We start from the raw sequence: 144179 nt of genomic DNA, 5'->3' as shown, positions 1-144179 counted from the left end.
CTGGAATTCCATCACCTCCACTAGCTTTGTTCATAGCTTCCTATGGCCCACTTGGCTTCACATCCAGGGTGTCATTTAACTCAGATGACCATTATATCTACTATTGTGGGCAGGAATCCCTTAGAAGAAATGGCGTAGGCATCACAGTCAAAAAAAGAATCCAAAATACAGTACTTGCATGCAGTCTCAAAAACGACAGAATGATCTCTGTTCGTTTCCAAGGCAAACCATTCAATATCACAGTAATCCAAGTCTATGCCCTGACCAGTAACACTGAAGAAGCTGAAGTTGAACAGCTCTATGAAGACCTACATGACTTTTTAGAACTAACACCCCCAAAAGATGTCCTTTTCGTTATAGGAGTCTGGAATGCAAAAGTAGGAAGTCAAGAAACACCTGGAATAACAGGCAAATTTGGCCTTGGAGTACAGAATGAAGCAGGGCAAAGGCTAATAGAGTTATGCCAAGAGAACATGCTGGTCATAGCAAACACCGTCTTCCAGCAACACAAGAGCAGACTCTACACATGGACATCACCAGATGGTCAATACCAAAATCAGCTTGATTATATTATTTGCAGCCGAAGATGGAGAAGCTCTATACAGTCAGCAAAAACAAGATTGGGAGCTGACTGTGGCTCAGATCATGAACTCATTATTGCCAAATTCAGACTTAAATTGAAGAAAATGGGGGAAACCACTAGACCATTCAGGTATGACTAAATCAAATCCCTTATGACTGTACAGTGGAAATAAATATATAGTGAAATATATGAAAATATATTCCTTTGTATAATACTTAGAGTATATTTGAGCATATACTTATACTATGGTATTAAATATGTACCTAGATACCCATATATTTAAAAAGAAAAAGAAAAAGTATAATTATTAAGATAATCTGATGCATATCATGACATAAAATTCTTCAGGTGCTTTAATATAATACAAGCAAAATTAACCATTCCATACAATGTAACAGGGCCCCTTTCTCCCTTAGACGAGGAAGGTAGTTGGATGCTTGAGCATAGCGAACCCTTCTGCTTATTTTTGTGGGGTTATGATGAAGGAGCTGTTTTGTGTTGGTGAAATAGGACATGGAAGAGAGGAAGAGGTGGAAGGCCCCTGTGGATAGAAAGGATGCTTGCTGGGAAAGTAGTTCTTCCTGTGCCAGGAAAGCTCTCTCCTAGAATCTCCCTGGACCCACCTACTTATTTGTGCAATCATATGTCCATCATTCATTTTGACAAGTTTATGGGAAACCCATTAACTATTAGCTAATGCCAAGACAGAAAGTATTAAAACACTTGTCCATCATAGGAAGGACTTCTAATCAAGTCATCATTTCCAAGATAAACCAATTATCAACAAATGTCATTATCAACAACTTGTACAATAAACATTTGATATTATGAGTTACACCTCATACTATACCCTATACATGCACTGACTTCTTGGATCCTCCCTGCCAGCAATTCTTATGCCTGAACCAGAGTTCTTATGTCCATTGTATTTTTTAGTTTTTTTTTAATGAAGTAGCAGTTTTTAAATTTAATTATTTACTTTTGACTTTAGCGGGTCTTCTTTGCTGCCCAGGCTTTTCTGTAGTTGTGGTGCGTGTGTGCTCAGTCAGTCGTGTCTGACTCTTTGCAACCCCTTGGACTGTAGCCTGCCAGGCTCCTCTGTGCATAGGATTTCCCAGGCAAGAATGCTGGAGTGGTTTGCCATTTCCTTCTCCAGGGAATGTGGGCCCAGGAATCGAACCCGTGTCTCTTGCATTGGCATGTGGATTCTTTACCACCGCACCACCAGGGCAGCAGTGAGCAGGGGCTACTCTCCAGTCGTGGCGCACGGGCTTCTCATTGCTGTGGCTTCTCTTGCTGCAGAGCATGGGCCCTAGGGCATGTGGGCTTCAGCAGCTGCAGTCTGTGGGCTTAGAGCACAAGCTCAGTAGCTGTGGCACGCATGCTTTGTTGCTCCTCTGCATGTGGGATCCTCCCAGATCAAGTATCGAACCTGTGTCTCCTGAATTGGCAGGCAGATTCTTTATCACCGAGCCCCTAGGGAAGCCCTCTTATGCTCATGTTTTAGATGAGAAAGCTCAGCCACAGAGTTTAAAAATTGCTCACCGTCATATAGCAAGTAAGTGACCAAGAAAAGTTCATACCTGTACAATCTGACTCCCAAGTTCGTGTGCTCTTTGTTACCATTCCGCACAGCCCTCACAGTCTGATCTGTTCAAATGTGACACGAGTTAGCTTTCAGAAGACACATCATAGTTCGGGGAAAGGAAGAGCAGTATAATATTCTCCGCCTTCTGGAGAAACATCAAAGTTCAGTGGTACCACATGATTTTTATAAAAAAAATAATTAAAATGGAATTCTAGTCATCAAGAGTGCATTGGTACTGAAGGAAAAAAATAAATGACTGATGCTTGAAATAAACATCCCAACACTGTATGTAATCACAAGAGAAAATAAAATGAGGATGCCGACCTGACTTATCTGATTCTCCCCAACCCTCCCCCCTTGGGATTCTCAGTTTATCTTATAGTTTAAAAAGAACAAACCCCAGGGATAAGTCACTTCATCCCATATCATTCCTTTATGCTTTTTTGAATTTAAATTTGAAAATGTGAAGCCTGAGAAGTTCTGGAATCTAGTCTTTTTAATAGGAAATTTAATTTAGGGGATGGCATGGAAGAAAAGCTATAGAACAACTAATGGATTTTTTTTCCTCCCCTCCGAAGTAACATGAAATTAAATATTAGTAATTATTTGATACGCTTTTAAATATAGATTCTAAATCCATCCTATCAGAGGGACTTCCAGATGTACCAAGCATGAGTGTGACAATTGAAATGGTGAAATGCTTAAAAAATGATGAGAAACTTCATTTTCGAAACCAGATGACAGATACAAAAAGTTGGCAGAGTGTCTGAACGAAAACATAGCATGCAGAGGGAGATCTAAAAATGCTGTAAACAAAAACTGAAAGACAACTTGGAATTTCACTTCAGAAATGTTGTAGACTTTAAAATAGCACCAGTGACTTCTTTTCCCCTTTACAATGAAATCTGATGAATTTCCATTTTTTTCAACTCTTGTACCATTTTTTATACATTTTATTTTTGTTTGCAGTTTCATTTTTAGTCATTTTGTATCATAAAATTATATGTAAACTCTCTAAATGTGTTTCCCTGTCATGGTACCATGGTACCATCCAAGAGCTAATTCACTTGTATCTCCTTGGTAATATCCCACTTAGTCACAGGGCAAGAGGTTGCCTGAGAGCAGTTGTTTTTTAACTGTGTATCAAGTGATCCATCAGAATCACCTGGATCACCATCAGAATCCTGTGGAGGGCTCCATAAACCAGATTGCTGAACTCCATCCCTGGATTCTCTGATTTGGTTTGTCTGGAGCGATGCTTGAAGATTTGCATTTCTAGCAAGTTCCTGGATGATATGTGTACTGTTGGACCACACTCTGAAAACCCTTGACTTCCCTAGAACAAGAAGAAGCCAAACCATCTCCCTGTTGCTCCCACACCTTATGATGAATGTCAGGGTCGGTAAAAGCTGAATTGATGCTGCACATGTGTGTATTGAGGGGAGGGCAGAGATGGAGGGCTGCAAACAGTTTTAGCATCAATAATCATAACCAAAATATAGACTGAAGAAATAAATGAAAGAATGAGTAGAATATGGATTTGGAGGGAAAAGATTCAAACACTCAATACATATCATAAAACATTTCAAAGTTCTTGACTGAAGCATAAATATGCATATATGTTATGTGCTAGCAGAAATTAAGAAAAACAAACGCTGGCCAAAAAAATGAAATTCCGATGACTATTAATTAAGTCAGTAAGAGTGACTCGGCCACTAGAAGGGAAATGTTTGCTTATCTGTAATTAGAGCTAGATGTAGGAGTGAAAAGGAAAGTTGTTAAGTTGTGTCTGACTCTGTGACCCCATGGACTGTAGCCTGCCAGACTCCTCTGTTCATGGGATTTCCCAGGCAAGAATACTGGAGTGGTTTGCCATTTCCTTTTCCAGAGGATCTTCCCAACCCAAGGATAGAATCCAGATCTCCCACATGGCAGGTGGATTTTTTTACTCTCTGAGCTACCAGGGAAACCCAGATTTGGGAGTGGGGGTAGCTTATAGCCACCCTGTTCTTTGACCAGATGACAATGGTGAAACCTAGCCAACTTCTTTTGGATATGTATGACATGATGTAAACTGGATTAAAAAAAAAATTCACAATTTACTGCAGTGGCTGTAAAATATACAGCCCTTTCATCCATATCGTTAGATCATGCTGCTGCTTCTGCTGCCAAGTTGCTTCAGTCATGTCCGGCTCTGTGAGCCCACCAGGCTCTGCCGTCCCTGGGATTCTCCAGGCAAGAACACTGGAGTGGGTTGCCATTTCCTTCTCTAATGCATGAAAGTGAAAAGTGAAAGTGAAGTCACTCAGTTGTGTCCGACTCTTAGTGACCCCATGGACTGCAGCCTACCAGGCTCCTGGGTCCATGGGTTTTTCCAGGCAAGAGTACTGGAGTGGATTGCCATTGCCTTCTCTTTAGATCATATCTGGAATTAAAACATTGTTGAGGCAAATCTAGGGAGAGAGTTAATGAGATGTGGTATGAAGTACCACTTCTATGGAACTTGGGAGAATTCTGAAAGATCTGCATATTAATAAGGAATGGCGTGTAAATTATAGCAGCTGGCTATGCATTTAGCTAATGAACATCGCTGATATTCAGAGAGAGTTGTCTCACCTCTCCAGTGTATGTCTCCTTCTTCCCTCCTCTCTTTCTTCCTTTCCTCCCTCCCTCCTTCCCTCCCTCCTTTCTTCCCTTCATTCTTTCCTTCTCCTTCCTTATAGTCAGTGAGTAGTTTTGCACATCAGCTCTGTGTCAGGCACTGACTGTGAATAAGACTTGTTAAATTTCTCAGTCATGTCTGAGTCTTTTGTGACCCCATGAACTATAGCCCACCAGGCTCCTCTGTCCATGCAATTTCCCGGCAGGATTACTGGAGTGAGTTGTCCTTCCCCAGGGGATCTTCCCAATCCAGGGATCGAACCCACATCTCCTGCATTGGCAGGCAGATTCTTTATCACCGAACCACCCGGGAAGCCCAATGAATAAGATATATATCCTCCTTACAACTTCATGGGTCTTTGCAGTCTATTAAGGATGTTAGATATTAAGCAAATTAAAAAAGTAGAACATGTCCTATGAAGTAAGGATGTGCATTGTAAAAGCTTATGACAGAGGGCAGATCCTCTCAAAGAACTGGGCCACATTTCTCTGGATAAATGATAGACTTGCTATGTTTTTAAAAGCAGAGACTTTGCCTCGTCCATTCTTTTTCCTTTGCCTCTAAAGCACTGCCTAGAGTATCTTGTGCACTACATCAGTCTGTGTTGAATGAATAATTCTGAGCTCTGAGTATGAATAGGGCTGGCTAGGTAAAGGGTTACTTGGTAATAGGGAGCATTCCAGGAAGGGGGTGCATGATATTGGGCCCAAATGTGAGCAGAAATGTATGGAACTTGGCTGTTCAACATGGTAGCCATTAGCAACATATGGCTGTTAAGCATTTCCAATATGGCTAGTCCATGTTTAGATGTATTATAAATATAAAATACACATAGATTTTTGAAGACTTAGTAAGAACATAAAATGGCCTGTTAGTAAAATTTAAAATACTAATTATATTGAAAGTATAGTATTTTTGGATATGTTAGATTAAATCAAATATCCTTTTAAAATTAATTTCACCTGTTTCTTTAATTTTTTTCATGTGTCACCTAGAAAACTAATTATATTGAAAGTATAGTATTTTTGGATACATCAGATTAAATCAAATATCCTTTTAAAATTAATTTCACCTGTTTCTTTAATTTTTTCATGTGTCACCTAGAAAATGTAGCATTACATATGTGACTTGTGTTTGTGGTTCCTAGTATATTTCTACTGCACAGCGCTCATATTTAGTATACCATACATATGGTTTTATTTGATGGAAGTATCATGCGAGAAGAGTGTGATGTGTATTGCAAACTTCTGCTCTCTGACCTGAAATACGAGGGCATTTCATGGCATTCATTCCTGCACTGTGGCAAGTCCCCATGCAGAGAGAAAACATGTGTCTTGCTGAAACACTGTTGTGTAGTAAAACTTACTGTTTTGACCTATTATTTGATTGTTGTATTGTGCATCTCAATACAGAAATTTTAGTATCTGAGAATGCTGCTGAGCAAATAGATTTAGTGAGCAGCTTCTGAGAAGTGTGGTGATCGATGTAAATGCCAACCATATTTCTTTCCTGCGTCCCATTCCTAGTTTGTTTGCTTGAGAGGTTATGGTGATTGGACAGTTTTGTTTTTATTTGGCCAAGTGGTGATATATAGAGGCAAATTGGCTCTCTCTTTTGAGAAAGAATAAACTATGAGAAATGGTAGTAGAGTGTGACCATTCTCTACAGACACAACTTGAGCTTGTAGGTGTTTTAAATCCCTGAATAGGAAACAGCGCTAATGATTAGAGTCTTTATATTCTGAATACATTCAGAGGGATTGGGGCGTCTGGAAAGAAAAGGAACGTGATATAAAAGTTGATTCTGAGGTCCAGCTTTGTGTGCACATAAAGCAACAGAAGCCTGAGAACTGACTGCATTTTTGCAATTGCTTTCAACCAAGGGGGCTCTTTGGATTCTAACAAATAGCTAAATTCCAGTAAGGTTACAACGTACAAAGGGATAAAAACAAAACCATGGAACAGCACTCTCCCATAGGGAAATCTATAAATCTAAAACATTAACTGTAATAAGGTAGGGTTAAAACAATTAATGTTAACATCTAATGCTCTATATTCACTGTACATTTTACATGACATTTTTATTTTCTGATTCTGTCCTTCATTCGCTTGGAACAAATAAATATTTTCTTTACTCTTCTTGATGGAGAATGGGTGGAAGCTAAAGCTCTCTCCCTGCTCCCTTTTGGACTAATTTAGGCAAGTTTATGCTGTCCAGTTGACACTCCACACAGCTGCTGAAAAATGGCCAAGTTCCGGGGCCCACCTCATCTTCGTAAAGAATGGAGCGTACCTCACTGACCTCATAGACTTCACCTATGAAATGTTTCACTTTGAATAAGGGAATCAAACTGACTTTGGACCATAGTTCCTTGAGGCAATTGATACTTCTTTGTTGTTTGTGTGAATTTTTGAGATTTTGTGTGTTAGCTGTACTGTGGGTATCATGTTGTTTTGATATGCAAAGTTGTAGCATTGGAATTCTGGCTCTATCTTCTCAAAGGCCTAGTGGATAAATAATATTTGATAATATTGCATGCCTACTGTGTGTCAAGGCAAATCTCCGCTTGGCATCAGAAAAGATGAAGCATCCTCCACACTTGAAATGTAGAAAAATTTCTTAGCAAAGATGGCTCAGGAAAACTGAACAAGGTAGAGAAATGTATTCAGGGCCTAGATCAGGCCTTTTTGAGGGGCTTACTATGATGGAGGTTTCCTGGCTTCTGCTCAAGTAAGAGTTCACAAGGTTAATTTGCTCTATGCTTCTGAAACCCAAAAGTGAAAATTTTAGAGGGCTATGAAATATCCTCTCTGAGGTTAGGGAACACTTTGCAGAAACTCAGAAAGCTACAGAATAGGAGTGCCAATGGTGATAAAGAAGGATACTGAGGAGGAGTAGATGCCGAGCCCAAAGCTTGGGGAAATATTAGCCTGCACTATAATTCAACAAGTATGATGGAATCTAGCTATGTCTGTTAATGTAGGCCAACCATGGCTGTAAAAAAACCCAAAGATTGCATGTGTTTCTTAAACTGTAGTAGATAGGTGAATAGCAGTGAGTAGTGCTCTTTCACCCTGTCCTTAAGAGGGAGGGAACCCAGGTTAATAAGACTCTGCTACACTCAATATAAATCTTCCAGGATCACCTCCATTTGGGCCAGCTGTAGGAAAAGGAATGTGGTGAGGCATCTAGGAGGTCTTAATGGTTTTTGACTAGAAATGATCCACTTCACTTCTCTTTTCATTGGTAGATCTCAGTCTATAGTCATACCTATGTGCAAGGGAGACTGTGAAAGGTAGTGTAGATGTGCACCCAGGCCAGAGAGGAGAACCCAAAGTTAGGTCAGTGGCACGAAATCTTTGCTAGATGGGCTCAGTGGAACATCAATCCCATGTACCCTAACACAATCTGCTTTTTGCCTTGGGATCACTTTTGTGTAGACTTGACACAGCACCCCATGTCAAGCTGATACTTGTAACATTTCAGTTTTTCAAAATTATCTTACCTGTGTTGCCCTGCTTGCTCCACTCTGATCTCACATGTCATAGCTCTCTGGGAACAAGTTCAGATGAGTATAACATTACATCATCTTGTCCATAAACATTACATCATCTTGTTCATATGATGGCCGCATAGGCAACATGATGAATGCAATGGCCATGTGTTTGGAGTCATCTGTAGGTTCAGGCCCTGATTTTCAACTGCATAGCTTTGTATGCTTAGATAAGTGTCTTAAACTCTTTGTGTTTTGGAGTCAACATTTTAATGAGGAAAACAGAAACAAAAAGAAAAACAATTTACCTTTCAAAGTTATCAAAGCAGCTCAATATTTTTAATGTAAAATAATTTTTAGAGATTAAAATCTTAGCTCTGAGTCTCAACTTTTTGTGTTAAGATAGCTATCAATACCTATTTCTCAACTAATTTATTTTCACAAACCAAGATTGGAGGTTGACTTTTCTTAAATAATGTTTTAGCATTTATGAAGACAGTAGTATTTTCTTGCTTACCCATTCAAATGATTAATGTAAGAATAATCAACTTTATTCCTCCCCCCCAGACTCTACCAGTCATGTGGTATGTAGTGCCATGGAGGGCATGTGCGAGCTGTGTGTATGCCGCATGCTCAGTCATGTCTGACTCTTTGCAACCCATGAGCTGTAACCCACCAGACCTCTCTGTCCATGGAATTTTCCAGGCAAGAATACTGGAGTGGGTTGCCATTTCCTGCTCCATGGGATCTTCCCGACCCAGGGATTGAACCCGTGTCTCTTTCATCTCCTACATAGCAGACGCTTTACCGCTGTGCAACTGGGAAGCCCCATAGTGCATACTGGGTGCTATACAAATCCTTGCCAAAGGTCTGACTGTGTTCAATCCAAGCCTCAGAATTAACAATTCAAATTTGTTGCAAGCTAAAACTCTGACAATTCTGCATGATTGTGATGTCCAATTTCTCTATCTTAGATGGGAGTGATCCAAGAGAAAGGAACTTGGATGGGCTCATCTAAACCTTGCCTGCCAAATCAATTAGAAGTAAAGTTGGTAAACTCTTTTATCTCTTGGTTTTCCTTCCTCTGAGATATTTAGTACAAATTGCTTGACTGGCATATGGGAAAAAGAAGAGACATTTTCTGCACTTCAGTGAGGATTAACAAAAGAACCATTTACGCTCCCAGAGATCAGGTAGCATGGTGACCACGGACTTCTGAGCTTCCAAGGATCACCGTCAAAGTGTTCAGAACCAGGGAGAGAAAGGGTGAAAAGAGAGAAAGGGCAGTTTCAGGAACAGCTGCCTTCTTCAGACCTTTCCCACCTAGGAGTTGCCTTCTTCAAAGCCTTCCAACAAAGACCAGGAAGAAAGCCACTTGTGTCAGAACCATGTCTCCTGCTGAATGCATAGAGAAAGCACTCCCTTTCCTGCTGTGCTCCATGCGGAGATGAAATAGTAGCTTTCTATTATGCATTTGTGCCAAAGTCATTCCTTCATCCAGCTATCCTCCTTCCCAGGTAGAGTAGATTCTATCTGGGTCAGCCAATTAACCAGCCCTTGTCTTAAATTTATTCACCTACTCAGGCAGTCTGCAAAGATTCACTCGACTCAGGCACTATGAGCCTCTTCTGTTCATGGACATTACCAAAGGAAAAAAAAAAAAAGAGGGATCTCAACAAAAATTAAGGAAAAAAAGGATTATTAGGGAGAATGATGACTACTGCTGATGAGGTGATACCTGGATACAGGGAGTAAGGAGTGAGTGTTGAATTTAAATAAGATGATCCATCCTGGAAGACCATTCTAGGTGAGGGACATTTGAACCGAGGCCAGGATGGCGAGGAGGAATCAAGGAGGCAATCAGACATAACTCTGAGAATAGACCCTTCTGGAAACAGAACATCCAGTGCTGAGACACTGTGTGGAATGTTTTTCACTAGTGCAGAGAACAGAAAGAAGACCCTGTGTCTAGAGCGGGTCAATATGACTGATGGTGTGAGAACAGAAAATTCCAGGTCAGTTAGGTAGGTCCTCATAGGCCCCAGGAACAAGTGAGTTTAGATTTCATCCTGGGAATGATAAGAAACCATTTGTACCTACCAAGAATTAATTTATTTTTGTTTGTTCCATGTAGTTAAAATATTCTGTGCTACTGAAAGTTCTTTTTCTGGTGTCTTGAGCTCTGCACTCAAAATCTTAGTCTGTCAAATTGCAAAAGAAACAGAGACTCATAAAAGAATTTTTAAAATATTTATCGACACTTGCAAATTGCCAGCTCTTGAATGGCAAAGTTTATTCCTTTGTAATTTCCATTACATTTATGCCAAAGAGTAAAATCTTTTATTTTTTTTCCCCAGATGATTGTAATGAGGACTTTTATTTAATGTATCAGAAATTATACCATTTTGAAGGCCCTATTTCCAAAGGGTGATTGCTAAAAGCCACATTCTTTCTTTAAGGCATGCTTTCCATTTAAAAGCACTTATCTTTGCAAGAATGAATGAAGTAGTTAAAGGAATCAGTGCTAATTAGGAATGACAAGCTGATGATCAACTCCATTCCCCTTTTCTTCTTGGTATGGTTTTCTGTGATTATTATGCAAACCATTGGCATTTATCATAAATTCTTTCTTTCTTAGGAAAACATATGTTTCAGTTAATTTATTGCTTTGATTTCTGTAGTTTCCTTTGTTTGATGTTTGTCCACTTTTGAGAAGTAAAAATGTTAAGTGAACAATAAACTATAGACTATTTCATTTAAAGTATTACATCTCCGAGTAGAAACTAAAGAATATGTTACATTGATTTAAATGAAATGGTAGCTCTAAGGTGCATATGTTGAAAAGTTGAGGTTTGATGGGGCTAAATTTTATTTTTATTCAGTGCTGTCTGTTATTCTGTCTATGGTGATACCATGGAACACATGCTACCATAATTTTGTTTTTCCCTGAAATTGTTTAGAGCCCAGGATTATTAAAGAGATATTTGGAAATAATGATTTTTTCAAACCTTTTTATTTTGTATTGGAATATAGCTGATTGACAGTGTTGTGAAAGTTTCAGGTGAGCAGTGAAGGGACTCAGCAACACATATACGTGTGTTCGTTTGTGCCTGTGCGCTAAGTCACTTCAGTCGTGCCTGACTCTATGCGACCCTATGGACTGTAGACCACCAGGCTCCTCTGTCTATGGGATTCTCCAGGCAAGAAAGCTGGAGTGGGTTTCCTTGCCCTCCTCCAGGGGATCTTCCCCACCCAGTGATCGAACCTGTGTCTCCTGCAACTCCTGCATTACAGGCAAATTCTTTACTGCTGAGCCACCAGTGAAGCTCATATGTGTATCCATTTTGCCTCAAACTCACCTCCCATCCTGGCTGCCACAAAACATTAAGCAGAGTTTCCTGTGCTATACAGTAGGGCCTTGTTGGTCATCCTTTTTAAATATAGGAGTGTGTACATGTCCATCGCAGACTCTCTACCTGTGCCTTCCCCTTATCCTTCCTCCCTGTAACATAAGTTCATTTTTTAACTCTGTGAGTCTCTTTCTGGGAAACAATGAGTTTTTGATGGTGGTTCATAAAATGTCTTGGGGAAATTGATGAGCCTTGTGATTGCTGTTGTGTTAAATTCTCTTTATTCCCATTCATTATGCATTCTTTCGGCTTTAGCTTTAGCTTTGGTTTTGGATATGATCCTACAATAAGTGGCTCCCATCCTCTGAGTAATGAAGTGCCTTTTGGTATGTTTTCAGGAGCCACCCCATTTAGATCGCTAGAGATGCAAGGAGATGATCTAGGTATTTCTTATGAGGTTTTGGTGTCCCTGTAGTCTCTGGCTACAAGTAAAAGCAGGCTTTTGGGTTAGCAAAGCTGGGCAACCTTTGACATTAAAACACTGAAGAATAAGTGGAAATTCTCCAGTTGTTAACCATGAGAAATAAAAGACAGTGGTGAAGCCGTGCTTTTTCGTAAATAACTGATCGAAAGCCACAAAAGCGCAGTGTAAAAACTTAGATTAATAGAGCAATGGAAATAGTGTAACTGCCAGGGAATTTCTGCTGGCATTCATCTTTTGGTTTTTATTTCTTGTAAAAGTTGAAGATGTTCATAGAAGTTGTAATTGGGATGCAAATTATTGTATTGACCTCCAAGTATAATGTAACATAAAGAGCATTAGTAAAGTATAATATACACATTGAAGAACTAATGTAAATTATCCTCTTTCCTCCATTCCAGCCTCACTGTCAAGGAGGGTATTTTTTTTGGTCACTTCTCTATCAAAGCATGTGGATGTGCTTGGCGCAAAAGTAACTAGGAGGGGGAGGGGAAATTAAGACAAGAGACAAATGAACATAGAGATAGGGAGAGAAGTTTTGGATGGCTTTAGGAGAAAGAAAACTGAAAGTGGAATGGCTCCTGTGGGGTGTGAAATTTGGGGAGATCAAGTGGTAGAACAATTTTTAAGGAAGTTTTACTGTGTAAAAAGATAAGGAGGTTTGCTGAATGTTGTGAGATGCAATTTTCCATTAATCCCTTTATACACTCTGAAAACATTTCAGTAAAGATATCCACATTTTTCTTCAATACCCTCAGTTAAAGTTGTGCTTCTTTCTCATGCATCACCATGCTGAGATGGGATCTTGCTATTTGACAGGCATATAGATCAAGATTTTGATGGAAGAGCTTAAGGTACTATATCAATAAATTAGGTTATACAGATAAAATAGAATATGCAAAAAAGATAATGCAACTTTCTCCTAATACCGTACCATAAAATAAGATCATACTCTATGTAATGTAACCTGTTTTTCCCACTAAATATATTTACATACTGATACATATCATTGTATTCCATGTGAAGGTTACAAAATATTTTATTTTGTGAGGGACTGCAATTGATTAGTTCATTTCCTATTTTTGGATAACCAATTGTTTGCAAATGCTTAGTTTCTATAAATACTACTGCAACACATATCCATGTAGCTAAATCTTTGGATATATCCTAATCTGTTTTGCAGGGACAAGAACAAGTGAGGAATAGATTGTTTGGAAATAAAGGGTCAAATTTTAAGAGGTATCAAATAGTTTCTGGGAGTGATTTGCCAAATTAATTGAGGCAAAGCAAAATCAAGACTCCAGACAACTAAAAATAAAGAACTTCAGCATAAAAAACATGAAAATTCAGCAAACTCAAAAAAATATTACAAGATGAATTGAAAAAAGGTTTGCAATGAATATACTTTGTTTAAGTCTGTCCTATAGTTAAATGGACCAGTGAGATGTTGTAAAGACATCATAAATGGAATAGAAAATATACTTAGTACACATAATTGCAAAGTAATGTAGCAATTAAAACAAGTCAAGGATGATACAAAGACACTAGCAAAAATCCAAAGAAAAACAAGAGTCAAGATCCATGAGAATCAATTTTTATGAGAATGTATTCCAAATATTATACTCTTACATGAAGACTAAGAGTTTATATGATCATGGTTAATGAAACCATGAAGCCAACGTGAAGTGAAGGAGTTATGCACCCCTTAGTTTTCCTATTTCATAAAACAAGAAACAAAGAACACCCTTTGAAATTTAATATGGATAATTCTAAACAAATAAAGAGTAAACAAAATCTTTTATTAACCAGCATTTGGAGATACTGTGTTTTATATTTTTCTCTTTATGCAATATTAGCAACCTTTTTCTCTTATATGTGATGGGTATCCAGATCAGTTAGGAATGTATTAAACTGCAATTAAAAAAAAAAAAAGCTTCAAATAAGAGATACTTTTTAAAAAAAAAAAAAGGTTAGATTTTCTCATATAACAAAATGTCCAGAGAAATGGTGCTCCTGATTTCAGTTCAAGGGCTCAGGATGAGGTTAGATATGATGGTAGTGTGTTGCATTGTCATTTCCCAATGAACCATCTTTGTAGTTTCTCTGCCTTTGTGTCTGCCCTTGGATCTCTGCTTAGCCTGAGAGAAGGTAGAAAAAGTGATGTCTTGCACTTTCTTATTTAGAATTCCGGTGTTCTTGCCTAGAGAATCCCAGGGACGGGGGAGCCTGGTAGGCTGCAGTCTATGGGGCCACACAGAGTCAGACACGACTGAAGCGACTTACTAGCAGCAGTACCCAATACAGCCTCTTCCTTCCTCTCTTAGCTTCCTTCTATCATAAAAGTTTGGTCCATCTTGCTATTAAGAAATACATGTAGACATGGATGAAACTTTGTGTTCCTACCTCTGTTAAAACTTCAACTGGAGTGTTCAGTTCAGTTCAGTCGCTCAGTCGTGTCTGACTCTTTGCGACCCCATGGACTGCAGCACACCAGGCCTCTCTGTCCACCACCAACTCCCAGAGTCCACCCAAACCCATGTCCATTGAGTTGATGATGCCATCCAACCATCTCATCCTCTGTCGTCCCCTTCTCCTCCTGCCCTCAATCTTTTCCAGCATCAGGGTCTTTTCCAATGACTCAGCTCTTCATATCAGGTGGCCAAAGTATTTCCGCTTCAGCATCAGTCCTTTCAGTGAACACCCAGGACGGATCTCCTTTAGAATGGACTGGTTGGATCTCCTTGCAGTCCAAGGGACTCTCTAGAGTCTTCTCCAACACCACAGTTCAAATGCATCAATTCTTTGGCACTCAGCTTTCTTTATAGTCCAACCCTCACATCCATACATGACCACTGGAAAAACCATAGCCTTGACTAGACAGACCTTTGTTGACAAAGGTTGGCTCTGCTTTTTAATATGCTGTCTAGGTAATAGAGGGTTGTAGCTCTACTTGGGAGAATACTCTCTGTCTCTGCTTCACTTTGTGCAATGAAAATTTTGCTACAACTGACGACAAAAAGAGGTTTACTAATGTCTCCAGCATTATTGATCCCTCATAGGTTTCTGAAAATGAAAGCAAGAATAAATAAGCATCCTAAGGCTTGGATATGTGAGAAGAATGTGCTAGACTTGTGATTCTCAAACTTGAGTGGGCGTTAGAATCACTTGAGAGGCTGGTTTAACACAGAGTGGTGGGTCCTATCGCCAGAGGTTTTGGTTCAGTAGGCCTGGGATGGGGCTGAGAATTTGTACATCTTACAAAATCACAGATGATGCCGATGCTACTGCTTTGGGGACCATGCTTTGAGAACCACTGGGCTGCAAGTATGGTAGACCAGAGTCAAACGTGTAAATGTCAATAGAGGTCTGGCAGGTGTATAAATGATGAAATAGGATAGAGCACCAGACCACAGAAAATAAGGAAAACCAGAGATCTGGGGGCTGAAGTCTCTGGTGAAAGGGGACAGCCCCTAACAATCTTTTGCAGATTGTATGTTGTAGTGTCTCTGGGTGATCTGATTTCTAAAGAGCAGCTGGAAATACACATTTTATGAGTCATTTCTCAATTTTCATACCTTGCACACTAACTAAAATAGGATTTAAATAATATGTGAGTCAAATAAATGTGTCTGCAGTTTAGACATGGCCAAGGAGTGGCCAAAATGTAACTCTGTCACCACACCCTTTCACTCCCAATTCAACAAAAACTCAAACTTGAATATGTACCTGCTTTGATTAAAGGTAGATACTGACATTTTTGCAACACTCCCTGTAGATACAACTTTCAATAAGGCACATGTCTATTTTTGGTGACAACATTCAAAGAAAGAGTAGCAATAAGATCATGTTTATTGCCACCTTTATTCATCTTCTTTGATTTTTTTTCGCTCCTCATAACTCCTGGCCCTTTAAATATTGTTCTCAGAAAAATTAAATAAGTATCCTTATTACATCTGATAAATGTAAGCGGTTATAAATGGCTAAAGATAACAATATGCTCCTACCTTCAAAGTCTAATACATCATAAAGTTAAGGGTTGGTACTATTTTGAAAGCTAAGAATTGGTACCATTTTGAAGCAAAGAAGAGGAAAGCCTGTTGACTGGCATGGGGTTGCTTTCTTAGTCTTTTCATTTCTTAGCCTTTCATTTTCTTGAATCAGTTAAAATGTTTTACTAACCATCTGGTCACCTACAGAAATAAACCATTGCCAAAATACACCGAGAGATCTTGTAAACACTTTATATAAAAGAATAAAATAAAGTCCTGGTCACTTTATCCATCTTCATTAATGATTCATAATGTAGTTCTTTTTTTTTCCACTATGACTAACAAGTATCATCTAGTTATGAGAGGCCATTATACAAAATCATTAAAACATGCTTAACGGTACTGTGTTAATTATGCAATGATAAATTATTCTTTATTTCTTCATTAACAGTATTGTAGCAGTAGAATTAGCATTGTTTGTTCCTTTTTGGAGAAAAAAATCATTAATATTAAAAAATGAAAATTCTAGAAACGTAATGTTGTGGAATGACAGCTTTAATTTGATTTTTAAAATCCTATTTGCTGCTCCCCTCAGCTATAAAAGTTTAACCATTATGTCACTGTAATTACATCGGCTGTTTATCTCTTCTTCCATGGTTACATGTAAGTCGGTGCGACAGACTGAAGGCTGCCATTAGACTCTGCATCAGGAGACCTAAGGGATCTTACTAAATCTTCTGCTAAATTGAATCTAATAGTATAATTTAAATCTCCTCTAGTTTCACTCTCTGCTTTTGAATCATTTCATTTATTGAACAGCAAACAATTCAATAAATGCTTATGAAGCACTGAGCTAGGCACCATGGAAGACAGGTGAACAATGTAGAGGAGCCTTCATTTTCTGCCTTATAGTACAGACAGTTTATCTGGAAAATTAGACATCTATATAATCATAAAATAAAGTGTAATCACTGGTGTGGGATGCTGCAAAAGCAATTTTAGGACATAGAAAGGAAAATGAGTCCAGCTAGACTGTTAAGTAAAATTTGAGCTTAGCCTCAGACAGTGAAATAACAACAATAAGGGCCCAAACACCACAATATGAACCTTTACTCTGTCTGGGATACTGGCTCCAAGAGCTTTCCATGCACGAGGTCTTTATATCCTCACAAGATCACTATGAGTTTGGTCTTAGTATTATCCCATTTCACAGGTCCAAATGCACAGAAGATTTTATTAGGTCAGTGGTTCTCTACATTCTGATCTTAGGATCAGAAGCATCAGAGTCACATGGAAACATAAAATTTCCTGTTCCCTCCCCAACCCAGCCTTACTGACTAACAGACTCTCAGAGTGGGACAGCAATCTGTGTTTTGATACACCTCCCAGGGGATTCTGATGTTCAAGAGTCATGGCTTTAAGTGAAGAGGCTAGGGCAGCAGAGGGTCTATTAGGTGACGTAGAAGTCATGATGCTTGGTCACTGGTCCCATCTTTGGCACTTACTGCTTGTGCAACCTTGAATGTATTACTTATCCTCTTTAATCTCAGACATATCATCTGTACAATGGGGAGAATCATTGTCCTCATCACTGTTTTCAGCATTAAATGAGACCACATATATAATTCTTAGCACAGGTCCTGATACAAAGTGAGCTTTCAATAAGTGGTAGGTCTTATTATAGTTAATATCTTCACATCATCATCATCTTCATTGTTATTCCCATCCAGGCAAGGAAAGCAGCATGAATTTAGGCAGGGAGAAGACAGTAAATACTCTTCCTAGGCAGAGGACTAAGGGGACAGTTTCTCCCTTTTGTGGCAGAAGCAGGTCACAAATAATGAACTGAAATACTAAAAGCTTAATATTTATATCCTTCAAAAATCTCTGATTAATCTTCCACAGGGACTTTTTTTTTTTTTCCCTGGGGAATGCTTTCTTTGAACATGTTTGGGTATATCCTGTTCTCAGAGTTTTATGTTACCTTATAATTGTTCTAATTTGAAAGAAACAGTGCATCTCTCTGGAATAGACAGCTAAGTCCCCTGGGTCTCCCATTTCTTTAATGTTCTCCAGTGGGAGAGTTGAACAGCTCCTGTTTTTGCATTAGACTGAATTAAAAACCATCTCTAACACTCACCAGATGTTTGACTTGATGTCATTGGCCTAAGGTACCTCATCTTTTAAATGGAATATTATATCATGTTGTTTGTTTTAAACAGAATTATTAAGATATTCAATCTAGGAAGCTCTCAATAACAATCATGTATTTTCTTTCTTTTCTTTTTTTAAAGCTTTCTTTCTTTTGGTGCCTGGAAAGTTACAGAAGGATATTGTTAATGGGTTTGTGAAATACTAAAATGTTACAACTTAGCAGGACAAGGCAAGAAAGCAACAGTGTATAGTTGCCACTTCTTTCCCTCCTTTTTACTAAGTGAGAAAAGATGTGTGCAATGGTCAGTTTGGAGACAGGCAAGCTGGAATAAGGGAGATAAGGGGGAAGGAGGGGGCAAGGAGCGGAATTGCTGTAGTCTCAGTAGCTGTTTAACAAGCCTCAGTGAGAAAAGGGGTTAAAGGAGATATATCTTCTGGTCTCAAATATGCACCTGGGAAGATATTCTGGGAACCCTTCCAAGTACAACGCAAGGCTTTCAGTTTTCTGCGTATGATTATGTCTAAACACACTTCTGTTACAATTCAGTTATAGGACTTTGGCCAAATCACGTTCCCTTCCCTCTGCCTTTTTGTTTTAAGTAAATGAACAAATTCTTGTAGACTTATTGGCATGTATGAATGCTTACTCTGTGTTAGGCGGTGCTTTCCTGTATTAGAATGTTTGCTCTAAGTCCTTGCAGTACTATGCTAGAAAAGCGAGGATTATTATTCTCATTTCTCAGAGGGGTAATGAAAGACGAAGACAGGCTAAGAATTTTGCTCAAGGGTCAGAGATAGCAAAGAGTGTTCAAGCTGGAATTTAAAACCGTGTGTGTGGACTCAGAGACTGAACTCTTGAATATTACTCCAGGGGAAAAGTGAGTGGACTGAGACGGAAAATTAACAGTGTTTTCACCTCAAACTAGAATACTGTGGATTCCCCCACCCACTAGTTTTTACATATCCTACTTGGATGTTAATTTACATTCTGGCAATTCCCTTTATGCTAAAATAATAAAATTTCCTTCAATCCTGCATTTGCAATTCTTTAATATTTCTCAGCTGTTCTTTTATATACCTGGCTTTTCCAAGCTACTTACTGTCCGCTTTCTTGATTTATAAAACCTTCAGAAATGCTGGGCAATTCTGCTCCTTTTCCAGTGAAGAGCAAAAAAGCTTTCCATTGTTTGCTCTGCATCTTTGGTGGCTGGTACTAGGTCAAACATGGAATTCCTAGTAGCCACAGTGCCTATTTTAAATGTGAAATTGAAGGTTGATTTTGCTGAAGGATTGGTGTGAAAATAAAGAGACCATATTTTTATATTTTAGATATTATTTATTTTGCATGAAAAAAACTGAAAAGATTGGCATTTGGCTATAGGGCTAGCATGGAAATGTTACATTTAAGAACCGATGCTAATGACCTGAGGGACGTGTTCTCCCCACCTCCACCTACATCCTTATCTTTTATTTTTTGGTAAATTCTAATGCAGAGACAAAATGGGGCATGCTTGAAATAATCTGGCTGTAACTGCATATGGAAACATATTCATGACTGCTGTAGGAAATGTGACTGTTGAGTAGTATGTCTTTTGTTCCTAAACTCTGGGCTGTTTTCCCGTGGAGTGTGCATCACATCCTCCAGGCCCTCTGGTAGCTGCAGTGGAACAGAGGCCCTCACTGGCATCCGGAATAGGGAGTCATCCCACTGTGGAGTCTCTCCTAAACTGACCTAAGCAAGCACTGTGTCAAGATGCTTCTACGTGTAAGCCTCCTATATGGCTTCTGTTACGTGAAGTGAGTTGAGAGCTACATTTGTGTCACCAGGCCATGAGTATTTTTCCATCTGAATATTATTTCTTCAGCAGTTTACATATCTAGGGCATTGAATGTTGCCGACATGTGCTTAGCAAGACAAACTGGCAGACAGACTTGTTAGCATCATCAAATTGTACCTAGGCGTTTGGATGCCCAAGATAAGTGCAAGGTCAGACAGAAAATGGGGTAAATAGCTTTTTCAGCCTAAGATTTTATTATCTGAAACAGCTAACTCTCATATGAGTCAAGTGCAAAGGAAAATAGTAAAGCCTTTCCAGAGAAGATGTAACCAAAGTGCATAAACAAAGGGGAAGGTGTCCATTTCCAAGGGCTTTTGTTTATAGAATGCCAGGATAGGGGGATGCAGGGTGGATCATGGTATTATCAAATCATCTTAATTTCAAGTAAGTCCAGGTGGTAGCTTCTTAAATTGATCTTTCTGTGTTCCAAATATGTGAAACTATCTCAAGTTGGTTAAAGCTGAAATGGAATTTTTTTTCCTTTGGGTATAGAGATGTGAATCAAAGTATAGACTGTTATTTAGCCCTGGAAAGTACTAGAACTAGGGGTTGGAAAACAATATAGACTCTCATTCCTACATCTCAGTGCAACTGCTTTATTCTTCTCTCACTCACAAAGTCAATTCTTATGCACCTGCTTGTCTCTTTATGAGCAGGGGGTTCTGATCTCACATTTCCCAAACTTGTACATTACAGATCTAACTTCTCGAATATAATTGATTTCAATCAGTCTCTCCTTTACCTCCAAATATTTCCCGAATGCTGGGGAAGATACTATCATTGGCCTCACTTTGGTCATGTGCTCACCCCTGTTCCAATTGAACTGAAGAAATGGGGATTGGATTCATTTACACTATGGTCAGTTCAGTTCAGTCGCTCAGTCCAGTCTGACTCTGTGACCCCATGGACTGCAGCATGCCAGGCCTCCCTGTCCATCAACAGCTCTGGAGTTTACTCAAACTCATGTCCATTCAGTTAGTGATGCCATCCAGCTGTCTCATCCTCTGTCCTCCCCTTCTCCTTCTGCCTTCAATATTTCCCAGCATCAGGGTCTTTTCTAATGAGTCAGTTCCTCGCATCAGGTGGCCAAAGTATTGGAGTTTCAGCTTGAACATCAGTCCTTCCAATGAATATTCAGGACTGATTTCCTTTTGGATTGACTGGTTGGATCTCCTTGCAGTCCAAGGGACTCTCAAGAGTTTTCTCCAGCACCACAGTTCAAAAGCATCAATTCTTTGACGCTCAGCTTTCTTCACAGTCCAACTCTCACATCCATACATGACTACTGGAAAAACCGTAGCTCTGACTAGATGAACCTTTGTCTGCAAATTTCTCTGCTTTTGAATATGCTATCTAGGTTGGTCATAACTTTTCTTCCAAGGAGTAAGAGTCTTAATTTCATGGTTGCAATTATCATCTGCAGTGATTTTGGAGCACATAAAAATAAAATCTGTCCCTGTTTCCCCATCTATTTGCCATGAAGTGATGGGACCAGATGCCATGATCTTAGTTTTTTGAATGTTGAGTTTTAAGCCAACATTTTCACTCTCCTCTTTCACTTTCATCAAGAGGCTCTTTAGTTCTTCTTCACTTTATTCCAGAGAGTGGTGTCATCTGCACATCTGAGGTTATTGATATTTCTCCTGGGAATCTTGATTCCAGCTTGTGCTTCATCCAGCCCAACATTTCTCATGATGTACTCTGCATAGAAGTTAAATAAGCAGGGTGACAATATATAGCCTAGATGTACTCCTTTCCCTATTTGGAACCAGTCTGTTGTTCCATGTCCAGTTCTAACTGTTGCTTCCTGACCTGCATACAGATTTCTCAAGAGGCAGGTCAGGTGGTCTGGTATGCCCATCTCTTTCAGAATTTTCCACAGTTTATTGTGATCTACACAGTCAAAGGCTTTGGCGTAGTCAATAAAGCAGAAATAGATGTTTTTCTGGAACTCTTGCTTTTTCCATGATCCAGTGGATGTTGGCAATTTTGATTTCTGGTTCTTATGCCTTTTCTAAATCCAGCTTGAACTTCTGGAAGTTCATAGTTCACATACTGTTGAAACCTGGCTTGGAGAATTTTGAGCATTACTTTACTAGCATGTGAGATGAGTGCAATTGTGCAGTAGTTTGAGCATTCTTTGGCTTTGCCTTTCTTTGGGATTGGAACGAAAACTGACCTTTTCCAGTCTTGTGGCCACTGCTGAGTTTTCCAAATTTGCTGTCATATTGAGTGAAGCACTTTCACAGCATCATCTTTCAGGATTTGAAATAGCTCCACTGGAATTCCATCACCTCCACTAGCTTTGTTCATAGTGATGCTTTCTAAGGCCCACTCAACTTCACATTCCAGGATGTCTGGCTCTAGATGAGTGATCACACCATCATGATTATCTGGGTCATGAAGATCTTTTTTGTACAGTTCTTCTGTATATTCTTGCCACCTCTTCTTAATATCTTCTGCTTCTGTTAGGTCCATACCATTTCTGTCCTTTATCGAGCCCACCTTTGCATGAAATGTTCCCTTGGTATGTCTGATTTTCTTGAAGAGATCTCTAGTCTTTCCCATTTTGTTCTTTTCACCTATTTCTTTGCATTGATCGCTGAAGAAGGCTTTCTTATCTCTTCTTGCTCTTCTTTGGAACTCTGCATTCAGATGCTTATATCTTTCCTTTTCTCCTTTGCTTTTTGCCTCTCTTCTTTTCACAGCTATTTGCAAGGCCTCCCCAGACAGCCATTTTGCTTTTTGCATTTCTTTTCCATGGGGATGGTCTTGATCCCTGTCTCCTGTACAGTGTCACGAACCTCAGTCCATAGTTCATCAGGCACTCTATCTATCAGATCTAGGCCCTTAAATCTATTTCTCACTTCCACTGTATAATCATAACGGATTTGATTTAGGTCATACCTGAATGGTCTAGCGGTTTTCCCTACTTTCTCCAATTTGAGTCTGAATTTGGTAATAAAGAGTTCATGATCTGAGCCACAGTCAGCTCCTGGTTTTGTTTTTGTTGACTATATAGAGCTTCTCCATCTTTGGCTGCAAAGAATATAATCAATCTGATTTAGGTGTTGACCATGCTCAATAAATCTTTAATCCAATCTTCTGTTGATGGGTGCGGCTCTGTTCCCTCCCTGTTATTTGAAGAAAGTGAAGTCACTCAGTGGTGCCGGACTCTTTGTGACCCTGTGGACTCTAGCCCTCCAGGCTCGTCTGTCCATGGGATTCTCCAGGCAAGAATACTGGAGTGGGTTGCCATTTCCTTCTCCAGGGGATCTTCCCAACCCAGGGATCGAACCAAGTCTCCTATATTGCAGGCAGAAGCCTTATCCTCTGAGCCACCAGGGAAGCCTTTTATTTAGCTGGGCCAAACTATGGTGGAGGTAATGAAGATAATGGTGACCTCCTTCAAAAGGTCCCATGCAAGCACTGCTGCACTCAGTGCCCCCCACCCTGCAGCAGGCCACTGCCGACCCACGCCTCCACTGGAGACTCCTAGACACTCACGGGCAAGTCTGTGTCAGTCTCCTGTGAGGTCACTGCTCCTTTCTCCTGGTTCCTGGTGAGCACAAGGTTCTGCCTGTGCCCTCCAAGAGTCTCTTTCCCCAGTCCTGTGTAAGTTCTGGCAGCTCTATAGTGGGGTTAATGGCAACCTCCTCCAAGAGAGCATATGCCATACCCGAATCTGCTGCACCCAGAGCCCCTGCCCCTGCGGGTCCACTGCTGACCCATACCCCACAGGAGACACTGAAACACAGTGCTGTCTCAGCCTCCGTGGCGTCTCTGGGTCCTGGTGCACACAAGGTTTGTTTGAGCCCTCTGAGTGTCTCTGGCAGCTATGGGGTTTGATTCTAAACATGATTTCGCCCCTCATACCATCTTGCTGTGGCTTCTCCTTTGTCCTTGGATGTGGGATATCTCCTCAGTCACCCCAGCGCCACAACCATATACAGTATCATCACTAAGTATCAATAGTATTGCTCATGGCTCTGACACTGTGACAAACTTAGAATAATCATCTGTGCTTTGGTCTGATTTCCAAGGAATGGGCAAGAAGCTCAAAACAGAGTCCCTGTCTTTGTTGTCCATCCACGGCATTCAGCATAGTTCCTCATTCTTTGGAGATGCACAGTAAGTGCTTGTTGAGTGCAAAGTTTAGAAACAGAATGAAGTCAAGGCCCAGTTATGGAAATGTCTGACTTCTCCTCCTTCAAGCAGCTAAGCCTCTGCTTTTAGTGTCTCCTTATTACAGTGATCATTTATCGTGATTGTGAGATTGCAAATTGTCACTCATCATCTCAAGGAGAAGTGCAGAATTCCCCTGGAGTAAATTTTAATTTAAATTTAATCTTTTAACAAATCACATGAAAACACTTGGGTATAATGGAAAGGGGGTTAACACTGAAAGAGAGGTCAAGGAATTCAACCTTGATTAAGGGTTGGAACCCTGGAGGAAGAAGTAGGAACCCACTCCAGGATTCTTGCCTGGAGAATCCCATGAACAGAGGAGCTACAGTCCGCAGGGTCAGAAAGCACTGGACGTGACTGAAGTGACTTAGTACGCACGCACACGAGGGTTAGAAAATTATTCATTTGTTTTTGAAGTTTCTTCTTACTGGAAATAAAGTTTAATTTTCCAAAATTTAGATAATAATGAGAGGTAGTTGGAAATAGAATGATTTCTAAGTGCTTAAAATTTTAGATCATTTTTACATTGTGGAAATTTAACCTGTTGTTTAAAAACAATAGAGGACACAGAATAGAAACAAAAAGAGGTGACATTGAGGGTGTGAAATCGAGGTTTAAAACTAGATACCTGGATTTCTATCCAGCCTCTGCTGCTCTTTTGTATTCTTAAGCCAAGTCTCTTTATTTTATTGCTCACTGGTAAAATGCAGATGGAGTAAGTAAATAAAAGAGTGGTCTGCATTCCTGCATGCTATATCACTTCAGCCCTGTTCAGCTATTTGTGACCCTATGGACTGTAGCCCTCCAGGCTCCTCCGTCCATGAGATTCTTTAGGCAAGAATACTGGAGTGGGTTGCTTTACCCTCTTCCAGGGGACTGACTCAGGGCTCGAATGCACATCTCTTCTGTCTCCTGCATTGACAGGTGGATTCTTTTCCCCTAGCACCACTTGGGAAACCCATAAAAAAATAAAGGATGATAATGGTGTGTAAAGAGTTAGCAAGTATAGTCTCTCACATGGTATAGTAATTTAAACCTTCCCAATTCATATAAATAGAAGATTGCAGATATCCAGGTACACACGTTAATGACTGGGATAAAACTCACACCCAATCATAAATCATGAATGTCCTTTGATATGTGAATCACCTTTTATAAGTTAGGACAGTCCAGTCCCATCTGTAATCTCTCCATTGGTGGTTTACAGGAAACATGTTGCTCTATTTTTTTCATCCCTCAAAATATGTTGTGTTGTCTCTCCTCTTTGTCATCAACTGGTCCTGCTGGCCAAATCAACCTGTTACTTTTTTTAAAGTCCTGCTGTTTCCATAAAGTGTTATGAAGTTGTATTTGAGTCCCCACTGAAAACTGCAGGTTATCCTGCTGGGGCATCTGAGAAGGCATTTGATAGAATCTGCCTGACATTTGATTCTGGTGTGTGCCCTTCTTTTGTTTGCTCGGCCATTTGTGCTTTGGGTCCTCAGCTGATGTTTCCCACAATCCTGACTACTTAGGTTTTCTAGCAACCTCTATTGAAAACCAATATTAACTTATCAAGCCTGGGTTTCTTTTCCACTCGCAGGACTTAAAGAGTGTCTATCTGTTGAAAGTGGGGTTTTGATGACCTCTTTGTGCCTTTATTCTTTCCCCACAAGAATGACCTTCCATTTTTCTAATCAAAGGCAAAGAAGGCAGATTCACTTCCAGGCAGTTGTACCAGAACACAAACATCTCATAGCATGAGGGATGTTGGTAATTGCTTTGGGAGGGAACATTCCCCTCTCAAAAATCAGAAGCTACCTCTATATTTCAGTCAGCACATCACAGCTGTCTCCCGCAGAGGCTTTTATCCACATGTATGGAAGAGTTTACACTGCTGTAACATTTGATACTATATTAGACAACAGAGAGTAGTAGGCAAATGTGAGAGAATTTCATTTCCTTGAAACTCCAAGAGTTTACAGCATTATGTTTCTGGTGAATGGCAGTGCTAATGGTTGTAAAAATAAAGTGGTATACCTTGAGGGATCATTAGGAAATGCAGGAATGCAAGTACATAATTTTGAGATTGATGCTGTTGAGTTTTTCTTTTTTTCTTTAAATTTGCACATATTTTCTATTGGGCTCTGCATTTTCTAATCCTCTTTCATATTACCTATTGATTTACAACCAAACTACAATGGTAAGCACAGGCTACAAAGAGTCCTTTTAATAAAGGTTTGTATGAAAGAACTCTTAAGCTATTACCTGAATTCTTGCCCCTTACTTCTTGATAAATATCCTTCTCAGCCAGAATGAATATGAGCTTCTTTCCAGGGGATTGTATTCTTCTGGATCTTACAACCTGAACTATCAACATTTTTGGACATTGGTAAATGAATTATCATCAATCTCAGATATGCAAAATAAGGAATAGAGACATAAACATGGGAGAAACAGTGATGTAAGAAAAAAAATGATTTGATATCATCATTGGTGCTTTTAATATTCAGTGACAAACCTAAATGCCAGAAAAGAATTGGCAAAATAGTAATTAGCAGGAGCAGTCAGGGAAGAACTAAACACATATTATGTGAAAAGGTCAAATTTCCAACTTGTCACAAAAGCAGTTAACTACAAGTCTGTCTTCTGGAGATGCAGTTTTGGCTTGCAGCCAAAGAAAAAGTATCAATTTCAAATCAGCAACCTTCTAAATACAAGCAATTGCCTCTAGTTACATTGTTTTGGTTAGTACAAAACATTTTTTGATAATGAATGTCTCCTTTATGTTAATTCAACATTGTTAACAAAATTTCTGGTAAGGAAGTCCTCCTCTGAGAGATACTTGGTGAGGCATGGTGCTTTTCAAGCTAATAACTGGCCAGAATTCCGAACTTCTAGACAGCATATTAAAAAAGCAGAGATGTCACTTTACCAACAAAGATCCGTATAGTCTGGATAGTCAAAGCTATGGTTTTCACAGTAGTTATGTATGGATGTGAGAGACGGACTGTAAGCACACTGAATGCCAAAGAATCGATGCTTTCAAACTGTGATAATGGAGAAGATTCTTGAGAGTCTCTTGGACAGCAAGGAGATGAAACCAGTCAATCCTAAAGGAAATCAGTCCTGAATATTCATTGGAAGGACTGATGCTGAAGCTGAAGCTCTAAGACTTTGACCACCTGATGCAAAGAGCTGACTCACAGGAAAAGACCCTGGTGCTGGAAAAGACTGAAGGTAGGAGGAGCAGAGGGTGACAGAGGATGAGATGGTAGGATGACATCATTGACTCAGTGGACATGAGTTTGAGCAAACTCCGGGAAATAGAAGGACAGGAAAGTTGTGTGCTGCAGTCCATGGGGTCGCAAAGAGTGGGACATGACTGAGCAACTGAACAACAGCAACCAAACTTCTTGATTTTGTTGGCTGTGTCCTTAGAGCAGTGGTTGAAGTACTGTGGTCTGAGGGTCAAATCCAACTTGCTGGCTGTTTTTACAAATAAAGTCTTATTGTTACACAAACACACCCATTCATCCAGGTATTTTCCCTGGTGGCTTTTGTGCTACAGTAGCATGTGAAGTAGTTGCAATAGATCCTACAATGCAGGGGGAAAAAAATTACCACCTGGATCTCTACAGATATGTTTGTTGATTCTTGACACATGGTCATGTGAAGCCAGAGTTAAGTCACAAAGATAGGCCACTGATCTGACTTCACCTGGTATCTGGAGCCAGCTCCTATTTTGAGTACTATTTTAAAATTTTCCAGGCAGTTGGCAATATTTATGCTTTGTTTTCCACTTAAGGAAGCAGAAGCTACCTTGAAAAAGAATGCTTACATTGTATTTGTTTAACAAAGCAGGAAAAACTATGTCACAAACTTTATATGAAAATTCTTATGGAAATCCTGCAAATTAACAATAGACATGAGAAATATGTTCAGGGAAGTTCAACACTTAGAGAAAAATTGGCTAAGATTTTTCAAATCCCCCCGCCCCCACCGCCTTTTTTTTTTTCTTCTTTAGATTCCTTGATGTAAATACACAGGTATTTTAAACATAGTTTTATTGGGTGCTCATCAGAGGTGGGTTTGATGCCAAAAGCTCAGCTTTTCTTTATACCTCGGAGACAGAGTTTTTGGGTGAAGAAGAAAGGGATAGCTTTATTGCTTTGCCAGGCAAAGGAAACAGAGGGCTCATGCCCTCAAAACAGTGTGTCTCAACTTGGGGAAAATAGTGATGTTTTATAGTAAAAGAGGGTGTGATCAGCTTGTTGCAGGAAAGGGGACCCCTTCCAGGGCCCAAAACTGGGCTCTTGTCTAACACTTGGAAAAGAATTGTCCGAGGAGACACATGTGCTGACAAAGCAAGAGATTTTATTGGGAAAGGGCACCCGGGTGGAGAGCAGTAGGGTAAGGGAACCCAGGAGAACTGCTCTGCCACGTGGCTCGCAGTCTCCGGTTTTACGGTGACGGGATTAGTTTCCCGGTGGTCTTTGCCAATCATTCCAATACAGAGTCTTTCCTGGTGGCACACACGTCACTCAGCCAAGATGGATGCTAGTGAGAGGGATTCTGGGAAGTGGACGGACATGCGGTGTCTCCTTTAGACCTTTCCCGAACTCTTCCGGTTGGTGGTGGCTTATTAGTTCCGTATTCCTTATCAGGATCTCCTGTCATAAAACAACTCACGCAAATGGTTACTATGGTGGCTGGCCAGGGTGGGCGGTTTCAATGTGCTTCCCCTAACAAGCTCATGGACATTTTCCTGATGGGTTGGTTGTAAGGTAAGTAGGAGTCAACGTGTTCAGGTTTAACTGGTCTGGAGTTACATGCTTGTGGGCAGCATACCATGGTTTTGGTGTCTGCAAAAGAGCTCAAAGATAGTATTCTGTGCATCCTTAGATGGGGAAGCATGACCTTATCCCATGGCTGCTCTTGACTGTTTCTTTCTGGTCTCACATTCCCTCCCTTCCCTAGTTAACAATTGCTTGAATCTGTCCATTGGAACTCAGGAAAGGTCATGGAGGCTAAATGAAGGCTGTTTTCTATAATCAAAGAAATGGGAACAGAGAAAAGCCTTGTGACCAGGAGCCCCACCATGCCCTGCATGTTATCAGATTCTCTGCAATGTATCCACTCCTGGAAGTAGGTTCACTGACAGGAGACAAGGTCCCTGCCCTCAAGAAAGAACTTAGATGCTGAGAAAATTTCTCTTTGCTTTCATCCCTTTCTGGATTTTATACCTCAGTATCATACCATGTCATCATTGAAGCTAAGTCTTCATGAATGTTATTTACTTTCTCGTAAGAGTAAAATAGTAATATTGACTCCATGCTCTCATATCATGCAGTCAACTTCATAACAAAAATATGAATGTAGATTATGCTGTAGGTTCAGTTCAGTCACTCAGTCCTGTCCAACTGTTTGCGACCCCATGGACTGCAGCACGCCAGGCTTCCCTGTCCATCACCAACTCCTGGAGCTTATTCAAATTCATGTCCATTGAGTCAGTGATGCCATCCAACCATCTCATCCTCTGTCATCCCCTTCTCCTCTAGCATTCAATCTTTCCCAGCATCGGAATCTTTTCCAATGAGTCAGTTTTTCACATCAGGTGACAAAGATATTGGAGTTTCAGCTTCAGCATCAGTCCTTCCAATGAATATTCAGGACTCATTCTCCTTTAAGATTGTATCTCCTCACAGTCCAAGGGACTCTCAAGAGTCTTCTCCAACACCACAGTTCAAAAGCATCAATTCTTTGGCACTCAGCTTTCTTTATAGTCCAGCTCTCACATCCGTATATGACTACTGGAAAAACCATAGCTTTGACTAGATATCTCTGCTTTTTAGTACGCTGTCTAGGTTGGTCATAGCTTTTCTTCCAAGGAGCAAGCATCTTTTAATTTCACGGCTGCAGTCACCATCTGCAGTGATTTTGGAGCCCCCCCAAAATAGTCTGTCACTGTTTCCACTGTTTCCCCATCTATTTGTCTCAAATGAAGTGATGGGACCAGATGTCATGATAGTTTCTTTGAATGTTGAGTTTTAAACCAGCTTTTTCACTCTCCTCTTTCACTTTCATCAAGAGGCTCTTTAGTTCTTTCCTTTCTGCCATAAGGGTGGTATCATCTGCGTATGTAAGGTTATTCATATTTCTCCCAGCAATCTTGATTGCAGTTTGTGCTTGCTTCATCCAGCCCAGCATTTCACATGATGTACTCTGCATATAAGTTGCATAAGCAGGGTGATAATACACAGCCTTGACGTACTCCTTTCCCAATTTGGAACCAGTCTGTTGTTCCATGTCCAGTTGTAACTGTTGCTTCCTGACCTGCATACAGATTTCTGAAGAGGCAAGTAAGGTGGTCTTGTATTCCCATCTCTTTAAGAATTTTCCACATTTTGATGTGCTGTAAACCCCTCCCCCAAATCTTAGTTTTTACTTGCTTATTCATTTTTATTTTTTATATTCCACATCTGAATGAAATCATACTCTATTTGCCTTTCTTTTTCTGACATTTTTATTCAGCGTAATACCCTCAAGATCCATTCTTGTTGTCATAAATGGCAAGCTTTCATCTTTTTTATGTCTGAGTAGTTTTCCATTATATGTATGCATTCCACGACTCCTTTATTCCCTCCTCTGTTGATAGGCTCTTAGGTTGTTTCCAAATCTCTGCTATTGTAAATTATGCACAGATGAACATGAGGGTGCAGATATCTTTTCAGATTAGTGTTTTCATATTCTTTGGATAAATACTCAGAAGTAGCATAACTGAATTTTGTAATGAAGGCAGAGCTTGGATAACTCTCATTCCTAATCTCTGCATGAACATTTATTGGGTGTGTGGAGTTAGCAAGTCAGTTAACCTCCTAGAGTCTCCATTTCTCCATCTCCAAAACATGGGTAAGTATAAGCATGTCTCAGGATGTCAAAATGAGTGACAACTTATGTAAGGAGTCGAACTCAAGATGTGGCACTCTGTAGGCATTCATTACATGGAAGCTTGATAATGACTGACTTTAACATTGCATCTAGAAACCTATGGTCCAACACCCTTCTCTTCCTGTGATACTTTGATGCTGATTTCAGTCTCATGTATCAGTACACAGGCACACTCAACAAGACAGGAAGCGGGTACTCACTGCTTTCCCTCATTAGGTTTGGAGGCTGCAGGCTCCAGGCCTGCTCTGCTGGCTCTCTGAGCTCTGCCTGGCGGGAAGAAGGAGGGGAGGGACCATCTTTCCAGTTACGGTTACTTAGCCAGTGCCTAAGGTGCAGCCATCTGTTCAGCTCCTGATCTCAGGAGGCAGAGAGGAACACGGGAAGAGAGCAGAGGGGCCCACGTGTGGGGAAGGCGGAGCTGAAGAGCAAAGGCTTCAGTAAACTTCCACATTTCATATTGAAATTTTAGCAGGAGGTGTAGCCAGGCTGACTTTGTGAATGTTAAACAGCTTGGACTGGAGAGAGGGAAAAAAGGGTGTGGAATTAGACTAAATACCAGTCTGACATAGACTTTTGACTTCTCATTGCTATTCAAGTAAAAAAAGACACAAACACACAAGGTTGGACCATGATCACAAATATTTGGGCTTACAAGGTGCATTTCTGCCCCTCTGTGGCTCTAGCTCCTAGGGGCTTCTAGCATGGAGGAATGGCATTGCATTTCACAATTCATCAAATTAATAGACAGCAGATCTAGGGACCTATCTCACCATTTCCTGTACAAATGGCTCCAGGGACCCTAACAGATTCTAAAAAGCAGCAACATGTCTCTCTGAAGCTAGAGAGCAAAGTACAATTGTGAATTTGCTTATCCTTTCTTGCTCTGGACATTAACCAGAGTTGGCTTTTTATCCCCAGACATATCAATAGAACAGCACAGGGGAACAGAAAGCAAATTGCCTTTGACCTCTTATTTACTAGTGCATTAAATTACGAGGGCACCATCTTCCACTTTTGCCAATTTGAAACCAGATTTTCCCTGGTCCATTCAGAGGTCACAGAGATAGTCAGTCTTGAGATATTTCGAGTATATCTGTGTTCAGACTTGTTCTTAAATGTTCCTAAGAGGAGAGACTGGAAATCTTCCAGGACACAGTCTGGTTTTCACACTGTGTCCTTTACAGTGCTATCTGGGAGTAGGGAAGGCTGAATGAGTGTGACTTGGATTCCCCCCTCCTCTCTCTTTTATGGATGACTTCTGTATTATATTTCATTTGGTGCTTTAAAGGTTTTAAAATAAAGCACTTTCACAGAGGAGTTCTAGTACAGAGGAAAGGAATCTGTGAATGCACTGTTTTTAGGTTGACTTAGCATTTCTGCTTTTGGTAATAGACAAAATTTGCAGAGGAGTTAAGGATAAAAGGACCATGCATTATCCATTACATCTTCTTAAACACAGAAGCATGATATCTGCATTATTTAAGAAACAAGTAGACAATCCAATTAACATGTTATCAGGAGGAAGAAAGATATTTTACAGAAGCTTTCAGGTTTAGCTTTTAAAAGTACGTTTTTAAAAAACAAAATGTGCTTATGTAATGAAATTTTTTACTGGGTTTCTAAAATATCTGTGACACCAGCTCAGATTAAGAAGCAAGCACCGCATGAACTGACCCTTCTCCAAATACCCTTGTGGACAAACTGCTTCGGAGATGTATCGTAATTTGAAATGAGGAAGAAAACTGGCCAAACTGATGTGTATTCAGCATTGAACAGTGTCCCACATCCGATGGATTTTTGGTTTTCTTTTTACTGCAGTCAATTTATAAGGTACAGATGTTCAAGCACAATGAAACAATACCCAGAGTATGATCAGAGACCATTGATGAGCGTGAGGCAAGTTTAAACAACTGCCTGCAGGATTGGTTGTCACAGAGAAAGTGTAGCTCTCCATTAGACACACATAAAGTCCACCTATGCGTCATTCATTGCACAAATTTGCATACCCACACAGGTACAACACACACACACACATACACATCTCAAATGGGCTGTCAGTGATTAACAAGTCAACCCCCTTAAGTAGTAGGATAATCTGAAAAGTTAATAGTGAACAGTGTTACAGCTCATAGGATTAGTTAATTAGACAAAGGCTTGCAGGCAAGATCTCTGTAGTCTTTTCTGCTAAAGTGATGGAACCCACTTAGGCAACTGATGAAAAAAGCAGTGTGAACACTCTTCAAGGGAGGAAATGTGGAATGTGTAACAGAATAAAAGCTCAGCATAGCAGGAACAAGCTGGCAGAGGCAGTGCCATCCATTGATTGCCATTTTTCAGTGCCAGTAAAGGCAGAGGCTTGGGGAAAGATTTATAATTTTGGTTACCATCTTTCCTCCTGCTTCAAGGCAATTTTAATTACTTTTTAGAATCAGTCTCTAAACTTGCATTTTCCCACATGAATCTTTGACCTTCACTTTCAAGGACAGCTAGGCAAAGAGTGCTTGTCCATAGGAAGTAATAAATACATTCTATTAGATAAAGGATGGTTAGTTAGCCACATTCAAATGAAGACTAACATTTTATTACTTTAGAATTTTTTAAAAATGAGAAATATGTTGGCAGATGCTGCTTCTTATTTTATAACTGTCCCATTGTGATCCTTTCCAATGACCACAAAATTGTTTCTTTTTCTTTTGTACCAAAATCACAAATGTAATGACCTATATTGGCCAAGCAAGGGTTTCAAATAAGTGAAGCAGACAGTCTATAAAATCAAAAGGAGTGATAAGATGATACTACTTCTACTATTGTTTTGGAGCATAGTACCCAGTTTAAAAGTGACCTCCCAAATTAAACATTTGTTTTCATGATGGTGTTTGAACCCAGGTTTGCTGGATTGTCTGATTAAATTTTTTAAATCAAGCTCTTTGTTATAACCAGAGTCACGTACAATTTCAAGAAGTAATACAGGGACATCTATGGTACTTTTAGTCAACTTCTACCAACAGTAATATCCTGCACAACTGTAGTGTGATGTCAACAATAGAATTTTGACAGTGATACAGCCAAGACACAGAACATCCCCATCAACACAGATTCCTCTTGCTAACTGTTGGCAGCCATAATTATTTTCCTCATACTTTCATTCCTTCCTTTTTCCTGGTAACCATTAGTCTGTTCTCATTTCTATATATATATATATTTTTTTTCATTTGAAAAATAGTATATAAATGGAGCAAAAGTATGTAACTTTGGAATTGGCTGCTTTCACTTAGCATTATTCTCTAGAGAGTCACCCTGATTTTGTTTATATTAGTTCATTCCCTTTTATTACAGAGCAGTATTTCCTGTCATGTGTATGCCAGAGTTTTGTTTAACCAGTCACCCATTGAACGTGTATTCAGAATTGACAGAATCCCAACTCAGATGGACATTTGGCTTTTCTGGTGCTGCACCTCTCAGAGGTCTACAATCAGTTGTTTCCAGTTTGGGGCTATTATGTGGAAACATTCTGCTATAAACATTCATGTATAGGCTTCTGTGTGAACACAAGTTTTGTTTCTGTGGAATAAGTACCCAGCAGAGCAATTATGGGATTGTATGCTACTTCACATTTAGTGTTTTTTTAAAACTGCCCATCCATTTTCCAACGTATCATTTTATACCTAAGCCAGTGGTGTTTAAGGGGTTTTTCCATATCCTTGTCACTATTTAGTGTTGTCACTATTTTTTATTTTTTTAATTTTAGTCATTATGGCGAGTCTGTGGTAATAATCTCATTGTAGTCTCAATTTGCATTTCTCTAATGGCTAATTGGGCTTCCCAGGTGAGTCAGTGGTAAAGAATCCACCTGCCAATGCAGGAGACTCTGGTTCAATCCCTACATCAGAAAGATCCCTGAAGAAGGAACTGGCAACCCACCCTGGTATTCTGGCCAGGGAAATCCCATGGACAGAGGAGCCTGGTGGGCTGCAGTTCCTGGGGTTGCAAAAGAGTTGGACACAGCTTAGTGACTAAACAACAATGGCTAATGATGTCAAACATCTTTCAAATAAATTGGTGAAATGTCACTTTGTCTTTTTGTCTATTTTCTAATCAAATTTTTTTTAAGTTGAATTTTGAGAAATATTTTCTTTATTTTTATATATGTCCTTTATTAGCTCTATGGTTTGCAAATAGCTGCTTTCAGTTTCTTTCAGCCTCTTATCAGGGTCTTTTTATAGAGCAGAAGTGTTTAATTTTAATGAAGTTCAATGTATTTATGTTTTATTTTGTGGATTATGCATTCAGTATCGTCTAAAGGTTTTTCTCCTTTTTATTCTAAAGGTTTTATAGTTTTTTTCTAAAACTTTTTATAAAATTTTGCACTTTATGTCAATAAATACATTTTAAGTTAATTTTTGAATAAATCTAAGCCAATACCTTTTCTTTTTTTTTTTTTTTCATTTTTGGGAACTTATGGATGTCTACTCATTCCAAAGCCATTTCTTAAAACTGTTATCCACTGAATTACTTTTACATCGTTAAAAATTCTGTTGGCCATAATTTTTGTGTCTATATTTGGATTATTTATTTTATTCTCTTTAATTCACATTTGTGTGTCTGTTTACTGTGCTAATACCACAAAGTACTGTTACTGTAGCTATACAGAAGTCTTAAAATTGGGTAGGATGATTTCTGCCACTTCTTTTTGAAAATTGCTTTAGCTATTTCAGTTCCTCCCCTTTTCTATACAAACTTTAGAATAATCTCATCTGTGTCTGTAAAATTTTTTGCTGGAATTTGACATGAATTTCAGTGTATATATCAGTCTAGAGAAAATTAGTATTTTTCCTATAATGATTCTTCTAAATCATGAACACAACATGTCTCTTCATTTAGTTAGAATTCATTTCTTCCATCAAGAAAAGTTTCATTTCTTTCATCAAAAAAGTGTTTACTTTTCAGTTTACGATTTCTGTACACATTTTGTTAGATTTACATCTAAGTATTTTTCTTTTTTTTTTTTTTGAAAATTGTAGATAGCATTGTAGTTTGAATTTTGGTATCCATGTGTTTATTGCTAGTGCCGGGAGCCAGCACGGGAGATCCCACCCATGACAAGGTCATGCGGAAGAGACCTGCTCTAGCATCTACCCCAAAACCAGAATCTGTCTGTCTTACTATTTTGTGCCTTTCACCAACTCTTCTGACATTAACGGGGGCTATCCCTGACCACCTTTCTCTGGAGAAAATCAACTTAGGGCTCTAGGTAATAAGTCTCTTGGACATGATAGGAGTGTTTCAATTCAAACCCCTCTGATGGCTCTCTAGTTTGCTTGGCAGGTTTATCCAGACTCTTGCAGCTACGCATATGATTGTTCACAGCCTCCCAACCGTGACAGTCATGGGAAGCCTAAAACATTCTAAAAATATAGAGTCTTTCGAAGAGTTAAAAACTATTAGAGTAGTGCTGGTATAGGATTTCATTATTGAGCCAATACTTGCTGCTAAGTTCCCATATCTCTTATCCACTGTGCACCTGGGAGTGCATTAGTTAACATAGTTGGAATGTAAGAAAAACAAGTGTAGCCTTGGAATTAACCACATCAGACCTTTGAGCTAATTGGTACTTTCTTTGTTATAACTCACTGCACCTTTGCTCCATGAGAAATGTAACTCTGTTTAATACTTTCTGAGGCTGACATAGGTTAGAAATATAAAGAAAAAACATTTCAAGGGAAAATAAGTTTTCTGGTTGAGCAGCCTTGATCAAAAGAGGGCCATAAAATGTTCACAGGCCTCCAAGGCCAGAAGATAATGTACACAACATTGTTTATGGGAAAGGTATGCAGAAAAAATCCTGGTTTTGATAAAGACAAAACAGATGTAATGTTTGGGCTGACTCTGTATGACTTTGCATCTTTCATTTCCCTCTATGTACAAGTCAAGGTATAAAAGCTTCCCTGAAAAATAAAGTGACGGACCAGGACCAGTTTCCATGAAAGCCTGGTTCCCCCGTGTCTTTCTTTCTTTCTCTCTCTTACTCTCTTTTTCAGGCTGATCCCTTGGAGCATAGAGGCTCTCTGCGTTCACTTTCCTGCCTGGGCTTCTAAGACCTGACTGGGAGCCTGGGCTTCTAAGACCTGACTGGGAAGGCGCTCTGCATCTTCACTCCCTCGGGAGACCGGGAGGGCACCTGCGGCCTACGTGAACAGAGCAAGTCCCTTGTCTGGGACTTTATTGGCTTTCTGTGTAAACCAAGGAGTATCAGCCTCTTTCTCTCCTCTATTTTCTTATCTGCAACATTCCTTATCTCCTTCTAAATCTCTTCGCCGATGCTATCACACTTCAGATACCCTGGATCCAACCGGGGCTGGACCCCGGCATGCTAGTATATTGAAATTCAATTAATTTTTACATGTTTTATCTTGTATTCTATAATCTTACTGAACTCACTTATTTTCCACAAGTTTTTTAGGATTCTCTTCATAGAAAACCATGTTCTCTATAAAGAGGCACAGTTTTGTGTTGCCTTCCTGCTTAATATGCTTTTTTTCTTTTTTGCCATGCTGTGTGTCTTGTGGGACCAGGGATTGAACCCAGGCCCTGGGCAGTGAGAATGCAGAGTCCTAACCACTGGACCACCAGGGAATCCCCTCTGTATGCATTTTATTTCCCTTTCTTGTGTTATTGTATGGAATACGATTTCTAGCACTGTGTTGAGTAATGCGATGGGAGCCGACATGCATGCTTCATTCCTGTCCTTGGGGACAAGTGTTTAATATATCACCATTAAATATAATCTTAGCTGTAGGTTTTTTGTTGATTCTCTTGATCAAGTTGAGGAAGTTCCCTCTACCATTTTTGTTTGAGTTTTTATCGTGAGCAGATGTAGATTTTTGCCAGATACTCTTTGTACTTTCACTAATTTTTGTTCTTTATTTCTTTAATGTGGTGGATACACTGATATTTTAAAATATTGAACCATCCTTGCATCCCCAGAATAAACCCTATGTGGTCAGGATATATAATTATTTTTATATACTGTTGACTTATATTTGCTAAGATGAGAATTTATGTATCTATATTCATGGGAAATATTGGTCTTTGGTTTGGGAGGGGTTTTTGTTTGTTTTTGGTACTGTCTTTGGTTATGTTTAAGTAGCTTCATAAAATGAATTGTAAAGTGCTCCCTATTCTAGTTTCTGGGAGAGATTTCGTAGAATTGATGTTAATTCTCCTTGAAACATTTGATGAAATTGTCCAGTGTAATCATCTGGGCATGAGATTTTATGTGAATTTTTAAATTACAAATGAAATTTCTGTATTTGTCAAAAAATTAGTCAAATGATCTAATATTTCATATTAGAGGAATTGTCATAGTCTTAGGATTTTGAGTTGTTGGTCCATTTCATCTTTGTTGTCAAATTTATTTTTGTAAATTTCTTTGAAGTACTCCCTAAGAATTTTGTTTATGCCATCAAGGCATCTAGTGATATCTCATGTGTCTTCTTTGTTTCTTTGTCACTCTGCCAGAGTTTGTCAATTTTATTGACTTTTTCCCCCAAAGAAGCAGCCAGTTTCTTTGCCCTTCTGTGTTGTTTTTATGTGTACAGTTTTATTTAATTTGGTTCTTTATTAATCTCTTCCTTCTCACTTTTAGTTTTAATATTTTCTTCCTTTACTAGAATCTAGAAGCTTTGATTATTGATTTGAGACTTTTCCTATTTTCCAATGACTGTGTTCAGTTCTGTAAATTTCTCTCTCAGCAGTGTTTTTGCAGTTTCTTACAAATTTTGATATAGTTCCTTTTTCCTACATTTTAATGTATATTTTGATCTTGTATGATCTTTTGTTCCTGAATTATTTAGAAAATTTTTGTTTTTAAGTGTTTAGATATTTTCTTCTCATCTTTCTATTACTGATTTAGTTTTATTCCATCGTGGTAAGAGAACATACTCTGTATGACTTCAGTTTGAGATTTGTTTTACAATCCAGACTATGTTACTTGGGTACTTAAGGATATAACAATCTGCTGTTGTTGGGAGGAATAGTCTGTAAGCGTTAAATAGGGCTTGTTGGTTGATGGTGTTTTGGGATTCTTCTGTATCTGTCTTGATTTTCTAGTTGTTGAAATTCCAGTATTGAAAGCTCCAACTCTATTTATGGATTTATATATTTTTCCTTTCAATTGTTACTTTTTGCTTAATATACTTTGCAGGGGTTTCTTTTGTTGTTGTTTGTTTTTTGTTTTGTACATATTATTTAGAATTGCAACTTCTTGGAAGATTGGTCCTTTTATCATTATATAATGCCCCTTTCTATCTCTGATAATTTTCTTTGCCTATGAAGTAGACTTTACTAATATAAACATAGTCACTCCTGCGTTCTTTTTGTTAATGTTAACTTTATATCTCTTTTTTCTTCATTTTACTTTCAACATACCTGCAATGTTATATTTAAATTTACTTACTCGTTGATAATATGAAGTGGATTGTATTTTCTAATTCATTCTGAAGATCTCTATTTTTTAATTTGTGTATTTAAACCATTTACATTTAATTAATTATTGTTATTTTAGGGCTTAATTATGCCATTTTACTGTTTGTTTTCTATTTGTCCTCTTGTTCTATTTTTCATTTTTCTCTTTTCTTCTTCCTACTTTTCTGTGGTTTATTGAACGTTTTTTTGAACTCCATATTGATTTATGTACAGTGTTTTTGAGTGCATCCTTTTTTATAGTCTTTTTAGATGTTACATTATACCTACATATCTTATCACATTTTACTACTTTCATCACTTTACCAATTATATTGTGGAAACCCTATCTCCCTTTGTATCTTTTTACCCTTCTCATTTATAATATCATTTCTTAAATATGACCTCTACATATATTAAAACCTCATCAGACAATTTTATAATTTTTACTTCAACCATTAAAAGTAATTTGGAAAAGTCAAAAGGAGGGAGTCTTTGGTCTTTATTAATATTTTCACTAAGCATGTATATTCTTTCTTTCTTATTTTTTCTTTCATTATTTCCAAGTTCCCCCCCACCTTCTGTTTTAGAGAAGTACTTCTTTCAACATTAATTCAGAATAGGTCTGCTGGTCATAATGTCTCTTAGTTTCCATCCATCTGAGAATGTCATATCTTCTCTTTCATTCTAGAATGATGTTTTCACTTGATCTAGATTTCTGGGTTGAAACTTCTTTTCTCTCAGCATTTGAAAAATGTTTTGCCGTTTCCATCTTGCTTCCATGGTCTGAGAAAAAAATCTACTTTCATTCAAATTGCTTTCCCCCAAAGGTAAGCTATCACTTTTCCTCACTGCCTTCTAGATTTTCTTTGTCTTGAGTTTTCAGAAGTTAGCTGTGATAATGTCTTAAAGTAGATGCATTTGACTTTACCCTTTTTGGGGTTTGTTCAGCATGTTGAATGTTTGCAAATTTGGATGTATTCAGCTACTGTTTTAGCACTTTCTCTGCCCCTCTTTCATAGTCTTTTCCTCGGTGACTCTGATGACATAAGCATTAAGTATTTTGTTCTCATTCTGTAGGTAGCTCCCTAAGGCTCTGTTCACTTTTTCTTCTTTAGTTTGTTTTTTAATCAACTGTATAGAGTGGGTAATTTCCATTGCTAAGTTTTCAAGTTCCTTCATCCTTTCTTCTATCTCTTTATTCTTCTCTTGAGCCCATCTATTAATTTTTTTTTTGGCTATTTTAATTTTCACTTCTAAAATTTCTATTGGAGTCTCCTTTGTATCTTCTATTTGTTTGCTGAGACCTTCTATTTTTTTAATTTGTTTTAAGTGTGCTTTAAATTACTGTTGAAGCATTTTATGATGGCTATTTTTAAATCTGTGTCAAATAATTCTAACGTCTTTCTCCTCTCAGTGTTGGTATCTATTGAGTAAACCTTTTTCATTCACTTTGAAAACTTTCTAGCTCTTGGTGGTATAGATTTTGTTTTGTTTTGTTTTCTGAAATCTGGACATTTGAGGTATTATGTTATGAGAGTCTATGTCTTATTTAAACCTTCTATTGTAGTTGGTTTCCTCTGACACTGCTCTGTAAGATGAGGGATCCTACCTCATCATTGCTACTTTTGCCTAAAAGTCCAGGTTTTTCACTCAGTCTTTGCTAGCACTTTAGGGCAGAGAGTTCCTTGTTAGGGTCTGGGAGAGGAGGAGAGTTGGGAGTTCTGATTCCCCACTAGACCTCCACTGATAGTTCCCTGGCGGTAGGGTTAGGAGTGCTCCATTACTCCTCCCCACATGATATCTGCTAGCACCAATAGCCAACAACAATAGGCAGAAGGACTCATCACCACTGGGAAATAAGGAAAGTCCTGAGTCTCCACTAGTCCTCCTATTATACTACCCTAGCAGAGAGGAGTGGCACCTTATAACCACCCAGTGAGGGTGGAAGGCCAGGCTGGCACCCTCTGAGGAGAAGATGACCTCATTACTTCCTGTAAGGCATGAAAGTCCTATCTGCCTTCTTAACCTTCTGTGAAATCACTGTTTCGGGGTGGATTGGCTTGTTGCTTCCTCAGAAGCATGGGAATCTAGGCTCCACACTTGGCTTTTGCTGGTGGAGTTGGGAGTGGGGGCTACTGCATTTCCTATGCTATTTGGCTGGGGTGAGATGGTTAACATCTAAATGTTTCCTCTCTTGTTAGGCTGCCCCCTTCAAAGTCCTTTGGCTAGAGGCAGCAGGATTTTGTTGGAATTTTTATTGTCTGAGTCTATTGCTGTTTCTGGGTTGACAAAATCTTTAGCTCCAAAATGAAATATATAGGGCAAAAAGAAATTTCAGAAACTCACCACAGTTTTGTTCCTTGGGTCCTGAGGGCACTAGTAAGTCTGTTTCTTATTCCTACCTTTCAGATTCTTCCTACTGTTATTTTATATATAGTATATAGTGTCTTCAGCTATACCTAGTGGGAAAAAAAAATTTGTGAAAGTACACTTATCCAATCGTTTTGGAAGTGGGAATTTCTAGACTTTGTGATTTTCCATAATAAGCTCAGGACCCAGATTTTAATATAAATTCTGCTGGTTTGTCTCTTTTTTATTGGAAATTAATTTTTAAATAACAATCAGGCTAAATGCAAAATGTCTAGAGTCCAACAGCCTGTATACTCTGCTCAGTTTTCTAAGAAATTAGCTTTCCCTGGCTAAAATTTGTCATTTTCTTACCTCATTTTATATAAACGTCTATCATTTATCTGGAGGTGACATTGCTGACAAACTCAGCTATCAAGGGCCTAGGCAAGAAAGAGAGATTTAGCAGGAAAAGATCACTAGGCAACCAAATTAGACGTCAAAATGTCCAAACATTAAATTTCTTGTACTTTATAAATAGGTAATAAGCCTTTAGGCTCCCACTTAGAGCATGATTTTTAAAAATATGTGTAAAATAAAATCACATACATGTACACGTAGAAAGTCAGCCCAATTTCCAAAGCATAATGCAAATTAGAGGAGATAGGATTTCATGAGTTAGGAACACTGAAAACATTAAAAAGTAAAAACTCACAGTGAAGCAGAGGAGAGAAAAATGATAAAATACATTCAAAACAGACAACCCTTCTCCCCCAGAACACTTGTAGCTCCTCAGTGTTAGTGCACACAATCTTATACAGCCTTGTGTGGGAGTTCAGTTGGGTCAGACTCTTTACAGCCTCATAGACTGTAGCTATGTATGGTTTTTCCAGTAGGCATGTATGGATGTGCGAGTTGGACTATAAAGAAAGCTAAGTGCCAAGGAATTGATACTTTTGAACCTGTGATGTTGGAGAAGACTCTTGAGAGTCTCTTGGACTGCAGGGAGATCCAACCTGTCCATCCTAAAGGAGATCAGTCCTGAGTATTCATTGGAAGGACTGATGCTGAAGCTGAAACTCCAGTAGTTTGACCACCGGATGAGAAGAACTGACTCCTCTGAAAAGACCCTGATACTGGGAAAGATAGAAGGCAGGAGGAGAAGGAGACAACAGAGGATGAGATGGTTGAATGGCATCACCAACTCGATGGACGTGAGTTTGAGTAAGCTCCGGGAATTGGTGATGGACAGGGAGGCCTGGCATGCTGCAGTCCATGGGATCGCAAAGAGTCGGACATGACTGAGCGACTGAACTGAACTGAGACTGTAGCCTGCCAGGCTCCTCTGCCCATGGAATTTTCCAGGCAAGAATACTAGAATGTGATGCCATTCCCTTCTCTAGGGGATCTTCCCCACCTAGGGATCAAACTTGCATCTTGTCTCCTGCATTGGCAAGTAGACTTTTTTAGCGTTAGCACCACCTACATCCTTAGTGGCTTCCCTGGTAGCTCAGACAGTAAAGCATCTGCCTACAATGAGAGAGACCCATGTTTGATCCCTGGGTCAGGAAGATCCCCTGGAGAAGGAAATGGCAACCCACTCCAGTATTCTTGCCTGGAAAGTCCCATGGACTGAGGATCCTGGTAGGCTACAGTCCATGGGGTCGCAAAGAGTCCGACACGACTGAGCGACTTCACTTTCACTTTCACACCCTTCAGTTCAGTTCAGTCGCTCGGTCGTGTCCGACTCTTTGTGACCCCATGAATCGCAGCACGCCAGGCCTCCCTGTCCATCACCATCTCCCGGAGTTCACTCAGGCTCACGTCCATCGAGTCTGTGATGCCATCCAGCCATCTCATCCTCTGTCGTCCCCTCCTCCTCCTGCCCCTAATCCCTCCCAGCATCAGAGTCTTTTCCAATGAGTCAACTCTTCGCATGAGGTGTCCAAAGTACTGGAGCTTCAGCTTTAGCATCATTCCTTCCAAAGAACACCCAGGGCTGATCTCCTTCAGAATGGACTGGTTGGATCTCCTTGCAGTCCAAAGGACTCTCAAGAGTCTCCTCCAACACCACAGTTTAAAAGCATCAATTCTTCGGCGCTCAGCCTTCTTCACAGTGCAACTCTCACATCCATACATGACAACTGGAAAAACCATAGCCTTGACTAGACGAACTTTAGTCAGCAAAGTAATGTCTCTGCTTTTGAATATACCATCTAGGTTGGTCATAACTTTTCTTCCAAGGAGTAAGCGTCTTTTAATTTCATGGCTGCAATCACCATCTGCAGTGATTTTGGAGCCCCCCATAATAAAGTCTGACACTGTTTCTACTGTTTCCCCATCTGTTTCCCATGAAGTGATGGGACCGGATGCCATGATCTTCATTTTCTGAATGTTGAGCTTTAGGCACTGAAAGTCTTCCTTTATCTGTATGTAGTTCAAGTATTGATATTTATAATTAGAAGTTTGAGTTTCAGGGGTTCATATGATCATCTTTGTCTTATGTAAATTTGCAGCTACTCAGCTAAGACAAGAATTTATTTTTAATCATTCAGAGGAGGAAAAAAACTACGTCTTAGAGAGCACTTACCATGTGTTAGGCAGCATATTGAGAGCTTTCCCATAGTGTCCCATCTAATTTTTATAAATAATCTGTAAATATTTATTTTCTGTTTTCAGTGGTTGAGAACCTGAATTTTACAAGGGCCCTGAATTTTACAAGGGCCCTGGCTAGTCAGTGGTCATGATGAAATTGATATCCAACAAGACTACAATAGCCATGCTCTTAACCAGCCTATACTATGGTTTCTAAAATGTTAAGATCACATATTGGGTGTTAAGGGAGAAGTTTTTGGACATATAGAAAATGTTAAGACACTTGAATCTTTGGTGCAGCCCCCAAAACTTCCATGCTAATGTTGATCATCTTTGTTCTCTAAGCAGGTCCTGGAGTCTTGACTGGTGACTCTCAAAGTCGAAGAAGCTTCTCAGCTTCCTAAGTCAGAGACTGTAGGCTCCAGGAAACTGAAAATTTAAGTTTTTTATAAGTGACTGTGGCAACAGCTCGACTCTGCTTGATGTTTACCACAGATATGCCCTCTTAATGCCAGTTGTCAAACAAAGGTATTCATGATTACAGGCAATGTTTGATACTATACACAAATAGTCTTAATTAGGATGGTTTCTGAGATCCAGAAGGAACTCTTGGTATGAAAGGACAAGGAAGAGATAACTTGACTTCTGCTTTCTTGGAGCTGATGCCTTCCACATTGCTGCACATTTAGGCTAGTCCCTTGGTATACACAAGCATCCCGTTGCAGTGTGGTAAATAACCAAAGAAGAGCAGAGGGGCTCCAAACTATAGATCTACTCCCCAAGTACATTCTGACATATTGAGGAGGCAGTGAGCATTAGAAGCCTGGAGAAAAATCATTACACTGGTTCTGGGTTGTATTTGCCATTTTAATTAAATTTGTGTTTTTCCATTCTGTCCAGGCCCTGGCCCTGTGGTCCAGGCTATTTTGCATGGCCAATGAAATCAATAAGAGCCTATCATTTGGAACTTGGAGGCATCTAAGCATTTTGATCTTATTTGCTCGGCAGAAAGCTAGAGTTTTCTGAGTGATATTTGTCTACATTTCTAGGTCCCGGGTGTCAAGCTGTGGGGCTCCCTGGTTGCCAGATCATATGTTGGCGAGGCTTCTTTCCATCAACTTACCTATTGCATTCAGTGGTCTTCCCCATTTTTCTTTTCCACAGTGGATATCCCAACTGTGAAAAAGGACACTAGGGTGGGCTTAGGTTGATAGCCATGTGGTTGTGCCAGTTGGCCCTCTGTGAGCAAGATGTCCTGTTGGCAGGTGACTAGGGAAAAGACCAGGTTTCTCCAAGAATCAGATTTGCCAAGAAGATAAACCAGATGAGGAGTTTACTGAAGGCTCATTAAATAAATCAGAGGAAGACTGCTTGTCAAGAATGCCTTATATTGTTATTCTCCATACCCAGCCAGGCAAATTTTATGTTGGTCCAATGTGACCTGGTACCATTAAAAGCATTATCAGCATACATTTATGCCTTTTACATCTTTATTTGATTGGTATTTATTTAATTCTGGTGTTTTTTCCCCCAGTCCTTCAGCAGCAAAAAGAGAAAGCAATTAAAGTCACATAAAATCAGTTTTACTCTGAACCACTTCTTAGTAAGATCTTTCGTTAGGGTGACAGACTTACCTCTCGTCTTCACACATATAGAAAATCAAAATATGAGTTATTTTGCTACTATTTTCCCCTCAAATCTATTTAGTTAAATAGCACAGGAATTAATTTACTGCGTCGAACGATTCTCTTTAGGCTGATTGTTTAAGTGTACATTAAGCATTTGCAGAAGAGATGAAGCAGCGCTGACCAAATTCGCCTTTGTGCATTTTGATCCGAGTCAAAGCATGAATCAGAACAGAAGGCAGTAATTCTTGGAATCATAGTCTGAGTTTTTCTCCTGTGATGTTTTTAGGTGGCCAAGTGACAAGTGCCCAAACCCCGGCCTGACTCTTCAGAAAGCATCAGCCTTCTGCCAGACCTGAGATAATGGATGTCAAAGACCGGCGACACCGCTCTCTGACCAGGGGACGGTGTGGCAAAGAGTGTCGCTACACGAGCTCCTCCCTGGACAGTGAAGACTGCCGTGTGCCCACGCAGAAGTCCTACAGCTCCAGCGAGACTCTGAAGGCCTATGATCACGACAGCAGGATGCACTATGGGAACCGAGTCACAGACCTCGTTCACCGGGAGTCAGACGAGTTCCCACGACAAGGTAGGTGGAGCTGACCACACTGAGGGTCCGAGCTGTCTTACTTGCTTGCACTGTTGCTCATCGATGACTGAGGTTGGTGGAAACAGGGAGCAAAGCAGGCCTGCATCAAGTCTCCATTCAAGTTTAGTTTAAGAGAACAATCTTCTTGTCCACCCATGTCAGATTCCAGATCACAGAAGGGCCTCTTCTGCCCTAGACACTTCAATTCTTTGACAGTTTGTTGGTTACTTTTGGAGACATACCAGGGTAGGTTTTGATCAGATGTAACAAAGAGCAGACCCTTGGCTCCATGAGGGATATCCCTGTGACCATGATGGATCGTGGTCCCAAGGAACATGGAATTATCTGTGATTTTTAAACTATTCTCCTTGAAACTGAGACACAAGCCTCTAAGAGTTCAGATTTCTCCTGCTATTCACATTGAGCTTCTCAGTTATATTCTCTTTGAACAAGTTGTATAATGATAAAAACATATTTGAATCTCTCTCCACTCCCCTCCCATATAATAATATTTCATTTCTGTCTCCCCGCCCCCAAAATATGTGGTGTTAATTCTCAGTTACACATGTTTTTAATGTCTTCAAGTATAGATCAATTCCAATTCCACTGGTATAATTCCCACACCTGCTTTCCCCTAAACATAATTTTCTTATATAGTTTTTATTTCTTTGGGGAGGAGAATGTTTTCATCCTAAGCACTGACAGTTGGCATTCTCTTCTTAGTCACTATCCATGGGAAATTTTGTTATCACTTGTGATGAGTTGCTGTAAATGTATGAACGCCTGGACTCAGGCACAGTATTGAGAGGCAGTGTGTCTAGTTGACTGGCTGGCTCCAGGTCTTATGCTTTGTGTACCAGCCTTGCCCTACATGTCATTTACATAAAGTCTCAGCAAAATTACCAGTGGACACGCAAAACTGCAGTGAATGCACCAGGAAGGGGCACTCTGCAGTGCCAAGGTTCGACCTGCTGGTTTATTACATCATGTGTTCACACTGAGTCTATAGTTCTTGTTCTCTGTCCCTGTCAGTAAATGTTGCAACTAATTTAATTCTTCATTATATACCCTAGCTGTGTCTTATTCCTTTCAGGCTGCTATAACAAAATACTGTGAACTGGTGGCTTATAAATAACAGAAATTTAGTTTGCACAGTTCTGGAAGCAGGGAAGGCCAAGGTCAAGTCCTAGCAGATTTGAGTGCTGCTGAGAAGTGTCTTCCTGGCCCATCAATGGCCATCTTGTCCTGTGTCCTCATACAGCTGAAGAGGGCAAGGAAACACTCTGGGGCCTCTTTTATCAGGGCACTAAACCTATGTATGAGGGTTCCACATTTGTAATTCATTTACCTCCCAAAAGCCCCACCTCCAAATACCTTTGAGGGTTAGTTTTCATATAAAATTTTGGAGAGTCACAAACATTCAGTCTATAGAAGCTTCAAATTCCATCCCTGGTTTCTTAATTTCCTTAGCTTAGTTTACTTAGTCTTTTGTTTATTTCTTAGAAAACACTACTTATATGTAATATATATGTACATCTGCTATAATTCAGTGATTGTTCTAAAAAAGGGAAGGAAGGAAGGGAAGGTGAAGTCGCTCAGTCGTGTCCGACTCTTGGGACCCTATGGACTGTAGCCTACCAGGCTTCTCCATCCATGGGATTCTCCAGGCAAGAATACTGGAGTGGGTTACCATTTCCTTCTCCAGGGGATCTTCCTGACCCAGGGATCGAACCCAAGTCTCCCACATTGGAGGCAGACGCTTTAACCTCTGAGCCACCAGGGAAGAAACATGTTCTCAAATGCTCCTCCATTAGCCTGGCTTCACCTTTTATATTTAATAAAACATTCCACAGAATCAGTGGAGGAACAGTTAAAATTTTATTTCTACTGCCTTTGTAGACCCTTGCAGAACGCACTTGTTATTTAATCTTCACTCTTATTTTCTGAGTTAACTGAATGTAAATGAAACACATTGCAAACAAGGGGAGGAGGGTTGCTTGAAAATTGCTCTGTATCAGATGTCTTTGATCTGTGAGTAACTTCAACAAGTGTTTTACTTTGTTAAGTTCTCACTCGACCTCAAAGTGCATATAGTGGAAATTAGGAAAAAACAAAAACAAAAAAAAACCCAAGGAATCACAGCTTAATTAAGGGAAGGCTTAACTATCCAATTTGAAAACTGAGGATACCTGCCTGTTGCTTCCAGGGGTGTCTCTCATACAAGACTGAGATATTTTGAAAGGTGATGCACATTCAACAAGGTTGACAGCCTTCCATTTTCTGTTGTGTTTTTTGTTTTCTTTATGATATTATTGTATATGTTTTTGTTTCTCATGATTCTGGGCTAAAATGTGGCCTCTCCTTCCTAAGTCTCATTAAAGGTGTGTCCTGGCTTCTGATCATTGTGCACCGAACTGTAGATCCCAGATTATTGTTGAACTGTGGATTTGCCTGTCACCTTTTCCCTTATTAATATTTACATAAAATGAAACCAAGTGCTTGGGATTTTATTTTCAAATATACCTTTATTCTTCCTGTTTAATCTTGTTCCTCTTCATTGATAATAATGAAAGTCGCTTGGCCATATCAAACCCTTCGCTTTGCAATTAACAATTCACACATGCCTTGTGTTGTTATTGAGCCCATATTTGTTTGTGTAATGTGTTTGCATGAATTAAAAACTGTGCAGGCCAAAAGTAGAAATGAAAAGGCATTGGAAGTATTTGCATATGCAAGTGCAATTCCTTCTGAAGACATCTATGAATTTATGCATGAAAATGTAGTCAGTCTGAGTGGATCTACTTTGATGGGTTCTAAAATTGAGCTCTGCAGGAAGTAAATAAGCACATATTTAAGGAGAGGAGGAACAGGAGATACAATCTGCCAAGCATTTTCAGTGTGAAACTTAGCCACTCCAGAGAGGGTTAAAACAAATTTTACACTCAGTAATAACAATAATTTTTTTTAAATGTCATGCATTTCCCATTTTATTTTCTTATTCATGAAATCAAAGAGGAGGATCATCTCAGCACTTATTAGCCTAGAGGTACATTAGCAAGGATCAGAGCGGGATCATCTCCTACGGTATTCTTATTTAAAACCCAAGACAGTGATCATAAAACAAACACGCTTCTCACTTGCAAGCAAGTTTGGCAAACACAGTCGGATGACTCTCCAGATGCTCAGAGGGGAAAAGACTTGCCAGCTAGTAGAAGTGATTAGGGGCTGGGGTCAGACCTTGTCTGGTTTCCCCAGCTGGCCAGCAGCAAGCATCAAATGTGAGAACCTGCCAGGTCCCAGCAGGAACGATGGGCCACAAGTTCCCCTGAGAAGCTTATGGAAATGCCCATCAAAGTAAAACTCCTTTGCTTGCTTTCAACACAGAATCCTCCTCCTGCCTCCTTCTCCTGTGGGTCTCTCCTAAGAAGAGACAATGCAAATTACCTGTCTGGCCTCTATTATGTTGGATTCTCCTGGTGCGAAGGGAGGAAATGACTGACCTTAGGTCTGTGGCCGCTGGAGTAATTAGTAAATGACTAATCCTGCACTAAATAGCATCCTAGTGGTCTGAAAGTTAATGCCCCTGACAAAAGTGACCAGTAGTCTGATCCCTGGGCAAACCCAGTCCCAGCCTGATCTGTGAAATAGATGCCACTTTGAATAATACAGGTCAGCCAAGTTCTCAGCCAGGTTGTATCAGCTTGTCGTTTTGGACCCTGAAGTTAGGGTGTTAGAGCAGTGTGATACACAAGACATCCTCCTGAGGCTTAAGAGCCTCAAGTTAGATGTGAACTCTGCTTTTGCATATTTATTTGCTTCTGGCTCTGGTCTGATACTGTACTTCACCTGGATTATTATACAGTCTTCAGATATGTTGAATAGCAACAACAATAATCACCAAAGAGTAATGGCTAAACAGTCATGGAGACTTTCTTCATCAGGTGCCCATCTAAGCACTTTACTTATAGTAGCTCGGTTAATATTCACAGTAATATTGTAAAGTGGGTACTATTATTAGTCCGTTTATTTCTGGATTAGGAAAGCAAGGCATGGGGAGATTAAAGAAATCATCCAAGGTCACAAACATAGGAAGTACTAGAGACAGGTTTCCCATACAGGAAGTTGGAGTCAAGAGCTATGTTTTAAAACCAATGCATTTGAGTACTTCTCAAATGAATAAGTAAACCAATGAAAACCAGACATTCAGCCTCAGTCAAAGGGTGTGAAATTCAATGTATAAACCTTTTAGGTGTCAACACACACTTTTTCTCAGTGTAGGAACTGTAATCTCTAAGGTTGATGGAACCTAGAATGAGCTCCACCACCAGCAGCACTGCTGATCTAGATTCCTGTTCTCTCCCGCTCCCCTCCATGTACACAAGTATCCTGGACTCCTTGGAAACCTTCCTTCCTACAGGACCTTTCCACCACCCACTCCTGTAGGAAAAAGTTTCCAGGGTCAATATGATTGCCAGGCTAGTCAGCATTGATTCTCTGCCCTCCCCGAGGTCATCACTTTTATGCACCACCTCTCATTCTGGAATACTAACCAAGCAAGGGGTCCCTCTCTAAGTACTATTTCTTAGGCAAACAGAGTTTCTGGGCTATAGTCAAGGCCCAGCATACCAGAGAGTTCCACCAGGCTGCTCATCCCTCAGACAGCCTTCCTCTCCAGTTAGTAGTGCAAGCCTCTTGAGAGGGGGCCAAGATTAAATTCTTTCTCTGTACTTTAGGCTGTCTGTTTGGGTCAAGGTTGAAGAAAGAATCGGGGGAAGATTGGCATTTTGAAAGATTGCTTGCATCACTTCTCTCCATCAGATCTAGCATAGAAATAACTTGACTAACCCTTTAAAAATACATCAACACATACGCATATGCATTTGAGACTAGGTTTGATTTTGGCATATTGTAAACCAGTTTTCACTCTTATGATCTTTAATTTGGGCAATACATTTTTGCTCTGTGTAATTTGACATATCATGACTTTAACATTCCCTGGTGGCTCAGATGGTAAAGTGTATGCCTACAATGTGGGAGACCCAGGTTTGATCCCTGGGTTGGGAAGATTCTCTGGAGAAGGAAATGGCAACCCACTCCAGTACTGTTGCCTGGAAAATCCCATGGATGGAGGATTGTGGTAGGCTACAGACCATGGGGTCGCAAAGAGTCGGACACGACTGAGCGACTTCACTTTCTTTCTCTTTTTCTTTCTTTAATGATCTAAAAACTCACGAACCCGTAAACTCAAGCAGTTACCCAATCAGTTAATGTATATTATAACTATTGAAGTACATTGGAAATGTATGGGCATTTCTGTTTATATCATTGTCTTAATATAGTTACTTATCCACTGTGCCCAAAGCACCATTGAGGTTCTATTTTGAAAACCCTAGCCTTTTAATTTACCTGTAATGATAAACTTTTACATTTTAGGGGTGTTCAAAAGTTTGATTGATAAATATCTGGAAGACTTGATCAGTAGCTTAAGGAGATTGCATTCCATTTATTCTTCTACCCCTAGGCAGGACTTCTTTTCATACCTCAACTGAGAATAATATTTTATCAATACTTCTTACTGTCGTGTTGTTGCTTTTTAAAAAAAAAACAACAACACTTTAAAAAAGAGAATTTATAACATTTCAATAGATAATGATATGTTATCTTCTTGCTGCCTAACTCAAATGCTTATTGCTTCATCTGAAAGGCATGTGGGAGAGTAGTTGCAGACCCCGAGTTAAACTGTATCTAAATCTCAGTGTCGATGTCTTTGAGCAGTGTGACCTTGATCCCATTCAAGAATGTAGACTGTCTTAAGTCTTACTTTCTGTACTTATAAACGTTTCCACCAATATGATTATTGGGACCCTTTCCTTTGACGATGCATTTATCATGCTGTGGCTGTTATCTTTCTGTTAATAAGTGCTGAATACATGCTAACAGTTATAATTACTATCATTTTAATCTTCTAGCAAGCAAAAGTGGTGATCGTCCTCTTTCTGACCTTACGATATTGTGTGCAACACAGATCTCCTTTTCCCCTTGCTTAGGTTTGTTTCCTGTGACTTGCAATAGTTCTAGCTTCTTGAAGCCAGAAATTCTCTTCCAGCTGTTGGACCCCCCAACACACCATACATTTTGCTCCCAAAGATGAACATAACTCATAGATTATTTCCCTATTTTTAGAAAGGAATGAAAGATACCATCTAACAAGTGTCAGCTGATGCCAATACACTGTAGAGCTGCTAGTCAGACAGTTTTACAAGTAGAGAAAAGAACAGAAAAGTGCTCGAAGACAGTGGCATTGGATGCAATATTTTAACAGATGTGCCTTTTATAGCATATAATTGGCATGTAAATCTGAGGAACGGGTTTAAATTACAAGAAGATTTTATACATATAATCTCTGGATGAGAATAAATTCATTCTCATCATGCTACATGTAATACTTCGAAGTCCTTGTCATTTACAGAGGTGAGCTTTTCTGGATTTTCATTGTTGATAGTCTCTGCCCTTCTAAGATTACAATCTTCCTGTCTCCCAATTGTTCTTCTTTCAGTAATTACCTATTGTCAATTTTACCTTCAACTTCAGATCTAACTTTCTCTGAATTGTTTTCCTTTTTCTGCTTTCTCTTCCCCCCCATGGTAATTCTCCATTTCACCTGTGACGTCCCCTCTTTCTTCTCCACGGCATCTCCTTTAAAACAGCCTTGTTTGTATAATGTCAGTGTTCACAGCTTCTCTTTCTCAAGACTCATTCAGTTACAAGTAAAAGTAGGGTAATATCCCAACGGAAGTTAACTTACGCAAACATCAGATGCTTTGTCCTACATCGTTGGAGAATCCAGAAGTACATCTGGCCTCACACTTATCGTGTCTTGTTCCTCCTCCTCTTTACTTGGCTTTACGCTTGAGAGATATTTAAAGACGTCTGTTGATAATGCCACTCTCAGATCTCTTCCCTGGGTAGCACCATTGGAAGCCGTCTTTTGCAATCATCAGCAGAACATTCCTAGCGGAGTCTCAGGTGGGCCTGGCACGGGACGCATGCTCATGCCTCTGTCACTCTACCCTCAGTTGGCCTCGTCTTGGGCTTAGGCTTTCCTATACCTGGAGGTGGCTTATGGTGAGTACCTCCTAGGCCTGATGGCGTTAATACTATATAGCAAATAAATGTCCTGATATCAGACATAGGTAAGAAATATCGCCATGTCCCCAATACTAGCAGCACTCAAGTATGAAACACATGTGGTCTTCGCAAGCTCCATTTCTGCTTTTCCAATTGCCTTTGGAATATTTTTCTTAAAAAATCATGTGTCAAACGTAATTGTCTTTTCCTCAATATCTGTTTCCTGCTGCCTCTCCCCGCCCCCACTGAAACCCCAGTTTTGGGGAATGGTTTCACAACATTTGCCTCTTAGTAGAGTCTTCTAAGACTCTTTTTTTCTTGCTTCTCTATATTGATCTTCACTATATCGTGACCGTTATCCTTCTGAATTTTATTTTAGTCCCAAGCTTCCTAACCCATGGGAAGCTTCCAACGTTGCAATATTGTCCCTCTGCTTCACCGTTTAAGTTGCCTTTCGCCCTTAGTCTTTCCCCTAACATTTTTGTTTCTTTTGTATAATGGATAGTCTGGTGTTTCTAAAACATTGCCTTATTTTTAAGGAGTAGCCATGAGGCAACTGTGTTAAGTTATGGTGCTCAACAATAAATCAGGCAAACATGACCACTAACCTCACAAAACTTCACAATCCTAAAGAGGAAAAATATAATAGACACAGAACTAGATTTGATCTGATAAAAACAGCAAAACAGAACATATTAAATGGCTGTGGGGAGGTATCTCACCCAGAATTGTGCATCAGGGATCTCAGAAATTGTGGCACTCCTTCGTGCTCTTGAAGGATGAGGAGGAGTTAGGTGATTTAAGAGGCAAGAAAGAGTATTCAGGCAAAAGATATAACGTATCTAAATATCTGGATGTGACAAAGATGAGTTGTTCCAAAGATATAGAAGAAGTTCAGGTTAGCTGAATGTGGCGTGGGGACATAGGACATGGAGTGGAAGGGAGAAACTGGTTCCTGAAGGCATTTCAGAGAAATTATGCTTGCTTCAGTCGATGGAGTATGTTACAGGGAAACAAGATAATCAGTGAGGTGGTGTACGAGGCTGTGTTTTGTTTAGGCAAGGGCGCCTCATGCCCTAAACTGGGATAACAGAGATGATCTGAGAAATGTTGTTGAGGAACAGAGATGGTTGACTTTAAGGACCCTATACAAGTGGGAGGCAGGCATACTAATCTGGTTCTCTTGGGCATTGACTGCTATGTTCTCCTGCAAAGAGAATATTGCCTTCCTGATGCCAAGATTACTTTAAGCATCAGAAAAGATCGATGTTTGTAAATATCCCCTTAAAGTGGAAATGCCTCAAATTGTTACTTCAAGTTTTCCTGCAATGGCAACATAAGCCAGCATATAAAAATATGGTATTATAAAAATTTGAATGTTTTTCTCAGTCTTATTAGGTTTGTCTATGCAAAGAATGGCACCAACAACAGAGTACCTCATATGGGTCCAGGGCAAAGAAAACATAGAAAAAGATTTATGTGTTGTCTGCTGCCCCTCTGTGTGACCACAACACATTGCTCATTTTCTCTTATTGGCTAAATAAATCAGGAACTCATACCAGATTTGAGCACGTGCCTGAGTGTATATTTCATTTCTGCCAATTGGAAACTTGACTAGCAAAAACAAGAGGATGCTGAGAATATGAAATCAATATTTCCTGGCAACTAGTGGGACAAGCAAGGTCAGGGAAGGAAGTAGAGTCAAGAACATCACTAAAGTTTCTGGATATGGCAACTGACTGCATGTTCCTGCTCATCACTGAGGATGGGCTGTTTGTAGGTTCAGATAGGATGTATAACTGCAGACCTTTTGAATTTGAGGTGCCCGCAGGCCACACACATGTCAATGTCTAATAGACAGTTGAATGTACAACTCTGAAATTCTGCTGAGACATTTGAGCTGGATAGAGACTGAGGAGATGACAGCTAAATAATTCAATGGAACTTGGTGTGATCCAGCCTAAAAACTGCTACAGAAGAGATGTTTGTGAAGAAATTAAGCAGCCATTCTAATTAGTTTTGCTAATTGTCACTGGGAATATTTTGAGCTTCCTTGGTGGCTCAGACAGTAAAGAATCTGCCTGCAATGTGGGAGACCTGGGTTCGATCCCTGGATTGGGAAGATCCCCTGGAGAAGGGCATGGCAACCCACTCCAGTATTGCCTGGATAATTCCATGGACAGAGGAGCCTGGCAGGCTGCAGTCCACGGGGTCGCAAAGAATCTGACAGGTTCGAGTGACTTTCACTTTGGTGTGATCAGCCAAGAAAAAATGTACAAAGAGCAGAAATAATGGGCTCACATGAGAACACAGGTAATAATAGACAGGAAGCTCCTGCAAAGAGAATGGAAGCAAAGAAAAAAATTATTCCTTTAGATACTCTACTGAGTCCATCTAAACTTGACTTAGCATTCCTTCCAGGTAAAAATAAATAAAACAACACCTATTATATTTCCCATTCCACTACAACGACTTGTCTTCCATTATACCCCCTAGATCAGAGGTCACAAAGTCAGTGCACACAGGCCATGCTTGGCTCCTGTGTTTTGTTTGGCCTACAGATTGCATTAGACATTTGAATGGTGTGCCCACAGCCAATCCATTCAGGTTTCCATTTGCTACAGATGCCATGGCTGCTTTTTGTCTTAACACCTGTCCTTCTCTGTCGTCTCTTATGTTACATGCCAGGACCCTCAAAGGCATTGCCATTGCAAAACTAACCAGAACTTTCCTGTGTCCACTCCTTCCTTGTTGAATATCTACCTGCCTGTTCCAGATCTGTTCATCCCATGATCTAGTCTCCTTCAGATCCCCTCTATGGAGAAAGCTCAGCCTTCTGATTTCCACAGGCCCTCCATGGCTGCTCTTGTTGTCGTTACCTCTTAATGAGTGACTCAGAAACTTTGGCACATGGAAGTTAGGACCCCCATGAATAAGGAGATAAACTGTTGCAGAAACCAGTAATTGAGAAACGAAGCACCACACTCGGAGCGTTGGAGAACTCAAGTTTATTACACCGGCGGGCCCAGAGGAATTAACACTCCAAACTCTGACCCTGAACCAAGGGGTTATAGAGTTTTTATAGACAGACTATAGTGGGCAACACTAGCTGCTAATAGGCTGGTTTAAACCAAGGGGTTTCACATGTACGGGAACAGCAGTCAAGATGGGGAGGGGAATGCCTGACCTTTACAGGGACAGGCATAAGATTAAGCAGATTTGCAGGGGCTGGGCAATTGCAAAGAGCAGGACGAGGGTGAGTGAGATAAGCTTCAGCTCCCAGTATTGTAAGTCCCCATTTTCTGAGCCTACGTGACCTATATGATCCAGACTTTGCAAAGGGCAAGCGGAGTTACAGAGGCAGAAGGAACAGGAGGTTATGTAAAATTTTAACTTTTTCTCTTCAAAACAAAGTGCCGTTTTCTGACTCATGGAGGCAGAGACAAGAGAATTTATTTCCATTAGTGGTTTGTTTCCTGTCCTAATGAGAAGAATTTAAAGCACCATGACTCACAGAAGGAATCTGCTTAGAAATCTGGGTTGTGTATCTGTCTGGTATGACGATATCAAATCTCATGTTGTGAAATGCCAACTCGCAAGAGTTTTCTGCAACATACTTTGACGCACCTATGTTGAAATTCACTGCCATTTGCTTTTTCTGCGTATTGACAATCCAATGATGTATTGGCTTTTCTAGGCTGGTGCTACGTACTGCAGTCCTGTCTCTGTAGGGACCTACTATGTCTTATGTGTAGGGAGCCTTTGGTGCACTGTGATTGGTGGCAGGATATAATTCAGACCAGAAGTTTTAGAAAAACGTCACTGTGAGAGGTGGGGTAATTGCCTATGCCTGTCTCAGGATGCCTTGCACTCTGAGTTCAGAAGGGGTGCTGGCCCACCCACTCATGAATCATCATGCCGATATTATCAAAGGAGACACTCCATTTTCAGTGTCATGTTTTAGGTTTATAATTTAATTTTCAGCTGTAGCAATTCCAGAAGCATCTCTAGGGACATATGAAGGGGAAGGGGCTGGTGTCTGGCCACCGTGAATTCACATTCATTTCTTAATTGGCACATATATTTCACAAGCCTTCTCATTTTGCTGCAGCCGGATTCCATCATACCACCAAGTTACTCAAAATTCCTTCCACACTGACTGCTTTCCTTTCCACTCAACCTCAAGTCAGATCTGCTTTAGTAATAAATGTCTGCTGGGAGCCATCAGAACAAATACCGAGTGTGCACAAAGATATTAAAAATAAGTGCAACACAGACTTATTTAATAATGTTCAATAGCCTTTTATAATAATTGGAATATTTTACCAAAGTTACCATGAGAATTATCTTTAACACATTTTCTCTAGGATGGAAAGATCTTTCTGGGGAAAAAAAAAAAGAAAAAACCTACACAGAGAAAAGTCAGAGGGACTCTGTTATATTCTTAGCCGGACCTGTTATTCTCCTCCTTTTTCCAGAGCTTTTTCTTTGGCCAGAACCACCAAATGTGAAGCTTCTCTTTGTTCACCCTGATTTCTGAATAGTAGGCATTGGGCAGTCACTGTCCCAGTGGGATGCATTTTATTTTAAAAATAGTTTGAAGTGCTTCCTTTTCAATTCCCCCTCGTCCATGGCCACCTTGACTACATAATAGGAGCTTCTCAGTCTGTCCTTGTACAGTTCAGGTCCACTCCACATATGGGGAATTAAAGCAGTCAATTTATTTGCAGCTCTGTGAACCAAAATGTTGAATTTATTTAGAGAGTAATTCCAGTGGATTAAATTTGTTTCTATGGATCTATTTGCTATAGCTGGAACATTGACAGAAGAGAAGACTGTTACTTTAATGTCCTCAAAAAAAAAAAACACACACACATAGTCAACTGCAAGGTAAATATCCATAGCTCCCAAAAATCCCTCTCAAAATGACTGCAAATGCAGGGGACACTATAGACTTTAAAAAGGTTCCCAACCACCTAGCAGCCTCAGGATCAAATGTTCCTTAGTTCACAGTGGCAATTCAGTGAATGTTCACAGACTAACCCCCATCTCTACCCGTTGCAAAAGCCCAGCCTGGAGGTGACCCAGTTAACACTTTGTGCTTCACAAGCCCAGAGATTGAACAGCAGGGAGGTTCCAGCAGAGTGCGGAGATGTCCTAGCTGAGCAGTGAGGGGGCAGCAGGTGGGGCCACCCCCTCATGTCATTTCTGTCTCTGGACCAGTGGCCACTCATTAGCCTCTTCTGGGGAGTTTTGAAAAGTCCCCACACCCAAACCAGTTCAATCAAAATCTCTGGCAGGGGAGCAGGGGAGAGACGCTGGTTTGGATCTAGGCATCAGTATTTTTAAAACGGTACTTTTACCTAAATGAAACATCTCAAAGGATTGAGCGCAACAAGGACACACTACAGAAAGTAACAGTTTCTTTGACAGCTGATAGCATTTCAAGCTTACAGGGCCTAGTACTTAGCATAGTGACTTGGAATCTCACTTTTCATGCAGAAGCCTCTAATTCCAGTTTTTTTCCTAATTCTTAGAGGGCTTTCATTCATAAATACTGTACAGCCAGGAGTACATTACATCATATTTCCAAATCAAATTAATAAGCAGCTATTTGATGATGTCTTATTTATCATAGGTTCTGTGATGTCAGGGTCTCCCTGTTCCAAGTTACAAGAACTAAGGGGACTGGATTCCTCCAGAATTCCTGCTTCCCATCATATATTCTGTTAAGCATTAAACACAGGTTTAATTTGAGCACCTGGCTTAGAATGTAGCACATAGTCAATTAATCGTGTCCATTGATCTACCATCTTCAGTGGCAAAGCCGTCATGATGAACTGAAGCCTCCCCTCAGAGGAAAGACAGGCAGGTTACATGTATGGTGAAGGGTGAAGCCAGTGAGGAAGAGTAATGTTAACAGTGGGTTCCTACCTGCTTTTTGATTTGAATAGTCATTAAGCCTGAGAATAGTTCAAATAAGGTTGAAAGTCCGACACTCACAGGGAAGGTAAGATCATGGCCCAAGCAGGCTGGGTTTTCACCTGTGTGTCATGGTGGAGATTGTCCTGATTTGGATTATTTATGTCCAGGCCGTGCCTCTCAGCTCTGATGATTTGGTGCCTTTGGGAATTCAGGGCTAGTGTTGTTAGATCTTTCAGCTTTTCAATAAAATTTAGAAATGTGGATTTCGTTTTCATAAAATACTAAGATTTTATTTATTATTATTTTTTGGTGATTCATATTACTTCTTTTTTTAATTTTATTGGAGTATAATTGGTTTATAATGTAGTATTAGTTTCAGGTATATACCAAAGTGATTCAGTTATATATATATATATTCATTCTTTTTTTCAAATTCTTTTTCCATATAAGTTATTACAAAATATTGAGTAGAGTTCCCTATGCTATACAGTAGGTCGTTGTTGGTTATCTATTTTATGTATGCTGCTGCTGCTGTTGCTGCTAAGTCACTTCAGTCGTGTCCGACTCTGTGACCCCATAGACGGCCGGCCACCAGGCTCCCCCGTCGCTGGGATTCTCCAGGCAGGAACACTGGAGTGGGTTGCCATTTCCTTCTCCAATGCATGAAAGTGAAAAGTGAAAGTGAAGTCGCTCAGTCGTGTCTGACTCTTCGCGACTCCATGGACTGCAGCCTACCAGGCTTCTCCACCCATGGGATTTTGAGGCAAGAGTACTGGAGTGGGTTGCCATTGCCTTCTCCGATTTTATGTATAGCAGTGTGTATATGTTAATCCCAAATGTTGCTGGAATGGCCACTAGTGGGGCAGTTTAGGGAGGCTCTGTGCACATGTTGGCCTCATTTCCTGCCCCAGAATTTTCTGATGCCAAAGGGCTGAATGCCCTTAAAGACAGGAAAAATGGAGTGTCAGAAAGTCCTCCACTGGCAGATGCGGGCCCCTTGACCAGTAAATTCAGAAGCCAATGGATAGGAAGCCAAGGATAAATGCCCCTCCCCTTTGTCCTGAGAAGCACAGCCTGAAGCTACTTGGACGGGTCTACCTCCATCATCCCTAAACACCCACAGCAATGGCCAGCTCTACAACTGATTCTTGTATTGCTGTTTCCTCCTGCCCTGTTTTTCATCCTGTCCCTCATTCTTGCTCCTTTTAATGATATCCCAAATAGTATACCTATCCACAAGAATTTTTCTCAGCCTCTGCTTACAGGGCAAAGTGAGTTAAGGCCTTTGGCAGCTAAATTGCTGGAAGAATCACCATGTAGGCCAAAGGAAGACTGTGAGAAGGTGTAGCTCCCGAAGCTGTCAGTATAAGACTTCTTAGCTGGGAAATGGTTGATCTAAAAAGAAGGCATTGAGCTTACAATAGAGATGTGTCTTGGTACTTACTAAATTTTGGAAGGTTTGTGATTTGCTTTTTGGATGTTATTTTACAAAAGAAATGTGATTGTTTTTCTGTTTCTTTGGTTGTTTTTCTCAAAACTCTTAATAAACTTTTAATTTTAGAGTAGTTTTACATGAAAGTTATAAAAATACAGAGTTCCCAGTTTGGTTGTTTTTGGTTGCTTGTATTGCATGAGAGATTCCTAACCACGTGCCTAACAAACCTGATACTGCTTTTTCCCCTTGAAAGCCATTTTATCAGATCTCAGACAGTGCAGAATAGCAAGCTTATCCTGTAAGTTCCTTGAGGACAAAGACAATGCTTTATGCATCTTTCCATCCCCCTTTGTACCAGCCAGAGTGCTGTGCATGGGGAAATTTAATAAAGACTTGTCAAACAAGGAATCCCCATCACACATTAGAATCTGGAGGGATTACATCCAGTTCCCAGCTCTGCCTCCAATCCCAGATCCTCTTTCCCCTTCCCCACAGGGCAGCTTTTCCCCTGTGTTATTTCAGTTTGGTCATGAAAGACTGAGAAAGAACATTGGAAGGCTCAGTTTTATACTCAAGGCTGGCTTTGCCAGACCTCCCACCTCCTCAGGCACGATCAAGTAATCTTAGTGCCAGGTCGGCCAGAGATGCCGCTTGGCTGCCCTGGTGCCCTGAGAGCTTTCTAGGACATGCTTGTGCCCTGCATGTCATGATATATTTTTAGCCAAACCCTGAGTGAAAGCCAACATGCATTTTGCTTCTTTTCTAGATCGTCTAAGCGTATACCTTTCTTGTTTACTGGGTGGCTAAAAAAAAAAAAAGAAGAAAAAAGAACAGCAATGATAACACATGCTATAATTTTAGTCTCAGATCTAAGAACACCTTAAAAAGGTCCTTTTATTAACCCTTTTCAGGAAACTCAACCAGCTTGATCACAAAGCTGTGAAAGATACAAAATTAATGTATTTGTGAACAACTTGCTTTTGTTCTACCTTAGTTTACATCTCAGGAGAATGATTAGTCAAAGAATGCTTAATTATACAATAGTTTAATGCTGTAAGCTACTTGCTTTCAGTCTTTCACAGAATTAGAAGGATTCAGCAATCTATGGAAAAGATTCAACACAGTTTATAAAGGGGTTTGGTCAGGAATGAAATGAATAAAAGTCCCTTCTTTCACAGAGTTTTGTTGTGTCTTATTTTTTCTAATAATAATACTTTTGATTGAGTACTTATGAAGTGCCAGGAGTTCTTCCATGTACCATACCCAAATGCATTCAATATCTCCCTAATTTCAAAAATGGAAACACAGGAACAGAAATCATAGATAACTTAAATGAAATGGACAGTGGGAATTCACTGGAGTATTTTCAGCAGAAGAGCAGTGTCTTATCATTTATCTCATAGAGAAAGCCCTGAATTCTCTGTGGGAAACAGATCCTAAGTTAGTTAGAAAGTCAGCAGGGAGAATAGGTAAAAGCTATCTAGGATTGCTTAAGGAAAACAGCATCCTGAGCCCTACGTGGGATTCAGATGTGTCTGATGGACATTTGAAATCTCTGAGTTCATTCATACATGAAGGGTAATAAACTCACCTCTTGTACTGGATTTGCTAAGTTTCAGAGACGTTTTGTAGAGCATAATGAAAGCACTGTTCAACTAGATCTTGGCCCTTATCTGTAAGTCTTACTTTCTGGATCAGTGGGTCCAACCTTCTGTTCTTTATCTCAAACCATGTGCCCTCCACTGGCCTCCACTGCCCTGCCCCCCACACACAGTGAGTGCTGACTTCCTGCTCCTCAGTTGTCCTTAGCAAACAACAATTCCTTGGCTTTTCAGAGCTGAGTTAACTCTGGTGTATCAGCTTCTTTTTTTTTTTTCTTAAGAGAGAAGATTCTTTATTTTTAAAGACCAGAAAGTCCTCTGTCGTACAAAACATAACCGTCCCTGGTTGTATGGACTATCCCAGCTTCTAGTTCACAGGTAGATTTTGTACAGAGATGCAGAAATTCCCGTTAAACCAAGTGCTGAGGAAGCAAAATATGAAAGTGGCTACCAGCTCATCTTGAAAATGTGCCACTTGCATGACTGACTTAGGCCCCAGGCCAACCAATTACTCTGAAAACTGTCTCTTTGGAGCTTCCTGTCACTATTGTCCATTTCCCCAAATCTGTGTCACCATAGCACTCCCCTCTTGCTTAAGGCAGAGACAAAAGAGTTGTAACAATAATGTTAGTAATTGAACTGTTACTGTCTCATTATAACCTATGAGATTCATACATGAGAATCATCACTATACCTAAGGACAACCAAGCTTTAGAGGATTTAGCTACCCTACTAAGGACAGGCACTTTGTATACAAGGAATGGGAGAGAACTAAACTTACGCAGTCTGACTTAAGTGGCTGCTGTTTGTAGGTGCTTGGAAATGTTTGTTGATTGACTGCGTAAAAACCATCCCTTCCTCTATACTTGCTAGAGGGAGGAAATCAAATCCAAATGTTGAGATGGTCTGGACGGGCAGGCTGCTGAGAAGCAAAGTATCATTACAGCTATTAAGACAGTGCAGAGGGCTATTCTGGTGCTCGGATCTGTGCAGCCAGATGGAAATCATAGTTCAGGCTTAGTGTTGTCAGACAGCAGAGGCTTCGGGCCAAGGGGAAGGCATGGGTGAGTGATTTTTGACTGTTTATCTCTAATGTGTGTGGCCAGTGTCACTCCCATCTCTGATGGCTGTGATTTATTCTATTATACTGTCAGGATTAAAACACCTTAGCAGGAGGAAAAATAAAGGGAGGGATACAAATGCTGTGTCATTGACGTGACAGATGCTGTTTCCCTGGAAACCATGCACGACAAGGGCATGGAAGCGCGCAAAAGCGCTAGAGCTGGAGAACATCAGAACCAGACAGACCCTTGGGGACCATCTGTTTCAAACCACTCATTTGACAGATAAGAAAACTGAGACTCTGGCGCTTCTGTGGGGCCAAGGTCGCACAAGCTCCTCGGTTTAAACTAGAACACTAGTTCCCACGCCCCAGTTCACCGTTCATCCCGTTCGGTCACCTGCTGGTCAAGTTCATGGTTCCTTCCCTGGATTCATAGAGTTGAGTTACATTTGTAAGTTTTACATTCTACGTGATGTAAAGAATCTGTCTATATATTAGCATGGTTAAAGAAAAGTAGGAGGGACTTCCCTGGTGGTCCAGTGGCTAAGACCTATACTCCTAAAGCAGGGGGCCCAAGTTCAATCCCTGGTCAGAGAACTCGATCCTGCATGCCAGCTAAGAGTTTGCATGCCGTAACTAAGACCTAGTGCAAGCCAAATAAATCAATAAAGTATTTTTTTAAAGAATAAAGCACAGGCAGGAAAATTTTCCCTTTGCTCTCTAGTATCCATGCGAGTATTATTTATTTTACTATGGTGGTCCTTAGTTCTTCCCTCTGTTATCTGTTTTGGCTGGTGCCTTTGCATTCTCAGACCCAAAGGGGACCTCTGTGAAATTATGGGCTGAGCCATTCTCTGCCTGCTGTAGCCGCCAGCTCCATGCTGTGTCCTTACCTTACCTTACCTCACAGTCTTCATCTCCTGTCTCTCTCCTGCTGTTTGCTGTGTGAACAGAGAGGCTGGATCAGAGCAAGTCAGAGCTCCAGCCTGCCTCTCCGTCTCCTGCCTCCCTCCTGACTTGTTCCTCTGCACAGATTTTCCAACAACTCAGATGTTCCCAACTCCTTGAAACCAGTAAAAGGACCCAGAATTTGAAACAGAAAGACAGGGCTTCAAGCCTATGTGAGGTCACCATGTGCCATGTGATGCTGGGCAAGTCTTGGGATTTCCTGGGGTGAAGTTGTGTTCCTCTATACAATTAGTATCTTGGTACCTACTCCAAAGTGTAATTTGGGGGGTAAACTTTATTAATGGTGGAATAATTCATAAACAGTGTTTGTTACTACCAGATTGTTACTGTGAGTGAAAAGTGTAGTGACAAAAGAGATTGGGAAGTCTACAGCTCTATTCACGAATCCCTGTAAGACCGCACACATTCCTCTGTTGATGGAGACGTCTTGTGGGACAGCCTGTCCCAGCCCAGGAGACTGAGCCCAGGACTCCCCAAAGCCATTGGATCTTCCTGGTGTCAAAGTGTGCCATGCTCTCCCCTCACCAGAGCCCTTCAGTATCAGCCATCAGCAGGGCCAGCTTCCCACCTCTGAATTCCATTTATCACTTAGTGGAGAGGCAGCATTTCTTGCGGCTCAAATCTCACCAATCCCCCCATGTAATTAGGCCATCAGGCTCGGCCTGTACATTTCTCTAAGAGATAAGTCTGCCACGTCATAGGCTGAGAGCACGGTGTTCAGCGATTCCCATTTCTCTCGGCATGAACGTGGACACATACATGTGAAAGTAGCCCCTGAAAGAGAAACCAAGGGAAACCATTGCAGGGGTGAGGGTGGGGGCAGGGAGGTGGGGTATTCCTGCTCAGTCAGAGCTCCAACTCATCTAAAACCAGTCTCACCACGATGTAAATATATCTTTAGGGTTGCCTAGGGTTCTAAATTATCTAATTTTATGGAAGCTAAAATCTTTATCTATATGGAGGTGCTTTTAAATTAAAAAAAAAAAAATCACTTTTCTAAGAGAATGTTTCTGTTGCCTCTAATAATTCTCCTACTTCATGTCCCTACACTGAGGCAGGTAAGCTGGCCGTGGATGTAGTGCCACAAAGGAAAACAGGAGGAACAAAGACTCTGTCCTCTCTCTCTCTCTGATCCCAGTGGGTTGGTACCAGAATAGAAGCAATCTTTTCCACAGCTCAAACCAGGGATGGATCCCTCAGAAGAATGAACTTCTGTAAACAGCTTGAAAACCTCATTCGCTGTTTGCTTTATCCTCACCCCCATTCAAACCTTAGGGCTGTGGAAAGGATTCGAAACCTCAAATCCAGGCTAGTTAACTTTAAACCCTAGGAGATCACTCAGTCAGCAGACACCTATGGCAGGCTTTGTGCCTAGTTTTGTTTGGGAGCTGGGAAAACATGAAAAAGGTGTAGTCCATGCTCTCAGGAAATTCACAAGCTCATGCCAGACAGGTAAAGAGAGCTCAGTCATGCTAACACCAGACAGAAGCTAGTTTGGCCGACAGAAGCCCGAAGCATTAGGGAAACAGAAGGGAAAGCTTCCTGGAGACCATTGTCTGTTGAGATTTTTGCAATGCGATTCAAGGTTGAGTTTGCTGAAGATTTCCTAAGACCCATTTAGGATTGCTCTAGTGTGAACTAGATTACTAAAATAGACCGAGAAAATAGCATCCCGATATTTAAATATATGATTACCCTTTCTTTATAAGTACTTAGCTGGAAGTGTCTTAGGATGAATACTAAAGCGCCTGTCTGTGAATGTACACCATATTGGAAACAGATTTACTGTCCCAAAGTGTAATGCTTACTCAGCCATCTGATGAGATTTGAGCGCTGAACAGTTTGAGAGGGATGCATAGAGCTGTTTTATTACAAGATGCTGTTATGAGTTATAGCAGCTTTCCTTATGCTATACGGCTGTCGCCAAACAAGTTACATGAATATAAGCAGTTTTATTTGCAATTTTTTGCTTACATTTTCTTAGCATATTCCGATTATGGCTTCTCACAGCCCGATTCATGCTCCCATGGCAATCCCAGTATATTGCTTTATTCAGAGCCAAAAGGAGCCTTTAAAAACATTTGTAGAAAGTCGTCCTCTGAGTATGCAGTGTTTGTGTTTAATGGATGCTATCACCTGGCACTTGTTTAAAAAAAGAAAAAAGAAATGAAAAAGAAGACTTTTCACTCTTGAAAATATGTGTTTATTTCAGAGACAACCTAATAAACACATTAATTAGCCCTTGTTTGATGCAGTTTCGGTGACCTCTGAGTAGGAGGTTTTGTGTCTTAGAAAAAAAATAAATAGCATTTTGAATTTCATTTGATCAGGACTGAATCCGAAACAACTAAAGTAAAAAAGAATTAATTTCATATGAGAGGTGTACACTAGGCTTGGTTGTTATATACAAATTATAGGCTGGAAAATTAGTGTTGTTGATTCTCCTTGAATGTGTGAAAGTAAATCAGAGAAATTGATGACGTTAATAAAAATGATAATAACAGTAAATTAGTTTATACTAAATGTAAATAATTGTTAAGCTGAGAGCCAGAGGAGCCTGAATAGCTAGGGACTTAGTTTAAACCCCATGTATTTATTAATTTTATTAATTATCCTTTTAATCAAATGAATTGTGCTTCATAATTACAATCAGTATTTAGCATACAGTACTCAAAATTCAGGGTCTTCCTGCATTTCTCTGTTTGTTTCTGGAAAACAGTGTGTTCATTAATGCTTGGCTTGGCCCAGTGTTTGAGAGATCCTGGACATTTGCACATGATGCTTAATAACCAAGCTGCACTGACAGGCAGGGAGGGCGCAGGCTGCTGCATGGAGTTTTGGGTAATTTGGCTTCCCTGGTGGCTCAGTCATTAAAGAATCTGTCTGCAATGCAGGAAACCTAGGTTTGGTCCCTGGGTCAGGAAGATCCCTTGTAGAAGGAAATGGCAACCCATTCCAGTACTGTTTAGCAGGTTACATTCCATGGGGTTGCAAGAGTCAGACACAATTTAGAGATTAAACCACCATTCTTTAAGAGTCTTTTAAATTATTAGCATTAGATTTTTTTTTCCTGGATAAAAAAATATTCACATCTATTGTAGACAATTTGTAAATACCAAGTATATAAAGAAGAAAATTATAACAACCTATTATTTTACCTCCCAACAGTAATTGCTATTATCATTTTGGAATATTTATTTTCTAGCCTCTTATCTGTTTATGTATTTGGGTAATGTGTTTTAAAACTTGGAACTGTACGTACTATGTAGTACCCTACTCATTTTACTTATTATGTCATGAATGTGTTCTTTTTCTTAAAATATTCTTCTGATATAAGTTTTCTTTAACAGCTGTGTGGCATTGTCATATGGATATACCCACACTATGCTTTTCATTTAATCTTTTTCTTCTGATGGAATTTTAGTTTTCATGCATTTTTTATTATAATGCTCGAGTGAAAATCATTCTATATAAATCTCTATGCATGTCACTAATTTCATCTGAAGAACTTGTGCACATTTTAAATTATGTTAATGTAGAAGGGAAAAAGAGCAAGTAGGCAAGGCTTTAATACTGGTTTAAACATTTAGGGACTTTTTAAAATAAAATTATAATTCAATTTATAAATCATGTCCCAACATATTTTATAAAGTATCATTTTGTTGTAATGATACTTTACTAAACCAATTTTTATTGTATGAATGTGGAGATCCTATGTCATATTTGTTTAGAGCCAAGTTAAGGAGGGGTTCCATAAGATCAAATGACTACCCCTCAAACCTCAGGATTTTTGCAACAGCATCTTAACTGCTAAATCCTATGAAATTAAGGATTGTACCATATACTTGTAGGATATACTTTTAATTTTTTCACTTGAGTGTACTCATATATATTTATATACAGTTCAGTCGAGTTCAGTCGCTCAGTTGTGTCCGACTCTTTGCAAACCCACGGACTGCAGCACGCCAGGCTTCCCTGTCCATCACCAACTACCAGAGTTTACTCAAATTCGTGTCCATCCAACCATCTCATCCTCTGTCGTTGACTTCTTCTCCTGCCTTCAATCTTTCCCAGCATCAGGGTCTTTTCAAATGAGTCAGTTCTTCACATCAGGTGGCCAAAGTATTGGAGCTTCAGCTTCAGCATCAGTCCTTCCAATGAATGTTCAGGACTGATTTGTTTTAGGATTGACTGGTTGGATCTCCTTGCTGTCCAAGGGACTCTCAAGAGTCTTCTCCAATCCACAGTTCATAAACATCAATTCTTCAGCATTCAGCTTTCTTTATAGCCCAACTCTCACATCCATACATGACTACTGGAAAAGCCATAGCTTTGACTAGACCTTTGTTGGCAAAGTAATGTCTCTGCTTTTTAATATGCTGTCTTGGTTGGTCATAGCTTTTCTTCCAAGGAGCAAACATCTTTTAATTTCATGACTGCAGTCACCATCTGCAGTGATTCTGGAGCCCCCCAAAATAAATTCTCTCACTGTTTCCATGGTTTCCCCATCTATTTGCCATGAAATGATAGGACTGGATGCCATGATCTTAGTTTTCTGAATGTTGAATTTTAAACCAGCTTTTTCACTCTCCTCTTCCGTTTTCATCAAGAGGATCCTTAGTTCTTCACTTTCTGCCATAAAGGTGGTGTCATCTGCATGTCTGAGGTTATTGATATTTCTCCAGTCAATCTTTATTCCAGCTTGTGCTTCATCCAGCCTGACATTTTGCATGATGTACTCTGCTTTATAAGTCAGACCATCAGAGTGACAGTATACAGTCTTGACATGCTCCTTTTCCAATTTGGAACCAGTCTGTTGTTCCATGTCCAGTTCTAACTGTTGCTTCTTGACCTGCACACAGATTTCTCAGGAGGCAGGTCAGGCAGTCTGTTATTCCCACTTCTTTATGAATTTTCCACAGTTTGTTGTGATCCACACAATCAAAGGCTTTGGCATAGTCAATAAAGCAGAGATAAATGTTTATCTGGAACTCTGTTGCTTTTTCGATTTACCAACGGGGGTTGACAATTTAATCTCTGGTTCCTCTGCCTTTTCTGAATCCAGCTTGATCATCTGGAAGTTCGCAGTTCACGTACTATTGCAACCTGGCTTGGAAAATTTTGAGCATTACTTTACTAGCGTGTGAAATGAGTGCAATTGTGCAGTAGTTAGAGCATTCTTTGGCATTGCCTTTCTTTGGGATTGGAATGAAAACTGACCTTTTCCAGTCCTGTGGCCACTGCTTCGTTTTCCAAATTTCCTGGCATATTGAATGGAGCACTTTCACAGCATCATCTTTTAGGATTTGAAATAGCTCAACTGGAATTCTGTCACCTCCACTAGCTTTGTTCATAGTGATGCTTCCTAAAGCCCACTTGTCTTTGCATTCCAAGATATCTGGCTCTAAATGAGTGATCACACCATCGTGGTTATCTGGGTCATGAAGGTCTTTTTTTGTATAGTTCTTCTGTGTATTCTTGCCACCTCTTCTTAATATCTTCTGCTTCTGTTATGTCCATACCACTTCTGCCCTTTATTGTACCCATCTTTGGATCAAGTATTCCCTTGGTATCTCTAATTTTCTTGAAGAGATCTTTAGTCTTCCCTATTCTATTGTTTTCCTCTTTCTTTGCATTGATCACTGAGGAGGGCTTTCTTATCTCATTGCTATTCTTTGGAACTCTGCATTCAAATGGGCATATCTTTCCTTTTCTCCTTTGCCTTTAGCTTCTCTTCCTTTCACAGCTATTTGTAAGGCTTCCTCATGTATATTTATACATATTTGTATAAATATAAACATGTTTATTTGTGTGCTTAGTCACGTCCAACTCTTTGTAATCCCGTGGACTGTAGCTCACCAGGTTCTTTTGTCCATAGGGTTTTCCAGGCAAGAATACTGGAGTGGGTTGCTATTTCCATCTCCAGTGGATGTTCCCTACCCAGGGATTGAACCCACATCTCTCATATCTCCTGCAATGGGAAGCAGATTCTTCACCACTGTGTCACCTGGAAAGCCCATTTATATAAACATATTAAACATGTATGTTAGGTAAATCACAGAGAATGTACAGCATATATTAAGCACATTAAAATATTTATACATTTATATTCATGAATATACACATATTTATTAAATGTATATTATATTATTTAAAGAATTTGCACATAGAGTTGGGGGCTTTGATTGGATTTGGTTGTGATGTATTTTAATCAGATGATCATTAAAACAATTAACAATAAATTCCAGGTCATAAAATAATCTGATCTACTATTAGTTTCCATTTGCCCTAACTATAAATTATTAACTAGAGTTTATTTCAAAAGGAACTCTTGCAGCCGGAACAGAAAAGATGGAGTCGAGACAAAGGCGAGGATGACTGGATTTTTCTGTCTATTTTGTATGTGTCTGTGGGAAGCTTCCACCTATACAACAAATCATCTCTGGGGAGGACACTGTCATGATATGAGAAGGGCACGAAAAATGAAATGATGTCTGATTCCCGTGGGAAAAATAGGTCTTATGTGAAAATTAATCTCAGTGTGTTACAACATTTGCTATATAAACCTGAACAAAAGAAGAAGAAGAAAAAAAAATAAACATTGTGAGAAGATGCTTTTCTCCACTGAAGCTATCTTTTATCGTCATCTCGGCAGTTTTCGTGGGTGCTGCCAAGGCGATGCAGTATAAGGCATGATGTTCACGGAGGGCTCAGTCATTGTGTAGCCAGCACACATGCTGCCAGACGGGACCCTGGTGAGGACTACCCTGTCCTCGTGAAGCCTTGACTCTGACACTAATTTACTTACTTTACCTTGGCAGTCAGTGACCCTCTGGAAGCTTCCATTTCTCTTCCCTAAAGTGAGATTAAGAAACATGAATGATCTTAAGATCCCTCAGCTTACTCCTTCTGTGTCTGCTTTTCTGAAGACTCAGTCTCAGCTCTTCAACTGACTTGCCAGATCTTTGAATATACCTAGTCATAATTAATTTCATGATTAATTAATAATACCACAGTATGAGAGAGCTGGTGAGCAAGAATGCAACTATATTTAAATGTGCGGATACATGTGATTGCCATTTGGAATAAAGAACCTCCAGCATGCGTGCTCGGTCATGTCTAACTCTCTGCGTCCCAGGGATAATAGCCCTCCAGACTCCTCTGTCTGTCCGTGGAATTCTTCAGGCGAGTATACTGGAATGGGTAGCCATTCCCTTCTTCAGTGGGATCTTCTCGACCCAGGGATCGAACCCAGGTTTCCTGCATTGGCAAGCAGATTCTTTACCACAGAGCCACCAGGGAATCCGCTAAAGAACCTCCAGATGGCTCCCTGCCCCCTGCCAAAGGAGTGTCCTTTCTCCTCTGCCTACCTCCTGCCCTGAGTGTCATTTTCATACTCACCGAGATTCTCTATCAGATTATGTCATTCTTCTTCTTTGATCCAAGTGGATTATGTTTATAAATATTGAATGATAGACATAGCCTCCCAGTATTGCCATACAGTGGCAAATGATGTTGTAAAGGGATTAGGGATTTTGGAAAAATTCATATGGATATTAATTACATATAGGAGGAGTCAAAAAAAATCTCTTTCTTTAGGTTTTTGCTTCTTGCACTCCTGAGGAATTGAATGTTTGTTCTCCTATTATGCTTATCACTAAATTCTTAATTTTGTTAAAGAAAAAAAAATCCAGGGCAAGTGCTTACATTATCACCATCATCTGCTTGAAGCCTGAATTTCATTAAGTAGATTGTTAATAAAATGAGGAATGATATATCACAACTGCAACGCTGTGTCTCCCAAAGTTAATGAAGAGTTATAATTTTCTAGACGACAAATTAAAAGGCTGTTAAAATGGTTGGTAAGACTGTCAACGGATTTAGCAACATTCCAATTAAAATAGTGCATTAAAGAGAATTAGAATCTTGAATTTGGAGAAATGAGAAAATATGTTTAATATGTGATTTAATATAGTTAGGAGCCCCAGAATCTTTACATAAGATGAGATGGATATCATCTTAAAGATGACATGACACAGTTAACAAAAAGTGGGACATCAGCCATCTAATACAGTTTCACAGACTCATTCAAGAATATGCTTGCCTCAAACATTAAAATTATGTTTTATAGATTGTAGAAATAATATTTAAGCAATGGTAGCCTAATCTATAAAATATGTTATTAGTATATGCATATGATATTATTATATGTTAGTAATATATGCATTTTTATATTACCTTTTCCTAGTAAATCATTGATTTTAATTTTTCTTTTTGATACTAATCGTTTGGGATACATAGAATAGTTTATAGAACATAATGCATTTTTACATAGAATAGTCATATTTTTATATGCTTTTTTTTTCAATTATACTTCAGTCTTACTTACCTTCAATGATTTCCTTTTTAGAATGCCATATATAGGATGGATGTACTCGACTTTACCTAACCATTCCCTGGTTGTTAAGTAATTAGGTCACTTCATGGTTCAATAAATAATTTTGTATTTATTTACAGTAAGTTTATAGAAGTAGAATTAATATGTGAAAAGAATGACCTCCTTTGGGACTTGACACATCAAATAATTTTTATCATTTTACACTACCATCAGTAATTTAAGTATGGTAGGATTTCCCTGATAGCTCAGACAGTGAAGAATGTGCCTGCAATGCAGAAGACCCAGGTTCAATCCCTGGGCTGGGAAGATCCCCTAGGGAAGGGAATAACTACCCATTCCAATATTCTTGTCTGGAGAACTCCGTGGACAGAGGAGCCTGGCAGGCTACAGTCCCTGGGGTTGCAAAGAGTTGGAAATGACTGAGTGACTAACATTTTAAGAGGTACTACACTAAAAGGCAATTCAACTACAAGCTGAACAGCATTTGATGGCATCTTTATTTTATAATTTTCATAAAATTAATAGATAAGATGGTACCATATGGTGGTTAACTTATTTTTAACCAATCTGCCCCAAGAATTTCACAGGTAATTAGATAACATGACCATTTTTCTCTTTTAATTTGGCTTTCTATATTTTATTCTTTGACAAGTGGTAATATGTAAGGTAGCCTGCATGTGATGCCATAATTTTCCATTAGCAAATTCTTAAGATATTCACAGAGTTGAGATTAAGTTTATGGATCAGAAAGATCCTCTGGAGGAGGGCATGGCAACCCACTCCAGTATTCTTTTCTGGAGGAGTCCATGGACAGAGGAGCTTGGCAGGCTGCAGTTCATGGGGTCACAAAGAGTTGGACACGACTGAGCCACTAACACCTTTTTACTTTCAGTCTTCTGCTGCCAGGAATAATACTGTTTAATATAGCAAGATACCAAGTGTTTAGAAATAGACTAAAGTCAGTTAATAGGCATAGCGAGGATGCTCTTTTTAAGAGGTACTAAACATGAAAATTGACTCTTCCTAATTAGTATTCTGAGAAGGCAGTGGTACCCCACTCCAGTACTCTTGCCTGGAAAATCCCATGGACGGAGGAACCTGGTGGGCTGCAGTCCATGGGGTCGCTAAGAGTCGGACACGACTGAGCGACTTCACTTTCACTTCTCACTTTCATGCATTGGAGAAGGAAATGGCAACCCACTGCAGTGTCCTTGCCTGGAGAATCCCAGGGATGGGGGAGCCTCGTGGGCTACCATCTATGGGGTCACACAGAGTCGGACATGACTGAAGCAACTTAGCAGCAGCAGCAATTAGTATTCCAGGAGCTATAAAATCCCTCCTATTCCCAAAAAAAAAAACAAAAACAAAAACAAAAAAAAAGGTGAAGAAACAGAGGAGAAAGACCACTAACAAACAGCACATTGGTGAATGGCACCACCCTACCTACTTAATATAAAACCTAAAAACTCGACACCCCCTACTTGTTACCCACTCCTTATTCCCCTCTGTCCTGCTTTCTGCTTCCTAATCTGACATTTGTTGGTTAATCCATTTGTCTGTGTACGCTAAGAATGTAAGCTCCATAAGGGCACTGAATTTGTGTCTCTGACTCATGACTATATTTTTAGGGTTTGACAGAGCAATGTGTGCTCCGTAATGAGTGCTTCATAAATGCTTATTGAGTGAGGGAATGAATGAGTGAATTGTGGAATATCACAGAGGAGAAACTGTGCCCAAACTCTAGTTGATACAGATATGCCCAAACTCTAGCTGATACATCAAACCTGATACAAATAAATGACTTATTCCAGGGTAGTGTTGTAAACACGGAGATGTAGTTTTGGGACCATGCAGCAAATGGAGACAGAAGGCAACCAATGAAACAGAAGATAAGATGGGATCCTGTCTGCATCTGTCTAAGCATGTCTTCCTTGCTTTCTGAGGAGGAATTGAAGATAAATTTCAGAAGCTCATTGTATATTATTGTCAGTTAGATAAGGATATACACACATATACACATATTCATGTGAGACATCCATGAATATGCATAGCTAGAAGCATATAGCCACGTAAATACACTTATTTACCCACACAAGATTCTGTGAGTGTGTTGTTTAAGTTAACTTTAACCTCTGCAGGGGGTATCCTGGTGCATAGAATCAGTTCATCTCAGTATTTTCAAATCTTTTAAAAAGCCATTTAAGAATATCTTGAGATATTGCAATGGAGAGGAGCCTGGAATAAGTAAACTTCAGTTGATAACTGCAGCTCAAGTTCTGATGTTCATGCTGTGCAGGCCAAAGGTAGAGTATCCTATGAAGAGTTATCCTTTCTAATGATGCTTTTCTGAGAGCTGAGAATACAAAGAGCGCGGTCTGGAATCCCCAGCCTTTCTCTGCACCTCCTCCCCATTACCAATATCTTCTTACTTCTCACTGTTCTTCTCATGTTCATTGGTCACTTCTTATTCTGACATCACATCAGTGACTTGTAGTATCCTTATCCCTTGCCTTCCATTTCATCTATGATTCCCCTAACCCAACAGATTTCCCTGACTTAAAATGTCCGTGGTTATCAAAGACAGAAAATCTGCTTCCTCTCAGCAGTCAGTACTGCAACTAGAAAGGCTCCTTTTGGTTGGCTGGTGATTCTTTTTATTCAAGGAATAGCCATTGGTATTTTAAAATCAATTTTCTTTATGACTGTATTTAACTCTAACTCATTTTGTAAAACTTTCTCTTATTCAAGCTAAGTCAAATCAGCACTAAACTGTCTCTGTGGTTGTTCTGTATCTCGGCTCTCCTTTGATCCTCCCATGGAATTGAGAGTAAGGATGCTAGAAGAGATCAGTAAAAGATCAACTCATCAACCCTACTGTTAATCACAAAGTGAATTCACTCTTACCAGCCACCCTTCTCCAAGGATATAGAGCGCTGAGCATCTCTCTCTTCTTCCTTTTGTGTGTTGTGCTCAACGGACATTTTCCATATCTCCATTTCTGTGACTCTGCCATCAAGGACAATCTCTTAGACACTGCCTGTCATTGTGATTATTGGCAATATCACTGAATTAAGGTAATCAGGTCACATTCATTGCGTGTACTTGAAGCAGAAGCTGAAACCACAGGTAAAATTGAAATGCCCAGTAATGGCCATTTCAGTGGTGGTTTCCTGTACTTTTTCTAAAGTACATTTGCTTTTGCTTTTCCTCCTTGCCTGCTGAGATCATTGTGTGGGTGTAAGTGTCTGAGGGCTCGGGTTGATAAGTTGCAGAGGGAAAGGGAGATGGGGGAAGGCCACACAGCCTGAATAAATAAGTTCGTGGAAATATACGGTGCTCTAGCATGCCCTACTGCCATGTCTCCATCACTGCACAAGGATGTCTTCATGTATTAACTTCAGCATCAGAATTCTGAAGGCAGGGAAGCAAAAGTAGCAGCTGTGGGAGCTCCCTAAAGTGGCGCCGGGCATGACATTCTGAATTCTGAAATTGCAAACCCACAGTTCAGTGGTTGCAGCAACACAGAATGCAGATGGCGTGTTCCTTTGGATTGTCAGGTAGTTCTACAGTGTAGAGAAATGGCTTCAGTTCACTCCTGTTGGCTCTGTCACTGCCTTTTAACACCCATGTGTCAGGAAAGCCATGTTGCAGTGACAATCATGTGTTGGTAATGGGGCTCAGAGGAGAGTACCCTGGGAAAGTTTGAAATTAACCATTTCAGAATGGAGGATTCTTTTCCACGTGTTCCATGTTACAGAAATGAAAAAAGGCTGTGCTGTATAGATTAGGGGGCTGCAATAACTCAGATTCATTTGATGTATGTTAGGAAATTAAAGATTAGATGAAATCCTTCATTCTTTTTCCTTTTTTTTTTTTTTTTTTAGAATTACAAATACATGTTTTTTCCCCCATGGCATGAATAAAGGGAGATAAGCACACATTAAAACCACCTTGGTGATTAAACCATCTTCTTTTCATCTGTAAATATCAGATAATAGAGTCAGAGTAAATACAGAACTGTAATTAACTTTAAGGCCTCGGTTGATGCACTGTAAGAATAGGGCCCAACTACTTTTCCAGTAGCAGCATAGTAAAAAAAAATCCTCTCCATTTAGGAATCACGTTTAGAGGCTTCTCATTTCGAGGGACATTCCACCTTCTTTCACCACACAACCTTCCTGGTCAGTTGAGATAATCAGGTTCCTGACCACTTGTAATAACCCTGTAGGAGACTGGTTAAGAGATGCTGGTTTGATCCCTGGGTCAGGAAGATCCACTGGAGGAGGGCACAGCAACCCACTCCAGTTTTCTTGCTTGGAGAACCCCATGGACAGGGGAGCCTGCTAGGCTATTGTCTATAGGGTCACAAAGAGTCGGACATGGCTGAAGGGACTTAGCACACACATATGCTTCTAGGTATCTCCAACTTACCAACTGTTTTGTGACCCAAATCCAACAATTGGGATCTGTATGTGTGAAACACATTTAGAAAGTAATTAAAAAAAATATTTTAGAATTACATTTTTGAAACAGTCAGCTTAGGGCTGTCTTCCATTGAGTTGAGGGAGAGAGGAGCAGTGGGGAGCATGTGTAAAGTATTATTTTCCTAGTAGAATGATTAACTATGTCTTACAAAGGCAACTAGTCAGCTGACACTTTCTTGTATGGGGAATGTCCATGCCCACATTGCAGCCTTGTGTGTGGGTCTCACATGTGCAGTCACAGATGCAGACACCCCACAACCATGCATGATTGGAGAATTAACAATATCTACCTGTCAATCAATGTACAGTGGGCCAATTTAGGATGACTGAGGACGCATCAGTGAAAGGAATTTAAGACCAAGCTTAGTTTTATGGGGGCAGGCAGAACTCAGTTTGTTTTGCCTTTGTAAAATATACTGAGCTCAGATGCCCTAATTCTGCTTGTCATCTGTATGACCAGAGGCAAGTTAGTAACTTTCTCTAAATTTGAGTTTGTTTTGGAGATATTAATAATACTTTACTTTAACTTGTGAAAGTTATTAAATTAGAGACTCCATGTAAAAGCACTTAACACGTATTACCTGGCATTTAGAAGTCCTCAGATGCTGTTAACAATGGTCATTGTTGTGCACACAACCCCTAGGAAAGTCATGGAGGGAAAACCAAAAGTTGGCATAATTTATTCACCTGCATTTCTTAAGGGCTTTCCTGGTCATTCAGATGGTAAAGAATCTGCTTACAATGCTGGAGACCCAATTCTGGTGTTTCTGGGTCAGGAAGATCCCCTGGAGAAGGGAATGGCTACCTATTCCAATATTCGTGCCTGGGAAATCCCATGGACAGAGGAGCCTGGCAGGCTTTCAGAATCTTACTGTGAAAATTATTTAGGATCGTAAACAGTTAATGCTGGAAGGAAACATCAAGTTTGAGTCTAATACCCCTCATTTTACCATTGAAGAAGAAATGTTCATGGAGGTCTAGAAAGTAACTTTTAAATGGCATACATCTATTTGGAAGAAGTGACCCTGTCAGGGTGCTGGGTTTATTCCAACCCAGTGTGATTTCTGCTATCACACATAGCACTCATATATTCCACTCCAAAAATTAACTGGACTTTTTAAGTCTTTGAAAACAGAATGATTTTAGTGTCAACTTACTATATGTAAACCTTCCCAAAACCTATTAAATGCCTGGAACCATGGGGCCAGTTAGTATCAATGATAAACCCAATTGTATAATATGCATGTGAGTGAAGTGAAAGTCGCTCAGTTGTGTCCGACTCTTTGCAACCCCATGGACTCGTCCATGGAATTCTCCAGGCCACAATACTGTAGTGGGTAGCCATTCCCTTCTCCAGGGGATCTTCCCAACCCAGGGATCGAACCCCGGTCTCCTGCCTTGCAGGCAGATTCTTTACCAGCTGAGCCACAGGGGAAGCCCAAGAACACTGGAGTGGGTAGCCTAGCCCTTCCGCAGGGCATAATATGCATAGTCACTGCCTTGTTAGGCACTGTATGCAACCAATCTTTGACCATTCCTTCTGCAAATACTTATTAAATCTCTGGTGTATGCCAGGCACTGTGCAAGCAATAGTGATGTATATGCTAGCAATAATCTTATATAATAATGTGTATTGAACACTTATGACACTTCAGACCATGGGTAAAGGTTTGCTTCTGTAATCTAATTTGATTCAAACAGAAGCCCTATGGAATAAGTACTACTACTATTTTCATTTTATGATATATGAAGAAAAATCAAAATCAAATAAGATTTAAATCCTCAGTCTAAAAGTGTTTGTCTTGGGGATGACCCAGAGAGATGTTGTGGGGAGGGAGGTGGGAGGGGGGTTCACGTTTGGGAACGCATGTAAGAATTAAAGATTTTAAAATTTAAAAAATAAAAAATAAAATTAAAAAAATAATAATAAAATAAAATATGCCTACGGAAAAAAAATAAATAAATAAAAGTGTTTGTCTTCTGGCACATAGTGGCTGCTCAATAAAATATTTGTTGAATGGATAGACTTACAGTCTAATACAAGTGAAGTAAATATGAAAAAAAAAGTTAATGCACTAAAACTACCCTAGGCAGTATAAAAAGCAATGTACCAAACTACAGTTAGGGCTCAGAAGAGGAGATGGACTTCATTCAGGAAAAGACCTGAATAGATAAGATTCTTAAATATGCAGATGAATCATGCCTTAAAGCGCATTTCAAATTATGGCCTTCTTTTCTCATGTATGCAGAAGCAGACCATTCAGGGCCTAGCTACACAGAAACAACATTTTTTTAAGGGTTATTAAGACTTTCACTTTCAAGTGTTTCTTTTACTTTTACAGGGACCTCTTCCTGTAATGACAAAAATACATCTGGAACACACCTGTACTCCTAATTCTCCATTTTGCTATTTTAAGCCACTTCCTTAGGATAAAGAGCACCTACTCTCTGAGTCTTTAAGGCCCCTCCATTTTCTAATGAACTCTCCTGTAAGCACGAAGGGACTAGGAAATTGCTAGTTCAGTCAAAAAGATTTTTATTTACTTATTTATTTTTTTAAACTGATGCTCTTCTCTGGAGATTATATTACAATTCTAGCTATGATGCATATTCACAAAATGAAGAAATTTTAGTCCAAGAGTAAAAACTCACTTATTTGGCAGGTGTATCAAAGCAAGCATAAATAGTAGAGGATTTGGGGGGTATTTGGTCCAAGATGGCAAAGGAAATGGGTGCCATTCTTGAAGCTTCTTTCTTTCAGGCCTGCTTTCCTATTTTTTTCTATCTGGAGTCTGACAGAGAGAGCTCACCTAGAAGCCCTGAAGTTAGTTTCATTTGGAGAGGAGACATTTTTCCCCTTCTACAGACATGAGCCTTGCAGGATTTATCGCCTGCTCCCAGGGTGAGAAACTTCTTTGGCAGTAATTTGTCTGCTCTAACTTGGCTTGACTTTGGTTCCTTGGCCAACTGCTTGCCCCTTGTTTTCACGCCAGTGATTAGGTTGTTTGCTAAGAAAGAAAGGAAAAGAAGCAGCTAAGGCCAAGATGCCCAAATTGCTCTGTTACCCTTGCCTGCTTTGTTTTGCTTTCCTTGTGTCTCAGCTCTAGTTATCCTCCCCTGATCAAACTTTTCTTTGCTTTTCCTTAATGACTGCCTGGATTTTAAATCTCTTTCCTTTTTTCCCCCCTTCTTCTTGACTATCTTTGATTTGCTTGTTTATGATGCTCATGAATTTAAATGCCAAGAAGTATCTTTTTTAAAAAAGAAAAACTAAGAATCTAAGAACATCTGTAGGGGTTCCACTGTGGGTCATGTCTCAGCCTTAGTGGACTTGAAGTCTTATACTGTCCTTTTTAGCTTCCACTCCCGCCCCCGAGCATCATAGAGAAATGTTCTTGGCATCTCTCTCTCTGGGAAACATTGTGGAAACACTTGTACTCTAGAGTCAGGTAGTGAAAATGAAAGTTGCTCAGTTGTGTCTGATTCTTTGCGACCCCATGGTCTATACAGTCCATGGGATTCTCCAGGCCAGCACACTGGAGTGGGTAGCTGTTCCCTTCTCCAGGGGATCTTCCCAATCCAGGGATCGAACCCAGATCTCTTGCATTGCAGGTGGATTCTTTACCAGCTGAGCCACCTGGGAAGCCACCAGGAAAACTTAGGTAGATCAAGTTCAAATCCCAATTCATTTCTCTCCAGCTGTGTGACCTCGGTTATGCAACTTCTTGGTATCTTTTCCTCATTTGCAAAATGAAGGTATTTCTTTTTGCTGTAGTATTACAAAGATCAAATACCATGGCTAATATTGATCGTTAGCCTAGTGCTCAGGAAATCTTAATTTCCTACCGCCCCTCCCTTTTTTCCTCTCCCTATTCTTCCTTGAAGGTGGGGGAAAATCTAACACTGTTATCCAAAAGAGAAACAAGGAGGAATGAAGGATGAAATGGTTAAAACTCCAATTTTCCTTTTCTGTACTTAACCAGTGGGTCACTCAAGGTACTTCACAATTTGCTGAGAGAACCATTAAATACCATTAGTAGGTCATCTGCCACTGACTCTAAAACTATAGTCTTTAAAATTCACACAAATAGGGAAATCATCCTAATTGCTCTGATCACTTTGATTTGGGCCACAAGGCCATGGTGACAGATGCACTAAGCGTCGCATAAACACCAGGGTGTTTCCTTTAGCTGGCATAATTTGCAGGATACAAATGGTCATGTGCTATCATTATGTAATATGATATCATTTAAAAATGTAAAACTGTAACTAGGCTATTTTGACCAATTGGCCCTGCATCTTTAACCGTCTTGTCGAACACCCTTCCATTTATTCTGGTCTCATTTAAATGACCCTCACATCCCAAGGTGCCTGATATTTGGTCTTTTCTCCTTCAAACCCTGAAAGGAGAATTTACATTAATACAGTATATAGAACTGGACTGAACTTTGGAGACTAGATAGTCTTTTAAAAGTCCTTTAACTATGAGATGTTTGATTCTAGTCCAGTCTTCTAAATGTACAGAGAAAGAAACCTATCTGAAGTAGTGAATTTACCAGGCGTAGCTAAGTGGAATGAGCAGCTGGTTCAGAATTTGACAGATCTTCCTGACCCAGGTTAGGCTGAGAAATTAAATTTGTTTCCTTGTGCATGTAAAGATGTGTTTCTGTGCATATATGTATATTCTCCCCCGCTAGAAATGGTGTTGAGATACTGAGATCCCTGCAAATGTCACATTTCTGGGGGGTTTTGTTTTATTTTTCCTAAATGCAATCGTTTTTATTCACCAGTAATCAAAATTTTGTGTTCAGTTTTGAAATGTAAAACAGTTCATAAAGAACACTAAAACTGCCTGAAATTCCAGAAGTAACTTCTATAAAGGTCTTGATAAATGTTATGTTGATACATTTTAAATTTCATAAAAGCATATGTAAAACTTCTGAAGTAAGATCAGTATTTGGTTGGTCCTGATGCCAAGACTTACATTTTAACCAAAAGCATGATGTAGGCCAATAGTCCTCAAAGTGTGGTCTGGGACCAGAAGTATCATCACCTGTGAACTTGAGAGAAATGCAAATCATCAGGCCCCATGTAGGATCTACTAAATCAAAAACTTCGGAGCTGGGCCCGGAGATCTGGGTTTTGTACAAGCCACCTGACTGTTCTGATGAAAGATCAAGTCAGAGAGGCTTTGGTGTAAGGGATAGTTTGAAAGATCTGAGTTTGCATTCATCTTAGCTGTGACACTCATTAGATTGTGACCTTGAGTAAGTTAGTCACCCAACTGTGAGTGCTGGGTTCTTCATGATGAAGTACAGATAATATTTCCCTTGAAGTGTTGGTGTGGAGATTAGAGACAGATTATGTGAAGTATTGAATACAATGGCTAGCCCATTGAAGGAGCTCAATTGATGACTGCATTACATGAGGCCATCATAGCTTTCATCAGCTGTTCCGTTGTATGGCTCATCCTTGAGAAATATAGTTGCATGTGCTCTCGAAGAGAAACTCACTGTTGTTCATATTTAAAATTGCAAATGGTGTTTCAGCCAGAGATGTGATTGCTGTCTGTTTCCAAATGTGAGCTCCTCAGAAACAGCACGTGATTCATCCTTGCCAATTGTCTCATTTTAAAGGAACATAACTATTTTTTAAAGCATTTTAAACTATATATTTTGAGCTAATAATTCTAGACACGAGCTTCTCCAAGGAGAACTCCAATTTGATTGTAAAACTCTAAACTACGGATGTGAAATTATATGGGATTTTGTCCTTCTCTATTTACCACAAATAGAAACATCTAAATAGACCCGAGGGTTAATTCCCTCTTCCTAAGAAGATTAACAGCTACTTGGGAAACAGTGCATTTGGGTAGAACCAAAGAAAAGGCTATAGATATAAGAATGAAATAGAAATAAATATGACTGTATGTGTTTTTAGTTTTATTTGTAATGTCTTAAGATAATAGTCCTGGAGTTATTCTATGACCAGGTAAATTGATCTTAGGGAAGGTGGCTGAAATAAGTTATGAGGTAAAAGAAGCAAGACAAACTTATTAATGTGCCAAACAACTTCCCTCTAAGTCTACAGAGGGTCGAGATGGACTGAATTTGGCCCGACCTGGCCCAGAGTAGCAAATGTCAATATCTGTGCCTTGCAATCTTATTCAACTGCAAGCTTGCCTTAGCAGCAACTACTGGCAGCTAGGTATAGAGATGTTTAGTAAGTCTTTGGAGAATGTGCCTTCCATTTCTGTTCCATGTGTTTTAATCACCTTGAATTGACAGCAGTTAAGTTCAGTCGTTCAGTCCTGTCTGACTCTTTGCAACCCCATGAATCGCAGCATGCCAGGCCTCCCTGTCCATCACCAACTCCCAGAGTACACTCAAACTCATGTCCATTCAGTTGCTGATGCCATCCACCCATCTCATCTTCTGTCATCCCCTTCTCCTCCCCTAGTCCCTCCTAGCATCAGGGTCTTTTCCAGTGAGTCAACTCTTCACATGAGGTGGCCAAAGTATTGAAGTTTCAGCTTCAGCATCAGTCCTTCCAATGAACACCCAGGACTGATCTCCTTTAGGATGGACTGGTTGGATCTCCTTGCAGTCCAAGGGACTCTAGAGAGTCTTCTCCAACACAGTTCAAAAGCATCAATTCTTCGGCGCTCAGCTTTCTTCACAGTCCAACTCACATCCATACCTGACCACTGGAAAAACCATAGCCTTGACTAGATGGACCTTTGTTGGCAAGGTCATGTCTCTGCTTTTCAATATGCTATCTAGGTTGGTCATAACTTTCCTTCCAAGGAATAAGCTCTTTTAATTTCATGGCTGCAGTCACCATCTGCAGTGATTTTAGAGCCCAAAAAGATAAAGTCTGACACTGTTTCCACTGTTTCCCCATCTATTTGCCATGAAGTGATGGGACCAGATGCCATGATCTTAGTTTTCTGAATGTTGAGCTTTAAGCCAACTTTTTCACTCTCCTCTTTCACTTTCATCAAGAGGCTTTTTAGTTCCTCTTCACTTTCTGCCATAAGGGTGGTGTCATCTGCATATCTGAGATTATTGATATTTCTCCCAGCAATCTTGATTCCAGCTTGTGTTTCTTCCAGCCCAGCGTTTCTCATGATGTATTCTGCATATAAGTTAAATAAGCAGGGTGACAATATACAGCCTTGACGTACTCCTTTTCCTATTTGGAACCAGTCTGTTGTTCCATGTCCAGTTCTTACTGCTGCTTCCTGACCTGCATATAGGTTTCTCAACAGGCAGGTCAGGTGGTCTGGTATTCCCATCTCTTTCAGAATTTCCCATAATTTATTGTGATCCACACAGTCAAAGGCTTTGGCATAGTCAATAAAGCAGAAATAGATGTTTTTCTGGAACTCTCTTGCTTTTTCCATGATCCATCGGATGTTGGCAATTTGATCTCTGGTTCCTCTGCCTTTTCTAAAACCAGCTTGAACATCTGGAAGTTCACAGTTCACATACTGCAGAAGCCTGGCTTGGAGAATTTTGAGCATTACTTTACTAGCATGTGAGATGAGTGCAATTGTGTGGTAGTTTGAGCGTTCTTGGCATTGCCTTTCTTTGGAATTGCAATGAAAACTGACCTTTCCCAGTCCTGTGGCCACTGCTGAGTCTTCCAAATTTTCTGGCATATTGAGTGCAACACTTTCACAGCATCATCTTTCAGTATTTGAAATAGCTCAACTGGAATTCTATTATCTCCACTAGCTTTGTTTGTAGTGATGCTTTCTAAGGCCCACTTGAATTCACATTCCAGGATGTCTGGCTCTAGGTGAGTGATCACATGATTATCTGGGTTGTTAAGCTCTTTTTTGTACAGTTCTTCTGTGTATTCTTGAGAACAGATTGCTATTAAAAACTTTCAACAATTTCAGAAAGATTTTTTTAAAAATAACCAATGAAATGAGATAACACAATGACAATATTTAAGTAGGAATATTATGGCAGATAAATTTTGGGAGATTTACTGCTAATGGCCACTTGACATTTTTAAATAGAGCATTTTAGTAAATCACTGGAAATTAGCTGACAAGAATTTATATCCATCTATTTAAATGATACTTATAAATAAGTAAATATGGTTTAAATATAGTTTGAGTGATGCTGGAGTTTATAACAGCAAATGGTCTACTGTAGATTTGTGTTCTAATCTGAGACCAATTCAACAAGCATCTATCATAAATTTCATTTAAGCCAGGAAGTATGCTAGTTCTTGAAGACCCACAGAGGAGAAAAACTCAATTCTGGAAATCTAGGAATAATAACCCATAGTAGAGTCCAGCATCCTTTACCTCAGAAAACCTTCTTTCTTCCCAGTGTAACATCCTATACAAAGGAACTTACATGACTTCCAGTTCATAATTTACAATTGTTCAATTTCTGTTCTTAATTATATCTTATGGAGTTTAGCTTACATGCAATTCAAGAGCTATAAGCCATGTAACTGTTTGTAATAAATGCCCATGGGATATTTTCATCATGTATGCATTAATTCACTCATTCTGCAAGTATTTATTATGCATATTCAAAGGTGTACCAGTCATTATTCTAGGATAGTAGCAATGAACACACCAAGATATGTGCTGGATTGCACTTACATTCTATAGTGGAGACATCAACCATGAACTTGTAAATAAGTTAATTGCAGTGAGTGGTAGGTGTTAAGAACAAAAAGATAAATAGAAAATATAGAGAGTACTTTGAAGAAGAGTGAAGAAAGTGCACAAGTTTCTGCAAAGAGCTCTCTGAAAAGGTGGTGTTTGAATTAAAACCTAGAGGAGGAGCAGAAGCCTGTGCTGTAGAAATCAGGGTGAAGAACATTCTGGGTAGAGGATTCTCTGGGCACAGCCCAGAGAAGGGAATATACTCTCTGTGGTTTGGGATTTTTTTAAAAAGCCAGGATGAATTGTTAGAGAAATGTAAATCAAAACTACAATAAGTTATCAGCTACACCAGTTAGAAAGGACATCATTAAAATGTCTACAAATAATCAATGCTGGAGAGTGCAGAAACAGAAACCTTCCTACACTAATGATGGGAATGTGCTTGGAGAAGCCACTATGGAAAACTATATGGAGGTTCCTAAAAACTGAAAATAGTTACCATATAATTCAGCAATCCCACTCCTGAGCATACATCTGGATAAAACTATCATTCAAAACGGTACCTGTACCCCAGTTTTCATAGCAGCATTTTTTAGAATAGCCAAGACATGGAAACAGCCCAAGTATCTATTGACAGATGAATGGGTAAAGAAGATGTGGTGCATATATTCAACAGGATACCTACTCTGGCATAAAAAAGAGTGAAACAATAGTATCTGCAGCAGCGTGGAAGGACCTGGAGATTGTCGTATGAGTGAACTAAGTCAGAAAAAGATGGGTATCATATGACATCACTTACATGTGAGTCTAAAAACATGGCTCAAATGAACTTATGTAGTGTTCATCAAATAACAGAGAAAACTCTATTATTTACAAAATAGAGTCACAGCTACAGAAAACAAACTTATGGCTACCAAGGATGGGAATAAATTGGGAGACTGGAGTTGACATATACACACTACTATATATAAAATAGATAACTAATAAGAACCTACTATATAGCATGGGAACCTCTACTCTCTAAAGACCTATATGGGAAAAGAATCTAAAAAAGAGTGATGTATATGTATAGCTGATTCACTTTGCTGTACAGCAGAAACTTACACAACATTGTAAATAACTGAAAATGTGTTTTTAAATTAAAAAATTTGAAAAGAAAGCAAGTTTATGGTCACCATAGGGGATAGTGAGGAGTGCATGCTCAGTCATTCAGTTGTGACCCACTCTTTCCAACTCCATGCACTGTAGCCTGCCAGGCTTCTCTGTCCATGGGATTTTCCAGACAAGGATACTGGTGTGGGTTACCATTTCATCCTCCAGGGGATCTTCCTGACCCAGGGATTGAACCCGCATCTCCACGATGGCCAGTGGATTCTTTACTACTGAGCCACCTGGGAAGCCCCAGTGAGGGGTAGGGGAGAGATAAATCAGGATTTGGGGATTAACATATACACGACTCGATGGACGTGAGTCTGAGTGAACTCCGGCAGATGGTTATGAACAGGGAGGCCTGGCGTGCTGCAATTCATGGGGTCGCAAAGAGTCGGACACAACTGAGCGACTGAACTGAACTGAACTGACCTGATATATGAAATAGATAAATAATAAGTATAGTATAGCACAAAGAACTATACTCAACATTTTGTTCTGTGCTTAGTCACTCAGTCATGTCTGACTCTTTGCAACCCTATGGATTGTAGCCTGCCAGGCTCCTCTGTCCATGGGCATTGTCCATGGACAGGCAAGAAATTCTCCAGGCAAGAAAACTGGAGTGGGTTGCCATGCCCTCTGGAAGTCTTCCCAACCCAGGGATCGAACCCAGGTCTCTCTCATTGTAGGTGGATTCTTTACTGGCTGAGCCACCAGGAAAACCCCACCATCTTAGAATAGCCTATAAAAGAAAAGAGTCTGAAAAAAGAATATATATGTATATATGTATAACTGAATCACTTTGCTGTAAACTTGAAACTAACACAACATTGTAAATTCACTATACTTTAAAAAAAAAAAAGGCCAGCATGACTGAACATTTGTAGATGAGAGCGGGAAATTATCCTAGAAAATGAGTTTGCTGAAGAACGCAGAACATATGTACATATTTTGGAGGCTTCTGGAGGCTCTAGTTTGGTATTTTTTTGATATTGTAATGGGAAGTCATTAGTTTTAAAGCATGGAAAGTAGTGGAGGGTTCCCTGGTGGCTCAGACAGTAAAGAATCTGCCTGCAATGCAGGAGATGAGGGTTTGATCCCTGGGTCAGGAAGATCCCTAGAGAAAGAAATGGCAACACACTCCAGTATTCTTGCCTGGGAAATCCCATGGACAGAGAAGCCTGGCGGGCTACAGTCCATGGGGTCACAAAAGACTCTGACAGGACTTAGCAACTAAAAAAACAAATGGAACGTACATTTGCTTTGTTGTTAAACTTCTGGAACTACCAAGAGCCCTAGTTATTTTATACTACCCTTTTAAAATGGAATAAAGTCAAGTCTTCTAAGAAGCATGTGTTTGAGGTATTGAAGAAAGCCCAAATGTTCTACCCAGTTATTAGTTCAATTCAGGAAGTATTTTTAGTTACAAAACTAAGCTAGGCCTTTTGAAAGATACAATAATGATAAAGAAATAGCTTCTATATCAAATTAGCTACATGCTATTAAGAAAAGAACTATCTAAAATTACCTATGAAATAAAATTTTAATGAAATAAATTTTATAATAGAAGCCTAAAGGAAAACCCAGCAGATCCTGAATAACATTATTCATTTATTCTACAAATATTTTTTGATTACCTGTCACATATCAGAAATAATACAATGGTGAACAGAACACATGTGCCTCTTGCTTTTATGGGATCTGCAGTCCATTTATAAATACAGTCCATATGCAGTCCATATGAAATATAGTCACAAATTAGAATAAATGAAATGAGAAGAAAAGAATGGCATTTAAGGGACTACTGACATGTAGACATTTAATATCAATTGAATTTATGAATAAATGGTGAATAATAGGATAACAGAGAGTGACATACTTTACACAGCACAGTCAGAAAACGTCTCTCTGAGAAACTACCATTTAAGCTGTGATCAAAAGAAAGTGAAGACATTTATCAATTCAAAAGACTTCAGGGAGAAGCAGCCTCTAGGTAGAGGGGCAAGTGTATTGAAGGGCTTGTGTCATAAAGCCAGAGGAATGACACTGAAGAAGGAGAAACTGGCAAAATCGGGCACTACCTTGCAGGCCATAAAGAGTTAAGTCACATTCTAAGTCAATAGGTAAGCCACTGTGGGGCTTCATAGGTTTCAATGATCCTCCTAATCTCTGCCAAACAAACTAAGTGGGGACAAGAGCTGATAATGGCAAACCATTTATGATGATAGTATTTTAAATTAGATAAAAAGTGATGGTGGTTAGGCTGAAGAGAGACTATAGATGAATAAAAGTGGATGGACCCAAGGTTTTCCAGATACAGTCACTGAATGAAGTGGAATGATGTATTTTCCTTCTTTCAGTTTTTTAACCTAAAAACTTGGGAGTTCTCCTTGACATAGGATGAAGTGTGACTCTCTTTTTAAAAAAAATCTGTCTTATTCCTCTGCTCAAACCCTCCAGTGGTTCCCCATAACATTAAAAGGAAAAGATAAAATTCTCAGTTTGACCTACAGTCTCCTAAATCCTCTTCTCCCATGTTAAATCTATGCATCAGTTTCCTACTAGGTCCTTCCTCCTGACTAAATCTGAGCCAGCCACACTGGCTTTCTCCCAGAATTCAAGCACAGTGATCATGCTCTATCTCATGCTACTTACCCTTGGGGTTCTTTCTAGATGGAATTACCTAGATATGCGTGAAAGCAATATTTCACTTTCTTTGGCTCTTGGCTCAAATACCCCTTTTACTGAGGTCTTCCTTGGTCACTGATCTAAATGTTCAAACCCTCCTCACCAATAGACTTTATCCTTTCTCTCTTCTGCTTTATTTTTCTTCTTAGTATTTACCAATATCTAATGAAGTTTATAGTTTATTTGTTTTTACTCTTTTGCCTGCATATTCACTAAAATATAAATTCAATACACATTGATTGAATGATTAAATAAATGGCCATAGTTGCAGAAGAAGGTAGTGCCTTCTGGGATAATGCTGTTACAATAGCTAAAGTTTATTGACAATTGGAATTTGTCAGGGATTGAATTTATTGACTCCTTACAACAACAACTTTCTCAGTGTGAGATGAGTTTGGCTACAGGTAGATAGATTTGGGACTGGTTGAAAGAATCTTAAATAGCTTCCCAAGAAGTTTGGACACAGTGCTATGGATATTCAGGGTTTATTAGATTTTTAAAGAGGAAGATGGTACAATGTGTCCTACGTTTTGAGTTAATAATAACTTGGAGAATAGTATGTAGGAGGAAGCATAAATTTGGAGTGAGGGAAAAATATGTCAGGAAATTCCTCAATTTAGAGAGTATAGGTCAAATGTCCAAACTTGAGTTTTGAAAATGGAAATGGAAAGAAGATATAGGGGGTGGAAATTATGACTTTTAGTACAGCTCACTGTCGGTGTTAATGGGCTTCTTTCTCATTAAGACGATTGGTTTAGTTTTTCATAACCCCAGTTCCTCACAAGGGCTTCCCAGGTGGCTCCATGGTAAAGAATCACCTGCCGATGCTGGAGACATGGGTTCAGTCCCTGGGTCAGGAAGATCCCCTGGAGAAGGAAATGGCAACACGCTCCACTCTTCTTGCCTGGGAAATCCCATGGGCAGAGGAGCCTGGCAGGATACAGTCCATGAGATCACAAAAGAATCAGACACAGCTTACCAGCTGAACAAAAACAGCTATTTCTCACAAAGCCCTTGAGCCAGCTGGTCATTTGGAATATTGAAATCTACCTTGAATCTTGTGGTACCATTTATTACAGAAGAAACTATAGTACTGTCCTGACTAAAACATTTGAAACTTTCTTGAAATGTTTCATAATGGCAAAGTCACTGGATTTTTAGGATATCTCAGTTGCTGTTTCTGGCACTTATCAGATATGTGACCTTGATCATGTGACTTCTCTAAAGATCATTACAGTATGATATAAAGAACATCATGGAAGAAGAAACCAGAGAGTTGCCTTCGAGGTCTGGATTAGGATCTAGGCTGTCTGACTTCAGATCCTGGCCTTTTAACCACAGGCCTGAATTGCAGCATCCCTGGGGTCAAAGTAGAATATTTGCATGGTTCCAAATTAACATATCAAAAAGCTTTCAGAACACAGAGAGGATGAGCTGTTTTGAGCGGAAGTGATCTTCCTGTCAAAGAGAGGTTCGAGGAGAGGCGGAGTATGAGTGGAGCAGGCTTCCACTCACCAAGTACTTCCCAAAGAGATCCAAGACCTAAACTAGTAGCTGGCTTAGATGGGTTTTTAGTTCTTTCAGGCTCCTGTGCAAATCTGGGAACCCAGGTGTCAGCAGTTGTGCAGTGTTCTGCCGCCTAACATCCTTTCTGCTTCCTCTTAATTCCTCTAGTATCTGGGATCCATAGCTGCTCTTTAAGGTAACACTCATAGGTCTGTATCTTATGGCTTCCCCTTAATTTTGAAGGCAGAGGTGATGTTTCATTCTTCTTCAGATCTTCTCCAAAGTTTGTAGACCCAAACTTTGCTCAATGTAGACCTTTAAATCATACTTTTTATTTCTCATCTATTGAAGGATGTTATGAAAGAATAACTTGTTCAATGCTGCTTAAATGCCTGTTGAAATAAGAAACTATTTCAAAAATGTATATATAAAAGCTGAAAAGGCCAATCAACTAGAAACTCTCTGAAGATCAAAAGCTTGATAGATGGTGCCTGGGGAAATAAGACCAGGCCCTTTGACCTCAAGACCTGAGTATGTGTGTGCCTACAGAATTGATGACATGGGGTATCTAAATCTTGTTAGCCATATCTGAGAAACATTTATTTTTTGATGCAGGAAGTTCTGTTATCTTAAGATAATAAAAAACTATCTTTTTCTTTGCTGGCAGCAAAAGAGAATATATTTTACTGGACATAGAAGGAGTACTTCTATTTGACAGATATACTTCGAAGGGTCTGTGAAAACAGTGATGGCAAATAGAACTGTATAAGGGAACCATCACTGGAATAAATGTGGTAAAAGGAACCATCATTAGAATAAATGTGGTAAAAGTGAAGCCCCTTTATCTGGAGCACCACTGAGTCAGGCTGCTGAGAATGATGATAGAAGACAATAGCCTAGCAGAGGATGTGGTGAATGATTTGTCAGAGCCCACGTGGTGTGGAAAACGACTCAGAGTGCATTTACTCCTCCTTTTCTGTAGCCCATCACAATGTAACATTGAGGGGGCACCTGGCATTAAATACTGTATTTACAGAAATGCAGTAAAAAAAAATCAGGATAGCATTTAGTCTATTGTTCTTATACAAAAGAGAAAGAAGGAAAAAAAATTGCCTTTATCGACCAACATATTCCAATTATGATATTTTATTTAAATAATCACAAATGGGCAATTTGTTCAAACTTACTTTTGTATTCCCAGCATGAAATAGTCCCCTATCCACTCAAATTTTTCTATGAATCTAAGATGGGATAAGTAGAACCATAATTACAGGGAAAAACTTGGGCGTTGCAATTGCAGCCCGAAGTGTTGGGGCATTTGCTTTCATGGCCTCGGCAGTTCCATTTGTCTTTGTTGGGCTTTCTTCTCTCCCTCTCTTTAGCTACGGTTTCCATACGGTATTTGAAATTAATTATCAATACCTTTTATGCTTTTTTGTGTGTGTTTTTGTTCTACATTTGTATGGATAGCTCTTGCTATTCTTTGTCAAAATTGCTTCCTTTGCCTTCTGCGCTTCTGAACTGAACCGTGGTTGAATCATGGTGAGTGTTTCTTTGCTGGTAGCTGCACCCGCCTCAACAGAATCAAGGCTTTGTTCCCTAGAAAACAGCCTTGTGACAAGTGAAGGCGAGGCTTCTGTTTTGTCAGGGGGGTCAGGAGATTAGAATTTGTTTCATTTGGCCCTGCTCACTTGGCTTTGCCCCAGTTTCATTCCCATGAGTAGCAGGCATTCATAACTTGGGAATCTTAATGTAACCTATCACTTCAGGAATATCCGGTGCAGTATGTTACTGCCTTGTGTTGGCTGAGTTCATGAACACTAATTACAAAAAAACTAATTAGCTCCGCAATGAAAATGGAAGCACTGAACATCTGAGTGCCTATAGAATAGTCTTTCAGGGTTGTTGATTCAGTTAGTTATCGTGTATATTTCTTGTCCTACACATTCTGGGAAAATCATAATATTCTATAGAGATGCACTTATCAAAGTAGTCAGGAATAGAAGGTACTGCATGTGAACACAGGGCTGAGTCCCTAATTGAAGAGACAAATGGATCCTCTGAATTACATGCAAATATAGGTGCCAAACCAGGTAAGGAGTTAGTTTAAAAGGTAGGATGAGGTTCAGGAAGAATTGGATGTGAATTTAAATCACAGAAACAATAGTGGGCATCATGAAGACTCCAAAATGAATCCATAAATCATTAACAAAGATGAAAGATATATTCTCTCAGTGACACAGGCAGTAAGTAAAATAGATGAAGAGATGAAAAGTAGAGTATGCGTATCCCGAAGAATAGGAGAGCAGGGCTGAATTCTTAGTGGATTATGGGGGCCAATCAAAGAAAATGGGAAGCGGTTTCAGGGTCCTGCCTTCCCCAGTTTCTGACAGCGGGACCACTAGAACTACTGACCTACCTTCTTAGCCTCAGCATTCTCATACTGTGCTGTGCTGTCACCCAGTCGTGTCTGACACTTTGAGACCCCATGGACTGTAGCCTGCCAGGTTCCTCTGTCCATGGGGATTCTCCAGACAAGAATACTGGAGTGGGTTGCCATTTCCTTCTACAGGGGACTGACCCAGGGATAGAACCCAGGTCTTTTGCGTTGAAGGTGGATTTTTCACCAGCTGAGCCACAAGGAAGCCCTTCTCATGTATAAAGTGGGAATAATGATCATATCATCTCCCAAAGTTGTGTAATAAGATAACCCTTACAGAAATTTCTTTTTTTTTTCTCTTTTTAAATTTAATTTTTTTTAAATTTTATTTATTTTTTTATTTTTTAAATTTTTAAAATCTTTAATTCATGCTAGTATATATTATGCAGTAACTATTGTTGTTATTATTACTATACATATTTTATCATTATTTATTTTTAGGAAAACAACTCCTTCCCAACTTCTTTGAGCCTTTTAAACTCAAAAATAATTGCAAAAAAATGTGAAATTATCACTTATTTTCTGTGTCCTTGGGCCACCTAAAATAGGACATGTTCTCTAGGAGTGGGCAGATAGTGGCATTGGTATTGGTATGGGTTAGAGTGCTGCCAGGGCAATGGCTGGAAGGCTAGAGTTGCTGTTATTTTCTAGCTTGTGATTGATGTGAATGCTTGTGTTCTTGTCCCTTTTCTCCACAGTGAGGGAGGTAGATACACCTGCATGATGGGGAAGGTGTACCTTTAAAAGTAGGTCTCTAAGCAGCAAGGCTGAAATAATACTGGCCTCGAGGAGATTTAGAAAATCTGTGTCAACCTCCTAAAGTACCCCTTCTAGGCTCATGAATCAGTGGTTACCTTGGCTTCTCTCTCTATGGCAGCAGTGTTAGAGAAAATAATTTCAATAAAATTATAAAAAACTCATTAAGTCAATGGTACAGGATGCCTTGTCTGCATCCTATTTTGAGTTGATATATGTACATATTTTTTAACAAAAATATATAGCATTTAAAATACTTAAATAAGAACTCTACTAATAATTATAGCTTATGTTTATTAAATACTTACTATGTGCCAGATACTATTTTAACTGTTTTTATAAATCATTTTATTGTCCCACTAAACTCTTATGATTTAGGCTTTTATCCTTCCCCATTTGGCAGTGGGAAAACTAAGATGAAGAGAAAGTCACTTGCTTAAATTCACACAGTTATAATATAGTAGAGTTGAATTCTAGCCCAGGAATCCTGATTCAGGACCCAACATCTTAACCAAAACTAAAACAAAAACTGACCCTTAAGTAAATCAATGGCCACCATTTGTATTGAAGGACAGTGGAAATCTCTTTAAATTCTTTAAAGGTACTTGATGAACTTTAAAATATTCCTTCAACATCAGTATTGAGTTTACCTACTGAAAATAAACTAATTTGTTTCCAGATACACTTGTGTGTGTGTGCGTGCTCAGCTGTGTCTGACTCTTACCAGCCACGTGGACTGTAGCCCACCAAGCTGCTCTGTCCATGGCATTCTCCAGGCAAGACTACTGGAGTGGGTTGTCATTGCTTCTTCCAGGGGATCTTCCCAGCCCAGGGACTGAACCCACATCACTTGTGTCCCTTGCATTGGCCAGCAGATCCTTTACCACTGCGCCACCTAGGAAGCCCCCAGATACACTAAATAGCATAAAATTAGTAAGTAACATCTGCATAAATATCACCTCTGTCTCTGAAAATTGAAGTTTAGTGGAACTTTCTAGACTTGGCCAAGTAAACAGTGTATTTGCTAATCCAGGAATTTCCATTCAATAATGCGTTCTCCTTTTCTTTCTTTTCTTTTTTTTTTTTTCCTCCTCCTTCCTCTTCCCTTTCTTCCTCTCTTCTTTTTTACTCTGATTCTTGCATTGTGCTTGTAATTTTTTTCAGACCCTCAGCTTTGGGTTCACATGCTATAGGTACATTGCATTTTGGCTGTAAAAGCCCTCCTTAAAATACATCCTCGTGCTTGCAGGTCGCATTATTTTGAAGCGATGAACTCTCCTCACACCCTAAAAGGACACGGAATGAAGCTTTGACTTGCAAACATTTTGCAGGTGCCACCTGAGCCCCATTTCTCATTGTACATCAGAATGTGTGTTCTCAAGTGGCAGAGTGGTAAAGAATCTGCCTGCCAGTGTAGGAGACACGGGAAACGCGGGTTCAGTCCTGAGGTCAAGATCCCCTGAAGGAGGAACTGGCCACCCATTGCAGTATTCTGCCTGGGAAGTCCAGTGGACAGAGGAGCCTGGCAGGCTACAGTCTGTAGGATCGCAAAGAATCAGACATGACTGAGGGACTGAGCAGGCATAGAGGTTTAAAACCTAACAGGAAATGAAACTAACAAAACCCACTGATGGGTAGAAATGTAACTCAGATTTCCTGGTAAGTCACTCATGAGGGTTACCTAACGGGAACCTCGTATTATTGTGAACAGGGCTTGACTGTTTTAACTTGGCTGGCTAGCAGTTGCCTGCTCTGTGACTTCCTTAGGACACCTGCTCTTTGAACATACTCTCACCTTGGTCATTATGACCACTTCCTTTTGCACACAATCCAGTCATGTCTAGTTTATCTCAGAGATTCAAATATTAGTACTGCAGATGAGACCAGTTTTTGTAACCCGTTTATTTTAAAGATGAGGAAACTGAAGCTGAAAGAGTGACTTGTGAAAGATAATATGACTACTTAGAGGTTCAGCCATGCCTCAGACTCTAGTCTTCCAAATCCATCCAGCTATTGCCCCATATAATCACAACAAACCGAGCTAATCAAACTGTGATCAGCTGCTGGGGTAATGCTAGTGGTTATTAATAATGAAAGTTCTGACCCTGTATATAGTCTAAGGGACCTAATAACACATAAACCCTTCTTGGGAGTGAGTCCTGAGCTACGAGCCATGAGCTGTGTTCAGCACTTCTTACCAAATCATTGATGGTCCTCCCACCTTAATAAATGAAGAAACAAAGCCTTCCCAGATGAAGTCATTTCCAAAACCCACTACCATGAAATGGCAGTGTTTACTTTTAAGCCCCTGTCTTCCTGATGCCAACCTCTGTGCAGTGCTGCCTCGTGGACAGTTTTCAATCCATTTCTCCCATCTCTCAGACTAGAGCACCTGTAAACACGCACTCACACCCACAGCTCTCTCTCCAGGGTTTCATCTGATAGAAGTCCTTTTGGTTTCTCCTTTCTTTGTCTGGGTAGAGGGCCAGGATAAGGGGTGGGTGTGGTCATTTGTAGTTTCTCTGGTTTTGCAGCCACATGCTGTAGCCGCCTAAGCTGGACCATCCCTACTTGGGAGAGCTGCTTGGAGTGTGCACCAGGCTCAGGCAGCCACAGTCTTTGATTAAGAGCATGAAAAGGCATCTCTGGTCTCTGGCTTTTTTCTGCTTTTGTTCTTGCCCACAGGAGTGGTAGGGATGAAGACTGAAGAGGTTCAGTAGGCTGGCTGTGAAGAAAGTTGAAGGAAGCTCCTTTATTACCTAAGGAATAAAAATCACATGTCAGAACTTTGCAGAGGAGCAGAGCTGTAGAGACTTCTAAGTCTCCGTATAAATTCTTTCTCACCAACTGTTACAAAGCATAGTCCAGCAAATTTAAATGCTAATATAGCAGAACTTTCTGTGTTTTAATAGGATGTATAATACACAGAAATAAGAAAGCAAGGAAAATGAATACAAGTAAGTTTACAATCTATTTTCCTTTGTGATTAAGAAAAATTAAACATTATGCATATAAATATTCACTTTTATTAAGTGGTCAACATTTTTAGGTAGAAATAGTTTATAATTTGACACCTTCACCCATTCATTCAACAAATAGATTATAGCTACAGAATGCATTAAGTGAGGGATTGTTTTCAACCCACTTGGAATTCACAAATCCATAACCAGACACATTAATAGATAAATTGTATTTAAGGGGAATGACTACTATAGTAAAGATATTGATCATATGATTTGGGAACCTAAAGAAGGAAAGGAGTTTTGCTGGAGATTTTGGCCAAGATAGTTTGGATTAATTGACATTTGAGATGAGTCTTCTGGAATGAGTAGTCATCATCCAGATGGTAAATGGGAGGAAGGAGACCTCCAAGGCACAAGGAGACCACCGGGTCAAGACTCAATGTGGTCAAGGGATGTGGTCCACCGAGGACAAGCTGGATTGTTCAGAGTGGTGGGCTGACATCAGGAAGTGACAAGAAGAAAGGAGACCAAATGTCAGCTTTGGGAACATAGTTGAGATGATAAAAGTTTCAACCGAAATATGACCAATTTCAAATGGCAATCTCAATATGTGTCGGGATGTTTTCTCATAAATCAAGTAAGATTAATTTGCTATTGTTCACCCTTATAACTAATAAAAGCTTTCCAAATAATGTTAAACAAGGTTAGATGAAATCGCAATGCTGTTTCAAAATTATCTGGCATCTGAATAGATATTTTTATTAAAATATTAAAGCATAAAATGAAATTTTGTGCTTTCTCAGTAGATACCAAATCAGTTGGGCCATCTCTTAATTAAAATGTCTACGTGGTTACAGAGGTGAGCACATTTTTCCTGGTTACTCTTCTGTGATGCATGCCCACTGTGGTTATTCAGTGGGTTGTGCAGAGCATTACCAGGTTTGTTCTCATCGTTGTTTGCTTCTGCTTTCCCCCCCTGTAGGACTAAGGGCTTTTTGTTTGTGAGCTTGCTTGCTTTACTGTTTAGTTTTGTTTCTTTGTTTTTCCCCTATAGGACTAAGGTTACTATATCAACCTTAACAATGGAAAGTCTCAGTGACTCAAAACAACACATGTTTATTTCTCACTCATACTCCATGTCCACTGTGGGTTGACTGGGGCCTTTGTTTCCCATCGTCCTCATTCAGGCATTCCACTGATAAGGACTTCAGCATCTGGAGCACTGCAGGTGGCAGAGAAAGGAAAAACAAAGCATATGGAAAATCACACCTTCTCTTCTTATTAAAGACTCACCGAAAGTGGCAAACGTCACCCTTAGTGACATTTCATTGGCTAAAAGGTATCAGGTGGCTTTCTCTACTCTTAAAGGCATTAAGGAAGTGCAGTCCTACCATATCCCTTGAAGGAAGAGAAGCCTGATTATTTGGGGACCACCCAAAGTTTCCTGCATAATGTATTTGTCAGCTCAGGTTACCTCAGCAGAATAGCATAGAAAGGGTGGCTGAAACAACAGGCATTTGTTTTCTCAAGATCTGGAGGCTGGAAGTCAGAGATCAGGATGTCAACATGGTTGAGTTTGGTTAAGTACTTTTATACTAGCTTGCAGACAACTACCTTCTCAGTGTCCTCACATGGCAGAGAGAGAATGTTGTTGTCTTACCATCTTCTTATAAGGGTACCAGTTCTATCAAATCAGGACTGTATCTTATGTGAGCTTATTTAACCTTCATCATCCCCTTAAAGACCCTGTTTCCTATACAATCACTTGGAGTGCTAAGGCTTCAAGTTTGAATTTATAGGAGGAAACACAATTCAGCCCATAGCACATCATATGATATTTTACAAACTTTGGTTAAATATAAACTTGGGGAATGACACTATCAAAATGATCTGTTGCATATAAAAGATGGATTGGTGGTATAATAGCATAAACCATATTAATTACACTGAGAAATTATTTGACTGTGTGCTCTAAAAGTTGTTAGTAAATATTGTCAAGATTTAGATCCTAAAATATTCCTGTATGGGCTTTTCTTTTTTTAACTTATTTCAACAAGATTCTAAAAAAGACAAGTCAGAAGGGAGTAGTGAGGCAGCTTGCTCATCTGTCACTCCTCATCTCGCCTCCCTTCCTTCTCCGTTTGCAGAATGGAGGCAATTCTGCTGACACACCATAGATTCTGCCTCAATGCGAGGCCATCCCTGAAGATACTGTCAGTAAATTCCCGGGCCTCTGCTATTCCTGTTTGGGTCTAACTTTAGCTAACTGATAGGTGTGCCACCATTCCTCTATGAACAGGCCATGGCAAGCTCTCCTGTGAGTTGTTCTAGTTTAACTGTGTCATTTATTATTTTCCTTCCATCTTCATGTCTTGAAATTAGAAAAGGAGATTTTTATTTTATTTTAGCTAAAAATCTAACTTAGCTATTGGTTTGTCTTAAGGATAAATTATCTTTTATTCTTTGCTACTGTGAAGGATTTTTTAGTTTTGTGGGGTTTTTTTTCTTTTCTCGTTCTCCAAAATGCCAAGATAGGCAGTGAGAAAATCAGGCAAGGTTAATCACTCAGTTGATTCATGTGTTATAACTCGATGGAACCATCTACCTGTTTCAACAAAGAACACATGGACTGCTTCCTTTTCTTCCTTCTTTTTTTTTTTTTTTTTCATTTGTCCCTTGGTTTTTCTGTGAACATTTCAGTCAGTGGGTTAATACTGTGCCATTAAATTATTCATAGTAAGGCAGTGCATGATCTTTATGGAGTACTTCACATTTGAGATGACTGACGAAACCTTCTGTCTTAAATTTCGTAAAGGAGGAATCATGTGTCTGTGTGTTATTGTTGAAGATGAGGTTGTCTGTCTCTGATTCTCAACCAAAGGATGGCTCTTGTGCCTGAGGGCAAAGAAACAGCTGTGACATTACTTGGCTAATTTTGCTGTGATTTAAAAAAAAAAAATTCTTTGAATTAAGTTTTATAATATACTTTTCGAACTGATGGTACATGAATTTCCCTCACTGATGTTCTTTCTAAATGGTTCTTAACTGCTCTTGTACCTCTATTCTTTCAAGGGTACACTGCAACTATATTTTCAGGTTCCAAAAAAATCCTGTTAATTTTTGTATTTGGATTTTTTCCATATATAGATTGAAAGGAGAAAATAATCATTTTATAATACTTTGTGTAAAGTGAGGTAATTAATATAAAGTCTCCAGCACAAAATATGGTGTATAGTATAAAGCATTTAGTACATGTTATCTATTCCTAAGGAACAGAGAAACAGCAAAATTTACATTTTACCAAATAGTTTCCCCAATTAATCTCCCCAAATAGTGATATTTTCCTCCTTTTTAATCACTTTTTTCTTTTCTATTTCTGAGTGGAGTGAGGTTACAGAACACAATAGGGGATTTTTTTGTTTGTTTTTGCTTTTTTTTTTTTTTAAGAAGAAAAAAACCTGTAATCTTAAAAAGTGTTTTTAAAGTTTTAAACTTACAAAATCACTGCAAAGATAATACACAGTTCCTGTATATTTCCATTCCCAGTCTTATTAACATCTTGCATTAGTATGGTACATTTGTCACAATTAATGAACCAATATTGACACATTATTATTAACTAATAATAGTTAGTTCATACTCCATTCAGATCTAGTTTTTTCCTAATGTTGTTTCTCTCTTCCAGAATCCCATCTTGACATTTAGTAATCATGTCTATTTAGGTTACTTGGTTGTGACAGTTTCCCAGATTTTCCTTGGTTATAAAGCACTTGGTAGATGTTAGGAGTTCTGGTCAGTTTTCACAAAATGTTCCTGAGTTGGGATTGTCTGATGGTTTTCTCCTGGTTAGAATGGGGTAATGTATTTTTACAAGGAGGGTTACAGAGGTAAAAGTGCCACTTTCGTTATGTCATATCCAGGGTACGTCCTACCAGCATGACATCATTGTGGTCAGGAACTGATCGTCTGGTTGAGGAAATGTTTCTCAAGTTTCTCCACTATAATTTTACTCTTTTTGTCTCCTTTTCATAATTTATTTATTTTTATTTTGGGGGAAAAAATCACTCATACCTAAAGAGCGGAAAGTTATGTCCTTCTTTATCTAGAAGAGAATATCAGCGTGAATGATTTGGGATTCTTCTACAAGAGAAAGTTGTCATTCTTCACATTTAATCTGTTTATCATTGTTTAGTTCCTTAGTCCTTTCCGACTCTTTGTAATCCCATGGACTGTAGTCTGCCAGGCTCCTCTGTCCCTGGCATTTCCCAGGCAAGAATACTGGAGTGGGTTGCCTTTTCCTTCTCCATTTATACTGTTTATTCAGTTATTAATTCATATTACTGTGGACTCCTGGATTTTTTTTTAAATTTTGGATTATAAGCCGGTACTACTTACTTTTGTTTCTTTCCATTTTGACCACTGGGAACTCTTTCAGTTGGCCTTGGTTCCCTTTGTTATAAACTCATCATGTGGGTCTTTTATTTGTTTTGAGCATTTCCTTACTTCTGGCATTATAAAGATACATTAGGCGTCTGTATGTTTGCTTGTGTATTTTCTGCCCCCAACCCTAGAATCAGCCATTTCTCCAAGGGGCCCTGGTATCCCCCTCCCACTTTTTTTTTTTTTTAGAATTATATTGGAAACCATGATTTAAGTGTGATTTGATATTTTTCATTCTCTGTTTTGATTTAGCTTTAATGTAGGTTGGCCATGCAGGACTTGATGTTTGTCCCACACACTGTGAAGAAGTCATCTTTTCTTTCATTTCCACTTATGTACTATATGAACTTTAGGTTTTGTTTCCAGTTGTTTTGCTTTATAGTCTGGGACCTTTAGAATCAAACTGCTTTGACCATCTAAAAAGGCATGAACTTTTGTTTTAGTTTGACAGAACATAGTTTTCTTCCACAGTCAACCCAACTGTGAGGAAAATATCAGAAATTAAACTAGACTAAATTAAACTAAATTAATGGAATGCCACTACTGAATTTTTTAAGTGAATTGATGAAAGAAGTTTGTTCCTTAACATAAAATCAAGACTAGTTCAATTGTTTTGAGACCATTATGCTTTCATTTTTCTTAAACACTGTTACAATGGTCTGCCTTTTGAAAGATGTCTGAGAAATGGCATATTGCTGTAGAGTCATTGGTCATGAGACAGCAGCTTCAAAGAGGAAAAACTATTTATTAAAGCAATTACTTTCATCATAAAATATATTGTTAGAAGGGGATCTTAAAAACTATCTTCCACTCAATCATCTTAATATTGAGAAAAATGACTTATCTAAGATCATTCATTTATATACCTATGAAACTAGAATGATAATTCAAGTGTCCTAGAATGCCACTCCCATCTAGAACAGAAAAAAAAAAGATAATTACTCCCCAAATTTACTAATGAGAGATGAAACTGATTCATTGAAGCATTTGGTGACTAGGGCCATGACCATCTGAATTGCATTTGCTATTTTTTACCTGAGATTCACTTACTAGAAACAAAATTTTTAAAAAGAGGTTCATCTTTGCTTGGGAACACTTGTACAAGGAAAAGCTAACTTATGTAAAGGAAAATAAAATACACAGCTAATTAGACTGATTTTGATGATTCACCAAGAATATTTATCTTTGAATGATACTAAAAATGGATATAAAGGTTTCCTAAAAAAATGTCATTAATCCAATGGTGTTGCCTTTATCCTTCCCAGCAACGTCAGCAACTTCTTGTCTCATGATTTAGTTTCTTATTTCTCTCTGTTTCTTTAGTTTTGATTCTTGGAATTGGTGACAAGGAAGGGCATCTGTAAGGTGGGCACACCAGAAACTTGGAAGGTATTAAGATATCATGTCTGCTCTTTAATTTCTTGGAGCAGCATTTCTTAGCTCCTGGGTTACCAGAAAGAAGAGTGTTAAAAGTCTTTCTATGAAGATGAAAAATGGATAAATGATGACCATTTTGACCCTCCCAAATCACCCCATCTCAAGCCTCCTTTGTCCTTGTGGTGTCCCACACCCTGAGAGACAGAAAGACAGGAAAGGTAGCCTCATTTGAGAGTGAAGAGAGAATTTCAGCTTTCTTAAGCATCTTTCTTCTCCTGTACTCCTGACCAGCATTTTACAGAGGACGTGGAGGCCCGGTGCTTATGAGCTGTTCCTCTTAGTTTGGGAGCCATTATTCAAAAACAGGCATCACTGAGAGTTGCAGGAGGTAAGCAAAGAGTCCATTTGCTGTGTACCAGGTGCTAACATCATGATCATAAAATAAAGCTGATGTTCACAGGCCTTCCCTCGTTTCAGGTCTCAGTGGTCACATGGATCCAGTGGGACATGGCAGGGTATCAGGGAGCACATAGTTTTCATTGCTAGGAGACAAGAGTGTATTCCAAAATATCAAAAACTCATTTATGCGTTTTTTCTTAGGTTTGGTGATCATGAACATATCCAGTTGACAGGAAGAAAATTAGTACTAAAAGGAGAGAATTTAGAACAACTAAATTTAGAATTTAGTTGGAGAATGAATGCTTGAAGAGAGAGATTAATATAGGTATTGCCTTTGGTAAAAATATGATTTCTCACTGAGAAATAACAAAATAATTAACAAAATTATTAATATTGTTTTATGTAATTGACATAAGCCCTAGTACTGGAAAGAAGCTCATATTCCTGATTTCTTTAAAAACTATATTTGGACAGACCAAAAGAGCGTGATTCAAAGAATCTCAATATAGGAGGGAATGCTATTTGGCAATCCACTGACCCTAGTGAATTTTTTTTTTTTTTTTTTTTTTTTTTTTGCGAGGAAACCTTTTTTTCTCATCTCTGAATATAATCTGATTAGCTCTGATCATTTAATTCAGCTGAATAACACATATTGAAAAACAGTTAATCAGTAAAAGGAAAGCTTAACATAAGTTTCACCAAATGATATCTGGCTCCTAAGTAAATTCTTTCAAAAGAATCCAGTAGTAAATGTGGCCCAAGGAAATGTTTTACAGAATTTTGCCAGCAGTGGAACAGAAAGACCTGGCCTACGTGTGAAGGCCTTTTAATCAAGCCTACTCTTTCTGCATCGTTTCTTCCATTCTTTCTTCCTTCTTTCTCTCTTTCTTCTTTCCTTCCATCCTTTTAAACTTGTTTGTGGAAAACGTTCTCTCTATACACTCCTTATTGTTGTAGATGCTGAATATACAGAAGTCAGTTAGAAAAAGTACTCCTTTATTGAAGCTTAAATTCAGGTAATTAGCTTTCACACATGCTATGTTGCAGGACTGTGGAGGATTGAAACAGTGAGATGGCAGGGAAGAGAGTACTCCAGCACCCATCAAACATTTCTTAATGACATCCCTTCCCTTTGAGAAGAGAGGAAACGTGCATACACGCCCAGTCATGTCTGACTCTTTGCTACCCCATGACTTGTAGCCCTCTATACTCCTCCGTTCATGAAATTTTCCAGGCAAGAATACTCTGGTAGAGAACAAGGGAATTCGCTCATCTCCTTTTTAATTGGACAGGGGCTTGCGATTCAGAAATAACTGTATTCTACTGGTCCTGCTTAGAGTCTGGAAAAGAGTTGTTCAAATCAGATGAGAGACAGTTCTTTGAAAGGCTATGGCTACTATGAAAAGAAAAAAAAAAAAGATTTACAATTCAAAGCCAGACTTAATAATACATAACGAATTACAGCTCCGTTTGGGAATCTCCCTAGGTACCATTCCTAAGGATTCCAAGTGTTTAATTGAAATTTCTTTGGGGACAGTAGTCATCATTCACTTAAGCTTTATATTTATATTTGTGCGAGAAGGAAGAAAGTCAAAGGGCTAATAGACCGAGCGAGCAGAGTGGCTGCTTTTCGGCTGCGGGCCACGATGAGCCAGCAACTCTCAGAGGAGCGCTTATCCTGGAGACAGCTTGCTTACGATGCCCTCCAGGGACAGTGGGAGGAGGACAGAGATGTGACTGACAGCTGTTTCTTCCTGGACTGAGACGGCATGCATGATCCCAGTGCAGCCTGTTTAATCAAACTATTTTCAGTCAAGAGGATTAAAACACCTCGGAGATGGAGAAGTATTCTGTTCCAGATTTATTCTTAGAAAGACTATTCTTTTTACCTTTGTGGTTAACATCAAGAGTTTTAATCCTAGGGGAACTTGTGTCTTCCCATTTTCAAAGAAAAGTTAATGAGGAACTATTATTCTAGGAATATTTTAGCTGCTAAAATTTGTGATGAAATCAAAATAAAAGAAACACTGTTATACTAATTCTGCTTTCTTTATACAGAGATCCTTGTTGTTCAGTCACGCGGTCGTGTCTGACTCCTTGTGACCCTACGGACTGCAGCATATCAGAACTCCCTGTCCCTCACCATTACCTGAAGTTTGCCCAAGTTCATGTCCATTGCATCGGTGATGCTATCCAGCCATCTCATCTTCTGATACCCTCTTCTCCTTCTTTCAATTCATGATACAGGAGTCATAGGTTAGCTTTCATTTGTTCCGCATTCTATAAATCTAGTGCTAACTCTTGTTCTCTGGATTTTCCAGGTGCAGTTTTTACCTCCATACTGAGAAATACTTACATGCAACCAGTTTAATTTTTTAACAGCTTTGCTGAGATATAAATTACAAATAATAAAATTCTCCTGTTTCAAGTGTGCAACTGAATTAATTTTAGTAAATTAACAGTTGTACACCCATCACCACAATATAATTTTAGCACGTTTCTATCATCCCCAAAAGATTTCTCCTGCTCCTTTTCTCCCAGCTCTGGTCCCAGGCAACAGACTGGTTTAATTTTAAGCTCACATTATCATGATTTCTGCTCATCACCTGAAGGGTCTAGTTTTCATTTCGTTGGATGTGGACTTTCTTCTGTATTTTTTAATATAGTAGATATTATCATCCTTATTTTATAAATAAGGCAATTGAGATTGAGAGAAGCCAGGAAATTGACCCCAGATCCCAGAGCTAAGAAGCAGGAGGATTTGAATTTTGTTTAGTCTGATTCTATGGCCCTTTTGCACTGAGCCCCACATCACTATAGTTAGAAAGTGAGCTGACTGTGGACTTTAAGGGAAATTGGAAATTAGTGATTATTCTTATGTATGTACCATTCCATTCTTCTTATTAATGTATATATACTGTATACACACACACACATCATGTCTCTTTTTTTTACTTTGAGTTGTGTTAGGGTGTATTGGGTGCCAGTTTTCTGATGCTAACTTACTATCATTCTGAAGAATAAAACTGAATACAATTTTATAATGTTACTCATTAGCCAACTAATTCTTTATGGCAGAAAGTTTATCAAGAGATACTTGCATTTTTCAGGTTTTTTAAAGTTTGTAATACAAATAATCAGATCTAACATATGACATATCAAAATGGTGCTAAATTTTATCAAGTTGGATGGGTGAGGATTTTAATAAATCTCGGATACCAACTCATGACATTGCAACAAAAATTAGTGTCAGTTGGTGAGAACTTATTTGGAACTACCAACATCTGGGTTTGAATCACTGCTTTTACATGGACCAGTTTTATATTCTTTGGTGGGTCATGTAATTTCCTTGGTCCTCCATTATTTAATATAAATAGATCTGAAAATGGTAGTTATTGGCATTAGCAAGTTCTCAATAAGAACCCAACGTTTCTTTTTTGGATCATTTAGTTGTGGATATCTACTATTATACAGTTTCAAACAATTCAATATTAACTGCATTATTTTAGATAAATCTGGTTAATGGAACAAGGACACCTAAAGTATATGAAGGATCCACCTCAGTCAGGATTAATGTCTCATTCCTGTGAAGTCCGAAATCAGTAATGCTGAGGCCTAGGTTCCTTCCCTCCAGGTGGAACTCTGGAAACAAGGCTTCTTTCAGCCAGTGGTACTGCCATCTTGAATCCATCTTCACTCATATCACCCGTATCATAAGAGGAAAAGAACGTGGAAAAGGATCATTTGCCTTTTAAGGTCTCTGGTTTTCAAATGGCACCATCACTTCTGCTTCACTAGGTTGATGAGAGCTAGATACATGGGCTGACCTAGATGTAATGGAAACTGAATGACAGGTCCCGGCTGGAAAACCACTCTCTATGGCAGTTTTGTACCATGGAAAGGGAGATGCTAATTTTGGTGGACAGTTAATTTCCTCTGACACTCAAGATGAGTTTCTAAGGCAGAAGATTAGAGGTGATCTGACCCTGAAACTTAATGGAGTCAAAAACCTTGAGCCAATTAAATATTTGAGGAGAGGGTAGTGGATAACTGGATTGCTTCACTCTCAAACAGGGACATGGTCTTAATTAGCTGTTTTCAGAAGTTTTCTCGCCCACAAACATTATTTAAATAAGAAAGCAGAAATGCTCCAGTTGAAGAGACTTCGGGAAGAGACCCCCCCAGGGATCCTGGAAATAGAGATTAAAACCACTCAAGAGCATCTTGTGATTACTCTTTCTCTCATTGTTTTCTGATTTAAAGTTTTCATTTTCTCTCCCTCCTTTTGTTATTTGTTTGGCCACGCATCTTGTGGGATCTAACTTCACTGGCCAGGGATTGAACCTGGGCCCGCAGTGAAAGCATGGAGTCCTAACCACTGGACCACCAGGGAAGTCCCTATTTCTTAAAACTTATTGAAATGGTCACTCCTGAAAGTCTAACGCAGAGATGAAAGACTGGCAGGCCAAACATCTCTTCTATTGGATTGCTTTTTCGAAATTACACTTTTGATCATCATTTATCGATAGGTAAATAGCCCATAAAATCTAGATATCAGGCTTTTCTGGAAAAATTGCAATACCTAGCAACAGTAATTCTATCTTCCTGAATGACAAAAATCTACTGGCTGAATAACAGCTGCCTTATCTAAAAGGGACCTGTACTTCCTCCCATTTTTTAACAGGTCCCCATGACTCCTTATTGCCCTGTACACAACTTGACTTAGCTTCTTACATTAACCACTGGCTTTCTGTAAGTCATTTACATTTACAAAATATAATCTAATGGGAAATTGTGCGACCTCACTGAAATTTTTATCTTTTTCAAGCAAGCAGATAATTATTAAAAACTTATGAGCAAGAATAAATTGAATCTCCACTTTGAATTGTTCTTCAGCCTATTTTTCATAGAAAGTTCTGCTGTGTGAGCCTCTCCTTCTTGAAAGACATTTATTTATGAAATGAATTTTCCACAATAATTATTCCCAGTTGCCCGTGTTACTCCCTGTAGCCTTTTGGCTTCCGGGATTTTAGTCTTCTACTCTGAATTAATTGAAGAGGTGATTTTTCTCTTACCAAATGAAGGGCCTGTAGAGCAACAATATATGTGACAAAAAAGATAATGGCACTGTTTTGAAATTTGGCGATCTTTTTCTTAGAGTTGTAACTGATCATGTCTTTCTGAGGATGTGGAGTGAAACTTTGACATATGTCATGGTTGTCAAAGTCAGCATTAACACAAAATAATAAGTTATTTAATATAGGATTCAACTTTATTATTTTTTCAAGTGAGCTGTCTATCACCAAGTTCTGAAGTGGATTTCTTTCAAGTCTCCCTGTCTCCAGAGAAAAAGGGGAAAAGGCAGTGTGTCCCTGGACAGGCTCTATGACTCATTATGTCAATCAAACCCCACTTCAGAAGGGAATAAAGAGATTTGTATCTCAAAGCTGTGCATAACGACTCCTCGGCTTTTCATTTCATATTTATGAGCGGTTTACTTTGAAGTGTTTATCAGCCAATGCGCAGAAACATGAGGGAGCCTTGCCTGAAACCATACTCAGGCGTCTAATCTGTGAAACGCTCGCTGAGCAGACTAGCTCATCAGTGCATGCCATGCAAAAATAAATACATAAATAAACTTTTTGTTATTTGAGGTCTTGGAGCCGTGTCTTTATATGAACTATAAAAAAGGGATAAATGGTGCTGAACATTTTGAAATTGGTGTAACACGGGAAACTTAGCTCTGTGATGTGCAAAAACGAATGAGGGACAGATTATTTCTTGCTTGAAACAAAACTTGATAGAATGCAGAGAAATAAAAATATACAAATATTTAGGTATACTTCTCACCTGGTCTAAGGCTTTGGGTCTGTCCAAGTGCCGACTTGATGACTGAGGATAGTATAAAGTAGTTGTTTGTTTGTTTTTTTAATATTTTTTGAAGATTATGTAATTGTCAGAATGGTTGGGGAGATGTCACTACCAAGATGTTGAAACGACTCTACGGAAAGCTGTTTTACATTTTTAACATCCTATCTGTATTAATATCCCGTGCATATTTCAAGATATGTAAAATGGGCAGAAGGAAAAGTCAGGGAAGCGAATAAAGAGGGGTGCATAGAAGAAAATGAAATATTGATTCTTAATGAAAAGAATGGGTACATTTTCTCTATTTTTAATCTACCTGCCTATCTTTGTTCAATTATTTTGAGGAATATTTATTGAGCAGCTACTATACTAGATCCTGACTTTACAAGGGTGCAGTCAACCAGAGTTGCTGAAGAGCATCTCAGGTGAGAGGAAGCCAACAAATGAACAAATCAATGTTAGTGTCGGTGTCACGTTAGTTACTGTGACCAAGGGATGCTCAGTCCCCCACTTCTTTATATTAGGTCCTGTATGTCTGTTTGCATTTCTCATTTGTTAATAGCAAAAAGAATTTTTTGCTATTTGTATTTAAAGAAAAAAAGGAAAATTCGCTTTGATGATCTGTGAAGTATTTCACTGATTTGAACAGCTGGGAGAAAATTAAGCCTAGGAGCCTATAAGCCATTCGCTTATAAAAAGGTGACTTCCTGTGTTGCCCTTTTTTCTACAGATTCTTCAAAGAGCTCTTTCCCTTTCCTAGTATCCCCCCTTCCAGTATCCTGAGTGGGAAAAGTGGCTCTGATGCCTAGTCTCTTGCTAGCAATATTGTATAATCACAGAAGTTTAAAGGTGAAAGTCTTTAGACTCAGCTAGGAAGCCTGGCATGTAAGAAACCACACAGGCTTTAGAGCCAAAAGATAAATGCATGAATAGAGGCTATTCCACTCTTTATCTCAAATCTAATGCCTTCCTCCTAGTTTTGTTCTGAGGATTATATGATATTTTCCACCTATAGTGTTTATAATGTACAATGTTTATAATTAATCTTGATCATACAACATAATCAATATTAAGCCATAAATGTTTCCCATCCTTTTACTTTCAAAAGAACCTGACAGCTCAGGGTTTTAAGGGGTTTCTCTCTCTCTGCTTAGTCCCTCAGTCTTGAACTGTAGCCTGCCAGGCTCCTCTGCCCATGGAATTTTCCAGACAAGAACACTGGAAGTGGGTTTCATTTTCCTTCTCCAGATGACTTTCCTGACCCACGGATGGAAGCTGTGTCTCTTGAGTCTCCTGCATTGGCGGGTGGTTTCTTTACCACTAGCACCACTTGGGAAGCCCATAATGGGGTTTGCCAATGATTTGCCACCCAGAATAATGTTTTCTAGAGGACAGTGAAATATAGTTACCTGCCCCCTGTCTCTGTCTTCCCACCCCCACCAATGTAAGGGGAGCAGAAGATAAATTTACAAGGAATACACTGTGCTATTATAATGATAATTTTATATGTTTATCTTACTTATTAATCTGGGAGATTCCTGAAAGCAGGGACACAGATTTTCTCTCTCTGTATCTCTATCTCATTCTCAGCACACCTTTTTGTCTATTTGTAGAACTGAATTGAACCGATCAGTTTGAAACATGAACAGTGGGTGCCCTTGGGTCTGTGTGAGCCGTATAACAGCAGTGATTCTTGGGGAGACAAGCACAAAGAAGCATAAACCCTGCCAGATGTGCAGGAAAGACAACCAAAGCCACTGTGGGGTGTGTTCCTGATAATTCTGATGGATAGATTTTCTAAAAGGACTATGACTTTCTCATCCAATTGGAGATGAAACACGCTGCACAGAAGAAAGAGTGATCTAGGGGCAATTTTAAGAGGGGAGAGTGAATCAAAAGACAAGAGTTTGCAATAATAATCTGCTTCTGACTCCCAAACAACCCACAGTGAGAGCAGAGGGATTAATGGAGCTTCTGATCGCTGCGACATAGGCACGCAGATGCAACTTAAGTCAGTGCAGCAGCCATTTCCTTGGTGGTCCGATCATGGGCTATGAGAAAGCGAACAGAGCCAGTGTGCCCCGTGGATAGCAAAGCTCTCTTCCTAAGGAAAAGGCTGTTCCTCAGATGAAATGCCAGATAGGGCCAATGTTTTTCATAGAGCACCTGGGGAAGCCTCAGCAGAGAGAAATGTCTCAAAAGAGAACAATTAAGTGTCACCTTGGATTTCATTGCCTGTCATTCCAGAGAAGTGGCAGTTTTGCTAGGAAAAGTTGGCTTTTTAAGAAAGAAGCAATCTACCTGGAGTGACCCCTTACTTTAATAGGGAAAAAAAAAGGCAGGGAAATGCAAGAGAGAGACATCTTGCTCCCTTCACAACTGTCAGAAGCATGTTTTGTGATTCCTGGAAAGCCCAGGAAAGTCCCTATTTCTCTTTCTCAAGGGGGTAATCCTTGCTACTTTGCACAGGTGATATTGAGTACTAAGGCAGTTTGCTTTGAACAGTAATATAAATGTGCTTTCCAGTTACCAAACAGAGGCAATAGTTGGTAGAGTCACTGGTTTCCGGAAGATGTTTGGGAAAATGGGGAATGGTCAAGGGAGTCGTTTGTAATGATGGAATAGTTGTTCTGCTAATTAGAAGAGGCGGAATGATATTAATATTGGGCATGCCTTTGCCAGCACCTGAAAACCGAGACCAGACACTCTTCTCTGCCTCTAAAAGAGCCAAGTGACCAGAGCGTTTAATGCTGACGTAGGGTAATATGTTTTCTGTGCATTCCAGGATGATAACAGTATTAGAACACAAACGGCATTTTTTTTCCAGATCCTTTAGGGAGGCTGGTGCTTTGGTTCATTATGATTTTGCTGTTTTGTACGTGTCAGGGCTTCATGGAGGAAGCACGGCTGTACTATGATTTCTGTGGACCCTCAGCAGGTTCTGCCTTTACAGACCCCTCCTCTCTAAAAATGGGCTTTCTTGGTGGCTCAGACCGTAAAAGTGTCTGCCTACAATGAGGGAGACCAAGGTTCAATCCCTGTGTTAGGAAGATCCCCTGCAGAAGGAAATGGCAATCCACTCCAGTACTCTTGCCTGGAAAATCGCATGGATGGAGGACCCTGGTAGGCTACAGTCCATGAAAGAAAATATTTAAAATTACATTTTACAACTGCATTGGTAGAGAGATGGATAGATTTTTGTTAGAGATTACAACCTTTTCTACAAACTGAAATTTTACTTTCTTTTCCTTATTTTAAAAGAAATTAAACCACTTTTGTGGGTCCCCAAAAATATGCTGGGCCCTAGTGACTCTGTCTATGGTCCCTACTGGGTACCTTGGCCCTGGTCCTATCGCAACTGGAATGTCTCTGTTGCATTTACTCATGGATTTAAAACTGTGAATTTCAATGTTTTAAGATAAAGATCTCTTGTCTTAAAGACAGTACCTCCATCTGAGGCAAAGTAGAAGCTTATGACATAGTGCAAATTAATTTCTGTAGACAGTTACGGTCTACACTTAAGGAATAATTTGGTCCACAGGTAACATATCACCTTAATTGCTCTATTTTTCCCCCTAAAGTAAGTGCCACTCCTTTTAAGGACAGTGTTTGTACATTGCATTTATCATTGTCTCACTTCTTAAAACTGAATACAGTATCCATAATTTACTTTTTCCCTATGAATCAAGGCAGCCCTCCTGAATGATGACAGTTCAGTGTTACGTGTGGACTATGACAAATCTGTTCTCAGAAGATTTTGAAGTTTATTAAATTCCAAGTGCTCTGCGATTGTACTGTGGTCTGTGCATCATCTCGCTTTCCTCGATGTCAGCCTCATTCCATTCTCTCTCCAAAACCTCTAGCGCCCCTTCCCATTATGGATCAAAAGTGAAATCCCAGATCCACATCTGCCATCTACCCATTCCCAGCATTTGCAACCACCAGTTCTGCCTTCCAGCCTATTACTCTAAATGAACCGTCCGTACTCTTATCCCAAGAGAAACCCTCACTTGTGTGCTCCATCAGAGTCCCACTAGTCTATTCAAGAATGTTGCTGCCAGAATTCCTCCACCTCTAAATGAACCACTTTTTCCCTCCTACCGGTAGATAAACATGCTGTGACTTTCCCCAGTTTCTGTTCACCACTTCTTCCACCAGCGACATCCTTTACCCCCTTACTGCAGTGCATCTCAGAAGAGGCAGCTGTTGCACTGCTTCCCCTTTGGCTCCCCTATTCTCTTTAAACACAGCCCAATCAGATATTCACACATATCCCTCCATACGATTGATCTTGCCAGGATCACCAGTGATTACCGCGTCACTACATTGTGATGCTTAATTTTTCAGTCTCTTCTTACTGACCTGTCAGCAACATTTGAAAGAGTTCATCACTCCCTCCTCTTAGATACACTTTCTTCGCTTAGATTGTCCCCTGGCACATGCTTGTGGCCTTCTAACCATGGCACTGGTGGCTCTTTTCCATACTCCTTTATTGCTTCTTCCAAAGTACTGATGTCATTTCTGATTTCTCTCTTTCTGCCACACCCTGCCTGTAATCCATCCACCAGGAAATCCCACTCTGCCCACCAGCCCAACTGGAATGGGCTATGATCAGCTCTTACAAACGCATTCTGAGCACCTCCTGGATGCTGTTCTTGCTTGTGTCAAACACAATTGTGCAGTCTTTAAAGATGTTGCTCCCTTCTCCCTGAGATCTTCCCAAGATCAAATAATTCAAAATACTCATAAATGGCTTTCACTACTCTACTTTCTCTGTTTTCACTCCTCACCTTTGAAGATATTAGTACTTAGTCATTACATTAACTTTTATTTTTTGTCTACCCTGGCCAAAATATAAGCTTCTGAGGAACACAGATCTTTATCTTCTTTGTTTGCTGATATATCCCAAGCCATTTGACTAAGGCTGAACACTCATGCTGCGTGTTCAGTCACTCAGTCATGTGAGACTCTTTGCGACCCCATGGACTGTAGCCTACCAGGCTCCTCTGTCCATGAGATTCTCCAGGCAAGAATTATGGAGTGGGGTGCCGTTTCATCCTCCAAGGGATCTTCCTGACCCAAGGACTGAACATGTGTCTCCTGTGCCTCCTGCATTGGCAGGCAGATTCTTTACCACTGAGCCACCTGGGAAGCCCCGAACATTTACTCAGCACTGTAAATACTGTTGAAATGAACGAGGGCTCTTTCCCTTCATTCTGCTTGCCTAAAGTCCCACCCATTCTTTTAGGTATATGTCTCCTCTCACGTAATCATGTGTTTGCTCCCAGGTGGTCAGCTATCTGTATTCTTGGGGTAGCCCTCACTCTGATTTGGGGTGGAGAGAGAACTGTATCAATCTACGAACCTACGAATGTAGATTCAACAAGTGAGGGCTCTAAAATCTCTGCTTCTGCTGCTGTTTCCACTACTTGATAGTATATCTAGAACATTTTATTCAGCCTCCCTATACTCTGGCTATACTGCTAAGTGTTTAATGAGTGTAGATAACTTGGTCTCTACAGTCTTCGGAGCCTAGATATTCTTCAGCCTATTTCATAGGTAAGGAGACTGACGCTCGGGGGCAGGACAGCTCAGTTAACTAGCTTGTGATCAAATCATAAGGGGTGGAGGAGAGATTCAGACTCTGGGCTGTTTGTTTGTCAAGTACTCTTAACCACAGAAATGTAGAGTCATTCTCTTAGGGAGAAAAGTGCAAGGATTTCCTGGCAGTGTATCTGTCATGTAATGAGTTGGTTGCATTTACTTTTTCTTGTTTAATTAAAAGTAATTTTTAGAAGGGCTTCCCTGGTGGCTCAGCTGGTAAAGAATCCACCTGCAATGCAGGAGACCTGGGTTCAATCCCTGGGAGAGGAAGATCCCCTGGAGAAGGGAAAGGCTATCCACTCCAGTGTTCTGGCCTAGAGAATTCCATGGACTGTATAGTCCATGGGGTCTCAAAGAGTCAGAAATGACTGAGCGACTTGCAGGTTCATGACAAAATTGAATGGAAGGTGCAGATTGTCCCCATATGCTCCCTTCCACACACGTATAACCTCCCCATTATCAACATTCCTCATCAGAATGACAGATATTTGTTAAAACTGATGGATCTTTCAAGACATTGACCCATCATAATCACCCAGCATCCATGGTTTACATTACAGCTTCACTTAGTGCTATACATTCTATGGGTTTGAACAAATGTATAATATGTGTCTTTATTATTACAGTATCATACAGAGTATGTTTACTGTCCTGAAAATCCTGTATGGCCAGCCTAGTCATCTTCCCCTGCCCAATTCCTGGCAACCACTTACCTGTCTATAGTCTCCATAGTTTTGCCTTTTTCAGAATGCCCCATACTTGAAATCATACATATGTAGCCATTTCAGATTGGGTTCTTTCATTTAGTAATATGGATTTAAGTTTTGTCTATGTCTTTTCATGGCTTGATAGATTATTTCCTTTTAGTCCTAAATAATATTCTATTGTCTGAATGTACCATGTTCAGTCACTGAGTCATGTCTGATTCTTTGCGACCCTGTGACTCTAGCCCACCAGGCTTCTCTGTCCATGGGATTTCCCAGGCAGGCATACTGGAGTGGATTGCCATTTCCTTCTCCACTGAATGTACCACAGTTTTTTATTCATTGACTACATTTACTTTGCTTCCTGAGTTTATTTCTGATTGGCTGGAACTTAAAGAGGCATGAAACTAAAGGCATTTCTTTGTAGTTTAACTCAAAATATAAACATAAAAATTTTGAATGATAGAACAATGAGAAAATTGTGATATCACATGATATTTTAAAGTTGGGAATGGAGTTAGATTGGTCCAAGCCTTCTATTTTTAATTATTTTAACCTTTAGGGAAAAAATTTCAAATCACAGAAAAGTACAAAGAATAAAGCATATAATGCTCATAATTTCCAGTTAACAAGTGTTACCATTTTGTCAAACTTGTTTCAAATCTTTTTCTAAGTGCTCCCCAACTTCATCTCCAGAAGTTATTGCTATTAAGAATTTAAGGTTTATTTTTCCAGTTCAAAATTATCCCATTAGTGTATAGATATCTATATTTAATGCATATCACTCATATTTTTCTAACTATGCTTTTGTAACTTGATATTTGGATTTTGAGATCTATGTCTATTAAGACAAAGACCATGATTTCTGACAGTTCTCTCCTCATAAAATTGTATCATGTGGCAAATGGTGGCCAGAGTTAAAGGTTTACAGCTCTTGGTGCCAGTTTCTCAGGAGGCTTATTTCTTCCTAAAGTAAGCAGTGTCTGAATTAAATTACTTAACACATCTAACTTTGGTGAAGTGTTGAATAGAGGGTGTGAAGATCTTGCTATTGAAAAGTTATAGAGACTAAAATCCCCATGAAGTTGTCTCCAGTACAGGTACACATCCATCACCCATTGAAAGCAATGCTTGTGACTTCAGTCACTTTGGAAATATGTATTTTAGTGGTGAGATAGTCTCGGGTGTTGCTGAGACTGATTAGTTACAGCATCGCTCACACCATGAATATAATAGTGCTGAAAGTGGAGTATTTCAGCTGTGATGACACAAGATTTTTTTTCCTCCATTGGGCAAACTTGTGCCTTCTATTCCTGAATTTCTTTCTGACTTGGAATTTATGTGACTCAACAACTCTCTGCAAGTCAACAGCTGCCAGATGCTAAATGTAATTAAGGCTTTACATGTATTCGTAACCTACGACATGTGTTTGAAACACAGGAAGCAAGGTGGGAAAGGAAGAAAAGGAAAACCCTTGACTCAGTTTCAATTATCCTCTCCCTGTTTAACGGATGCTAACAGGCACTAGGAAACTGTGGTTGTGTTATTTTTCTACAAGCTCAATGGCTGGATGCTTACATTGGTTTTAGACAAGTACCTAAATCCTGACAGTAATTGGTGATGAAGCATTTGATTTAAGGGAATTGATTTACAAACAAGAATACATCATTAACATTTCTCCTCCAAATATTTGCAGTTACAGTGTAGATCCTGATTAGTTACTGAAGCAAAATACCTGTTATACATATTTTCACCTGGTGATAGACTGTGATCTATCCATCTCACTAGATGTCAGACTGTAGATGAGTTAATTAACTCTTGAGCTCTAGAATGATTCTTCAATGATGGGAAAGTCAAAATGTTTTCAAAACATCAAGTGCATGATGGAGACAGGGACCTTCATGAGTGCTGAGAATGCAAATGTCATATGCCTTTGTCAAAATTTCAGCTGATACTGGCAGCTTCTATACTGACATACCAAATCTTCTTTATATTACTTTGAGAAAGCAGGATATTACATAACATGATAGAATAAGCATTAAATACATTTAAATATATGCAGTGTAATAGGAAAAAGTATCTCATGTGTTTAGGGATAGGAAAAGCTTGAAAATGAAATCATGCCCATCATTTTGTAGTTTTATACTTACTAGGTAACATCATAGATAACTAGTATTTATTGAGTATTTATTCTGGTCTAAATTTATATATATACTTGTTCATCAACACAATGACCTTTTGAGATAGGTAGTGCTGTAATTTCCTCCATTTTACAGGTGAGAAATTTGAAACATAGAAATATTAACTAGCTTGATCAAAACAACACAGTCCTGAGAGTAAGAGAAATCTCTAAATAACTAAAAGAAAACAAAATAAGAACTGAAAGTGAGCTGAAGTCAGAAATGTAAAGACTGAATTGCAAGCTCATAGGAGAACTTCAGTGAGAGAAAAGCGTTGCCCTCAGAGTTTCAGCTGGGAGATCTGACCTTGGACTCAGAGCAAGATGCAGGACATGAAACTGAGATTCCTATGTTATTCTGGAAACCTGATGAAAGACGTGGTGAGGATTATCCATGGCCTGAAAGGGAGCAGTTAGACATTTTTCAGGAGACAAAAGTCTTTACTATAGGCCCTTGTGATTTTTAAAAACTAAAATAAACTTATGTCAGCTAAAGTTAAATCTAATTAAGTATGTAAGAAAACAAAACTTTATAATTAAGAGTGAACAAGACAACAAACAACCATTTTTGATCCTTAAAGCCCTAAAATGTTAGAATGTGTCAGTTACACACTCTGAACTATGTATAATATGCAAATTAGCAAGTAAGAACATAATAGAAAAATGGAATAGAAACACTTAAGCTTTATAAATTTTATAAAGGAAATAGTCAATATGTAATTGTTGAAATAAAAACTTTAATGCATACAGTAAATATGACATCAGGCACAATTAAAAAGAGAATTGGTCAACTGAAAAAAAAATAACCAGAAGAAATTAGCAAGAGATGGCACAGAAAGAATATAATGTTAAAAATATAATAGAAACATTAGGAGAGAAGAATAGTCTTAGTTTAATTGGTGAAGACAATAAAGAGTTTGGGAGTGAGTAGATATTTAAAAGACAGTGAGAATTTTTTAGAATAAAGAAATCAGGAAGTCATAGAAATGGAAGACCAGGCTGTATCGAGTAAGATTAGAGCTCTAAATAGACTGATATAACATACATATTGTAATCCCTACAGCTACCACTAAAAACATTATGTTGAGATATAGATAAGAATCCAATAAAAAATTAAAATTGGAATTAAAAAAAAATTATCCACCCAAGTGAAGGCAGAGAAAAGAAACATCAGAAAAGGGACAAACAGGAGGACCAGCAAAGGGGTGAACCGCATCCAGCCAAATAAAAGATTACATTACTATAAATGTACACTGATCAAAAGGAAAAGATTGTCTGATTATCTAAATAGCCAGTCCTAAATATATGCTATCTACAAGAGACACAGTTTAAATGCAAAGACACAGAACAGTTGAAAGTAAAGGAAGGAAATTAGACATAGTGTTCACTGTTTATAGTAAACTTAACAAAGCTGAACAGTTTTGTATCAGGCAAACTAGACTTTGAGACCACGAGTATTACCAGAGAAAAAGATGGATATTTGATATTGATCAAAAGATTACACAGAGAGTCTCAGTTAATTTCAAGAGGGAATCCTAGAGAATTTGTTCTCTGTCCACCAAGTACTTAAGTGAGAAATCATGAACAATAAAGAAATCTAGACAAGCCCCAAATATGTAGAAATAAAACTACATATTTCTAAGTAACCCATTGATCAAAGTAGTACAAGAGAAATTAGAGAATATCTGGAATTGAATGATAATGGAATGTACAACATATCCAAATTTGTGAGATACAGGTAAAGAGGGGCAGATGACAGGTTTGTATTTTTATTTAAGAAATAAAAATCGTTTTTAAGTCAATGATCTATATTTCTACCACAAGAAAGAAACTAGAAAAGGCCAAGCAAATGAAACCCAAAATAAGTAGAGATAAATAATTAAGATGAGAACAATGATTAAAGAAATGGGAAAGTGAAAGTGAAGCCGCTCAGTGGTGTCTGACTCTTTGTGACCCCGTGGACTGTAGCCTATCAGGCTCCTCCGTCCATGGTATTTTCCAGGCAAGAGTGCTGGAATGGATTGCCATTTCCTTCTCCAGGGGATCTTCCCAACCCAGGAATCCAACCCGGGTCTCCCGCATTGCAGGCAGACGCTTTACCATCTGAGCCACCAGGGAAGCCCAAAGAAATGGAAAGAAACAGTAAATGAAAATATTAAAGCCAAAAGCTGGCCTTTGAAAAACTGATCAAATTGATAAAGCAATAGGTAAAATAATCAAGAAGAAAAAAAGAGAATACACAAATACTCCAAATCAGGAATGAAAGAAGGAATATTGTTATGGATCCTGTGTGTATTCAAGAACATTGTCATTAACTATGGTGAATTAAATGAAATGGACAAATTCCTTGTAAAATATAATTAATAATAAAAAAGCAGATATAATCTCAAAATTTATTGGAGATAAAGAATCACTACATATTAATGACAATGTTCAATCCATCAGAAAATTATAATTATTCTAATTATTGTAAACATATACCTATAGTATAGCCTTGGTTTAGTTGTTCAGTCATGTCCAACTCTTGCAACCCCATGGACTGCAGCCCTCCAGGTTCCTCTGTCCATGGGATTTTCCAGGCAAGAATACTGGAGTGTTGGCCATTTCCTTCTCAAGGGGATCTTCGCAACCCAAGGATCAAATCCAGCTCTCCTGCACTGGAGGCAGATTCTTTACTAACTGAGCTACCGGAGAAGCCCTATAATATAGCCTTAAATTGACATAATGCAAATACAGATAAAGCTATGGGGAGAAACACCCATCATAGCAGGAAAATTCATCATATAACTTTCAATTCTTGATAAGACAATTAAATAGCAAATTAGTACCATGTAGAAAAATTGAACATAGGATTAATAATTTGGTTTCATTGAAATATGTAAAAGCTTGCACCTAATAATTAGAGAACATATGTTTCTCTCAAGTGGATATGAAAATACTTTTAAAAATTTATCAGGCTATGGAGGAAATTTAAAAATTGTTGGAAAGTATAGTAATATAAAAATGATGCTTTTTAGCTAAATGCAGGTAAATTAGAGCTCAAAACCAGAAATATATACAAAATACCCCAATACATTTGTAAATGCAATAAATAGGTTCATTAGAGACATTAAAATATTTAGATCTAAGCCACAGTGAAGATGCTGTGAGTCAAAACCTGTGAGATGCATTGAAAGTGGTCCTTAGAGAGAAATATATAGCCTGAAATGTTTACAATAAAAAGGAAAAATGGCTGAACACTGATGGCATAAGAAATCAATTTTTAAACATATGAAAGAAATCAATTGTCTATACTTAAAGAAGGAAAGAGAAAGGGGTAATTTGTGTATATATATATATATGTAAAACCATAAAAATGAGTTAACTGGGAAACATATATAGATAGTAGATAGAACCAGGAAAGCAAAAATTTATTGAAAGACAAAAACAATTGATCACTGCTGAAACCAATCCAGTCAAAAGAAAGCACAAATAGAATAATATCAGGAATTTTTTTTTTAAAGAAGCATTTTACAAACCCAGAAGAAATTTAAAGGGATTTAAAAATAGTTGGATAAATCTGTGCCAACCCATTTGAAGACGTAGATGAAACAGGCATACGTCCCTGGAAAAGCTTATCGCTAGAAAATACATCCCTAGAAAAATATATCCCTAGAAAAATGTATTGCTCCAAAACTTTCAAAAGCAACTCAAGAAACATAAAGTGTTAATTTTCCTGTAATTTTTTAAAAAAACAAGTTCCTTCATTGTAAGCCAGTGATCATCATATTATCTACATTTGTCGTGTAATTACAGAGTGGCAGGCAGTGTTGTAAGCACTTTGACCTGCCTTATCTAACTCAATGTTCAAAAGAATCTTATAAAGGCAGGTGCTATTTTTATGTGTATTTATAAAGTAAGTGGAGACTCATCAGAAGTAATTAATTCTAAGAATATATGGTCCACAAGTATTTTTAAAACAGACACTGGAATCCCATTTGAACCCTTGACTATGTAGGTAGTGACTATTTTACAAGGCTGCTACACTAATTAACTGGAAATCTGTACGTAGCAGCATCTAAGACAGTGCCTGCCACCTTCTGAAGCTCTCAGAAAGCATAAGCTAGAACAGTTAGACCATTGCAGTTCACCCACTCTTGTCCTTTGCTTTCTTTATTTTTTCTGATGAACAAAAAACTGAAGAAGCAGAGTCTCACAGGGTCAGATGACTGCATGCCTTTGTAATGCTCTTACATAGGATAACTGATTGCTATAGTTTTTAATACTGGAATTGATTTTTAATCTTGTTGGAATTTTCATCAGCAAAAAAGAGTCTCCAGCAAGCTCTGGAGCATTTCATTTCTATTTTGAACTGGCAGTTGTTCAGGAGAAACTTTTGTTGTAGTCGGCTTTGGGGTTTTCCAAATTGGGCTTTGTTCAGATTGGAACATGAAAATGCCATATCAGAGGAGAAAGCCACGTTCACTTTTGACTTTAAGGGGATAAAGCTTACAAGAAAACCTTGAATACTGGAAACTTTCCTGTCTTCACTAGCCTTTGGTGTTTTTTTGATTTGGAAAGTGTTTATTAACATTGGAATGATTCTGGTTACAAATTTGATAAGTTATGACATGTCAGAGATTCAGATAGAGACCAAAGTAATAATTCTGCAAGTTTAAAAATATTAAAATATGAACATTTTAGGTGCTATACACAAAAGAAAATTTCGATTTGTAAAGGATATTTTTGAAATATAAATATTGAACTTACATTTTATGAATAATAATACATGTGCACCTACTCTGTGATTTTAAGCCACAGGATATTTTGTGAACAGTTTTGTCAACATTTGGGAAAATACCTGAATGTGTAAAATCAGATGAACTTTAGAAGGGCATTAAGAGAGAGTTGATGTGAAGAATTTTAGTATACACAAGAATAAAACATTAGAATTCATTAAGTAGCTCCTTCATTGGCTTTCAAAATTGTTACCATTGCATGTACAAATATGTAGATTTTAAATTTGTATGAAAATAGTATTTTAGATAATGTTGGGATTTGTTTTGGATGGAATATTTTGTACCACTTATACTATCTTTAACTGTGCAAAATTTAAAGTATCAACATTAAATGTAAGGTAATAATTTGGTGATATATTTTGATGAATCAAACCAAAATAAAAGTTGTGTTTTATCTCTTATAATTTCCTATTTTTCCTGATAGCTTTCTAGTTTGCAAAAGCTTATGGCATCAGATTAAATTACTTCACTTTCTGTGATAAAGAGAACTATGGTATTATAATTTGTGTTCTTTACTTAAATATCTGGTACAAAAATTTGGAGTCAGGATTCATCCCTGACTTTAAAATGTAGAGTCTAACATTTGCTCAAGAAAAGTGACCCATGTTTATTTATAAGAAATTCTCTTTGTCTTAGGATAAATGATCCTAGAAAAAAGGCCACTTCAAAAATGAATCACTGTTTAGAAAGAAGCAATATTTCATATTAAATAGTAAAAATAATTTATTGTGACTTTATCTTGAGAAAATAAGATTGATTATCAAGAGTATATTTTATGTTTAATACAATTTATTATTCCAGCTGCACTATAATTATTCAAAAGGATAAAGAATAATAATTTGTGTGGGGCACAATATACATTTTATGGCACAACTGTATGAGTGTACAATATTTCATCTTTTATTCTGAGTTGCATTTTGCAGCATGATCACAGAGGGCCATTTTTGCAAAAACAAAAATATTTAGACTTATTAATTTCCCAAATGGCCTCTAGTTAATTTTTTATTAATAATTATTTTTCCTCATTCACATTGAGATTTTCCTGATTCTTGGTATGATGAATGATTTTTTATTGTATCCTAGCTATTGGAAGTATTGTTTCAAAAATATGGATCTTATTTAAATATTGTTTCAGTAGGCCTCCTCTGACACCAAGCCTTGGGAAACAGTGGGACCCTGAGGCTTGACCGGCAGTCAGAGGTGAAAGCCCAGGTTCCTCACTCGACTCACTGTGACAAGGGGGGCGAGTGGAGTGGCATGGGGAGGGATGCCTCCTCGCAGAGCTGGGGTTTCAGACTCCCTACTAGGACCCGGCATATACCAACCTGCTTGAGAGGGAGAGGGCTACCTCCTTAGAGTTCCCTGTGAGTCCTCCAGTGGTAGTGAACCTAGATTTAACATTCATCCTCCTCAAACACCAGCAAGGAGAGGGAAGGGTACTTCATTACCACTGTGTGCAGATGGACGTCTAGGTTCCCTTCATCTCCTCCAGCAACCCTCTGTAAGGGAATCAGGGAAAGTTCATCGCCCCTCAGAGACAATAATAATTCCAGTCCTCAATTGGTTGATTCCACCCTAGTATGTTTGTGGAGGTGGGGAAGGATGCCTCCTCGGAGTAGGCTTTACTTTGGTCTGCTTCTGTTGGTATTTTCAGTTTGCAGATTTCTCTAGCAAATTTCACTATCCACATCTGAGAAATATGAGGCAGAAAGGAAGCCCAGAGAACTCACCGCTGTGGTTTCCTCCAGGTCCCAGGAGGAAATAGATCTATCTTCGTCCATACCTCTTTTAGGCTCATTTTATGTAGTCTTTACATGTGCAGTCCAGGGATTTGAGCTGTCCTTAGAGACAAGCATATAGAGAAGTGGGAAGTTTCATCTTGATCTAGAACTAGAAGTCCCTCACCTTTTCTGTTTCCAGGATTTTTTTAAAATTGGGGTACAGTTGCTTCACAATATTGTACAACAAAGTAAATTAGCTACATGTATACATATGTCCTCTCCGTCTTGACCCCCCTGCCTTCCATCCGTCCTGCCATCCCACCCGTCTTGGTCACCACAGAGGTTCCCACTAGCTAACTGTTTCACACATGGCAGTGCAGCAATCCCAATCTCCCAATGGCTCGTTTGTACCATTTTTCTAGAGTTCACATAAATGTGTTAATTTGTTTTTCTCTTTCTGACTTCACTCTGTATGACAGACCCTGGGTCCATCCACATTTTTGCAAGTGACCCAATTTCATTCTCTTTTATGGCTAAGTAATATTCTATTGTATATGTATGCATACACACACACACACACACACACACACACACACACACCCCACATCTTTATCCATCCCTTCTGGTTGTTTCCATGCCCTGGCTATTTTAAGTAGTGCTGCAGTGAACGTCGGGGTGCATGTGTCTCTTTGAATTATGGTTTTCTCAGGGTATTTGCCCCAGTGATGGAATCACTGGGTCATATGGGAGCTCTATTTTTAGTTTTTTTTTTAAAGAACCCCCATACTGTTCTCCATAGTGGCTGAATCAATTTACATTCCCACCAGCAGTTGACATTACCATGCCAACATTCATCTTTATTTTCTCTAAATAGCTTCATTCTGTTAGATCTTGGTTATTTTGTAGTCTTGATTATGATTCTAGTGTTTTTAGTATCACTTTTATTGACCTCATGGGAATCTGCATCTTCACCAGTTTTATAATTTAATCTTAGATCAGTACCATATCATTTCCCATTATCAGCAACTAATTGATGATTGACACTAATATCGTGGTTGATATGAGAAGAGATACTGGTAATAAGTGGGTGGGGATAGGTGGGGATTATTTCATAAATGATTACTATTGACTGTTTTCATACTACAGCAACTTTTTTTCCCACATGTGAAATTTCTTCTCTTAAACTCAGGGGACTCACATAGTAAACATTTAGGCCATTACTACAGTTAACTTTTATCTTTCTGCCCTCATAGTAGAAAATCTGTTCAAATCCTGACATTTTCAGTGCTATTTGTATTCACTGGTATTACCATGACATGGTAATTCTGACTCAGCGACATATGTGTTTTTCCTACTTAAAGGTTATTTCAAAGTGTGAGAAGTTGGTAAGAACTTTGAAAATAAAGCCAAGATCACAGTGCAGTGACATATCCTTCTTTAGGATTGTATCCCCAAGTAAAATTAGTTGGTCAAAGGATGACTCCTGAAATCTATTGCAAAATTTTTCTCTAAAAAAGCTTTGGAAAGGATCTGGGTCATATACCGAGGTTATGATTCAAAAGAAGACATGTCCACACTGCTGTATTTAAAATGGATAACCAACAGGGGCCTTCTGTATATTGCAGGGAACTCTGCTCAATGTTATATGGCATCCTGGATGGGAGGGGAGTTTGAGGGAGAACGGATGCATGTATATATATATATATATAGCTGAGTTGCTCTGCTGTGCACCTGAAATGATCACAGTGTTAATCAGTTATACTCCAATAGAAAATAAAAACTTAACTCATAATAAAAGATGACTTAAAGCAAAAGAGACTTATCAACTGAGTTGTTTTTAAAAACTTGTGTTCTGCTATCCTGATCACCTAACAGTTTTTAGACATTGACATTCTCTCAATGACAATATTCAGACATTGATAATACCTTAAATTATAATAAAATTCCATGATATAAATACCATTTATTTTGTGTAATCACTCATTTATACAGATATTGACTCTGGTCTTGACAATGTAATATGGGACAACACTAAGCTGTGTATTGACAACAGCAAAAAAAAAATAAAATAAAATAACTGAGAGGAGTTGGAGACATCATCCACACCCACGTGCATTAGTGATATCAGGGAGGTTGGAGGTAGAGCGAGTGTGAATATGTGTTCCATGAATACTTAAATGTTGTGCCTCTTGTTTTATCTTTCTGCAAGATAGTAAAGAAGGAATGAAATGTTGACTGCTTTCCACTAGAAATCTTAGCTTGGAGAATCACACAATGACTAGTTTCTCTCTTCTATTCAAAGCTGCCATGGAGCTTAATAAAGACATAATTATACAAGATGAATTAGAGCCAAATCAGTCTTCCATCAATGAGCAAAGTAAGTGTAAAACAATAAGTTGACATACTATTAGCATCCCCCATACTATTTACATGCTAAGCAGAGTGGTATAACATGAGGGCTTCATGCTTTAAGACAAACTACATGAAAATTGCTTGTCTAAAGAAATTCATTTGGAGGGATGTTTGGGAAACTGGGTATGATAAGAGCAAATGGGAGGGGTATGGTAGCTTCTCGGTGGAGTAATTCCTAGTCCCTCATGTGTGCCACTAGATGAACATGTGGGCAAGCTGTGACAAAATGAAGGGGTGGCCTTTCATGGCTCCCTGTCCCTTTCCTACACAGTGTTTATCATTGTATAGATTGTACTTTTTTATGTGATTCTTTGATTAATGCCCCTTTCCCGATTAGACTATAAATGTCATGACTGTAGTTTTATACTGCTCACTGTTAAATCCCCAGTGTCTAGCACAGCACTAGGAACAATAAATATTTGTTGAATGATTTAATAAATGATAGACCAATCTTTCCTTTCTACCATGTCGATGACTCTCCAACATTATGTTGTTAAGCCGGCAAACTTGAGAAAGGCTTGGTCCACAATCTGTCCCAGAGACTTAAGAGCAAGGTTTTCTCTTCTATGAGTTAGTTGAGAGCAAAAAGGTACGGAACTAGGAATTCTGGGAGACATAGCATTGAGGAAGTGTGGTCCCAGTGGAAGATGAAGCCGAGGAGTTTAGAAAGGGATATTTTTGAAGAAAGAATTCTGTTTTTAGAGGAAAACTTGCCTTTCATAAGTATGAGCTTAATTTTTTCTGATGAATTTGGTATAAGACCTTCCATTTTCTTCATGATATTGCTTGTTCAGCTTCAGGTTTGTAAGCTTGAAGTTGGAACTCTTGAAGTACAAGAGTTGGAACTCAAGAGTTGGAACTCTTGAAGTGTTTTTTCTAACACTGTGGTGACTTAAAAATATATGCAAATTTTCACTGATTGATGAAGAGCTCATGTTTGTTTCAAGTTTAACAGAAACGTATTTTCATTTGTTATCATCAAATAAATGTTCTAACCAAAGAAAGGGCACTGCATTTATTCCACAGCCCGTCATGTTTTAGGCTTCCTGTCTATGAATTCTGGTACCCAGATTGAGGAGCACATGGGCTCCTTCCCTTGCTCACATGGCTGTATCTCTTTTCGTGAGGAGGTCTTTGAAGCCTAGTTCCAGATAATGAGATGTGAAATAGATAATCAGGAGTGTTGCCTTAATACATGCACACTCCATTTCAAATGGAATCAAAATTGCCACATGTGAAATAAAAACATGTATGTTTTAGTTTGGGCTTCTTTCCTTTAATGAAGGAAAAGGAAGCAGCGTATCTCATGATCCTCCAGAGTAAACCTGAGCTCAGAAGGCAAGATGGAAGAATGCTCATGTGAAATGACTTTTTTCCAATGACTGAAGCATGAGAAAAACAACAGTATAGAGAGAAATGTTATAATATCAGATATATAGGAACCCATTTGAGTTTTATAGACTACTAAAACTGAAATACACATTTTAGTATACAATTAGAAGATAATACCTAATTGCCAAGGATGCAATCTGGAAGAGAATACATTGAGTAGAGAATTTCAGGCAGCATCATGAAACTCTGCTCAGGGAATAACCAGTTAGCACTATGCTGATTGGCAGTGAGCATATCCTTCTTCCCCACACAGGTAGTAGAGTTGGCTCTCCAATGAACAGTTTCACTCTCCAGGAACAATTATGTATAGTATTAGATTTGATTCCATCAACACAGCAAAAGAAGGCTGCAGAAGTCCATTGTGCAATAAAGCCTCAGAATAAAAATACTCAGGTCTATGACAAATTAACTTCATATGAGGTTAATATACACAGTTGTCTGGGGCTTCTTAAAAATAAAATCTGAGAAACGCTATCACGTGTGTAGACATTCATAGTGTTCATTATGTCATGAGTTTGAATAATGAGTGGCTCTAATGTAATCAATAGAGAGAAAACAAACCCATGAGTTTTGTGTTATTTAGGTTTTCTTCATTGATTGATATTAATAGCATAAGAGTGCATTTCTTCATTATATATTTTTTTCATTGTCCATGAATAGGGGCAGATTTAAATGTCAGTAAGTACAGTGTGTCACGTGATTTCATCTAATATGCAGTAAAACCTTAAAATGTCTTTTTAAAAGCTGGCTATTAAAGCATACAAATAGATAGCACATTCACTGTGCAAAAATGTTGCCAGACTGGTTTTTGATCGAGACCATTTGACATTGTAGAGAGAGCATAGACTTGGGATCTACAGATGTAGGGGTGAACCATGGATCTGCCACTTGCCCAGGTGTGACCTTGGAGACAGTATTTAGCCTCCCTGTAAAGTGGTTAACACCTAAACTGCTGTGCTTTTATGAGATTTAAATGAGATAAAGCCTATTAGAGTACCTGGCCCCATGCCCAACACATGGTAGTGTGAACGTGTTCAATAAATGCTTATTCTTTTTTGCTTCCCCTCAAACTAGGGGTCCATCCCTTTACTTCCCAATGTATACACATTCACTTTCAGTGATAAAACTCACTTGTGGTTTTCAATTGTATTAGCAAAAAGAAATTGATATCATTTAAAAACAGTCTTATATGATATCACTTATATGTGGAAACTGATTTTAAAATAGTACAAATGAACTTATTTACAAATCAGAAACACAGATCTTACAGTCAAATTATGGTTACCAGAGGGGAAATGTAGGGGGGAAGTGATAGACTAAGAGGTTGAGTATATCATATGCATACTACTATATATATAACATAGATAACTAATAAGGACCTAGTGTATAGCACAGAAGACTCTACTTAGTATTCTGTAATAATCTATACAGGGAAAAAATCTGAAAAAGAGGTGGATATACGTATGTGTGTGTATATATATATATATATATATATATATATATACATATATATATATATAAATAAAACTGATTCACTTTGCTGTACACCTGAAACTTACGTAAGTTGTAAATCAGCTATACTTCACTGAAAATAAATAAATAAAAATGGACTGACTCCATCCCTACAATTCTGAATTAAGTAACACCTTACCTATACTCACTTGAAAAATAATATTTGGGTATATATCTTATCACATATAAACCATACAGTGATTCTGAGAGGAATTTAAGAGATTAATACCCAGATTTTACAGAAGAGAAAACTGAGGCTCAAGTTGTTAAAAGAGTTGCCACAATGGGACTTACCTGTGGAAAGCTAGGACTGGTCCCCAGGTCTCCTGGCCACCACTCCCATTTATTGGAGGATTAAGCTTCTTTGGCATGAAGACAGACTGCTCAAGGATCAGATCCAGGTTTTGCTACAGTCTAGATGTGTGACCTTGGGTAAGTCACTTAAGTTCTCTGTTCCTCAGTTTCCCTAATGACATGATTATAGTAATGTTATCATCATCGTAAAGTTGTGAACTTTTTAAACATAAGAAAAAAAATTACAGAATAAAAGATAACCTGGAGCAAACGAAGTGCTTGGTATATATTAGTTCTTCTTATAAATCCAGTGTTTTATCAGCTACCTGGTGCTACCTAGACAGCAGTAAATAATTAGAAATTTTTGAAATAAAATCTGAACATCCTGTCCTAGGATTAAAATTAATCTCAGTTGTTTTTTTTTGTTGTTGCTGTAGTTCTCAAATACACCCTAATAGCCTTAATACTCTTGCCTAGCTGTATACTATGGCAAACCTGGTATATTTTTTGAATAGGAAAAACTGTCTGCTTTTTGTAAGAATTAATTTGAAATCTGAAATCATTTCGCAAATTTTAATCGGTCTCTTTGTTTGCTGTCACCCTAGGAACTAACTTCACCCTTGCGGAACTGGGAATCTGTGAGCCCTCCCCACACCGAAGTGGCTACTGTTCCGACATGGGGATCCTTCACCAGGGCTACTCCCTGAGCACAGGGTCTGACGCCGACTCCGATACAGAGGGAGGGATGTCTCCAGAACATGCCATCAGATTGTGGGGGAGAGGGATAAAATCCAGGCGCAGTTCCGGCCTGTCCAGTCGTGAAAACTCGGCCCTTACTTTGACTGATTCTGACAACGAAAATAAGTCAGATGATGAGAACGGTAGGCCTGCTTCTTAAATATTTTTTTGAATATTTTGGGGACTGTACCATGTGGGGCTTGGGATTTTTATTTTTTTAATAAAGAGGCATATAAAACCATTCATTTTCTTTTAAATCAACCCTGTCTCCCTACACTGAGCTGAGGAAAAATGAACCAGCAAACCTCGAACACACAAGAAATGAGGAGAGAATTTTAAAATCTCATTTTGATGATAACACACTATTCAGACATCATCAGTTGGTCTTATTAGCAACTAAATTACATTGCAAAAGAGGCAACTTGATAAACTATGACCTATACCTAGAAAATGTCCTCTCTCCACAAGTTTCTAGGTCTTTGTATTGATTTCCCCTTCCCAGTAAACGGCAACCTGGGTTATTTTTTTTCATGAAGATCTCTTAAGAATCCTACCTTATCTTAGACTTTCATTTCCAGGCAGCAATGCCTCATATCCGTATTGAAGATCAAACTTGGAACAGATGCTCTGGAGTTTAATAATGACAAATAGGAAGAGACTTGTCTTCAGAAAAGTATTCTTTCTATGTTTACTTTTCTCCTTGGTACCTATGTAGGTTAATGGCTTCCCACACCTTCTATCACAAATCACTATTGCTTATCCCTCCAGCTTTGTAGATGGGTTTTAATGAAACTTTGAAAATTAAATGCTTCCGATCATTAAGCAGTAAATATAGGAAAGCCCAAGCAAGTCATTAAAGAGATAAGGTGCTTATTTGTGGCTTTCTTAGCAACTCAGAACCATGTTGAGCCCAAAACATTTTTTAAAAGATAAATTGCATTAGGTACGGTGGATTTATGGAGAAAACATCAAATGCTATGTGGTTTGTTATGAATAGATTTTGTGTTTGCTAAAAGAATTACCATTAAAATATTTACAAGTAGATCAGTTAAGTTTTCTATAAAACATTGTAAACATCTACTAAAGCAGCTCTAAGTATTTTCTTGCATTTAAAAAAAAAGAAATTTGCAGGCAGACAGCTTGTTGTAAATGCAAAAGCATAGCTAAATATCATTTAATCCTCAAACCATGTTGAAAATATTAATACATCATATCCTGGGTAAGTCGTGTATATTCAAAAAGATGTCACCATATTGCATTTAAATTTATGTTTAATTCTGAAATAGTTTATTCTCTAGTGGAGACAAGGGAATGTGTCTTATTATGCCTCAGTTCATGTAGCTAATCAAGGTGTACTCTTAAGGAAAAATCTGCACTTGACTCCTTTTGAATTTTAACAAAATTCTGACACTTGGCACATTCAACACTCTAAAGGTGCTTATTTGATAGGAAATTACTTTTAGAAGTTTTCATAAAGGCATACATTGAATCCATTTACTGATATACTATTTCAACTTTGGTGTGTGTCAGACATTATTTAAACGCAGGCAGTTTGATTGCCTAATAAATAAAATCACTTGTAATCCAAGAACTTACAGCACATCTTAAACAATGTATTTTAGAAAATATTCTGGTTGGAATTCTCGCTGGTCTCGCAGGATCTATAAAGAATCACCTATACATATTTCTAGAATTTATATTCTTTAAGGTATGTATATACCTCTTAAAAACTCAGATAACAAGGGGAGGTTTCTAGTGAAGCAAAGGGAGCAAAAATACTTGCCTTGAATTTACCTACAAACGTTAGGGAGAAATGAATTTTACAAGTCAAGATGTATTTGGTAGACCAATAGCAGTCACTTTTTTCCAATATAATTTGAAACACTGTATTCAAACAGTTTTCACCTGGGGCAACTCTGTATAAATCTAAGTCCTGATAGGAAATATCCCTTAAATATAGTGTGATAATTTTTCACAGTAATGCTAGTTCTAATATAGTCAGAATTTCATGAACGTAGATATGCACTTAGAACCAGGAAGCAATTCTTTTGTTCCTGCATTTGGCAGAGCATGAAAGTGGTTCTGAAGTCAGAGTTCAAGTTAAGGTAATAGATGGTTGTTTCAAAACATACAGATAGATTGTGTTCTTTTTCGCTACTTTAATTTTTACAGTATTTTACATATTCCAATGATATAGATAATTCAGGCTCTGTTCCTCTTGGGGACTAGAAATAAAAATAAGAAATTGTCCACATTACCTCAGAAATTCCTTAACCAAATAAAAAGTGTGGTGTGAGCTACTCTGCAGACTGAGGTGTTACTTCAGTCAACTTCTTGCTCTTTCTTTTTGACAAATTATTTTTAGCTCACACACAAAAAAATCAATGCGTTTTCACCTGACTGATTTTTTGAAGTTTGGGAATGTATTATCATATAGATTGACAGTTGGCCCACTGGTTCCATGCCACAGCGTGGACACGTACAAAGCCATCATTAATTTCTCACACTTGTGCCCCGCCATGACTTCCTCCATAATAAACACTCTGTCCTTCAGAACCAAATCAATAACCTTTTAGGTATGTCTCTCTTGAAGAGGAAGTAATGGGAATCTACACTTTGAGAAAGAAGGTCTCCAATCTCATTTTATATTTAAGGGTATGTGGACACAGAATGAATCTCTTCTTTGGACCCCATATATTTTTATTTCATTTTTATGGTGCTATCTTGGGGTACAGAGATATTCACAGTTCTTATTTAAAATCTCCCTTAAAAAAAAAAAACTCCAATTGTGGTTTTTGCTATGCGTAGGTAGCAAGTCAAGACAGGTCTCAAAAATCAACTTGACTTTCTATAACATAAAACATGGATCCTACCTTCAAACTCATGTAATAAAAATCGCTGACTACTAACAGTCCTTCGTACCTGTTGCTGTGGCAAAAATGACCTACTAGGAACTAGTAACTTGAAAGTCCCATCACACTGAACACACAGACGAATGTCCTTCTTTTTTTTTCTTTTTCCCAGTGTAGATTCTTCAAGGTTATCACCACTCACGGCTCTGCATCTTATATACTCCATGGCCACCAAATTAATATTGCACTGTTGGATCGCTTTAAATAGATAAAACGCTAATGTTCAGGTTATTTTATCAGATTCTTTAACTCTATCTTTAAGCTAACAAGGGCTTAGCTAGAAACAGCAGTGTGAGTTGCAAACAGCAAGGCCAAATTTTTGCAGCTGTGAAATTTGACTGCATCTATAGAAAGGGCTTTCCCAGTAACTCTAAATTAGAATCATTCCTTTTTGGGGGTAATAAATGTCCCACTTAAAATATATCCTCTCCAAGGCCCTTTTTATCACCTGAGTTATGGAGAAAATGGGGCAGTCACTAATACACAAGAATAACTAATTGCCTTCTTAAAAATGCGAAATAGCACACACTGTAAAAAACCTGGTCTACGTACCCTTGACTCCCTTAGGCAGTTTCTTCACCTTGGGGACTTAAAAATATCCTTGAGTTTTTTTTTTTTTTTTTTAAAGCATAATTCTAGTTTCAGTTATTTTATTGGAAATCTAGAAATGGAGGGGTGGGGTGGGGGTGGGGGGGCAGGAGAAAACAAAGAAAATAAGCTTGGCTCTGGGATAGGAAGCCAGATATTATAAAAACAAATCTGACCTTGGATGAAGCTTTAGCAAAAATATCCTTCTTTTGCCCTGTTTGTTTCCACCCAAAGTAAATAAGGACAATGTTCATTTACATCTGTTGTCAACTGGGAAATTTATAATTCTCCTAATATACTTTGAGGTTGAAAATATAAATGTTGGGTTAATTCCATTACATTTCACCAAATGCATTTACAAAGTGAGCTGGCTCTTAGCACATAATGGATTTGTGTGAAGTGTGTTTGTGGAATCCAGATGCTATTAGATTGCGAGTCCTCTTGGACGAGGTCTGTAGTGTTTCTCTCTCTGCTGGAGAACTTGAGCACACCCCGGTATTTGCTGCAGGTTAATAGAGCCTTGAGGTGTGAACTTGGATGGGATGAAGGAGTTCCCTGGTCCCAGCAACAGTGTCTATAAATTGGTGCCTCAAACTAATGCACTGCATTCACTTGTCCCTTCAAAAACCAGCTCCTCAGTAAATTTTACAATAGAGTGCCCTGTAATTAAACACACCTAAGACCTGCCAGTAGGTTTCTGCCCCACTCTATTCCTCTCACGTATTCTTAAATTTATTTTGTGTTTTATGACCCACTCTACTCCTCTCTTCACCACCAGCCCACATGTAAAAATTAGAGAGAATGCCTGGAACATATGTAAAGTTTTACTATAAGTGCCGGACAACAATAGCCAAGAGCTCATAATTTTGCTCTTCATGAAAGTAAAAATGTTCTGAGTTAGAATAGTTAATGAAGTAACTATAAAAATCATAGGGGAATAATTTGTACTTTTGAGGCTGATATGTAGGTTATTTAACTTCCACAGTAGCTAAAGAAAATATTGCCTCAATCCTTCAAAAACAAAACAAAAACCACACTTTAATCCCTTTTGGATGACCATTATTTCAAATTGTGTTTCTAAGCTTTATCTATTTTTATCCTTGCAAATGTGAAAGAGTAACATTTATAAAGAAGAATGTGAAATGAGTTATCATGGATAGAAAAAAAGTGAAGGACTTGAGAACCAAATGTCACAGTTTCTTAGTCGTTTCTCTTCCTAAATGCAAGGATGATTTGATTGTAATAACCCTGGCCCAATTCCCTGCAAGTCCACATACTAGAGGTCATAGGGGCACCTTATCTTACAATAAGTTATTCAGGGGAGTCCAAAATAAATGATTACACAATGTTAAAGTACAACTGATAATAATACAGAATCAGAGGCAAAATTTAGGAATATCGCATCGTCACATGGCATAATAGAGAACCAAGAAGCAAAAGGATCAGTGTTTTGCAAATATATCTATATGGGACTTCAGAGATTCAAGTTTTTGGCAAATTAAGCAATGCTTGCATAACTAACGTGTTACAGGGCACTTGAAGAAGTATAAGAGTATGTGCCTGATTCACAGGACTGCGTGTTCCAAATTATAAACTTTAGTGGCATGGGTTTTCCTTATTTATATATTTCTTTCCTTTGGTGGTTTCTTTCATGTTTGTTAATGCTCCCAGGGGCTATCAAGCAATGGCTCCATTCAATAAATACAATAAATAAAATGAAGCATTAAGCCTTACTTTTGGCAAGGGCAGCCTTATTATTACACGTGTAATCTCCAGGCCTTCGGGGAGACATTGGGCTTGGTGGATAATCGTTTGCTTTTAAGCTGCTGAGTTTCTCATGTCTGTAGTTTTGCTTCAGTTAAGAGCAAAGGCAGTCACCCGGTGAGCAGCACCATATTCTTGTCCCTTCCCGATTAGAAGCCTCTTAACTCAGAAGAAAACTCTTAACTTTTTCATTTATTGTTTGGTCATTTTTCAGTTAAGCTGTTGTTTGTCAAGAATCAAGTTAACTTTACAAGTTGGGGGAGAGATGTAACCAAATACTAAGGGCATAAATAAAATTAGTGAAAACTAAGGAAGTTGATCTATGGCTGGATGGCATCACCAACTTGATGGACCTGAGTTTAAGTGAACTCCGGGAGATGGTGATGGACAGGGAGGCCTGGCGTGCTGCGATTCATGGGGTCGCAAAGAGTCGGACACAACTGAGCGACTGAACTGAACTGAACTGACTGAAGGAAGTTGATAGCATGTATTTTCTACACACAACTGAATCAGGATGAATTGCTCCAACCCTAAAATCACACCAAAAAGTATTTGAGAAGTGCATAAGAAAAGTAATGAGAGATTAGAGTTACCCATTCTAAAAACCAGGGCTTGTGAGTGGAAGGGGGAATTTTCAAGTGATAGGCTTGTATTAATAAATAAAACAAAGTGCAGATACGTACTTACGTCTATATGATTATACACAAACGTAAAAATGTTACTGGTAACATTTTTTGGTTACTAGCTGAAGGAACTGCCTAGAAAATTGTCGTTTCAGGGTTTCCCTAAACTCAACTTCAGGAATTGTAAAGGAATAGAGTGAGTGAGTCATAGAATAGTCATCAATAGCAGAGGGGATGACTATATAGTCTATGAGCCAGATCCTGCTGGTTAGTTATTTCATTCGGTCAGTGCAGTGTTTAAACATTGTATGTTACTAATCCACACTTTAAGAAAGGGAGATTTCATATTAGAAATTTTTATTTTTGGCTTCTCTTCAATGTATAAGACCCAATAGCATTTGTCCAGGTCTCCCTCCGGACAAACAGGCGTAGAAGCAGTAACCAAAGCCGTTCTTGTTAAACCGATGTCTTCTAACTCACCTGGGCTCCCTCCAGGCAACTCCTCTCAGTTAAGGTCTGATTTAGCCTTTGTAAGCACTCGAATGACCAACCTTGACCTTGTGTTACAAACTGTAGGGCGATCAGAGTTCATAAAAGTGTAGAATGAAAGCTAGAAAACGGCCATTGTAGCTTAAGTTAATGTGTTTAGCATAGTAATATCAACTGCTTTTTGTAAGTTTGGCTCATCTGTAGGATGTTTCATTTTGCTTTATCAAATTTCTAAAACAGTTTACAGGGGTTCCAATAAAATGAAATCAAGTGAAAATCAGTTTAGTTTGGAAATTAATAAAGTAACTGTGTGGACTTGGGGGATGATAACGTGAGTAATATACAATTTGTTTCTTCTGAAGTAAATGCCCTGAAGTACTGAAAAATTAAAGTCAGAATCTTTCATTTTAATGCATATATTTAAGTTATTTTAATATAGAAGTGTGTAGATGGACTTTCAGGAAATAAATGAAGGGAGAATCTATTTTAAAAACTTTAGCTACTTCAGCTGATTAAGGAAAACTCAGGCTTTTCAGGCAGAAGCCATTCATTCAAAGAGGAAGAAAATGACTTTGTGGTATGTTTAATTTTGATCAAGCAAGTAGTTCATAGAGTCTGGTACAATCAAGTGAAAAATAATAAAGGCTAGAAAAGGAAAGTACAGAGGTATGTCAGGACCTCCAGCTCCCCAAGAGAGAAAGACTGGGAGCAATATTGGGTGATGCTGAGTTGGGAAAAAGTGATTCATAAATGATGCTCCATAAACTTAGACACAATTGTCTACAAGTGGATAAGCAGGACACCCAAGTATTACTCAGGGATAACTTAGTCACAGCACAATATACTCCCAGTTCTCTTTGTATCCTGAGGATATTTGTGAAAGACGAAGTTCAGTTCAGTTCCGTCACTCAGTCGTGTCCGACTCTTTGTGAAAGAGAAAGAGTGAGTGAAATACAAGCATGTTTACAAATGGAGTGGACTGAAATATTTGAGTTGACTGGAGTCTCCATTCCTGGAGGTTTATATCGGCATTAGGAGGGTAGAAGAGATCAATACTATAGTAATACCATTTCTGCTTGTGTTAAACATAAGAAAGCGGGGCATGGATGTACGTGGAGAGAGTGGAACACAAGAAGAAATAGTTTACAAGTTTCCAATAAACAAGAGAAGATTCAGAAAGTATTTATTTATAGTGTAGTTTATGCAGGAAATACACTGTCATACATTCACTGATCCAATAGGATCCTTGAAATATATATTTTTTTATAAAAATTGGAAGGTAGTGCACGTTACTTAATGCATATTTTTGTACACATGAAGTATATGATGCTGGTAAAACTATGTTCTGTTTAATTCAGCATCAATGAAAAGTAAGCTAAGTAATCCCAGATAAGGAGACACATCAATTTGTGGGGGAGAGAGTCAGTTCAGTCACTCAGTCATGTCCAACCCTTTGTGACCCCATGGACTGCAGCACACCAGGTTTCCCTGTCCATCACCAACTCAGGAGCATACTCAAATTCACGTCCTTCGAGTCACTGATGCCATTCAACCATCTCATCCTCTGTCGTCCCCTTCTCCTCCTGCCCCCAGTCTTTCCAAGCATCAGGGTTTTTTCCAATGAGTCAACTCTTCGCGTGAGGTGGCCAAAGTATTGGAGTTTCAGCTTCAGCATCAGTCCTTCCGATGAACACCAAGGACTGATCTCCTTTAGGATGGACTGGTTGGATCTCCTTGCAGTCCAAGGGACTCTCAAAGGTCTTTTTCAACACCACAGTTCAAAAGCATCAAATCTTCGGTGCTCAGCTTTCTTTAGGGTCCAACTCTCACATCCACACATGACTACTGGAAAAACCATAGCTCTGACTAGGCAGACCTTTGTTTGCAAAATAATGTCTCTGCTTTTTCATATGCTATCTAGGTTGGTCATAGCTTTTCTTCCAAGGAGCAAATGTCTTTTAATTTCAGGGCTGCAGTGACCATCCACAGTGAATTTGGGGCCCAAGAAAAAAACAAAAAGTCATCTGTCACTGTTTCTTTTGTTTCCCCATCCATTTGCCATGAAGTGATGGGACCAGATGCCATGATCTTAGTTTTTTGAATATTGTGTTTTAAACCAACTTTTTCACCCTCCTCTTTCACTCTCATCAAGAGTCTCTTTAGATTTTCTTCGCTTTCTGCTATAAGGGCAGTGTCATCCGCATATCTGAGGTTATTGATATTTCTCCCGGCAATCTTGATTCCAACTTGTGCTCCATCCAGCCCGGCATTTCGCATGATCTGCATAGAAGTTAAATAGCAAGGTGACAGTATACAGCCTTGACATACTCCTTTCCTAATTTGGAACCAGTCTGTTGTTCCATGACTGGTTCTAGCTGTTGCTTCTTGACCTGAATACAGATTTCTCTGGAGGCAGGTCAGGTGGTCTGGTACTCCCATCTCTTTCAGAATTTTCCATGGTTTGTTGTGGTCCACACAGTCAAAGGCTTTGGCGTAGTCGATATAGCAGAAGTAGATGTTTTTCTAGAACTCTCTTGCTTTTTTGATGGTCCAACCAGTGTTGGGGGAGAGGAGTCCTTATTTTATTTCTGAAAAAAATTAAGGAGTCTCTGATGGATGCTCAGCATTATACAAAACTATGCATTCCTCTTTATGCGTCTGTGTTGTGTGTACACTCAGGGGAGTTAGGTTGGGAAGAGGGATGTTATTGAGAGAAATAGGATGGAAACATAAGGAATAGACGTTGATCAAATTCCAGGGAGTTGGTATCATAAGATCTTATGAAAATGCCAGAATGAGTCCTGTAGATATTTTCTAGTGTATATTTTTAGGAGAAAGAGAAGAGAGAGAGAGGTATGGGTTGATCTTTTTTATTTGAACTCTGTTGGTCATCTATAAGGCCTCAAGCCACTGTTCCAAGAATAGTGTTTTTTCTGTGTAAATCAGAATGCAAGTTACTGGGTCCATATTCACTCAGTTCCCACTTAAGAACTCTTGCTTCTTGGTGGCACTGAACCAGTTTGAGTTGTCAGAGAAATAATATGTGATTTGGTGGGGAGCTTGATTTATTATAGCATAAGATATATTCTTCTCTGTTTCTCCTCCCTTCCCACAACTGATCTCTTCCCCCAGGACTTCAGCCTCCCACCCAACCCTGCATCTAGAAATGATTACCACATCAATGAACTAATTTCTCCATTCTTTGACAAAACCTTCTTGTTAAAATTAGTAGAATCACATTTCTAAAATGTGATTTAAACATCATGATTCACTGGGTTGCAAAAACAAAATGGAAGGTTTAATTTAAATGTACTTTTTATCATTTAAAACTTGTATTTTTGAGTATATTTTGTAGTGCATGTGAAATATTAGTGTATTTAGACACACCCAGCAACAGTTAGAACTGGACATGGAACAACAGACTGGTTCCAAATAGGAAAAGGAGTACGTCAAGGCTGTATATTGTCACTCTGCTTATTTAACTTATATGCAGAGTACATCATGAGAAACTCTGGGCTGGAAGAGAAGCACAAGCTGGAATCAAGTTGCCAGGAGAAAGATCAATAACCTCAGATATGCAGATGACACCACCATTATGGCAGAAAGTGAAGAGGAACTAAAAAGCCTGCTGATAAAAGTAAAAGTGGAGAGTGAAATAGTTGGCTTAAAGCTCAACATTCAGAAAACAAAGATCATGGCATCTGGTCCCATCACTTCATGGGAAATAGATGGGGAAACAGTGGAAACAGTGTCAGACTTTATATTTTGGGGGCTCCAAAATCACTGCAGATGGTGACTGCAGCCATGAAATTAAAAGATGCTTACTCTTGGAAGAAAAGTTATGACCAACCTAGATAGCATATTGAAAAGCAGAGACATTACTTTGCTGACTAAGGTCTGTCTAGTCAAGGCTATGGTTTTTCCTGTGGTCATGTATGGATGTGAGAGGTGGACTGTGAAGAAGGCTGAGCACCGAAGAATTGATGCTTTTGAATTGTGGTGTTGGAGAAGAGTCTTGAGAGTCCCTTGGACTGCAAGGGGATCCAACCAGTCCATTCTGAAAGAGATCAGCCCTGGGATTTCTTTGGAAGGAATGATGCTAAAGCTGAAACTCCAGTACTTTGGCCACCTCATGCGAAGAGTTGACTCACTGGAAAAGACTGATGCTGGGAGGGATTGGGGGCAGGAGGAGAAGGGGATAACAGTGGATGAGATGGCTGGATGGCATAACCAACTCGAGGGACATGACTCTGAGTAAACTCTGGGAGTTGGTGATGGACAGGGAGGCCTGGCGTGCTGCAATTCATGGCGTCTCAAAGAGTCGGACATGACTGAGCGACTGAACTGAACACACATATATGATACATTACATAAATGCAGAAATGTATATATTAGAAGTGTATCCAGAATTTTTATGTTGATACATGTATACAACAGTATGTTAAATCACTGTTGTTTTAGGTGTTCTGTTTCCCAGGAGATGAAGTCTAAGCAACAGTCTCGCCTGGGAATACTTGGATAACCGGTTATCTTGTGGCAGCCTAATAGATTGTCTTTCTTGTCATTTAGAACTTCTGTACCAATCATACTTTACTCTTTTTTAATACAATTCCTATTTTCTTCTCTCAGTGCTTGTGTCAACTTTCGGTTCTTTTATGGATAGATAGCAATATTTACTTCACTGTTCATTGAAGAAAGCAAGCATCACTGTACATTTATAGAGAAATGAGAATGCAAACATCGTATGCATCAGCTGATGGTGTGCTGATGGTCAGGTATAGTAGGCGCAGCTTCAAGGAGATTGTTTCATTAATAATTAGGTAGTAAATGAGGATTAGAGCTTACATAAGTGGGAATAAGATGACGGATATTCCAAATGAATGAAAAGCAATGTGTGTCATGGTTGGGGACAGGAAATGGTGCAAGGATGATGGTGATTTTTCAGAAATGTTATCTTCCTCTAAATGGCAACTAAAGCCAGACGAATGGGAGCATAGTGATGTCACTGGACAGCAGTAGATACCTAATAGTAGAAGTGTAGGAACAGAATGACCAAGAGCTTTCAGTTGTGTTCTGACTAGGAAGAATTAGAGAATAATTAAAAGTTTATTTGAGTAGGAAATGTAATGTTTTAGAAAACATCTGATTAAAGCACACACATACATATGCACACAACCAGTGTTTGGACAGGAAGGTAATAAAATTATAAGTAGTGATATTAGAGAGAGGAGCTATAATTTAGGTAGGAGGACCCAAGAAATCTCTAGACCACAGAGAATCCTGCTTCTTGATGTTTCAACAGGAAGAATTAAGTTGTCATTAGCATGTGAACACTGAATATTTATAGTTAAAATATTAAAATTTGAGAGCATCTAATTTGAATCTCATAGAGAACACTGGATGTTCCCTACAGAGCAATCTATTATGCTTACACATATAGTACAGTATTACATCAGCCAGATCCAGTGTTTATTTTTTTTTAATCACATGATTAAATAATAAAATAGCATCAAATATAGCTATGTATAAGTCATGATATTATTTTTATAGGAACAGTTAGTGTGTTGTAGGTGAACATTAGCTAGGACTATTCCTCGTTGATTATTAGTTTCTTGAAGATTATCTCTGCTTCTGTATTGAATGTATTTTATATTTCTTGTTGCTCTTCTGAAGTCATATTTTCATGTAATTTGTTAAACTTCTTCTGTAAGTGTGGTTTCGCTTTTCATCCCTAATCTTTTATATTTTTATCTTCATTTTTTTAAAAAAATCAGGCTATAAAGAGATACATTTATTTTTTTCTTTCAAGCTTTCTATTTGTCCTTATAATTTTCTCTAAATTATTTCTTTTTCATAAAGTTAATTTCATAATTCTCTCATCTTAGTATTTGGAATTTATTTTGTTCTTCTGCTAGCATTTTAAGGTGGGTATTGTATTTAGAAAGAGCATTGTTTTAGTAACAGTAAATAAATTTACCAGGTGCCAGAGGATTTGATACACAGTGTTGTCCTCTTCATTGCTTTCTAAAGAGTCTCAGCTACCTGGACTCTCAAAAGGGACTCCTAATGCTACCATTTTTTCTTTAGTACTAGTAAAGGCTTTGGAAAACAAAAAACAAACAAAAATGCCAATTTTTGGTTAATTCTTTATAGTGTCCAAGGTGAAATATATATATATAGTATTAACATATATTCACTCATAATATGTGTATATAAATATCAGTTCAGTTCAGTCACTCGGTTGTCTCCAACTCTTTGCGGCCCCATGGACTACAGCACAGCAGGCTTTTCCATCCATCACCAACTCCCGGAGCTTACTCAGACTCATGTCCATCAAGTCGGTGATGCCATCCAACCATCTCATCCTCTGT

At 38.9% G+C, this 144179-nt stretch overlaps 1 protein-coding gene across 1 annotated transcript; it reads left to right on the top strand.

The window, feature by feature from the left end:
- Positions 46590-131652, top strand: LOC102187402 (teneurin-2). Its single transcript, XM_018050075.1, has 2 exons — positions 46590-46874; positions 131300-131652. Exons 1-2 carry the CDS (start codon positions 46649-46651, stop codon positions 131590-131592), a joined length of 519 nt encoding a protein of 172 aa, XP_017905564.1. The 5' UTR covers positions 46590-46648; the 3' UTR covers positions 131593-131652.

Source organism: Capra hircus, chromosome 7 (assembly GCF_001704415.2).
Source record: "Capra hircus breed San Clemente chromosome 7, ASM170441v1, whole genome shotgun sequence".
Classification (NCBI taxonomy): domain Eukaryota; kingdom Metazoa; phylum Chordata; class Mammalia; order Artiodactyla; family Bovidae; genus Capra; species Capra hircus.
Note: the sequence above shows the minus strand (reverse complement) of the source record. Positions and strands in the feature narration are given on the sequence as shown.

What these genes read in the sequence shown, in the direction of transcription:
- LOC102187402 (XM_018050075.1), top strand. Translation starts at nt 46,649, where the DNA reads ATGGATGTCAAAGACCGGCGACACCGCTCTCTGACCAGGGGACGGTGT. An exon ending in AGACGAGTTCCCACGACAAG is followed by an intron (nt 46,875 to 131,299) that starts GTAGGTGGAGCT and finishes CTGTCACCCTAG; the next exon opens with GAACTAACTTCACCCTTGCG.